This window comes from Pyrus communis, chromosome 11 (assembly GCF_963583255.1).
Source record: "Pyrus communis chromosome 11, drPyrComm1.1, whole genome shotgun sequence".
NCBI classification, from domain to species: Eukaryota; Viridiplantae; Streptophyta; class Magnoliopsida; order Rosales; family Rosaceae; genus Pyrus; species Pyrus communis.
In genome coordinates this window covers 15,877,817-16,016,874 of record NC_084813.1, presented here as the reverse complement: position 1 = coordinate 16,016,874, position 139,058 = coordinate 15,877,817, and the positions used below count along the sequence as shown (strand labels likewise).

The following is a 139,058-nucleotide window of genomic DNA, read 5'->3' as shown; positions in this document are numbered from 1 at the left end:
TTTGTTATTTTTATTCTAGTGGGTACTAGAAAATTGGACTTAGTTAGGTGACTTTACAAATCTTTGTGGGTACGACACTCGTATTTGCTTGCTATACTATCATATCGATTCATGCAGTTGCGAGAAATATAATTTGTTCATCAGGTACCGGTTCAGCGCACTTATATTTGCACAAATATAATTACGAAGATCGAATCTGACACCGACGGTTCATGAACTTTGAAGAAACTAGTAGCCTTGTCTTTAGACTCTAGAACCTAGAGGCTGAGACGAGTTCCTTCCTCGTAGCAATCGCAAGATGCAGAAGTCAGCAATGCATTCGACACCACCACCACCACATTCATTTACTCACCAACCGAGCTCGGTCGTCGAGTTGACACCCCCCACATTCAACCGAAGTAAAGGAGCAATACAACGTTCTCACATAATCAATGGGTACCGTATCCAGCAAACACAAATAGAAGATTCTTTATCTGTATAGCAGCTCTATCCAAAACGAGGTATGGGTGCCTCAGCCATACTTTCCCATTTTAATTCTGGTCCAGGCAAATCAGCAAAGGTTGCTGATGAAACTCTCCCAGGAGCAGTATCGTTTTTGTAATTGATGCTCCCCTATAGGTAACATAAACAATGGTCAATATTCAGAGCTGAACTAGGATCGATTAGAACTTTAATTGTTATTAAATTCACACATCTTCTCCTTGCTTTTCCTACATTTTCATGTGGAATCCGAAAAGCATTCCATTCTGATGAACCGAATAAATCCGCAACAATGGGAGTGAATAAACTCGTCGAAATCCAAATCATAGTTTACAATTACCATCAACGAGCTTCAAATGAACCAACTCTCACATCCAGAAACTAAAGCACCAATTCCTTTGCAGAACACTTACTACCAATCTAAACAATTCCGGGATGAAAACATTCGTACAAACCAAGCAGCACCACTGCCAACGAGCTCCAACGAGCAACTAATTAAACTAAAAAGGCACACTTCCTCACAAATGATACAACACTAAGATCAAATTCACCCGAAAAATCCTAAACCAGCACGAAAAACTTAAACAAAACAACCAAACAAACAAAAAAAAACAAAAAAAAAAAATCCCGCATTTCACCATAATCCAAACAAAATCCTGATGAGAATTCACATAAAAAATGAAGAATTCAACAACTAGAAAGCAAAACCAATACCTTGGTGGGGGGTTTCTTGGCTAGTCTTTTTGGGGGAGGGGATGATTTTATGTTTTGAGATATCGACAGGAGGAGCCCAATTGTATGCAATGTCGTTATAAGAATGGATGAAGCGAGGAGAGGAAGACCAGAGGAAATCGGCAATCAGAGCAATCCCCAGCTGCCCAACGCATATCAACAGCAGCAGCCGAGCTGATGTGTGCTTCGCGGAGGGCCTAGCCATCTCATATCAATGGAACCTGTCAGAGAAAGAGTCACCGCCAACGGAGGAGGGATGGAGCTGCTGCACGTACCGGCACTGATTAGTAATTGTTGCAGTGAGGCTGGAGCTACTTTTGCAATTATTGGTTTTCTCCGGGGTCAGAGAAAATTTACTTATTTTTTTTTGGATTTTGAGGTGAAACAACGTAGATTATCAAGTGGTGTATTTCGCTTGGGGTTAGAGTATTTTTCTTTACCCTGCTGAGTTTCGGGTTCAAACTATAAATGATGCAATTTCTCTTTACCGTCCTTCAGCCTCATATCAATATTTATATTTTTCTTTCTATACAACATATTATAAAAGTATTCGGCTTAGCCACACAATTGGTCAATCTTAGTTAGGCATTGAACTAACCTCAAATTGATGTTTTTTTTTTCCTTTAAGAAAAGCACCAACTTCAAATTATTTCATATTTTTTGGCAAATAATAAGATAATTACATTACATTCATCTAAATTACGGAAGGAGAATTTCGAGCACAGAACCTCGATGCATGGACAAATGCTCTTAACCAACAAAGCTAAAGTTCACTTGCAACCTCAAATCAATGTTCACAAAGTATATTAATGCACGAATATCTTATTGAAGAAGTTTACATCAGGTGGCCTCGACCAGTGTAAATTATGAACGAAAAGAACCATTGCTATCACGAATAATAACACCACTCCCCTGCAGAACCATCCTTCCAAGCACCACCGGCATTCACTTCAGCAAATTTCCGCCACTGCTCTGCTCCTGACAAGCGACAAGACAACCGCAACGAGGTCCAGATTCCTTGTAAGCAGCCAGACACCTGCCTAGCTAGCCTTCCAAGTTTCTAAAACGCAGAAACATATGACACCAAATGCATCAACTCAGACATCTTCCAAAGTGAGTGTTCCCTCAACTACTGCAAAAACAGCACTGTCAGTTGTGATGATTGACGTACATCCATTCCATGTATCCTCTTGGGACGAGCGAGTTGTACACAAGTGATCGTAGATTTCACTCCAATTTGCTCCATTGTCAAAGTGGTTAGTTCTGCGAACCTGCGTACAGACCTGCACACACATACGCATTGTACAGGAATGAGGATGAGCATGAGATAACCGCGCTCATACCTGATAAATCATTTTGAGAAGACTCGATCTCTACAAGTTTATTCATTGTAAGTAAATATGCCATGAGATATATCAAATGCGTTCAATTTCAAATATGTACATACAGATAAAATCACTACTTACCGTGTTGTCCCATTTAACCCTGTCCGCCGGGTTGCTCCAAGACAGCATATAGTCGCAGTTGGTACCATCCGCGTTCTTGCCGCGATACACAACAGCAGAAGTAGAGCCATAACCATAACTGGGGTTTTTGACGGTCAGAAACGCAGCCCACTGGCCATTTCCAATCAGTGGTGGGTACTCTACGTCGAGGCCAATCCAATCTTTCTGACCAACACATCTAACGGTGTCTCCTGTTGCATTGTAAATAAGGACGAGATTGGCGAGTTTTGTACCGGATTCGTCCTTCAAATGCTCGGCGTGTGCTCGTGCCTTCACGTAGTCCTTTCCCCTGGCTTTTTGCATAACCATTGCCGCGCGTGCCCTTTCGATTCTTGTTATTTCCCCAGACTCAGATCTATACTCTGGCATACCCTCCAAAGTTGCGGTTGTGATGGGGTTGCCAAACACGTCTCTCACCATCTCCATCTCTCTCTCTCTCTCTCTCTCTCTCCCCCCCCCCCCCCCACCTCAAATTAGCATCTCAATTCCCCCATCTGAGCTGAATGGGGTTCTGAGGACATAAATCACAACTACAGGAAAAGACTAATCAACTTTAATTAAGGAATTCCAATCAGGGTATATATCCAACAGCAATTCTTTGGAAATTGAAACTGAAAATTAAACTTAATCTTAAATCAAATTATAACACCGACAGACATGAATTGAAATTGGAAATTAAACTAAACCCGTCATACCTATCTAGTTAAGCCTTCAATCTGGACAGTCGGTGCCGCTGTCAGCAGGATCCTGGTTGCAGACGAGGGTTAGATTGTTGGGAGATTTGGGATTGAACTCTCTGTGGGCTGAAAGAAACTCCTAACTAATCAGCAACTAATAAAACCGTTGACCATGTACATTTGCTCTATTGGTGCTTATATTTAAGGCATATTTGTTGATGCCTACCGAATTTGTACGAAGCTGACAGTTTTTCTCTGAACTTTAATTTTGTTCGATTATCCCCTGAACTTTTATAATTAATCAATTTCCCTCTCAAATTTTGATTTTAGCCTATAACCCCTGAACTCTTATAAATAGCCAATTCTCCTCCCGACGCTAGATTTTAAAAAGTTTTGTCCAATTTTCCATCCATTTTGATCATGCAAACAATACATGACAACTATATGAGCGTTAAAAACGTAAATTATCAAGTGGTGTATTTCGCTAGGGGTTAGAGTATTTTTCTTTACCCTGCTAAGTTTCAGGTTCAAACTATAAATGACGCAATTTCTCTTCACCGTCCCTCTGCCTCATATCAATGTTTATATTTTTCTTTCTATACAACATATTTTAAAAGTATTTGGCTTAGCCACACAATTGATCAATCTTAGTTAGGCATTGAACTAACCTCAAATTGATGTTTTTTTTTTTTTTTTTACCTTTAAGAAAAGCACCAACTTCAAATTATTTCATATTTTTCGGCAAACAATAAGATAATTATATTACATTCATCTAAATTACGGAAGGAGAATTTCGAGCACAGAATGCATGGATAAATGCTCTTAACCAACAAAGCTAAAGTTCACTTGCAACCTCAAATCAATGTTCACAAAGTATATTAATGCACGAATATCTTATTAAAGAAGTTATGAACGAAAAGAACCATTGCTATCACAAATAATAACACCACTCCCCTGCAGAACCATCCTTCCAAGCACCATCGGCATTCACTTCAGCAAATTTCCGCCACTGCTCTGCTCCTGACAAGCGACAAGACAACCGCAACGAGGTCCAGATTCCTTGTAAGCAGCCAGACACCTGCCTAGCTAGCCTTCCAAGTTTCCAAAACGCAGAAACATATGACACCAAATGCATCAACTCAGACATCTTCTAAAGTGAGTGTTCCCTCAACTACTGCAAAAACAGCACTGTCAGTTGTGATTATTGACGAACATCCATCCCATGTATCCTCTTGGGACGAGCGAGTTGTATCCAAGTTATTGCAGATTTCACTCAAAGTATCCAAGCGATTGTAGATTTCACTCCAAGTTGCTCTATTGTCAAAGTGGTTAGTTCTGCGAACCTGCGTACAGACCTGCACACACATACGCATTGTACAGGAATGAGGATGAGCATGAGATAACCGCGCTCACACTCGATAAATCATTGTGAGAAGACTCAATCTCTACAAGTTTATTCATTGTAAGTAAATATGCCATGAGATATATCAAATGCGTTCAATTTCAAATATGTACATACAGATAAAATCACTACTTACCGCGTTGTCCCATTTAACCCTGTCCGCCGGGTTGGTCCAAGACAGCATATAGTCGCAGTTGGTACCATCCGCGTTCTTGCCGCGATACACAACAGCGGAAGTAGAGCCATAACCACGACTGGGGTTTTTGACGGTCAGAAACGCAGCCCACTGGCCATTTCCAATCAGTGGTGGATACTCTACGTCGAGGCCAATCCAATCTTTCTGACCAACACATCTAACGGTGTCTCCTGTTGCATTGTAAATAAGGACGAGATTGGCGAGTTTTGTACCGGATTCGTCCTTCAAATGCTCGGCGTGTGCTCGTGCCTTCACGTAGTCCTTTCCCCTGGCTTTTTGCATAACCATTGCCGCGCGTGCCCTTTCGATTCTTGTTATTTCCCCAGACTCAGATCTATACTCTGGCATACCCTCCAAAGTTGCGGTTGTGATGGGGTTGCCAAACACGTCTCTCACCATCTCCATCTCTCTCTCTCTCTCTCTCTCTCTCTCTCTCTCCCCCCCCCCCCCCCCCCCACCTCAAATTAGCATCTCAATTCCCCCATCTGAGCTGAATGGGGTTCTGAGGACATAAATCACAACTACAGGAAAAGACTAATCAATTCAGATACTTTAATTAAGGAATTCCAATCAGGGTATATATCCAACAGCAATTCTTTGGAAATTGAAACTGAAAATTAAACTTAATCTTAAATCAAATTATAACACCAACAGACATGAATTGAAATTGGAAATTAAACTAAACCCGTCATACCTATCTAGTTAAGCCTTCAATCTGGACAGTCGGTGCCGCTGTCAGCAGGATCCTGGTTGCAGACGAGGGTTAGATTGTTGGGAGATTTGGGATTGAACTCTCTGTGGGCTGAAAGAAACTCCTAACTAATCAGCAACTAATAAAACCGTTGACCATGTACATTTGCTCTATTGGTGCTTATATTTAAGGCATATTTGTTGATTTGCCTACCGAATTTGTACGAAGCTGACAGTTTTTCTCCTGAACTTTAATTTTGTTCGATTATCTCCTGAACTTTTATAATTAGTCAATTTCTTTCTCGAATTTTGATTTTAGCCTATAACTCCTGAACTTTTATAAATAGCCAATTCTCCTCCTGACGCTAGATTTTAAAAAGTTTTGTCCAATTTTCCATCCATTTTGATCATGCAAACAATACAGGACAACTATATGAGGGTTAAAAAAATGGAAAATTGGATGGATGGAAATTGGATGAAAATTTTTAAAATCTAACATTAGGGGGAATTGGCTATTTATAAAATTTTAGGGAGGTATCCTGCCAAAGCTCAAGTTCACAGGAGGAAATTGACTAATTATAAAAGTTCATGTGGTAATTGGCTAAAATTAAAGTTCAGAGAGGAAAATTAGCAACTCTATACAAGTTCGAGAGGCAAACCGAAAAATACCTCTATATAATACAATCACATATAATTCATATGTGTATATTTATTGGCGTCAGATTAGATCAATGTTGATTGATGTCTGAATTTATTTATAATCATATTAATGAATTCGGTAACTATTTGAATAATTAGATCGGATCAGATTTTTATCAAATTTAATTTAAGAGATGAAAAAGATTAAAATTGTTACAGTCCTAATTTAGTTAGAAATATGATTGTGTAAATCTTGGGAATTCTTATTGGGATTCTGAAATTGGTAACAGCTAAAATATCCTATATATAAAAATTATAATCCGCTGGACTGACTAGTCAAGGCCGCTAGTCACCTAAGAAAGATTTGCTAGTCAATAAATTTGAGATTCAAATACCAATCTCAATTCCCAAAAAACTATCCTAGTCAGCAAGGCTGTAAATCGTTGCAAGTTATTAATGTGTCAAGTGAGCATGACAATGAGCACATACCATTTAAATGTTCAACAAATATATGTACCATGTATGTGTATGTGGGATGTGTGACACAATAAACATAACTTGAACACAAGATATTTTTTTGCCGGAAAAACCTACCTCTGGGTTAAAAAAAACCCAGGACTCTCCTCTGAGTCCAATCCACTAGTGTAAACAAAGGTTCATACAAAGACCAAACAAGCTCAATTCCTAGATCCCTATCTATGGAGCAGCTTTACTACCTTTGTGCAGCCTTACCTTACACGAGATAAACTCCTACGGTCTTCACGATGTGGCAGCTCCTCTTGAGCTCATCACCTTATGGCACCGAGACCAACACAATCAATTATATGATATGATTTTATGATATGCACATGAAATCTGGATTCAAATAACAAGTCAAATTCTCTAGTCAAACAGTTGAAGGAAGAATCTAACTTGAATCCAAAAGCTTGGTCTAGAAACGAAATTAAAGCTTAAAACCAAACCAAGACATAAATGTAAAACCTTCAAACAATGCAACCTGGCAATGCCTCGAGATCCTCCTGACCGGACAACATTGGTCGTTGGATTTTGATCCAACTGCTACAATTATTATAACTTTAGTGGGACCCTTCTGTTTGTAGTCGTTGGATCAAAATCCAACGGTCCATGTTGTCCGGTCAGGAGGATCCCGAGGCATTGCCTCATAGAGGATCCAATTCCAATTGTGAGAACCCCTATTTTAAAAAAATATATATATATATTCTATTATTTTCTAGTTTTGACTTAGGGTTTCCATGTGATATACTATAACTAGTATTTCAAATGTACTTGTACTTAACCAATAAGTTTACAGTCTATTTACGTATATATTGATCATATCGAAGTTTGATTACATGTTGTTGACTCAGCATATTAGCTTAGCATGAGGTGCTAGTAGGAGGGAGAATGGTGCAGCTGTCTCTAGCTAGGTGGTGGCATTCTCATCTATTTATTTTTTAAGGTTAAGGTGGCATTATTTAGAGCTCCCAGGTGCTCCATGAATACTCTATTGTTGCTGACTAGTTATAGCTAGTAGCAGGAGCTGTATTGCATTAACTAGGATTAGATATCTTCGAACCAATCTTCCTTTACTTGCCGCCACATCCACCAATGAGATGCTTTTAAATTTTCAATTTCTACTACTATAAACAGGAGCCTCGCTCCATTGTTTTTGGAAGGAAAGGCGGTATGCAGCATGTGGGCTCTCGTAGGAGAGAAAGATAGAAATAGCATGCAATGCATGCATTACGTAGAGATTGGTGTGTGTGTGTATCTACACACACATACATATGTTGTGCGTGTATATATTTATATATATGTAAGAGAGAGAGAGAGAGAGAGAGAAGAGAAGACAAATAGAAGGAAGAGATTAAGAAATCAAATAGAACCAGAGAGAAGGGTGTTGAAATATTCGTATTTATCTTCCTGCTTAGGATGTCAGCTTGCACCAAGGAATTGATCACCATGGTGGTGCACTCTTGTAATAGAGAGTTGGTGCAATGCTTTGGAGTCTAGGTACAGGAAATAAGGCAAACCTTTACAGAAATTGATTTTATTAAATTTTGTGTAGTGATAATATTCTTGATCTTTTTGGCTGATTAATGTGGTTGAATATTAATTGGCTAATTGCTTCAGTGAAGTGTTTACTTGTTATTGGTTATGGAATTATTGCTAAAATGTTATTCATTGAGAATATACTATGATACATGTGGAAGATAAATTGATATTATTTGTACATCATTCATGTTGAATTGGTGGGAATTTCAGTATTTAGATTGGAAGTATGGAAATGAGGGTAGTTGGAAAGGATCTTTTGTGCAATTGATCTATTCATTGTGGAACCAGTTCCAGGCGAGCCCGATGTGCATAGTAGAATAAGATATCGACGAGAATTGTCGATGTGGGTGATTTGGGCTGGAAATCAATGAATTAGATAAGATGACTAGCAAAAAGGGGTTCATGAACTTGGGATCTCATGTGGGGGTTAGTTTCTATAATAGAACATTTGAACCACCTCTACAGGGGTAAAATGCATGGTATGCGACGTGCTGGTTCGCGTGTTTTATTTTATAAATTAACGGGGGTCACTAAAGAGGTTGCATGGCATTTATGCATCATTATAATTGCTATTTTGATATTTGGCTATATGATTTCATGACACTTAATTTAATATTGTCAATTTACTGTGGTAAGGTTATGTCCCAACCAAGTAACATATTCATAATCAGAACCGTTCAATTCTTTTGCTTCTAATACAAATTTTGTGAGTTCAACGACTTAAAATAGTCTTAACATATACTTTTAAGATATAGTCTTTGACATAGATTTAAAAATCATATGCATAAAATGGTCTTAAGATATTGTCTTTGAATAATCTAGGAACTAGGAATATTCATGAATATGTTCTACGTTTACCAAATAAATTAAGACCTTCGCATTTTTTTCTTTTTCACATAAAAATAATCTTAAGATACAGTCTTTGAATAATCAAGGTTCCGTTGTCTTGCCTATGTTTTTTACAACCTTAACATATAAGAGTTGCTATGCCTCTCTCTTTCTTATATATTTTTAAACACTTTTGCTTAGAAAACACTTTTATTAGAAGCACACCGAAAATCATTTTATAAAAATGTAAGTACTTCATACAAACAAATTTGACGTGCTTATTAGGAAATTTTTAAATTACTTTTACCTCATTAACACTTTTTTAATTTTCTCTGTCAAATATAGTAAAACTGTATGTTAATTACTTAAAGGCACTGCTAGATAGACCCTACATAGAAAAAGACTTTGGCAATTTTATTTTATTTCTCCTATTGCTAGCCAGTCAGATCCAATAATAAAATATGCTGTCATGCATATGCCCTTGTACTTTTTTTTTACTTTTATTTTTTGAAAGTAAGAAATTAAATTAAACACGGAACCCCTTGACCTAATTATGCACTAATAACTACCGAATAGAAAATGACCTTGGCAATTTTATTTTATTTTTCCTATTGGTACGCAGTCAGATCCAGTAATGAAATATGCTGGCATGCATGTGGCCCTTGTAGGAGATTAAGTTAAATACAAAAATCTCTTAGAGCAACCAGAACAACAATTATCAAAGTGTAAGGCATGTGGACCTTGTCGGCTTAAGAATACCATGGCCAATTGCATTTTTATACAGGGGCAAGCAAGTTCTTGGAATGGGTGGGTTAGCCTTCGTCTCCGTTAGAGATTACTTCCTATAAAGACTAGTCTTTCAATAAGAGAAAACTTACATTGAAAGAGATTATTGCCTCTATAGCATTTCGTTTTAATAATGCAATTTCAATAGAAGCAAAAGAAAAAAAGAAATATATAAAAGGAGATAGAAGTCTCGGTATTTCTTAAGAAAAAAGAATTTTTTACAGTTGGCTTAGTTGATACAAATGATAGTCAACTCACTAGTTATATGTAAATTTATCTCCACATTAGATATGAACTACGACATTATGTGATGGTAAACCTGATACATATAAGTTGTTCTTCTTACATACCAATCTTCTAATTAATATATAAAATTAATTTATAATGCACCATTAGTAGGGTGTAGTGAGAACACGATTTTAAAAGTAATTAAGTTGACCTAATTGGAGTGGGAACATGAGATTATGGAAATACAAAGCTCTCTATTTGACTTTGAGAGTATAATATAAAATATGTACATTAAAATCTCTCCAAAATAATACTCTATAAGGTAATAACCTCCATAAAGTCATAAAAAATTCCAATTCCAACTTAGGACCTTTTATGTATAGGAATAAACTCCACATTATAATAAGTTATAATTTGTCTTGATTCCATCAAGAAAACACACCCTCAAATAGTAATATTTGTCAATGAGTACAACAATATGCAATATCACAAAAAAAAAGTTTAAGATGAACTAAAGTATTTCTCTAAAGTTGTTTGGTACAATGCTTTAGTTTTTAGAGTTGATGCCATGTCTTTGATAGCTCACCATTGTAGGGGCGATGGGTTGTGGAGGAGGACGGGTAACGGGGTATAGCTTTTCCCATCCGATATTGAATTTTCTATCGATAATGGTTTTTCCCGTTATAAATTTTGAATGGTGATAAACCCACCCCATTGTCCTATATTCTCACCCCCACATTTTAGTCAAAATGTTAATGGCATGTTTATCCTTTTATAAAAAGACTTTTAAAACTTTATTTATTTTATTATAATTAATGTTATTATAGCTATAAAAAAAAACAAATAAAAAAACTTAGAAAAAAAAAACCCCGCTACCATTTCCCTTGTCCCTACCCCGTTTCTCTCTCCCCCCACCACCGTCTCTCCATCTCTCTCTCAAACTGGGAAAATTGAAAATCTCCCTCCTCATCACCCACCACCACTCCATAACTCGACCCCCACCACATTGATGTCCACCTATGTTCCATCAAAATTGCATTTCAACCATTGCTGACAAAGAGAGTGGGTCTTCGTCCTCTCTCTCCCTCGTGCTTCTCTCTCTTCCTCCCCTCCTGTTTCTCTCTTCCTCCCTTCCCGTGTCACGCCCCAGTCCTAACTCCGCCGTAGCACGATATTGTCCACTTTGGGCCTCGGCCACGCCCTCACGGTTTTGTTTCTGGGAACTCACACGAGAACTTCCCAATGGATCACCCATCCTGGAAATGCATTCATCCGAACTCACTTAACTTCAGAGTTCCAATGGAATCCGAAGTCAGTGGGTCCCTAAAAGGCCTCATGCTCTATGGAGGTGGGCAACATCCCACATCAACCAACGAAGAAGGGATGATGTGCCTTCTCGCTTCTCTCTCTACTTCCCTCTCCTGTTTTTCTCTCTTCCCAAGGAGATGCCACCAAGCAGGTCTCAAGGGTTTTGGTTGCTGACGGGGGTGGGTGACGTTTTGAGGGGGTGGTGCGGCTAGGGTGATGACATTTTGATAAATTAAAATAGAATGAGTTTAGATATAAATTAGAGGATATTTTAGGAATAACATTGGATGAAGAAATAACATTTCAATTTTTTAACTTTTTATAGTAGGTCAAATTATAAGGTGTATGAGGAAATATGACAATGAGGTGGGTCTAGTAGCACCCTAAATTTTTTATATTTATTTACATTATTAATTAAATTGTGGGCATTAAATAAAAATAAATAAGATTAAATATACTACTGAATACTGATACAATGCATATAATAAATTATATTAAAGTATTAATAAATAATATTAACTATTTATATTATCAATAAAAATATTATACTACTAATAATTGATAAGCATACAACTTATATTATTATTAATATAATGAATACAATTACTAGCGTAGACATCCATATTTAATAATGCATGATTACTGATAATTTGTTTCTTTATATACTAAAAATTTATATATTATTTAAAAATGAAAATGGTCTGATTTTGGGAATAGGTTTGAGGTGGATACGCCAATAACTATAACCGATTCTAGAATGGAAAAATTTACTCGACGGTTACTCATAACTATAAAATACTTAAAATTTAATGTCCAAAACCGAACTGTTCTAATCAGTAACTATATGAATTGAATTTGACAGGTTAAATTACTATCCATATTTGTCATCTTAGAACCTAGGCGACGAACGCTGCTTTAGGAAGCAAGTTGTTTTCATCTCGAGAGTGGGTTTTTTTGTACTGTCGGTCCACTTACTATTTGTTGATTTCTAATTGATTTAATTAGAATAATTATGAAAACTCGGAAATGAAAGGTAACATTTAATAATTTAACAAGATGACTTATCCTTATTCATTACTAGCATTTGCCTACACATTTTGTGTGTATGAACACATTTTTTTAGAAAATGAGAAGAAGAGAGAGAGAGAGAGAGAGAGAGAGAACGTGGGGGGTAGGAGGTTTTTGTTTTTGGTTTTTGGTTTTGGGTCTTTTTTTTTTAATTTTATTTTAAATATTAGATATATTTTAACATCACCTCTAAGTGTGAGGCTTTAATAAAAAACAGTAAAATTTAGACCTGTGAAATTACATTATTGCCCATCATTTTTTTGTGTGATAGAAGATTAAATTGTATTTTCATCATCTTTTGGTTGACAAAGAGAGTTTCATTAATTAATAGAGATAATATTTATAATAATTATATTATTTATTTAATAATGAATAATATATTTGTATATGACATTGTATATATATATATGTGTGTATGCGTGTGTGTGTGTGTATATGCATGTATATAGGATGAAAATGTACAGACGGAGGGAGGTAGAGAATTAATCAGTTGAGTCTTGATTTTGAGAGAGATGGCAGATAACGTGTTTGGCGAACCCATCACAAACGCAACTTTGGAGGGCATGCGAGAGTATGCATGTAGGCGGGGGCAAATTGAAAGAATCGACAGGGCACGCGTGGCCATGAATATGAAAAACGCGGCGGGGAAGGACGCGAAAGCGCGAGCACATGTGGAAAAATTGAAGGCAGAATCCGGTGCCGGAATTGCCACTCTCTGCCTTGTTTACAATGCTACGGGAAGCACTCTAGAATATATTGGTCAAAAAGATTGGATTGGCCTCATGGGAAAGTCCCCATACCCACCACTTATTGCAAATGGCCAGTGGGCTGCGTTTCTGCATGTCAGAGTTCAATGGGGCTCTTCTGCCGCTGTAGTGTATCGCGGAAAGAACGCTGGTGGTACCAACTGCGACTGGATGCTGAGTTGGGCCAACCCGAAGGACAGGGTTAAATGGGACAACAGGGTAAGTAGTGATTTTACATGTATATACATATTCGAAATCGAACGCATATATATCTCAGAGCATATTTACTTATAATGAACAGATTTGTAGAGATTTGAGTCATCTCACAATGATTTATCGGGTATGAGCGCGGTTATCTCATGACCATCCTCATTCCTTTACAATGCGTATGTGCGTGTGCAGGTCTACACGGAGGTTCGCAAAACTAACCACTTTAACAATGAAGCAACTTGGGGCGAAGTCAATAAACTCTTGTGTGCTACTCGGTCTCGGTTGTACCAAAAGGACACATGGAACGGATGTGTTTCAATGATCTCAACTGGCAGCGGCATTTTCCCAATTGTTGAAGGAATACTCACTTTAGAAAATGTCTGAGTTGGTGCATTTGTACCCACGCACTTTAATTTCTCGTATGCATGCATGGAGACTTTTAATAAATTGGTAGTGTGAACCAACAGTATTTCATGTTAATTTTAATTCAATAATGGGCTTGTATTTTGAATCTTCTTGTATGTTATTCTAATCTTAATAAAATTAAGTAGAATTTCAATACTCAGGGTTTTTGGCATAGTCAACAAATGCAGTCTAATATGCAAGAACCCAAGCTTGTAAACTAAGTCACGATCATTTGTGAACTTGAAGTACCATAAAATACAACGATCGAGAGGAGGTAGGGGAGTGCATGAATCTCCATACTTTGTTAACAAATTAATTAAAAAATATTCGACCATACAACTACTGTCGACGAATTTATACATATCCATAATTAGTACGTTGAGCATCAATAATTAAGCACTTCCCCAATAAGATATATGTGAACATCGATTTAAATAATATTCGACCATACAACTACTGTCGACGAATTTATACATATCCATAATTAGTACGTTGAGCATCAATAATTAAGTACTTCCCCAATAAGATATATGTGAACATCGATTTGAGGTGAGTTTAATACTCGGTTATGCTTGGCCATTGGCTTGAGGCACGTACCAATTGTGACTATGATAGACTGCTTCACTATAAAATCAACCCCTTTAATTTAAATGACACTTTCTTTTGGAGCTTGCGTTTTTCATTATGGTTAATCTCTTATGAGAATTCTGGCAACGGGTTAGGTAGTGGGAATTCCAAAGAGTTGGGATGCGCACAAGGAAGACGCAAGGTAAAAAATGTAATAATAAATAATTAATATCACTCTTTTTTTGAGTGAGAAATAAACTTAGAATTTAAATAAAAATCAAAATTTTTAGCTTGACATAGCTCAAACAATATAATACTTGCATTCTTTCTTAATGATGAGTTCATTCTCCCACTTCCAAATAACATATTTTCATTCTAGAATATTCATAATCATAAGCGTTTAATTTTTTCACTTCTAGTACAATTTCGTGAGTTCAACTGCTTAAAATAGTCTTAAGATATAACCTTTGAAGTATGGCCTTTTTGTCCACATGACCTACATGCATATGGCTTGGTGTAAATCCATCTTTTCAACTTCTTCATGACTTGTAACTTTGAAACTTCACGTAATTGCAAGTCTAAAAATTCAAAGTGAAAGTGTTAAAGGAGTCTCCTTTAGCCCACTCCGTATTGTTTGGTTAGCATCTTGGAAACTCGAACCGTAATAAGCGTGATTACGATTGACGGACTACGAGCACGGGGACATGGCCCCCTGACTCGGAAGCCTAGTGCACCATCCGGCTCCCGGAAGATTATGCAACGTGAAGGATGTGGGTTATGACATTCAAACCCAGGCTCTATGTCATTCGAGAGATTGATCAAAAGGGCAATTCAGAAATCATATGAGGGGTGGCTTTGATTCCCGACCTCGAGTACGATCACTTCTATCCCAGACTAGCATACTTAATCAAGTAAGTTCTGCAACCCTATGTGTTAAGCAAGTTTGAAGAAGGCATCCAAACAAGGAAATCCTCAGGAAAAATTTTATTCCAATGGAGCTTTTATACACGGAAGTGATTTAGCCAAGTCAAGTAAGTGTAGTCCGATCAGAGACACTTAGGTCCAATGCATAGGGTCTAACAAAAGCATTTAAAAAGTGTTTCTAACCCACATGCAGGCGATCAAGTCCCTAACGAACTTTCGTTTAAGATTCACTAAGGATGGACCGCTAATCCGGATTGAGAAGAAAGCCCTTTCTTAGTTACACATTGCAATATCTAAATCATCAGAATTGGAATGGAACAAGGTGAACAAACAAACGCGCGAAGACTTGACAATTGGACTAACTCGAAGTAAAAGACCTTAATAACCTGGAGGATGTTACATGTATTATCTAACGAATCCTTACCTTTAGTCTGATCGGTGCAAAAGTGAGTCTAGGGCAAGAATGTTTTTCATGGGCCAAAGGCCAGAGGTTGAAATAAGGTGGTACTCCGACTATTACGATGGAAATATTTATAAACACTACATTTGGGAGGTAGCGTTTTCCTGAATCAAAGCTACATAGGGGAGTATTAAGCTCTGTCCCAGGCACACAAACTTACTCGTGGTTTACCTTAGTGCTCGTTACTTCAGAGTTAGCCTACTCTGAAAAGATCAACAAACTAAAGTGCACCCATTATATGGAAACACAGAGTGAAGAATCCTAGAGAATTTTTCCCAAACAGGCTCAAGCACTTGGGTAGAATCATTTCACCAAAACAAAAGATGCAAGAAAAGCAAGCAAACCTGTTTAATAAAATGCAGAAGCCCAAGTTCCATGATAAGGGGAAAGATGATTAGGAAAGTTATGGAATGACATTGCCTTTTCTTAGCCGGCTTAGTATCTGAATGCAAGAAAAATCATTCAACTGCATTGCCCCTTGGAGTTAGGCTCCACCATTACCAACTTCCATTTATCATCAGCTACAATAGCCTCACCAGTTGGATCATCTGGACCAGAGTCCTCATCGACAGACGTCTCCATGAAGTTTCCTCAAATGCTCAAGGACGTTAAGGTTAGCTCTTTTGATATTCACTAAGATTCGATGAGGATCCCAACCTTCGTGATGGCCTTGCCCATCGTAACCTGTTAAGAAACTAAAGTCATAGCATTCAAAGTACTGCAGGAAAGACACCGCCATGAACGATGTACACAACCCTTCAACGTCTGCCTTATTCTTATCTTTGGCTAATTGAAGAGCCGCCATGTTTGCATCTTCCTTCTGCTCTATCTCAGATGCAGCTAGTCCACCTCTGAGTGTAGCATTGTTCGCTCTGTTTCCCAGGAGATCCGCTTCAAATATAAGACTCGCTACGCCTCAAACCTAATTTGAGCTTCTGCCCTAATTCTCCTTTGACCTTGGCAAATACGACTTCAAGATTGTTCGCCCTTGCCTTCCATGCCACTACTGTGTGCATCTCCGCTGGGGAATGATGTTCCGTCCGTGGTTTCTACAGTTCTATACGTACTTTTTCCAGGTACGCCAACAACGCGTGCAGTTGCCCCGATCCATTCAGCTAGGGAACCTCTAAGCGTCAAATCTACTCCGTTTGGTGCCGGAAAGTCGCCTTTTTCCAAACATGAGCTTGTTCAAATGAAATGTATCAGGAGAATACAACCTGAATTATCCAGTCAGGAGGCTAAGGCAAGGGAATTACTTACTGCATAACGACCTTCATTACACCTCAAGATGAGGTATTCGAATGATGTGCAAACTTCTTTGTTGTCTGTTGGGGCATTCATGGCCTGAAGAAAAGTTTGGGCATGATCGACATTATAGAAACCAGAAGAATTTGCCGGCAACGCGACACGATCCAAAGGTGACCAAGCTATGAGGGGGGTTAAGTCGTTCGCTCAAACTAAGGCAAAGCAATTTTGAAATACCACCAGCTCGGCGACCGCCAGTGTAAGACTTGGTGGATTTTGGGACACTGGTGAGATAAAGGCGGAGTGGGAATAGGTGTGGAGGAAAAAGTTTAAGCCTTGACTCTGATGTGCCTACAGAGTGGCAGAAACAAAACCTCTGAGACATGAAGAATTAGTTGAGTCTCATCCAGAGATGGAGGAGAGGAGGAAAGATGTGGTGACAATTGCAGAGATGATTGATGAGGGGAAGTAGGAGGATTATCAATGAGGACTTGAAGAAACAGAGTTCTTTCCATGATGGATCACGAAGCAGAATGCGGTCTTTTTCTTCAAATTAGATGAACCTTCTCATTTTCTTTTGCCTCTAAGCTTACAAGTGTACTTCGACTTTCCCCCTCCACCAATACTAGTTTCTTCTGGGATGACTTTTCCAAAGGCTTAAAGGGCATGACGTTGGAACGTTTTCATTTTATCTTATCTAGGGATGCTAGGGTGATGGATTTGAGTGTATGGACTCTCATGTGTACTTTCTTTTCATCAATCCAGTATGGATCCGGAATTGGAGACTTGGAGTAGTGCTTAAAGATCATGTCTCTCACACATTCCTTGAAGCGTGTGGGAGAAGTTTGCCACATCTAAGTACAGTTCTCCGCATGAACTTGGAAGGCTCGCAGTATCAGTACTAGATGACAAAGCCTAATACTTTATAGGTCATTTTTTGAGTGAAACACTAGCAGTGGGCATCCCTGACTTGAATGTCAGAGATATCTCCTTCCTAGTCGCCGTCCATAACTAAGGCGTTCATATACCAATCTTTGTATTACCATGGCACATCGAGAATATAGGACAACCACAGGACACCATGTCTTGGATGAAAAAAGTAATGCTCGTCGGAGCTCCTTCGCACACTATATAGCATACAAAATTTTGGCATATTAAGTTCAGCCTCGTACCATTGATTTAGCAATTCGAAGCAAGTAATGAGCTTGAAAGCAACATGGGTAAGTTGCTGATGCCATGTCGTAGCTGACCAAGATGCCCTTTAATAGTCTGGAATAGGAAATCTTAGACCCAAATCAAGATATCATGGGTGGATTGTAGTGCAAGGGCGACGTGGGTCGTTAGGCTTGAGGAGAGAAGTATTATAGTCTTCTTCCCACCATACTTTACATTTGTTTAGGAGGTCTTGACGGTGCTTCATGAAAACTTGACATTCACCCTGGCTGCGCATTCTAGTTAAAGGAAGATTGTAAGATGAATTTGCAGAAGACATAGGAACCCTGTTAGAGGATGCCGCCATTTTCTTTTAGGTAGAAGGAATTAAGAAGATCAAGTGAAGTGATGTGAAAGAGGCGAAAACCTCAAACTTGGTTTGCAAAAGGAAAGTTCGAAACTTTTTTTGCAGAATTTTAGGGTTTTTTTTAGGAGAATAGTCAGAAGGATTCGAAGGTATTTAAAGAGGATATTTCAGAATCACTTAGCTATTGAATGCGGATCGTCATCGGCAAATCTGAAGGCTGGATTTAGCTAAAGAAAACAATAAACAAAGCTTTGTTTCTCGCATACACGTAATTGTGACAATCCTCATCATTGTGATACTGAAGGCACGATTTACGAAGTAGTGCGCTTGGATACGAAACACTTCGATGTGCAAAGGTTCACAAGAAACGAAGTTGAGACGCCATGCATCTGAAAGGAAGAAAATGGTACGTTTCCAATTTGCTTTGAAAGGCATGGTCTCTGGGTACCTACCTATCCTCAAGGGGAACAAGTCTTTTTCGATGCCTAGTTAAGGGTAATTGTGGAACCATGATTTTCTAGGACCGAAGTAAGACGAATCAAAGTACGCACGCATACCTCAGAAGTCCGGTTATAGACTCAATAGCCACCATTGCAGAGCTGACTAAACGGATCAATGATGCCACCATCATCCTGTTCGTGAATTAGTGAACGAAGTCCGTCGACTTCATCACTGACACTAACCCCATGCCAACTCAAACTACACAAACCCCACCACCATATATCAAAGGTCTGAAGAAAAGCTATTGGGACCATCAAAAGTACAGAAAAGTCATTGACAGAAGATAAGTAATACTCACCAAAATTTGGAGGCTTTCCAAATATGCGAAATTTCTTCGACATGCTCACAATTCATCAAAATTTTCTCACAATCCACAAAAGCTCAATGATTCATCACAGATTTCAGAATTTACGAGTCCTAAAACAAGCAGAACTAAATCTCTTTCATCAAAATTCCTAATTGCCATGCTTTAACTTTTTCAAATCTCTTTAACCAAAGAAGGAAGAAGTATCGATGGAAAAGGTGAGGCGATTTTGACGAAAAAAACCTTCCACCGAAGGGTCACGTGGGTCGGCACGTGCCTTTTTAACATAGAATTTGATGGATTATTGGCAAAAGGATGACATTAATGTGTGGCATTAATTGAATATCAGGACCAAAGTTACCAATTTTGAAACTGAGAGACTAATAAAATGATGAGTTAAACCAATGTCGCAACTATGTGTGATAAACAGTAACACCAATTTATTTGTTGAAGTAGGATTCTCTTCCCTTCTATTCTCATCCTCTTCCCTCCCCTCCTCTCGAATATTACTTTTTGTCTTATTATCTCTATAAAAATTTAATATAAAATATTGATGTGATTAGACCGTAACCGTTCAAATAGGTGAAAAGAGAAGAGGAGAGAGATTAGGATCCTCCTTATTTTTTTCCTCCTCTCTTCCTGCAAGGAGTCCTCTCTCTCCCTCATCTCTCTCTCTCTCGTCTCTCTTTTATTTCTATAGAGGCCCTTTGCTCGAACCCTAACCCTCAAATTTCTCGGCAAAACCCCGACTTTATCGGAAAATCAGCGAGGAAATGCAGCACCAGAGGCTGAAGCAGCAACAGCAGCAGCAGCAAGCTCTGATGCAGCAGGCTCTTCTACAGCAGCATCCTCTCTACCACCCTGGCCTCTTAGCTCCTCCTCAGGTCCGCCCTTGTTCTAATTTCTCGTCCTCTGACATCGATTCTGTTTTCGGGTTCGATTTCCATTTCGATTTTGGTTTTGATTTCCAGCTCCAATTGTCATTGTATGTGATTGCAGTACGGAAGGTAGGGTTAGTTGAGTTACTCTTCCTTTGAATTACCCGATTCCGCAAGATGGGATTTTTGGGAAATTTCTGCTGTGGGAAAGTTTTAAATTTAATAGTTTTGTTTTTTGATTGCTTCTCGCTGGAGAAAAAAAGCTTGGGTGTTACATTTTGGGAGGTTTTGTGATTGGTGTTGAATAAGGTTAAATAGTTTTTCGTTTTCGTTTTTCGGATTTCTGAAATGGGGAAGAATTGTTGGCATCTTGGGACGTTTTGTTATCCTTATGTTGTACTGAATGGAAAATAGAAATCGGAGACTCTGTTAGCGTTTTAATACAGTGTGGTTTTTCAAATTATTTTTTTCGTGCATTGGTGTCTTGGTTGGTGGTGATTTTGAAGCCTCCAGTAAGTTGCTGATAATAGTTTTCAATATAGAAGTAAACCAAATAACCATTTGGCCCTATCTTAGAATTTTGATAAAGTTAACAGGAGTTGCGCTTTAGGTTCTTTTTAGTTCCCTGCCAACGATGTTTTTGTTTTGCATAATCATTTATTTCCACTACGGACCACTAGTATTTTAGTTTGTCGTTGTTGGGTTCCGGTGAAAGTACTTAAGTGAATTCTGTTGTTAGGTTCTCATCTTGTTGATAACTAAGGGATTTTAGTTTGGTTTACGTTTTTATTTTATTTTTTGCTTCTGGCTTTTTAGGTTCCTTTATTTTCTTTTCTTTTTCACATTTTTATTTTGCAGATAGAGCCAATCCCAAGTGGAAATCTGCCTCCTGGTTTTGATCCAAGTACTTGCCGCAGTGTGTGAGTGTTTGTCTAGACATTTTTTTTTTTTCTTCTTTCCATTGTAAGTTTTTGTTTGTTTCACCTCTATGCTTATGTAACTATTATGTTTCTCTGCATTTTGTACCCTTAGTCGATGACTCGATATTGATTGTCTTCATTGAATAGCTTTATGATAGGTATATTTTTTTCCATGGTTGCTTTTCACTTAGCCATGCTATATCTTCCTAAAGTAATTTTCAAGTATCTGAAATTACCCATCCTTATTACAAAATTACCCTTTCACTTGCTATGCTTTCTGTCCAAAAAATCCAGACAAAGTTAACCATGTGCAACTAAAATTGTCTTCTTTTTTCTTTTTCCTTTTTTTTTCCTGGTTCAGAGTGATTACGTAGGGTTTAATTTAATTTCTTTTTTGTCTTCTGGTTTTAAAGTTTTGTCTACTTTGAAAATTTTCAGGTATGTTGGGAACATCCATACCCAGGTGACAGAACCACTTCTTCAAGAAGTTTTTGCAAGTACTGGTGCTGTTGAAAATTGCAAACTTATAAGAAAGGAAAAGGTAAGTTTGCAAAGGTGCACATGTTCGTCCTCGCCTTTTTTTTATCTGATCGCTGTTCAACAATCCTCTCGTCCTATGAAAATTTCTGGACTTGATTAGTTTACTATGAGCCTAACTCAATTTAACCATATGGTGATGATATAATTGATAATTTCTGTTTTCTCTGCCTTCTGCAGTCATCCTACGGGTTCATTCACTATTTTGATCGTAGATCAGCTGCTCTTGCGATAGTGTCTCTAAATGGCAGGCATCTGTAAGTACAAATATGACTTATGCTCCTTGTTATTTTGGTTGCTTTTATTTGTACTTTCTCTAAAACCTTTGATATGTGATCTTCAGGTTTGGGCAGCCTATCAAAGTAAATTGGGCTTATGCTAGTGGTCAGAGGGAGGATACATCAGGTTGGTTTTCGTTTTTCTTTCTTTGAACCGATTTTATGATGCTTTGGCATTTATCATCTAGGTTAGTTATATACTGTCTTTCTGATGTGCAGGTCATTTCAACATTTTTGTTGGTGATCTGAGCCCTGAGGTTACTGATGCTACATTATTTGCATGCTTCTCTGTTTATAACAGTTGTTCGTAAGTGTCTTCTCAGGCACAGGTTTTCTTAATTTTATCATTTTTTTTAATAAAACATGTGATGACCAATAGTTAAGACTTGGAAGTTTTAGGTTCATCTGTTAACATTTGTTAAGCTTACATTGGAATCCATTATTCGTTTTTCAGATGCCTAATTTGATTCTTTTGTTGGTTTTAGAGATGCAAGGGTTATGTGGGATCAAAAGACGGGGCGTTCAAGAGGCTTTGGGTTCGTCTCATTCCGAAACCAACAGGTAGTATTTTTTATGTAACTTTTTACTTCTGTTATCTTTCGGAATGCATGGTGAATTCATTTTTATTAATAATCTATTGTGAGTCTGAATGGTAGTTTCTGATGGACTGGTAACTGAATGCAAGGGATTAGGGTGAGAGAACTTAGGTAACGGCTTGATATAGCGATGTCAAATTTCAAATTTTCTTTTAAAGAGTCAATAGTTTAGAGCCCAGCCTCTGCCTTAATAAGTCTGTCAATTTGTTACTAAATTGAATCTCATCATACTCTCATTTACCTTTTCAGGATGCTCAAAATGCTATCAATGACTTAACTGGTAAGGATGATGTTCTTCCTATTTAAAAACTATTTTGACAAGTTTGTTGAAAAAAATGCATGCGGGATAAGTATTGAAGGTTGAAAAAAATTCACCTGTATTCCTTCTCACATTATTCTGAACTATCTTTTTGTCTGTGATATGCAGGTAAGTGGCTTGGCAGCAGACAGATACGTTGCAACTGGGCAATGAAAGGTGCTGGTGCCAATGAAGACAAGCAGAGTTCAGATGCTAAAAGTGTGGTGGAACTAACAAATGGCTCATCAGGTGAGCTCACTGTGATCAAACTTTTTTTCCTTTGCTAACTTACAAAAGAAGTAATGTCCAGTTTGACTGGAAAATGAGGGGAAAATAATTTGGTTTGTAGTAATTTCATGTACATGTTCTTTTCACATAGTCCTCAGCCTAAGACAGACTCATATTCTGTTTTAATTTTGCAGAAGATGGAAAGGACACGACAAACAGTGAGGCTCCGGAGAACAACCCTCAGTATACTACTGTTTATGTGGGCAATCTTGCTCCAGAGGCAAGAAGTTTTCTCATCTCTCTTGTGCACCGCGCAAACATGTGCTGTCACACACATTAATTTCTGCTATGCCATGGATATGAATTGATATACAAGTTTTTTTTGTGTGACAGAACTGAGTTTGAATTTTCTACCATGACTGCTTCTTAAGCTTGAGTTTGTGGTTTTGAAGTTCTCGAAAGAGGAAATTATGTGGAGAACAAATGAATATCTTCAGTACTTGTGGATCATAGAAATTCCAGTATCATTAATTTGGTCTTATTCCTACAGGTCAGTCAGCTCGATCTGCATCGGCATTTTCATGCTCTTGGTGTTGGAGTGATTGAGGAAGTTCGGCTGCAGCGTGACAAGGGCTTTGGTTTTGTGAGATTCAATACACACGCCGAGGCAACTCTGGCAATTCAAATGGGAAATACTCAGTCCATCTTGTGTGGTAGACAAATAAAGGTATGCTTCTATGCTTAGTTTAGAGAGGTTATAAATTCAAGTATTATCGGCACACAAAAGGTAGTGGACTGGATCGGCTGATCTTACTGGGACATCGTGTAGAGATCCCTATACGTACATCTACTGTAAAAGTTTCTATTTTTTCTATGTGTGCATTGACTGTTGATTGTTTATTATGTAGTGCTCATGGGGTAGCAAGCCTACTCCACCAGGAACAGTTTCAAACCCACTCCCACCGCCAGTAGCGGCACCACCTTTGCAGGGCCTCTCTGCAACCGACATTTTGGCCTATGAACGGCAACTGGCAATGAGCAAGATGGCTGGTGTCCATGCCCTCATGCACCCTCAGGGACAGCATCCCCTTAAGCAGGCAGCAATGGGAATGGGCACTGCTGGAGCAAGCCAAGCTATATACGACGGTGGATTCCAGAATGTTGCTGCTGCCCAGCAGCTCATGTACTACCAGTAATAATACATTAAATGATCTGTTTCCTGCATTATGCTGGTGTTATCTGAGTTATAATCCCCATTAGGAATCTTTTTTATTATTCTCCCCCTTAAGCGGCGACGGTGGGGTTGTTACCCTGCCTTACGTGCTTGCTATCTGTGTGGATATGTAACACGTATGATCTCCTGTTTTCAGACTGTTATGATGATTGGTTATTTATCAGAGGAAGTTGGCTTTTCCACACTTGTTTTCAGTCTCTTCCTTTATCGTTTTGGCAACGAGCCTACCGCTGATTATAACAGTAAAACCGACCTCCCTTCTTCGGTTGTTTCTTAGCCAAAGGCTATTACGCAATATCGCTAATGGGTTCATCGATTACCTGGTGCGAAAGTTTATGTTCTTGGACAAATTGCAAATCGAACATATATCCTGTGACATACAAAACTCATGATTTTCTACAAACTACAGTGACAGGTGGAGTTCGACAGTAGGCAGATAAACCAAAGGCATTATGCATCGAACTACTTCTAACACGAAACAAAAACAAAACAATCCGGGATCTGCAGGCTGGTGCTGTTGACAAGTCTTTTGCACCCTTGCGCGATGTTCCATATTAACTCTAACTAATAGAGAGAGGCTTTTGGGTTATGAAGCTAATTCAGTCTGACTCCAACCTCGCAATATAATTGTCATAGAACTTCCCTGCACGCTCAAGATCACCAAGCTCAGTATAACAATCAGCAATTGCACCGTAAGCTTCTGTGTTTCCTGAGTCTTCTCCTTCTCGCTTGGAGATGTCCAGAACCAAAGAGTGGTATTTAATGGCATCTCGGTACTTGCCCAATCTTTGCAGTGAGGCTCCTGACAGATGCAAATGGCAATTAAAGGGCACAAAATCAGAATGGATTTCCAACACAGAAGCCAACATAATTAGACAAACACACTTGCAAACTGTTGAACATCGTCGATACTGAAGCTAATAAATAAGGCTCAAGGAGACGAAACTAGCAGGGAGATAGAAGACAGAAGTAGCAGCTGCATAAGATGTGCTCTTGTTCTTGTCTTAGCAAACTAGTATATCAAGTAAAAAAAGGACAGTAACGAACAAAGGGGATCAGAGACGAACCTAAACCTCTTGCAGCCTTCTTTTCCTCAATTGGGTCCTTCACACTTTGGGCAAGCTCAAGCGCAGTCTTAAACTCGTCGAGTGCTTTCTCTGTTTCTTGGTTTCTCAAAAAATTCTTCCCAGATTTCAGTCGAGAAATCAAATCGTGCTTCCTCGGATCAACTATCACCTCACTCTCTGGTAGTACTTTTGCACCAATTGGCGAATAACTCAAACTCGGAGCATATGACTCAATCTTAGCTTGCCTTCTTAGAGATTGATTGATTTGACGCAACTGTTCATTCACTCGCTGTAATTCTCCTTTCCTTTGCCGAGCAACCAAGCCTATCATAGAAGCACTAAACTATTAACAAACTGCTCAATATGGGTATCATATGAAGATATAGTTAAAACATATATACAATCAACAGAACTGCTTAAAACAGTTTCAAAAGCAAAGCACATAAATCAACGCCAGAATTAATGGTAATTAATAACCCCGTAAAATCTTACCACCAACAGTAGCCCCAACTAGGGCAACAAAGAGCAGTACAGGCATGCTGAAACCAGAGTTGTCAGCCTCACATGTTTCTGCCAAAGCTTTCAATGGCGTTGTCAACATTAAGGCATTGCCGAGGAGAAGTCCCATTGCTGGGAATCTCAACTTTATGTCTCCCTGCAGAAGTAATAATTTCCAAATGAGAGTCACAAAAAAGCATTTTTGAATACAGATCATCAGATCATAATGGATAGAAAGTAACAACGCAAAAATAGTAATTTGGACACATGCATATTCACGAAACTAGCCAAATCCAAAAACACTGTATATCCCAATCCATTGCATCTGACGATGCATTTATCAATCTATGAAAATCAACCTACAGGGGGATTACAAGGATATTACTTGAACGAAGCACAACAATGCATATGCTCACCATGTTTTTGACAAAACCAATCCAACAGAATACAATTAGTGTTGTCATCTCTCACATTATTATATCTATAGAATGCCTTTACACAAGTTACAAAGTAGGTAAGGTGCGAACGAATATGAAAAACCCGAATCAACCAAAATTGAACGCACAACCAAATCAGAAACATCTGGTGCAGGAACTCACCATCATACCTGACATTTTGAGTTTGGCAACATATGGTGGATCTCACACACTCCATCTAATTTATTTCCAAACGATGAAACAAGCTTTTCGACTTTAAACGGAAGAGAAGCTAACTTTCCGGGTTCTAACAATGAAAAACACTTCATGTCAATATCCAGATCAGTTTCAATTAAGTAACACCCAACCAATCATTGCAACAAATAATGTACTAACTACTAACCAAGAAAATTAACAAAAACAACTTTTTGGATTATTTACATATTCCAATATTTCGCTACGGTAATGCAAGAAAAATCCGAAAATCCATAAGCTTTGTCTCCTCACATTCCACTCATACCTTCGATCATGCAAGCTTTAAGTCATTCATTTCAATTTAGGGAAAACCAAAATGAAAAATTTTCAATTTTTTCTGTTTTTTTCGTTCAACTTTCTCAATAGCCAAACAAGAAGTAAAATTTCCCAAGTTGAAAACTCAATGTCACTAAATTGCACTAGAAATTCACATTCACATTAGAATTTGAAGGCATTTCGAGCAAGAAGCTAAGGAGTGAGCAGAAACAAAGGGTGCACGCGGAAGCACTCACCGGAAAGATTGGAGTTGAGGGGGATTTGATCAGACGGCGGAGATCGGCCGAAGTTCTTGGGGTGGGTGAAGAAGCAGCAGGAGAAACGGGCTACCACTGCCATTTGGTTCGGATAAACGTTGGTGTGGTTGTTCCCAGTGGGCTTTTCTCGATATGAGCAGTCAGAATCTGTGCGCGTATAAAAATGGTTTCTTTGCCATCCGACATGAGCACAAAGGATTTTGTTTTGGATAGATTTGATGATGTAATGTCACTTTAATTAATATTTTTTATTTTACTTGACTTGAAATGTCCATTTTACCCCTTAAATCCATTTTTATTACCATATAAAGATATTTGTTGATTTTCTTCTCAACTTATAAGGAATATTAATTTTCTCACTGAACTTTAATTTTAGTCTATCACCAACTTTCCATCCATCCTAGTCATGTGCAAGGCACATGACAATTGTTTAAGGGTAAAAAGGTAATTTTATTCCTAATGTGGACAATATTTTTTTTTCTTCTACTCTTCTGCTAGTTCACTTCATAATATTTTTTTTTTTTTTTTAGTTTTATTCATAAAATTAAAGTTCAAATGAGAAATTGGCTAATTGTAAAGTTCAAAATGATCATTGGCTAAAATTAAAATTCGTGGGAGACATTAGCTGATTATAAAGGTTCATGAGGTAATCTATCATAATATATACTAGCAGATATCCACACGCACTATATGGACATTTCATTTCATTTTTTTTATTTTTTATTATGAGGTGATTCGTTTTTAAAAATTAAAAAAAAAAGTTATGAAAATTGGGATAATGATGAACATTTAAAAAAAAAAATTAAATAGGGCATGCTATACTAACCTAGTTATGAAGTTACTGTAAAAAATAACAAAATTTATGTTTTTGTAATTACTAAATTGCCCATATTATTTTTGTTCAGTTTTAATGGAGGGGTTAAAATAGTAATTTCATGGAATTTTAGTTAACAACCAGGGTTATATACATACATACATATATATATATATATATATGTATATATATGTATGTATGTATGTATGTATATGTAGCAAACCTTTAAGGGAAGGGATTCCTATATTTTTATAAAAATGAGGATTAGTTTTAGAGTCCATACCACATCAAATTTTAATGATCTGAACCGTCTATTTTTCAAGTTGTACCTCATAGATCATCCTTATAAAATATTAGCCAAATCGGAAATGTTTAAGACATCTAATTAAGTTCAAATAAATTAACGAATACTTTGTTATATAAGAAACAATGAAATTATATCTTGATCATTAAATAGGCAAATAGTTTCGGATTGAATTAAATTTTTGCAAGAATGATCTGTGAATCGAGACTTAAAAAATAGACGGTTCAGATCGTTGAAGTTCGATGTGGAGTGAGCTCCACACCTAATCCCCAATTTTTTGAAAAAAATGGAGATCGCTTTGCATAAAGGGCCCACACACACACACACACACACTATTCTATTAAATCGGTCTAATTTTGGCTTATTAATTGAAATGTCCTTGAAACTGCTATTTAGTCTTAATTTATCTCTTGAAATTGATTTTGTCTCATTTTGCCTCATGAAACTGACATTTTCATCGCTTTTGGTCTCACTTCACCTCATTCCATTAAAAACTATTAAATTTAAGGGTATATTAAACATTTCACTTTTTACATATCTATTTACCTCTAGCCTACACCCTAAACTAATCTCATTTACATTTTGCCAACTCTAATTCAAACACCATGAGTTAGGGCCTTTTTAAAAATAAATTACTCAATTAATAGAAAATTTCTGAGCAACAATGGTTGCAAACTATGCACATTTGCTCTAGATGATTTTTATGGTTTGGGAAGTATTTTGGACATGATAGCTCAATGGTTTTTTTTTTAAATTAAATTTTGTGCAACCGATCACAGATAATTTTTCTATGGGTGAAACTTGTGGTTAGGCCAATTTCGATTAGAAAGATATCTTGAAATAAGATGATCATATATCCTTCTAGCTGTAATGAGTTTTTCAAGTGCAAAGTTTCGAGCCAATACATGGATACCTTGTAAGTGAAATGACTCCAAGCAATTGGAACAATGACTTCAAGCAATTGGAACAATGACTTTATAAGCCTTGAAAGCATGCTGCTTCTTATGTGAAAACAAGTAATAAATGGCTACATCAGAATGAAGAACAACTCTAGAAAGAAGATAAACATAGCAACTTGGGAATACATAAAGGCCATGAAAAAGCAGCACAAACATTCTATAATGTCTCTGTTAAACATGGCTTACTATTTATATCTCAAAGATTTCAGGGTTTAGCTTTGCTTAAAGGATCTCAATCACTGCTAAAATAGAATTGCAAAGATGACCATCAAAAAAATTAAAAGGGTTAGTTAAAATGGGCTAGTACCAATCGCCTTGTTTACATTAAAATCGTTTTAACTTTAACCAATAAATCATGGTAAAAAAGGCGATTGGTACTACCAATTATATGATTCAACCAGACCGCCATGGGCACATCATGAACTTGGATTGTTATCGAGTTTCAGAAAGCTAATATTGTGACGACCCGTCCCGAATTAAAAAATATTTTATCTTCGAAAGCATGGAAATGGCGATTTTGCCCTTGAAGCGATGTGTGGTGGATGTATAAGCAGGCTAAGGAAATGGACCAATTACTTCACCTCCTACTTTCTTGGGTTCAATTAAAATTGTAAGGTTGTTTTTGGACCAAATGGTTAGCCTAAACTTGCAGCCCAATAGGATTTGAAGCAATTTAAAATTGCCCAATTTCATGAGCCATACACACACACGCATGTGCCCTTCTTCCCGTTTCTCTCTTCCTTTCTCGAACTCTCCTTATGTCCGTACGACTAAACCCTCTAACCTTCAAAACATCGTCACACACTCACAGATCGAGTGTAAGGATAACACTATCGTGCTTCCCTTGACTTCACAAGTCGAGCCGTACCCTTGGTTAGAGGAGAGGATTTGCAGAACTCAAGATACCCGAGCTCCCGTGAAGAGTGTGAAATTCTCCGACGCGATCATGAAGGTTTTAGTTAGTTTTGAGACCTAAGAAGGTGTTTTAGTTAGTTTTGAGACCTAAGAAGGTTTAGACAGACGGTTGAAAGATTTTCCGACCATATTCCATTGATTTTAGAACCTTTGAAAGAAATCGGCGAGTGCAGCAGCGCCCGGCAAAGGATTACGGCGAATCACTGGAGAAGACGGAGCATATTCCGTCAACTTTAACGAAATATTCTTAATGGCGTCAGGTGAGACGTTTCCGGAGGACGAGCGCAGCCAGGCAAGACTTGGGGGTTACGGCCCGGCTACATACCACTGAATGGGCTTTTGGTTTTCTATATATATATATATGTTTCCCAGAAATTGTTTTAAATGGATTTATGTTTTTAAATGCCATGTCAATTGCATTACATTTTAGTATATGCATTAGTATAGATATGCATATTATTGCATGATGTAGCGGACGCCCAAGTAAACTTCAGGTGAGTATATATTGATGTTAGTGATTGCAGTGTGTATGGTAATGTTTAGATGCATTTAGTGCTCATTATCCTACACCCCGGTGTTAGTGCTCCGGCCGAGGCCAGGACCTAGCCTTCACGTGATCGTTCACCTCCCGCACCACACGCTCACCTTGGATCCAAGGCAGGTGCTAGCCTGTCATACATGCCACATTAGGTGGTTCCGACTCGTAGGTGACTTGCGATACTTCGCACAGTCTTCACGTGATCGCAGCACTTGAGCGTATTCATTTACACCTAGCCTGTCATACAAACCACATTTGATGGTTTCGACTTGTGTGCAAGACTTGACTGATGAGTTATGGACTTAGCCATACAGGTCACGTAGTGACTCCGGCTGATATATTTATTTTACATTGATTCATTCCACCTGGCTTACTTATTTATGGTTGAGATGATTGACATGGCATATATCCGATTCTTGTTACTTTCGAGCAAGGTTATTATATACGTATATGGTACTATTTCTGGGAAATATTACGGGTTTTACGGTGAGGGGTTATTATATTTTTGGAAAGAGAAATGGTTTTAAAAAGTTTTGTTTTTGCCCACTCATACTTTCTGTTTTGAGCCTTTCCAGGTTCTAGATAGAAGTTCATGTTGGTGGCTCACGAGGACTTCATGGCGGTTCTGACAGACATCCACCAGTGTAGGGTTTCTTTTATGATCTGTATAATTAGTAATTAGACTTCTTGACTGCATTCTGATATCTACGCTCTAGTTATGTGTGTGTATTTACACACTAAGCAGTTTCACTGGCACTAATATGCTAGTCTAGTGTAAATTAGCTAGTTGGCTTTTATTTATCCATATTTTTCTAACACTATCACTTCCGCACTGCGCACATGGCTACGTCACCTTCACGTGACCGGCAGCGTGCCTTGATTTAGGTTGGGGTGTGTCAAATATTTCCCTAAAAGTTATTAAAATTATCCTAAATCAGCATTCACTTACTCCTAAAATTGAACAAATGCAACAAAATTAAGATGTTGTATAATCTTAAAGGCTGGAATTAAAGTAAGCCCATTTGGTAATAAAGCTCAATCTTTGTCAAGAAAAAAACATTTTATTTTCATTTCACCCAAAACTAGATTTTTCACTGCAGCCAAATACTATTTCAAACTAAAACCAAAACCCCATCATGTTTTCAATTTCAAAAATTTCTAGGCATTCAAAATGAAGCTTGTGGAATGATGAATAAGATTATTACCTTTGTTAGACCCAAAGTGGCCGTAAAGGCCTGAAAATCTACATGGCATTCTACCAAAATCAAATCAACAAACAAAGGGAAACCCAATTAAACCCACATTCCAATTTAACCAAAGTTCAACAATTTAACCCCAAATTAAATCAACAGAACAGAGAAAAAGAGGAAAACTCAAATGCAATAGGAGCGAAAGAGAGGAGAGAGAGATTACAAACAACGCCTGGCCTAAATTTGAAAGCGGCAGTGAACTCCCAGCTCCCTTTCACCTTTCTATTTCAATAGGATTAAGATTCAATGCCCATATAGTCGGGATCAAATGTGGTGTCATCAATCTGACTCCTTGTATTACAAACATTTTTGTGTTATTGGGATTACTTAACCTTACTAGCTATTTAAATCTTCTCTAATTTCCTCTAATGCCCCTACAACACAAAACAAAATTAGTGATAAAAATTGTGTAACGTGCACTTAGTTTTTCCTTATTTTATTATCAAAGGGAGAAAAAAAAAACAGTAGCGACTCATTTTGATTATAACTCGCCAGTTTGTGTTGGTCATCCGGTTCCAATTATCAAGAGATTGCATTACAAAAACTGCTTTGTGATCAATTCATAGAACTTTGTGCTATAATCAAAATCAATCATATTATAAACTTTTATTATTTAAAAGAAAATGATTAAAAATAATTTTTCTTAATCAATCAATTATAACACATAAATAGACGGTTTGTAATATTTTTACCTTATCCGCTAAACGATTAAGCCCAAACGACATGCCGTCTTATGCGAGGCTCAAACAGCGTTGTTCGCTCTTCGACTCCAAGTTCAGTCTTCCTTCCATGTCTCAGGTCTGGTTTGGTACTAAAGTGATTCTGAAAAAAGTTGGTATCAAAAAAAGCTAGGAGCTGTTTTTGTGTTTGGTAAACATTAAGCTTCAGCCTTTTTTTACAATTTTGGATGAAAAAAGCCAAAAACAAGAAGCTGCAAAACCCAGCTTAGAAAAATCGATTTTTTTTCACATTGGTTTTATATAAAAGTTTACCAAACACTATAATACTGTTTTTTATTTATTTCAAAAGCATTTTTACAAAAAAGTTTACCAAACACTCTGTTGCTTTATTTCACGTCACAGCAGCAGTTTTTTTTCAAAACACAGCATTACCAAACCAGAGTCGCTCTCTCTGTCTGAAGCAGAAAGGGTTTCAACTGAAGTTAAACCCTCACCCTCCTTCTGATTCCCGCGCTCTGAGAGCTTCTAGGGTTTAAGCGTCGGTCAGCCAGAAGCCACTGCAAACCCTAGAGTTTTGAAGGCGACGTGGTTTTGGTGCTGATGGACGTAGAAATGGACGCTTCTCCAAGCTTCTTCGACCCCGAGGACCTCACAATCAGAGAGAAGTTTCGTCGATACGGGTTCGGATCTAAATTTCTCAGTTATCTGAAATTACTGTATTTTTTTTTTTGGTTTATTTGGGGTTTTCTGGGATGAAGCTTGATTACAAAAATCGAATTTGTAGTCCTATTGTGTTATTTAATGGAAATTAAGCTACTTTTGATTGGTAAATATCGGTTCAAGGATTAGGGTTTTGATTTCAGAGTGTGAAGGCTTAGAATTAATTTTCAAATTTTGGAACATGTAATGCCACTTCTCATCTATGGTAAAAATAGTCCCCTTAGAGAGCCCTTTGAATTTCCGGGTATTGTTCCGATTGGTTTTACTTTTCGTATGTTTGAAGTGAACCTTTCTGGATGTTTTTAGAAGTGTCATTGGTATGCATATTGTGGTTTTTACTTATTGGTTTAATGTAATGCCAGGAAAAGGCACTTGACTTCAAGCATGTCGCCCCACCAAGATAATTCAGCTTCTAAATACAGTGAATCTAGGCTACTATACGACGGGCAGAATTTACATAGCCCGACCAATGCTGCACTTCTTCTTGAAAATATTAAACAAGAGGTTGAAGGCATTGATGCTAATCATGTGGAAAGAACTTCTTTCTTAAGAAGGAGGTCGCCCATTGATGGCACAGGTATGGATGATGGTGCTGGGTCAGTCCACCATTCAATCAAAGTTTTGAAGAATGAGGAGGATTCACTGGCTGATGATGGAGATCCAACCTTTAGCCTATTTGCATCTCTACTTGATTCTGCTCTTCAAGGTGCTTGAGCTAGACATACCTATTAATATAGTACTCAAAATTTAGATTTCTGTTAGTTATATTTATATCCATCTTCAACATTTCCTTTTGATAGTGCTTCTGGTCTCAAGCTTCTTCTCAGTTTTATAAATTATATCAACCTTTCCTGATGAGCAGTTTGACGTCGCTTCTAATTGACTAACCTGTTTATCTTTTTGGTGGCTTGCAGGGTTGTTGCCTTTTCCTGACTTGATATTAAGATTTGAAGAATCCTGCCGAAATGTTTCAGAGTCGATTAGGTATGTTCTGGTATTGAAAATACTTTTTAAACTGGCATAGAAGCTGTTAGTATTGCTATACACACAAATGCTTATCGGGTTCTTCTACAGGTATGGTTCCAATATAAGGCATCGTGTTGTAGAGGACAAGTTGATGAGGCAGAAGGCTCAACTCCTGCTTGATGAGGCTGCTTCTTGGTCCCTTTTGTGGTGCCTTTATGGGAAAGGAAATCTATCTCTAACCTCTGAAGTTTTATGCTATAGCTGATTTCCTTCACACATGTACAGATGCATATTTACACTTCACACAAATGCACGTGGTGTAATTGGCAATATGGATGTGGTCATCCATTTAACTTCGATAAATAAATGTGCATGGAATCCAAAATTTTCATGGGAACGGACTGATATTTACATTTCATCTAGAATATGTGAGTTTCTGACTGACTTCTGTCTATGGAGCTGTTGGCGTGGGTTGGCAAGTTTTTGCCATGATGGGTGAGCTTGCTAGCACAAAGTTTTTAATTTTCAAAATCTTGGCCCATAGGCCCATGCCAAGCCTAACCCAGCCCTGGTCCGCCCCTTCCAATCATGTTGTTTTTTTATGCTGTATAGATTCAGCATATGAATGGAAATATCAACACAGGTCTGTAAATGTGAAAAGTCATCTGCGTTAAAGATAAAACTTCTTTCTGTACCAACTTACCATTCTTTATGTTACATTTGTTCTAATAATCTGAAATTGCAGGCAATCCAACAAAAAAAATTATTTGATCGTTGCTTGTTCTAATGCTAATCTATTTTAAAAGATCAGCATTTTCTAGGAATAAACTGTTTGTAGTCAAAACTGAGTTAATTAATGTGTATTTTATAGGTTTATTCAGCTATATACCCTGAGTTGTGTCTATTTTGTGGTTGGTGGAAAAAAAAATTAATGTCTTTTGTTCCCTTTAGGTTAATAATATTTTTTTTTGGTTGCTAGTCTTACACTTATTAGCTCTGAGTTTAGTGTGACAGTTATTCTTCTTCTTGCAGGGACTGAAGAGATCCCTAAAGAGTTCATCTTGGTAATGCATTTTCCTTGTCATTAGTTGTTTGATTGGAAAAACATGTGAATTTATTTATTTATTTTTAGTAGAAATTTAATATATTAAGAAGTACAGGGAGGTTAGCCAAAAAACCAAAAAAAAAAAACTCATTTAAATATATTGACTCATGCCAGTTGCCCTCAACATCACATTTGGAGGCTTGCCAATTTGTCGTAGAGGACCATACGGCACAATTATGTCTACGCATTGTTCAATGGCTAGAAGGCTTAGCCTCCAAAGCACTTGACTTGGAAAGAAAGGTTACCACTTAAAGCTATAGTTTTCCCCAGAACATGTTTAATTGTGCAAAATCATTATTCTCTGGTTAATATACCAATCTGTTCTTATGCAATTTTTGTTGTCGTATCACACCATGGCACGTATTGGCCTCTTTACTCAATAAAAGACAGTGAGCTTTCACTGCTTATTGTAGACTTTTGTGTACCAGGAAATTTTGAAGTTGGAAAATTTAATACTTGCAGGTGCGGGGGTCTCATGTCAGTGCCTGTCTCCCAAGCTCTGGAATTTGGTATCATACTCAATGCTATCTTAAGAAGGGAGCCTCCAGTACAAATACCGTTCATCACCTGGATTTTGATGCTCCAACACGTGAACATGCTCAACTACTACCTGATGACAAAGTATTTTTTGTTCTCTTACAAATTTTAAGTTTTCTTAGATTTTGAAGTGCCATTGTAGTGCTTCAGATGTCCATGCTCTTTTATTTGCATATAAAATTTACACATTTCAAATTAATTATCTGTTATAAAATTGAATTTCAAATTAACTAGGTTGTCTAGAGGAATTTTTCTATGACTGTACCCGCGGGCCTTGCTCTCCTTAAGTTACTAGTGGATTAATGCCCCTAGTGGACTTCACTGTCATGATATTTTGGCACAAAGCTTACATTTGGTCGAGCCTTTAAGGAAGACACTATAGTACGTAATGGAATATATATCAAGTTGTATGTAAAAAGTTACTGGCATTATGTATTTTATTCTAAGAAGAACAAAGAATATCAAGATATAAGCTGTCGTGTGGAAAGATGATAGTCTTTATAACATTATGAACCCTTTGTATATTGTCTGGAAATTGCTTTAAAATTATTGAAAGTACTTTAAATCCTATGGAGTTGTAACTGATATAGTACATGTGTGTTTGTGCTGCAAGACAACACGGATTGTTCTTTACAATGTAGTGTTTAAGCTCTACATTATATTTGTTTTGGAGGGGCCAGGTTTTGTTAAGTCAGAAGCAATCAACTCAAATCCTTGCTCCAACCCCTCACCCCTTCTTTTTGGCCAGGGATGCATAAATCTACTTTTAACTTAAGTTATCAACTTGTAATTTCTTTTTAATGTCAAAGTATGTTACCTATTGGGGTTTGAGGCATATTAATTCCTTTTAATTTTTGTAGGTTCAGAATATCTGCCATATGTAACTTCTATGTTATCGTGCATGTATGTTTCTATCAGATAAAATTTAACAGTTATACGCCTGCAGAAACAAGATGAATCTCTGTTGGAAGATGTCTGGACTCTTTTAAGAGCTGGAAGACGGGAAGAGGCATGTCACCTTTGCCGGTCTGTGGGACAGGTTAGTGAAGTTGTGAAAAATATGAGATAATACTTTATTTTATGTTTGTTGCTCTCTTGACACCTGCTAACATTTCGGTAGCCATGGAGAGCTGCAACTTTGTGTGTATTTGGAGGAATTAATGAGTTTCCGTCAGTTGAAGCCGTGGTGAAAAATGGAAAGAAGAGAACTTTGCAAGCCATTGAGTTAGAAAGTGGCATTGGCCACCAATGGCATCTGTGGAAATGGGCATCATATTGTGCATCAGAGGTAGGGTTGAAAGGATTTAGGAACATAAAATTCTGTCCTTTTGTATGGATTTCATACATTGTTAGTACTTAATTATATAAATATTTTCTGTTTTGCTCCCTGGTTTTCTCATTGTTCCTAATGTTATAGAGTTATCTGTTGCTTTTTATTCCTTTCTTCCCCCCTGAAGTATTTTAACATGCTAAATTTCCTTTCTATTTATTTTGAAGAAAATAGCTGAGCAAGATGCTGGGAAATATGAAGCAGCAGTGTATGCAGCACAATGTAGTAATTTAAGGCGCTTGCTTCCAATCTGCACTGACTGGGAGGTGTTTGTCCCCTTGCCCAAAAATTAAAATTATAAGAATCCTCAAAATTTTTTTTTAATTACATCTACTTTTTAATGATTCATATTTTGTGATTTTTTAATTGTTAAGTAACTTATATCAAAAAATTAAAGTGCCACTTTTGCATAGTGCGAATGTTGCTATTCTTGCTGCACTCTAAAACTAGTTTACACGTGTTGGATTGTTGTCCTTGGAGATTCTTGATAGCATTATATTTTTTTTCCATTCCCTTATAACAACACCATTAGTTTTTCATATTTCTTAAATCTAACCAAAATATTTGCAGTCAGCATGCTGGGCTATGGCAAAATCATGGTTAGATGTTCAGGTGGATTTGGAATTGGCTCATTTGGAACCAGGAAGAATGGATCAATTTAAAAGCATTGGAGATGCAATTGATGGAAGTCCTGGACATATTGACGGAGCTGTTCAGCCTTCAAATGGACCAGGAATTTGGCCGCTCCAAGTTTTGAACCAACAACCACGACAACTTTCAGATCTACTCCAGAAACTTCAATCAGGGTATATACACAATGCATATGCATTTTTCATTCTGATTTTGAGCTGTTATTTTCTGCAGTATTGCTTAATGTTAATGAAAGAGTAGTTTCTTTGAGATGAAAATTTCTATTTGTTTGAATTAGGGAATTAGTTCATGAAAGTGTTACTCGAGGATGCAAGGAGCAGCAACGTCAAATTGAGGTATCTTCAAAAACAATTAGTTGATTCTCTCTGTTTCTATGGAAAATAGTTCCACCGTTTAGCTTCATGGATTGGAAATTATTTTCTATTGTTTGATTCAATGAGAATTTCTTCTCCTGTGGAAATTTCTTTAGGACATGCATTTCCTTTTTGATAGAGATGTATTTAATAATTTTTATTAACCAAAAAAAAAAAAAAAAAAAAAGAAGAATCCCCCTAATATCAACCAAACAGACAAACACAGTAAAAAAAAATGTTATAGAAAATAGTTTCTCAAACATTTGTGCTAGGTTAAAAGCCTTGATCAAAATGTAGCTCTCAAACACTTGTGTGAGGTTGAACCCTTGACAAAATATAATAAGAAGATATTCATAATTTTTTTTTCCTAAAACATCAGAGAATTTTATGAAGAGTTTTGAAAAAAATTCTTTGGGTGGAAAACCTTTGCTCAAAGAAATTTGATTTCTTCCAAAACAAATTTCTATGAGATTGTGTAAATGTTTTTGCTTGAATCACGTGCGTGTTTCTTTTTCTTGACAAAAGAATTGCAAGGTGTATGAATTGTATATTTATATATGCACCTACTGTCTATTTATCACTTTTCTATAAGTATGTGTGTACTATTCCTTTTATATATAGAGAGATAATATTCACACACCCCAAATTACTTCCACCACACCCTTTTATTTGTTTTATATTTTTTTGATATTCTACACACCACTAGCACTTGATAGAAAAATATTAAAAAATTAAAAGGGTGTCGGGGAAGTAATTTGGGTGTGAATATAATCTCTCTATATATAAGTCCTCACTCCTTGTATACCATACTTGGGGGCCTGCTTTTCATTTCTTTTCTCTTTTTCTGCACTTATAACAACAAATTGGTTGACAGATGAAACTAATGTTAGGAGATATCTCACAATTGCTGGACCTTATATGGTCATGGATAGCCCCTTCAGAAGATGATCAGAGTTTCTTCAGGTAATGTTGGAGTTGCATGCACCTCAGTTCTCTGACCTCATGTGTTAGAGATGACTATGTTTCATAGGACCAATGAATTCTTTGTTCCTGGGCCTTTCAGCATTTGATAATTTTGTGTGACCAAATACCAAACTCACACAAACCAGTGTACAGTTTATGTTCTGCCCCCTGGAAAGTCTCAGTGATTGGGATGGCTGAAAAATGTATCAGTTCAATGCAATGTGCAAGTTCTTGAATGGATGATCACTATATAATGATTCTCCATGTTACTTTGTTTGGTGATTACTTTCGTACATGAATACCTCGGTTTCAAGATATTTTTGTAAAATCAGTTTCGATATTTTTTGTAAACAAATTTATTGCAGTCTTCCATGTTCCGCTGAAACAAACAAATTAAGTAGTTGTCTAATGTTTTAGGATTGGTTTAATGACTAATGGACGTCGTTTTTTTCTTGATTAGGCCCCATGGAGATCCTCAGATGATTCGATTTGGTGCTCATCTAGTGCTTGTGCTTAGATATTTACTTGATGATGAAAATCAGGATACTTTGAGAGAGAAGATTATGAATGTTGGTGATCTCATTGTACACATGTGAGTAGCTTCATATCATGTCTAGAGCAATTGTTATGTGATACGGTATGAACTATTGTTGAATAACAAAAATGAGAACTTGGGGTAACAATATGAGACAAAGTTGGACCCCTTGAATGAACCCAGTGTGGATAAAAGGGTGTTTCTCATGTCTTTGGAGACGGCTTGAATTTTGTGTCACGGAGATTTCTATTCTATTAGAAGAGGATTATGTGTGTATATATATACATCTGTATGTATTTGGGTGGATGCGGCTAATTGGTTTATTGTTCTTTAATGGTTGGTGAATCTAATTCTAGGTATGCCATGTTTCTGTTTTCCAAGCAACACGAGGAGTTGGTGGGTATATATGCTTCTCAACTTGCACGCCACCGTTGCATTGACCTCTTTGTGCACATGATGGAACTGAGGCTAAACAGCAGGTTAATGTTTCTGTACAATGTTCTCCTGTTACTGTTTTTAACAAAATATATGTAGGGTATTCAAATTTGAAAACGTATCGTAATTTATGTTAGCAGGATATCAAAAAATTGCAGGGTATTCTATGCAGGTTGTATAATTTTTTTTTTCTTGGATGGAGATGGAGGAGACATGCAGCTTTATTTATTACCCAGTATATATTATTTATATTTATATGTTGTCTCTAAACAGTGTGCATGTCAAATATAAGATCTTCCTTTCTGCTATGGGGTATTTACAATTTTCTCCCATGGACAACTCAAAAGGAAGTTTTGAAGAAATTGTTGAGAGGTATTTCTTGTTTCTTTATCCTACTTTACTTTTGGGATAGGAAGAAAGCAATTTGATCGTTCTATATGTTATTCTACTTCTAACAAACTGTTTAAACAGGGTTCTGTCAAGATCTCGGGAAATGAAAGTTGGCAAGTATGATAAGTTATCAGATGTTGCAGAGCAGCACCGGCTGCAGAGCCTTCCGAAAGCTATGGTTGTCCAGTGGCTATGCTTTACACCCCCCTCAACCATTACTAATGTTGAGGATGTCAGTACAAAACTTCTTCTACGAGCTTTGATACACAGGTAATGGTTGTACCATGTTATATAGCTCCATAAAGGTTTCTGGAACATCAAGCTGGTTTCTGGTCAGTATATAATTCGGAAATCAAACAAAAATGATTAAACAGCATGAAAGAATAGTTCAGTTCTTTTCTTTTTGTGATGTGTTAAGATGATGTATACTTTCTTGTTAGAGAAAAAAAGGTAATTTATATCTTAAGGTTGTAGTTCTCGTCTTGGTGAGAATTGTTTACTCTAATTGTTATAGTAGCTCCATGAGATTCTTTAGGTGGTATTTGTTGTTGATGCATTCTCATTGCATCTTCCTTGCCTGCTCTATTTGGTTTCGGTCCTTCAATTCGTCAATTTTAACCTCTTATTTTCTCCCTTTAGCAACATATTGTTCCGGGAGTTTGCCCTGATTTCAATGTGGAGAGTTCCTGCAATGCCCATTGGTGCTCACACATTACTTAGTTTCCTTGCTGAACCTTTAAAGCAACTTTCAGAATCTTCTAATACCTTGGAGAATTACAACGTGTCTCAGAACCTCAAAGAGTTCCACGATTGGGTATGCTTTGTTTTTATGTCCCCCCCTCTTTGCTCTCAATTTATCTCTCTCTAACCTTGTCAACTTACTAGTAATTTAGTATGTTATCAAATCCTTGTGAAATTTTATTTCATTTATATATGTATATAATAATTTGTTATTTATTTTGAACAGAGTGAGTATTATTCTTGTGATGCAAAATATCGCAGCTGGCTCAAAATTGAATTAGAGAATGCAGAGGTTTCTCCTCTTGAACTCTCAATGGAGGAAAAACAAAGGGCCGTTTCAGCAGCCAATGAGACTCTGAATTCATCTCTGTCATTGTTACTGAGTAAGCTGATTATTTCTCTTATTAAATGTGAAAACAAGCTTAGAAAGATATCTTTGTTTGGCTTGTATTTTTTCAAACAACAAAGATATTCCTGAGGACAATGAGTTTAGATCCATTATGTGTCCCTTTTTTTTCTTTCTAATTTTCACCTTTTTCAGATTTAATTTTAGTTGCTTGGCATATAAATAAGTTGTCCTTGTATTGTAGGAACTGAAAATCCTTGGTTAGCTTCAGCTCAAGATCATTTGTACGAATCTGGGGAACCTATATTTCTTGAATTGCACGCCACCGCAATGCTTTGCTTGCCATCTGGTGAATGTCTGCCTCCAGATGCAACCGTGTGCACTACATTGATGAGTGCTCTGTACTCTTCAGTGAGCGAGGAAGATGTGTTGCATAGGCAACTAATGGTATGTTTGTTTGTGGAAGCTGATAGGAAGAAAGGATAAAATAAATGTGTATTGATAGATTCTCCAAACTTAAAATCTAAGTTTCTCTTGGTGTGGGTTCTCATTGGTGAGAACAATAAGAGGCTGACACTGTCCAGAATATTGTCCCTTTACCTACCTAATCTTTTATGCATTAACCTTTCTGTTTCTTTCTTCACTTTTCTTCTGCTCACTAACAGGAATCTTTTTGTTCCTCCGCAGATAAATGTCACCATATCCTCAAAGGACAATTACTGTGTAGAGGTTGTGCTTCGCTGCTTGGCAGTGGCAGGTGATGGTCTTGGGCTTCGGGGACACACTGATGGGGGTCTTCTTGGTACTGTTATGGCTGCTGGTTTCAAAGGTAAGTAATATTATTGATACTGCAGTTCTATTGTGCTTTGCTTGATGCCCTCTCTGGTTTTCTTTGATCTTCAAGTAAACTTTTAGGGCTCGGGCTTTTCAGCTTTGCTTGATGTGAGATGAATTTTATATTGGAAAAAGCAAAGGGTAATAAATGGATTATTCGGCAGCTCTCTATGTTCAACCTACCATAATCTTCAGAAACTGATCAAAGTGTGGTCGCGCTGCTATAGAATCAAAATTGAATGAAATGTACTCTTCGAATGCTGAATGAAAGAAATAGTAGGAGAAAAGGTGATTAAACTGATTAATTTTCGTTGCAGGTGAGTTGCTTCGTTTTCAAGCTGGAGTTACCATCGAGATTTCCCGAATAGATGCTTGGTATTCGAGCAAAGAAGGTTCCCTAGAGAGCCCAGCAACGTACATTGTGCGGGGCCTTTGTCGTAGGTGCTGTATTCCAGAAGTCATTCTTCGATGCATGCAGGTAAACTTCTTCCCACGTAGCCTTCTACTAGAAATTTATCTATGAATGATTACATAGAGTAACAAGAACCGTGCACACCTTTTAATGGTGTAATGTATGTCACAATACGCAGGTCTCTCTTTCGCTTATAGAGTTGGGTGTTCCACCTGAAAGCCATGATCAGTTGATTGAATTAGTTGCTAGCTCCGAAGCTGGGGTCCTTCATTTGTTTAGTCACCAACAATTGCAAGTAAGCTAATAGATACTTCTCATTTATTCACCACTGGCGGGTAGAAAATTTATAACTCGAGGCTTTAAGCATATTGACCCTTTATCTACGAGCAGTCTCCCACTTTTTGACAATCAGATGAAAATGGCTATTCCTCCTTTTAGGGGCACTTTTGTATTGTAAATTAAAACCCTTGCCATCAAAATTTCAACTGCCCGTACCATTGCCTTCACTTCGGAAACTGCTGTGGAGCTCCCTCTTTTACTTTCTCTTTTTGCATCCGTTGATTAACATGACCCGACTTTATTGAACTGCCGTCTCATCTGCAGGAGTTTTTGTTGTTTGAGAGGGAATACTCCATAAACCAAATGGAGCTTGAAGAGGAGCTTTCTTCTTGACTTGTTGGTCAAGAAAAGGTCTCTAGGTGCTTACTGCAAGGCTGATAGGGTTGTAAAATGGTATGCTTCGTAGTTTTACGGTCGGAGGTATTCCGAATCGCTATCCAACGACAGCGGTGCCGTCCGCAATTTTTTTGAATGCATTTACTCCGCTGTGAAGATTTTATTGTTTGTATAGGTTTTTGTAAGACTTCTCTTTGTAGGTGGTTCAATGATTAAGGAATATCGATGTTATATTAATTTATTTTTGTCGAGAAAGATGGTTGTTTTTTATATTTTATTTTTTCTAAACATATTATTATTGCTACTGTTCTTAGTTTTTCGAAATTGTTGTACATGCTAGCGGATGTCAAACTATGAGCATGCAGACGACCGTCTCTCCATAAGTGATTTTCACATATTTTTATTTATTTTTTATTTTTTGATAAAAAAGAAATTCATTAAAGAGAAAAGCCGACAACTCGTTTCAGTACAATCAAAGAGAGAAGCCTAACGAGCGGCCAAGGGTAAAGCTCTATCCCAAACATAAAAATCATCAACATAATATTAATAACTAACACTAGTTATAGCATCTGCTAGAAAACATGTCTCCAACAGATGTTTTCAAAATTCCCAACAAGCCAACAAACATCCTCCAGTATGGACTTTAGCCTCTAGGGGTTATAAGAGCTATGAATAGACTCAATCACCAGCTTCGAGTCACTTTCAACAACAATATGACTAAAACCTTTAGATTTTGACATTAAATTGAAAAAATTAAATGGGTATTCGAAGATAGAAATAATTAGTGGCGCGCAAAAGAAATAAAATACTGTAGAAATTATTTCTCGCGGGTCGGAAAAAAGTGATGACTGTGTTAAAATAATAATAAAGTGGAAACTGTTTTTATTAAATAAATATTTTTTTGGTTAAGGAAAAAAGACTCAAGGTTGAGGAGTTATCAATTAGCATGAGATAAAAACGTCACTCTAACGGCAATGTTTTGCTTAATCCAAAATGCAAACAACACAAAATAGACAGTACTACCACCACTTCCCACCGGTGTTTGAAGTTTCTTCAATATGGTCGATGTTTTCGTGGAAATATTGAAAAAATGACATAAAGATATGAAAACTTAATCTAATATCAAAAAAATTCTTATATTTTGTTTAAATCAGTGTTTGACATTCCCTAAAGTTTATGTTGACCCTAAAAATACAATGTCTATGTGGCGTGCAAGGCTGAGTAATTATGAACTAACTACAGGCTAATTTGGTATTACTGTGCTTTTTGAAAAAACCTACTTTATGCCCTAAAAATAATCAGTTGTAAAATAAAACAGTTGAGTGTTTGGTAAACTTTTATTGTAAAAGTACTTTTGCCAAAAAAACAATGTTCAAGTGTTTGGTAAACTTTTATGTAAAACTGTTATGACTATGAAAATGACTAAAAAGGTACAATGTTAAATGTGATATAATAATTTGTTTTATTTATTATTTATAATTTCATCTTCAATCTTCATCATTTATCTTTATTTTATTTTTTTATTTATAATTTTAGCTTCGATCTCCCTTGTTTATCTTTAATTTATAATTTTATCTTCCATCTCCCTCATTTATCTTCTGATTCTTCTACATCTCCCGATTCTTCTGCACCACTGGCAACCCCAAAATTCCAACCTAACCCAGCCGCACAGAAGACTTCGCCAGAGTCTATTTCCAGCAATCTCCGCCATCGATTTTTACCACAGTCGCGGCGCCTACTACCGGGATCTAAAGCCGAAGAACGACGAGAACTTGAAAGACACCTGTATCGGACTCAGTGTACTTGAAGCAGATTCTCACCCATGTCGCCAACCTCATCGAGCCTTCTGGAAAAGTTCCAAAACCTTTAGCACCTCTGGATTGCAAGCATTTCATCCTTGGAACAGTTCCCGTAAAGGCGAAATCTCCAGAAGATCATCCTCCCCAATAACAGAATCGCCGACGGCCTTGAATTCCTCGTCAAAGCCGAACTTGACTCGCTGAGGGACCTCATCATCTCAAACAATCTGATTCGACGAGGGAAACAAGAAGGAGAAACGTAGAGGGTATAATTGGGTCTAAGAAAGTTTCATTAAACTTTACTATTCATCCACCTACTTTGAAAAAAAAGCAGGTTTTGAGAAGCAGCAAATGCTGCTTCTATTTTTCAGCTTATTTTGGCTGGAAGTTTGAAAAGAAACATTTATTTTTACATTTAAAAACACATTTACACCTCAACCATTTTTCATAGCTGTTTTTTTTTTTTTGTTGCTTTTTTTTCTCCAGCTATGCCAAACTGGTACTACGTCCTTCTTTTGAATGTGGAAAAAGTATGGTGGTGGTGACAAATGAGTTGCTAATTTATCACCTAGCAAGCTGCTGACTTATGCACCTGGCGATTACAGTCGAGGAAGGAATACAACTTGACCTTAGGTTCTAGAACTTGAAAACAAGTTTACTAGATCACTGTGAAATTCAATAACTGGCTTGGCTTTCACTGTGCTAAATATGAGTAACTTAATAACACTTCACTTCACCCAGAAGTTAATGAGATGACCTCTTTAGGCGAAAGAATGAGAAATTCTTCGCCCGTCGAGTCTTAGATAGGTAACCAAACAACCAAAAGTAATGGTGTTCAGGGTTAGGATAGTTAGTGTTTGTCTCAGTAGTGTAAGAAGGATTTCGTGTAGAATGAGGGTTTTCACGTAGAGCGTTTAAGTTGTTTGTTGAATTGAATGGGCTTTCTACGTTGCATATGAAAGAGAAAATATCTTTATGTATTTCTTAATGAATAAGATTACATTGTGATTCTGATATATATATATATATATATATATACACACATACAAGAGAATATCCTTTGAGTAAATGACAACTCATCTAACTAATTACAGCTAGGAAAACAAACAGAAAATGTTAATTAGGATTTACAATGCTACCCTTAATATCCCCCCTCAAACAAAACTGAGGGACTTGAAGGGAAAGTTTGTCCCTAAGTAGTTGAAATCTAGCCTTAGAAAGAGACTTGGTGCAAATGTCAGCAATCTGGTCTTGAGTGCAGATAAAATGAACTAAAATGGCTTTGGACAAGACTTTTTCCCGAGTGTAGTGATAGTCTATCTCGACTTGCTTTGTTCTTGCATGAAAAATGGGATTCTTAGCTAATGAAATAGCTGAGATGTTGTCACACCAAAGCATGGGAAGATAGGGCAGTTGTAAACCAACATCAACCAATAATTTGCAAATCCATGTAATTTCAGTTGCAGTGTTTGCCAAGGACCTGTATTGAGCTTCAGTAGAAGATCTGACCACTGTTGGTTGCTTCTTAGCACTCCAACTAATAAGAGAGTTACCCAAAAATATGCAAAATCCACTAGTTGATGGTTTATCTATATGACAACCTGCCCAATTAGCATTTGAAAAGGCATTAATACTGAGGGAATTTGAATGTTTAGGAAACCAGAGACCAAGATCCAGAGTTCCTTTAAGGTATCTCAAAATCCTTTTAACAGCTTGAAGATGAGATTCCTTTGGTTGATGCATAAACTGACATACTGGATTGATTGCAAATGAAGGGTCAGGTGATGCGTTACGAATGTGACACACAAATTAAACCCTATTTGTGACAATTGTAGTAATGATGTAAGTAGGGATCGTTCTAACCGGGGATTAACCAGGGGTGCTAATCTAATATAAATTGACTTAAAAACACAAAAACTAAACTTAAAGACTCTAACTAGACTACTATGACTCAAAACAGATTTGAAACACTCAAAACTGCCTAAAACAATCAAATTGACTCAAACAAAAACTAAAACTTGATTTGGACGAATTTGAAAGTGCTTGTGACTCAAAATACTTAAAAACACAAAATAAGACAGATTATAATGACTAAGACTTAACAAAATATGGGGGGGATTGTGTTTGGACGAAATTAAATTTAACGGACAGATTGTAAAGAAAAACAGATTGTAAGACAATTTGTGATGAACCAATGGATGATGGAATAGCTAAGGGGTTCTTCTCCACACATGATATATATGCAACGTAAGTCAATTTCCAGTTATCAATTCAATAAGTTATGAACCTCGACACTCCAAGTTAATTAGGTCCGCTTAAATTAACCTTCAGATTTCCCTAGAATCATTGAATTGGATGAATATGCATCGCAACCAAATTATTCCTAACAAGTTCTCTATATGAACAGCATGATAAAGACACAAGTTAGAATCATTACATTCTTTGGAAATCATAAGCATCGACAAGGCATTTGTAACTATGAAAAGCATGATACTCCTGCCAGGAATCTATTTAACACGATCGTGACTAGCGACCTTCACTACTTGCGAATATAAATTCATAACAATTAGGTGAAACAAACTTATACCTTAGCACCAGATTCAAGCATGCAAATTAAGCGTGCACTCTCAATCAACATACAAGAATAAGTTCTAAATCAGACGGTTAAGCAAATTGTATTCACGACTTATGCAATGATAACTGGAAGTAATCAACTTATTTCACATATATAATCATGGTTTCGAATACACCCTTAGCCAAAACGAATTTAGCCAATCATACTTAAACCAAAACAAAGATTACATGAATTAGACATTGAAATATAAGATATAATACACCTAAAATTGTTCAACAACTCAGAATGAAGAGCCAAACAATTGAGTGAATCTGTCTCCTTTCCCTTGCTTGCGGCAGATTGGGTGATGATGGTTTCTGGGTTGTTTTGATGATAGAATGGATTTTGGGGTGTTTAGAGGCACGACAAGGGATGTAGGTTGAGTATGGATGAGTGTTTGATGGTTGGAAGGTGGTGGAGGACTCGACAATGATGGTGGAAGAAGGTGGAATGGCTGGTTATGTTTCTGGGTTGCAGAATGGTGTTTTGGGATGGATGGATGTGTGTGGGAGTGAATGGACGAGTTTTGGTGGTGGATCCCCTCTAGGGTTCGGCCAAGGGCTGATTATAAGTGTTTTGGGAAGTTAATAACATACCTAATTGAGTTATGATTCAGATTTCCTAGTCTAAATATAAAAGGTAAGTGAATAAAGTCCAAAAAAATCAGAAAAGGGGAATGCACAAATTTAAAACAAGTAAGGAATGTCCTTGCCTTGCAAGGAATCAGAAATTAAACCTCTTGCACAGCAAGGAAAGGGAATTTAAGGTAAGGTACGAAATTGGTGCAAAAGAAGGAAGGAAAAATCCATTCCTTGCAAGAAATCAGAAATTAGGACTTTAGGGAAAGTTTTAGAACTAGGAAAGTGAATTAAACTAGGAAATAGGAAATTGAAATCAGGAAACACAAGGGAAGGGTGCGGCACATAGTTTAGGGAAAGGTAAGACACAAAGCAAGAGGTATTAGAATAAGGGAAAGGTCCTAACACATATGGAAAATAGGGAAGTTTACACAAAGAAAGGGAAACAACCTTCCTTGCACGGCAAGGAAGGGAAAGTTGCAAAGAACCTTTGTTTGTTGTCCAAGGGTGCTCGGGAGCTATCTTAGTTGCCAAAACTTAGAGCGTTCTTGATTTAGGAAAGGTCAACCAAAATAGGAAACTTTGGCTTAACTTTCCTACTTCAAGTAGGAATCCTTGTGTGATTAGGAATCCTCGTCCAAATAGGAATCCTCATGTGAGTGGGAAACCTCCTTCAATTTGGAAACCTTCTCGTAATTGGAATCCTCGTCGTAGTAGGAATCCTTGTTGTAGTAGGAATCCTTGCGACATCAACTCTTCAAGTTCGTCCATTCCTTTTGCTCCAAGCATAAGCTATCCAATTTGTGCCCAAAAGTGCTCCAAAAGGCTCCAAAATGCATCTTTTCGCCAACTACGTCTTATGAACCTGAAAACACACAAAAGAAGCTTAAAGAACTAAAATAACTAAGAATTAATAACATAAATGTACGAAAACAAGCAAACTAAGTCGCATAAATATGCTTCTATCATTAGGCCTGGACCAAGTGAGGTATTGTAATCCTCCAACCAATGATCTATACTTTGATGGATTTGATAATCGTGAAGACTGATGATCCAATGAAGAAGTGCTAAAAGGAGTGGCACATGGTTTTGCACCAAGCATATTTGATTTCTCAAGCAAATTAAGAATGTACTTGGTTTGAGATATAAAGAACCCTGATGTTGACTTTTTGACTTCAATGCCAAGAAAATAGTGAAGAGGTCCTGAGTCTTTGATAGAAAAGAAGTTACTGAGTTGAGAAATAGTATCTTTGCAAACTTAAGGATTTGGACATATGACTAGTATATCATCAACATACACTAAGATTTGGACATTTGACAAATAGTGAATGGTCATTTTGTGAACCAGTGAATCCCATAGAAAAGAGAGCAGTGTGAAGTTTTTCATACCAAGCCCTAGGGCCTTGTTTGAGTCCATATAGAGAATTATACAGCTATCAAACATAGTTAGGCTTGGTTGAATCTTCAAATCTTAGAGGTTGAACCATAAAGACAGATTCAGATAATGTTCCATGCAGAAAAGCATTGCTCACATCCAATTGATTGAGAAACTAGTTGAAGTGATCAGCTAATGTAAAAAGTAATCTAATGGTAACTGGTTTAGCTACTGGACTAAATGTCTCAGTGTAGTCTAAACCTTGTTGCTGGTGAAACCCTTTGGCAACAAGCTGGGCTTTAAACTTGTCGATTGTGCCATCTGGTTTTCTCTTGATCCGAAAAACCCATTTACATCCCACCAAATTTTGAGAGGAATGTAGTGGAACAAGTAACCAGGTATCAGTGCTAAGTAATGCATTGAATTCTTCCTGCATTGCTGGTCTTCAGTGAAGGTGTTTAGAAGCTTGAAGGTAGGTGGTTGGGATATAGTCTGGAGCAAGGTGAGAAGGAATAAGATGTTTGGTGGCATCAAGAGCTTTAGGTTTGACAATGCCAGATTTAGACCTGGTTTGCATAAGGTGAGTGTTGATTGGCAATTGGGTCTGTTGACTGTTAAAGGAGGAAGGAATTGGATGTGGTGAAGATATAGGTGAAGTTGTGGGAGGATGAGAGATATGTGATGTAGATAAAGAAGTGGTTGAGAGGGATGGTGGTGCAGGGAAGGTTAATGATGTAGGAATAAGATTAAAATTGGAACTAGAGGACTGGTGCAGAACTGGAGAAGTAACAGTATAATGAAAGGGAAACTGAGTTTCATAAAAAAGCACATGCTTGGAAATGTAGACTTTCCTAGTTACAAGGGACATATACTTGTAACCTTTGTGTTGTAAGCTGTATCCCAGAAAAACTGATAGGAGCATATTCATGCGACTTAAATGGCTTGTTCTCGTGCATTTACGTTATGGTTCTTTAGTTATTTTAGTACTTTAAGCTATTTTCGTGTGTTTGTAGGTCCAAAGGGCTAAAGGAGCAAAAAGATGCATTTTGGAGACTTTTGGAGCACTTTTGGGCTAAGGATGGATAGCTTATGCTTGGAGCCAAAGTGTTGGACGAAATTGAAGACCAAAGTGTTGGAACCTTGTTCCCTTTAGTTTTAGGACATTTAAACCTTTCCTTTATCCTTAGCCGTGCATAACATTCCAACATTCCACTCCTTCATTTCAGCCACACTCCCACATATCATTACTTATCACCACATATCACTTATCACTTATCATTCACCACATATCATTCACCACTTATCATTCACCACATATCATTCACCACTTATCATATCATTCACTTATCATATCATACACTTAATTAATTAACCCACATGCACCCTTTATTCTTTCATCATTCCAGCCACTCCACATCCCTCACCAAGAAATCATTCAACACATGCATCCATAATCATTCCTACACATGTGCCGTGCATCTCCACAATCCCATTCATCAACACATGCATTCACATGCATTTCCAACCCACATGTCCCTTTAATTAATTTAACCTAGCTGTTATTGCACATGCATTCCTTTAATTCATCATTGCACCACAAATCATCAACACATGCACCCTTTAATTCATTTCATACACATTCATTTTCAGCCACTTTCACACACCAACAACACCACTCATTGCACATGCCTTCCCCCTCTAATCCACATGCAAACACATTCATAAACAACACCCAATCTACCCAAAAGCCGTGCATCACACATGCATTTCCAGCTCCCCCTTTTTTGCATTCCCATCCCATTCCACATGCATTCACTTCATCATTGCAGCCACATTTCCACCCACATCCATTTAATTCACATGCTTTCACATGCATTTTCAGCCATGCACATTCACCTTGCATTTGCAGAAAATCCACTTCCTTTGCACATGCATTCATCATCATCACTCTAGTTTTAATTCACATGTATTTCAGATTGCATTCCCATTCTTTAATTCAACCAACACAACCATGCACTCCACATGCATTTCCACCCTTACAAGACCATAATCATTCATCCACACAATCTGCCATCATTCACACAAACACCATCATTGCACCACAATGCAGCCACATGCACTTGTTCCTCCAACATTTCAGCCACATGCACTCCCATTCTCTCCCAAAACCGTGCACATGCATTCTCCTTGCATTTCCAGCCATTCCACATGCTATTTCAGCCACATGCACTCATAATCATTCAACCAACTTTGCACATGCATTCATCATCATAACCTAGCTGTCATGTTCCCCCCATTTCACCTATAAATAAGCATCCATTGCATTCATTCTCATAAACACTTCCATTTCAGAATGTAGACCATCAAACTTCCTTGTGCTGTGCTCTCCCTTACAATCCAAACACCATCCTTCCATTTTCACCACTCCCCAAACCATTCACACCATCAAACTATCCTTAGACCTTGTGCCATAACGAAGAGGAAGAGAAGAGTGCCTAAACGTTCATACAATTCAAGTTTGAGTTGTTGGAATGTTTAGGTGTTTCTTTGATTTCAATGTTTAATTTCAATACTCTTTGTTTTGTACGAATGAGGAATGGAAAAGAAGAGGGCCTAAACGTTCATACAATTCAAGTTTGAGTTGTTGGAATGTTTAGGTGTTTCTTTGATTCTCTTTGTTTTGTACGTATGAGGAACTAAACTCCCCTTTAGCTAGGGGGTGATTCAAATATATGTTTATGCTTGCATTTTGATTTGATTACTTCTAATTGCGTTTCATAAGTTGTGGATTCAATTTGTTTAACCGTTTGATTGATAACTTATTTATGTATGTTTATTGAGAATGCGCGCTTAATTTTCATGCATGAATATGACGCTAGAATATAAGTGAGTTTCACCTAATCGTTATGAACTTATATTCACAAGTAGTGGAGGTTGCTTATAAACAATCGCGTTAAACGAATTCTTGGCATAAGTTTCATGCGTATTCCATAGTAACGAATGCCTCGTCAATACTTATAATTTTCATGATGCTTAATGATCTTTGATTGTATCTTTATTGTGCTGTTCACGTAAAAGACTTTTGGAGAATGTTGTGGATTGCGTTGCGCTAACCCATCCAATTCATTAACTTAAGGAGAACTTGACGGTTAATTTAAGCGGACCTAATTAACCCGGGGTGTTGAGTTTCATGGTTTATTGAAATGCAATTGGAAATCATTTTATTATGCAAGTGTAACATATGTGAAGATGAACCCCTTAGCTAGCATTCATTCATTTCAATTCCATTCATTCTATTTCAATTTCATATTTACATTCTGTCTAGTTTATTAACTTGTTTATGTTTTCATGTTTAATTTAACTTGTTGTTCAATTATATTAAACATGTGGAACTAATTTCTTTTTAGTTAGAGGCGAATTTGAAGCCATTTACATATGTTGGTTATGATTTGATTTACTCCAATTATGAATTCATGAACTTTAGATGTGGTTTACTTTTCTGTTTTGATTAAGAACTTGTTTATTTATGTGGGTTGAGGGTTGACACTTAATTTGCATGCCTAAACTTGATGGTAGGATATAAGGGAATTTCACCTAATCGTTATGAACTTATATTCATGAGTAGTAAAAATCGCTAGTCACGATTGTGTTTAGTAAACCCTAGGCTGGATTAACATGCGTATTCCATAGTTATGAATGCCTAGTCGATGTTTATGATTTCCATTGAACTTAATGATCCTTGTTGAATGTCTCTATCATGCGTATTCCATGGTTAGGGACTTTGATTAGGAATAATTTGGTTGTAATGCGTATTCCATTCAATCCAATGAATCTAGGGAAATCTGAAAGTTAGTTTAAGCGGACCTAATTAACTTGGAGCATTGTCATTCATCGTTTGTTGAAGTCATAACTGGGAGTCAAATTATATGCTTATGTTCATGTGTGGATAAGGAACCCTCTAACTAGTTTTTCATCATTCTTCGTTTTACAATTTGTTTTGTTTTCAAATTCATCCAAAACCAATCCCCCATTTATTTTAAAGTGTTAGATTAGTTAGAAATACATTTAGTTTGTGCTTATAAGTGTTTTGATTCATTTTGTTTCCCAAATTCGTCCAAAGTACTCAAGGTGCTCAAAACTGCCCATAAAGTGTTTTTAAGGCAGTTTCGAGTGCTTTGGGTACTGTTTGAGTCTTTTGGTTTGTTTTAGTGTTTTAAAGTTTAGTTTTGCAATATTTGAGTCTAGTATAGTGTTTCATATTGTTATTTTACGTTTTTGAGTCAAATCCAAGTGATTAACAATCCCTCCTAATCCCCGGTTCAGAACGATCCCTACTTATACATATACTACAATTTGACGAAAAGAGGGTTTAATTTGTGTGCGTATAAATCCCGCATCAAAAACACATGGTTGACACTTGGGATCAAGCTTGGAGTTTGTATACGGCTTGAGCCATGGAAAACACTTGCAACCAAAGACCCTGAGATAGTTGTAATATGGAGTCTTGTGAAAAATAGATTCCCAAGGAGAGCATTTGGTTGCAGTAGGAAGCATGTTGATAAGATATAAGGATGTGGCAAAAGCATTAACCCAAAACTCATATGGAACCTTGGAAGCTGCAAGTAAAGTTCTCGCAGTTTCAACCAAGTGTGTGTGCTTTCTTTTAGCACACCCGTTTTGCTTTGGAGTATGAGGGCAATTGAGTTGATGAATAGTGCCATGATCCCTTAAAAATGTGGAAAATTGAGTGCTAATGAACTCTCCACTAGAAGCAGATCTTAATGTAACAATCTTAGTGCACAATAGGTTCTCAACCATAGACTTTGAAGTGAATGAAAGTAGAGAAAGCCTCAGATTTGTATTTAAGTGGAAAGAACCAACAATACTTGGTAAAATCATCAACAAAGATGATATAATATTTGAAACCTTGTATAGAAACAGTTGGTGAAGGTCCCGTATATCTGTATGTAGAAGCTCTAATAGCTTAATTGTAGAACAAGAAGCTACAGAAAATGGCAATTTCGAACATTTGCCCATAGCACAACTAGAACACAGATACTTATGAATATCACCAGAAACTGAAATATAAGAATGAGATGCAACTTTATTAAGTATTTTGAAGGGGGATGGCCAAGTCTTTGATGTCATATATCCTAAGATGCTTTTGAAGTTGCTGCAAAGGCATGTTGTTGTCCAACAATGGAAGTTGTGGTGTGAAATGAATAAGAGCCATCTTGTATAGGGCCTTTAAAAAGCACTTTCTCCAAGGAAAGATCCTTCACAACAAAGTGAGAAGGATATAGATGTACCATGAAAGAGAAAATATTTTTCTGTATTTCTTAATGAATAAGATTACATTGTGATTCTGATATATATACAAGAGAATATCCTTTGAGTAAATGACATCTCATCTAACTAATTACAGCTAGGAAAACAAACAGAAAACATTAACTAGGATTTACAATGCTACCCTTAATAGCATAGTGTCTTATATTTATAGAGATGAATTGTGTGATGGCCTAGTCTACCGAATGATACAATTATGATAATATTCTAATTCTTCAGCATATTCTCTAAATATACTTGAAATTATTCTCAGTTGAAACTCTATCGCCCCAACTTTTGCCATCTTCGACTATACTCTAAACCTAAATTGATTATGCAATTGATTAAACCTGTCTGAAAACCAATTATGATCCTTAATATTCCTTCATATTTCTCTCATCCAACAATTTAGAGTATATTGTCACATCCCGCCCCGGGCTGGACCACTTCCCGGGCCCGCTCCACCACCGTAGCACGATATTGTCCGCTTTGGACTTACCATTCCCTCACGGTTTTGTTTTTGGGAATTCACGAGCAACTTCCCAGTGGGTCACCCATCATGGGATTGCTCTAGCCCCCTTCTCGCTTAACTTCGGAGTTCCGATGGAACCCGAAGCCAGTGAGCTCCCAAAAGGCCTCGTGCTAGGTAGTGATGGGAATATACATTTAAGGATCACTACCCTGGGCGATGTGGGATGTCACAATCCACCCCCCTTAGGGGCCCGACGTCCTCGTCGGCACACTTCCGGCCAGGGATTGGCTCTGATACCAATTTGTCACATCCCGGCCCGGGCCGGACCACTTCCCGGGCCCGCTCCACCACCGTAGCACGATATTGTCCGCTTTGGGCTTACCATTCCCTCACGGTTTTGTTTTTGGGAACTCACAAGCAACTTCTCAGTGGGTCACCCATCATGGGATTGCTCTAGCCCCCTTCTCGCTTAACTTCGGAGTTCCGATGGAACCCGAAGCCAGTGAGCTCCCAAAAGGCCTCGTGCTAGGTAGTGATGGGAATATACATTTAAGGATCACTACCCTGGGCGATGTGGGATGTCACATATACGGGCTACGTGCGTGCAAAATCGGATCCACATAGTTTCATTTTAAATTTCTACATTTTTTAACAAATTTTTATCGAAAGCAATTGATATCGATATATCCTTTAGTATTTATATTGATATATTGTTATTTCCATCGATATTGATATTTTAAATCTGCTTGGCACTTGCCACTCGGCTTGGCTGCGCAGCCTAAGAGAGATTTTTCATCTTCCTCCCAATCCTAATAAAAATCAAATCAGACAACAATAACAGCAGTAAAAACACAAACTTTGTACAACGACTTCCACAACTCCTCTCGTGTCTCTCTTAGTTTCTGTCAAATTCAACACTAACTAAATTACAGACACACAAATTTCAATTAGGGTTTTTGTTTCTCTGCCCAATTTTTTTGTTTGTTTGTTTGTAAAATTTATCGTTCTCCAATTAATTTCCCATGATCCGAGCTCTCCTGCATCCCAATAACGACCCCGGGTTGAAATTCTGAGAACTTCAAGGCTATAGAATCCCGACCATTGATGGGTGTTTCGTTTAAGGTTTCCAAGACCGGTACTAGGTTCCGTCCGAAGCCGCCTCTCCAGTCCGAGGCCGACGTTGGCGGCGATGACGTGTCCGAGGCTCCCAACAACGGCAGCTCCCGAGCTGTCCCCAGAAAGCTCGAGGTAAAGTTTTGAGATTGGTGAATTTCTCTCTGTTTGGTTGCTGAGAAAATGTGGGAAAATGAGTGGCAATGTGAGAAAAAGTATTTGAATTTCTGATAGTAAGCAAATTAAGTTTGAAGACTGATAATTGAAGTGAATTAATTATTATAATTAAGCGGAGGGTTAATTTGTTGCTTTGCTCGTATGATTACTTGGGCTGTGTTTGGTTGCTTAAAATATACAAGGAAATAATTGACATAAAGGTTTACAGCTATTTTCGATCTTTTGGCATTTGGGTTTTGCTCAGAAAGTGTGTTCAGGCATTTTACTGAGCCTGAATTTGAATATTGGGGTCAATTCTGCTGAATGTTAATAATATTTGGATGGAAAATGGATGTTGAAATTAAAATGTTTAGATGCAGCACTTTGTTTTCAAAATGGGTACATTAAGTAATTGTTGAAATTAAAAGTTTCTGATGCAGCTTCTCGAATTGAATATCTGGGTCATATTATGATATCTCAATTTTGCAGCTAAATCCTTATCCTGTTAATTTTTAATTCCCCAAGGGCTATGGAATTGTTCTTTTGCTGCTCTTGAACGGACTTAGAAGGTGCAGGAAAGAAGATACAGAACAGAATCTTTATTATTTTCCTGTTTCTTCCAACTGAAACAGAATTGAGCATTATTTCTTACTTATTCTGAAATGGAATATGCAAGTGGAAGGCTTTAATTGTAGTTTGATTGAGAACCCCTGGATAAGGAGAATGAGTAGAGGGTTTGATGTACTGTTTGCAGTCTATTTTTGTTTTTTGGACTAATTAGATTCACTTATGGTATGCACAGGGTGAGAGTGGGGCCGGGGTTTCTGGTCCATCAATGTCTTCTGAAGAGTTTCTTGTATCTGCAGGTTCGTCACAATTTTTTAGGGGGTTGGGGATTAGCCTTAGTTTTATCTTGATTTTTCTTCCCTTTGTTTTGACAGAAAACGAAGTTTCCTTCACTTTGAATCTCTTCCCAGATGGATATTCTTTTGGAAAACCATCAGAGGTTTGTTAAAGAGAAATATAATTTTGGATGAGAAGGAAACATGGCTCTTTTAAATCTTGTTTCTTATTCTTAAGGTCTTCTGTATTTATAAATTTTCAGAATGACACTGCGCATCAAGCTACACATCAAGATGTTCCAAAGTTGTTACACCCATATGATAGGACGTCAGAAACTCTTTTTTCGGTAAATGTCTAGTCATTTGAATTTCCCCCCTTATTTCTTTCGAATCTCCAGTTATGGTTAGAATGTTGCAATTTTTGTTTGGAAGATCAATGGTTGCATGCAATATAGTGTGGCATAAAACTCTTCCATTTAAAATTTCAATATAAAGTTTTCGCTGATTCAGTTAACTCCAGAAAACTGACTTAAAATAGTGGACTTGACCCATTGATGAGCATGCATTACATGCAATGAGTGTGTAAAATCAGAAACAAAAAAGAAGAAATCATGGTTTTTCTCAAAAGGCGCTTCATCATTTTGTTGATTTAAATAGTCAACAAATAGTTTAGAAGTCACTTTATGTCACCTACAACACCTTGTCATCTGCATCAAAATTAATATCTGGGATTTTTTTCTCTGCAGCTTTTTTTGTACTAAGATTTTGTTCCTTTTTTATTTGCAAACATATTTAAAGGCAATTGAATCTGGCCGGTTGCCTGGAGATATTCTAGATGATATACCTTGCAAGTATGTCGATGGAACACTTGTTTGTGAGGTGAGTTATCTTGTTTGTTAAGATAGTACAGTCAAATATTCCAATGAAAAAGTATTTTGAAATGTGAATAGGACAACAGTTACAAATTTTACATTATTTGGTTGTACTTCGTGTTTTAAAATTGGTACATGCGATTTCTTGCAGATTCGTGATTATCGCAAATGTGCTTTTGAACAAGGGTCCGGTAGTCCCCCTAACCATGGATCCGTTATTGTAAATAAAGTACGCCTTAAAATGTCATTGGAAAATGTAGTGAAGGATATCCCGCTGATCTCAGATAATTCTTGGGCTTATGGTGACCTGATGGTTAGTAAATTGATGTCTCCCATCCTTTCCAAATAGTTTTCTGTTATATGTTCAAATTGTGATGTCAATATTCACTTCAAATTGCAGGAAATGGAGTCCCGAATATTGAAAGCTTTGCAGCCACAACTTTATTTAGATCCAACTCCCAAGTTGGACAGGCTCTGTAAGAATCCAGTTCCCACAAAGGTAATTACGTTTTAGGTTTGTTCGATGTACTTCACCTGGATGAACTGATGCATTTTAATCATGTCAAAATTTTGTGTTTGCAGCTCGATTTGGCATTGACTGGTATCCGGAGAAAGAGGTTGAGACAAATGTCAGAAGTTACTGTCGCATCTAATAGCAAGGCACATGGGAAGAAAGTTTGCATTGATGGAGTTCCAGAAAGCTCTAACTGTAGGTTGGGAGATTCTGGAACCCTTCCAGGCAATATGATGCCACAGCATGCCCATGAAAATTTGACCGTTCAAAATATGAGTACAAATAACTTGTTGGCCCTAAGGTCCAAGAGTTTTATGACTGATGCTTCTGTTCCAGCACCACATTTAGTACCCAACCAATCGAGGTATCAAATGGGGGTTGGAACCCCAAGAAGCATGCAGGACCCTGGATCAGGAAGTGTTGTCAATGCATCACCTTCCCCTGTTGGGCAAGACATGATGATCTCGTATACTGACAATGTGAACGGTAATGCCCCTCTTCATGGAAAGAGAGAGCATCTGGATGGACAAATGTCACCCTTATCTACTTTTAATAAGAGACAAAGGCCCACACCAGTTGGCCTCGATGGAATGCAACATCAGCAAATAGGGCCACATATGGATAGCTTCCATGGATCAGATATGAACTGGAAGAATAACTATTTGCAGCAGCAAGCAATGGCCAAAGGAATTCAGTTTTCAAATACAGGCATTCAGAAGTTTTCCCAGCAGATGTTTGACGGGGCAATGAGTCAGGACCCTGGGAAAATGCCATTTGCTGTAGGACAGCCAAACATGAGATTTGGTGCCAAGGAAGAGCCGTTTGAGACAGGTAAGATAGACGGGTTAGAGCTCGGTGGGATTAAGAACGATATGCAGATAATGGAAGGAGACACAAGCCATCTCGATCCGTCGAGGCTTCCCCAAAGATTACCACAGCATGCATTCATGAGATCTAATTTTTCTCAGCCATCCTGGAGTAATCTTGGTCAGAATATGGAGAAAGATGCAAGAAAGGATGACCAATTCCCAAAAAGAAAATCATCTCAAAGTCCTCGGTTATCTTCTGGGGCTTTGGTTCAATCCCCATTATCATCAAAGTCGGGGGAGTTTTCTACTGGTTCCCTAGGACCCCACTTTGGAGCAGCTGCAGTAACTTCTGCTGTAGGGGCATCACAGAAAGAGAAGGCATTAATGACCTCAGTTCCTACGATTGGAGCCTCATGTTTGACTTCCAGTGCTAATGAGTCTATGCAACGGCAACACCAGTCTCAAGCTGCTGCTAAACGGAAAACAAATTCGCTCCCTAAGACCTCAGCAATGACTGGTGTTGGATCTCCTGCCAGCGTTAGTAATATAAGTGTTCCACTAAATGCAGGCAGTCCTTCTGTTGGAACTCCATCTTCCGCTGATCAAACCATGCTTGAAAAATTCTCAAAAATTGAAGCGGTGACCATGAGGTATAACCCTACTTTTTACCTTTTGATTATATGTTAATAATGGTACTAGTTTTGAATTTATGTGATTTCTTTGCACTATATCACCAGCACTTTATTTTCCCTCTCTCTGACCTACAGAAGAACATGAAAGGCGGATAGAAAATTGAAATTTTTTAAATGTGTGTTCCTTAATTGTGTAAGCATTTATCAGGAAATATTTTGACTCAAGGAGATAATGGTAGATTCTACAGTCTGGCTACATGATTTTCTCTCCCAGTTTTTGTTTACTTTCCCTTCACATAGTTTTTTTAACTTGCAAAAATTCCAGACAAATTTCTTAGACCTTATCTTCTTTGGTGGTGAAAGGCGGTTAGTTAATTATGTAGCAATAACAGTTTAATTATTTTCAACTGGGTGTTAGTTAATTATGTAGCAATAACAGTTTAATTATTTTCAACTGGGTGTTGTTTTAGGTATCATCTCAACAAAAGAAAGAATAAGGTTGATGACCACCCCGTCAAGAAGCCAAATGCATTCCCAGATCAACATCTGCGAGCCTGCCTCTCAAATGGTTCCAATAATGAGGATTTCAAAGATGATTCATGTGAGAGACCTTTGTCGAAGTCGCTTGTTGGTGGAAGCATGAATATCTGCAAAATTAGAATTTTGAATTTTGTGAAGGAAGAGCATATTGTTCAAGGTGCAGTATATCCTATCAATCAGTTATGCCTTTTGTTTTAATATATTTATTCAAAATCTGGGCCAGATGTTTCGGTTTGGTTACAAACTTATGTATTTAGTAGAATTTCTGTCTTGCTTATGATTCAAAAATCTACTTTTGACTCAGCAGGAAATGTTGTTTATCTTCCCAAGCAGCGAACTAGGTTGATCATGTCAGAGAGACCAAATGATGGTACTGTAGCAATGTGCTATGGCGAAGTAGATGATGGTGATTTTCTGTCTGCTGAGGAACATCTTCCTACATTGCCCAATACTGTAAGTGTTATTCTACAAGCTACACTTTGCAGTCTGAGGTGATTGTTTGAACACAGCATTACCAGAATTAGTTGAGGCTATCAACAAATTATTTTGTCATCCCATCTTACTGAAGATTTATTTTCTCAAAATATAAATTTACAGAAATACTTGTCTTTTGTGGTTTGATATTTTTAGCATTTTTGCTCTTTATTTGTTATCATTTTCACATCCCCGTTCCAGACTTCCTTTTGCCCCTTCAAATCATGCTGTTGGCTCGTGGAATTTTCCTGCATGTGTATTCTCTGATTAATCTTTCGTACCATATTCTGCCATTGATTGCACAATGTTTGTATGATATTTGTCCTAAAATATTCTGCATTATGGAGCTTGGTGTGGCATTCACAATAATTTGTTATCATATAGTTGATCGTAACGTATTACACAATTTTTAGAAGAGTCAATCGTAACTTTGTTTCTGTAAAAGAGCTTGACTAGATCTATGTCAGGATAACCTTCACTGTTTACCATTCATTGTGTTTTCTGTTGTACTGATGTGTATATCTAAACTTATTCCTACAACAGCACACAGCGGATTTGCTTGCAGCACAGTTCTGTTCACTGGTATGTTTTAAATAGTCTTGAAGTTAACTAAGAGTTTAAATTACACACTTCGTTGGTGATTTATGTTATATTCTTTTTCAGATGGTAAAGGATGGTTATGATTCGGAGGATCACATCCAACCAAAGCCAGCCCGCATGACTATTTCCCCAAGCATTCAACCAAATGCTTCTGGGCTCCCCCATAGCAACTCAGCAGCTGAGATGCAACAATATGCAGATTCAGTTTCAGGCCAGCCATCCAATGAGGTTGCAAAGTCAATTAGTGGCAGTAATTCATCCTTAACCTCATCCCAGAATCTTCTACCAAGCACAAGGATGCTGCCCCCTGGAAACCCTCAGGCCTTACAGATGTCTCAAGGTCTCATGGCAGTGAATTCGATGCCTCAACGCCAACAACAGATCGAGTCACAACCATCCCTCCAGCAGCAGCAGCACCACCACCAGCAGCACCAACAACTACAGCAGCAGCAGCAACAGCAAAACCAACCACAACCACAGCAGCAGCAAAGCCAACACTCGTTGATTCAACAACAGAATCCCCAGCTCCAGAGACCAATGATGCTAGCGGCAAATTCGCTTTCCAACATGCAGTTACCCATGACGAATAATAAGCTTACCAACCTACAATATCGCCTATTACAGCAACAGCAGCAGCAGCAGCAGCAGCAACAGGGTCCGCAGATGCAGAGAAACATGATCATGGGACTTGGAACAGCTATGCGAAGCTTAGGCAATAACATGGTTGGGCTTTCTGGTGTTGGAAACACAGTGGGCATGGGAGCTGCAAGGGGAATGGGATCTGCGCCCATGACGCCTATTTCTGGAATGGGCAATGTGGGTCAGAATCCAATGAATTTAACCCAGGGTTCAAATATTAGCAATTTAACCCAGCAATTTCAAACTGGAAGATTAACACAAGCTCTCATGGCATCAAAATTTAGGATGCAACCGAACCGAGGCGGCATGTCAGGCAGTCCTCAGTCGGGCACAGCTGGGCTGCCAGGAGGCAGACAGATGCATCCTGGATCTGCTGGTTTCGCAATGTTGGGTCAGACTCTGAATCAAGGTAATATGAGTGCAATGCAACACAGGCCAGGAATGGGGCCTATGGGTCCACCGAAGCTGACGGCGGGGATGGCAGGGACGAATATGTACATGAACCCACAGCAGCAGCAACAATTTCAGCAACAACAAATGCAGCAGCAGTTGCAGCAACAGCAATTGCAGCAGCAGCAGCAGCAATTGCAAAAGCAGCAGCAAGAAACGACTTCACCACTACAGGCTGTTGTTTCACCACAGCAGGTGGGCTCTCCCTCGGGAATTTCACAACTGACCCACCAAAGCCAGCAGCAACAGCAGCAGCAGGAGGCTAGCCCACAGCAAATGAGCCAAAGAACTCCGATGAGTCCACAGCTAAGCTCAGGGGCAATGCATGCCATGAGTGCTGGTAATCCAGAGGCTTGTCCTGCAAGCCCACAGCTAAGCTCTCAAACGCACGGCTCAGTCGGTAGTATGGCAAATTCTCCCATGGACCTTCAAGGTATGAACAAGAGTAACTCCGTTGGTAACCCGTAGCAAAAATATCAGATCTTTGGGGATGTTCTGGGGAGGAAATAGTTCAGCCTCCCCTGTCGGAAGCCTTTCCTTCAAATCCCACAGTTAAGTCTGGCATGTAGAATTATTAGTCATTTTAACACAGTAACATTTACATAAATTTTAGCAGAAGTATTAGCTTAGACTTAGTACATGATATCACCTTTTTTCCCGGGTAAAAAGGTGAATATATATCTACTGGAGTGCAATGATTTATGCTAGAAGGGGCTGAGAAATGTGATCCATCCTATGTGCTGTAAAGTGTAAATTCTTGGGGAATGGTTAATGTTTATAAGTGAAGATTGATTGTGAAAGTATTTGCAATTTTCTGTTTCTTTTTTTTTTTTGTGGCCAAATTATTTCCTTGTTTATTTCAATATTCAATCGAGAAGGCAGGTCGTGTGCGTATACTTGTGTCCTTTCCATGAGAGAACCTACGAGTTCTTCCACTTAACATTAACGTCTTTTTACTGTATAAGCATCATAATCTTAACCATTTAAAATTTTTATTATCATCTAAGATCATCTCTGCAAAAAATCATTTTAATTTCTTGCACCAAGCTCGAATCACCCTTCTCGTAAGAAAACAACTTGAATTACAATGGCTAGTTTAAAATTTGCAATTTCCCCCAAAAGTTGAGAACTGAAGCATGGAGTGGAGTTTATGATCACTGTGTGTTCTCACATGGCTCCTGGTAATATCCTTGACACTAGACAGCCAGAAAGGGCCATTATCAGCTCAAACTCATCCTTGAGCATTTCGATCACCCCGCCGCCTCACTCCCCGCTTTCCGTTACGCTGCTGAAAGGCCGTAGATAACCGGCCTTCCAACCTGCACCGACGTTGAGAACAAGTCCAGGCACAACCAAAGTAGAACAAGTTTTAAGGGTTAAAAGTGGTGGATGGATACCTTGAACGTCTGTCCCTCGGCGTACTCCTCCATCGAAAAGAAGAGGAACTTTTCCTACAACTTTCCAATTGAATTCGTAACAGGATAAAAAGAAATGATGAAGTAGCAGTAGATAGATTGCACCTCTTCCAAGACAGAAATAGTGGAAGGAGTGTAATCGAGTTGGCGGCCTCCACGGTTCGAGACAACCACCCCAGCAACTCCTACTTCCACGGCCGTTCTTGCTGAAATATGGTAAAACGACAGCCATTGATCAGAAGGGCTAATCTGGACGGACGTCGACTTAAGGAGTCAGTTGATCTTACCACTTCACGAGTAAGAACCCCTTCAGCCATCCTATGTCCTGCATACTCGATCAATCAATGCAATAACTAAGCATTCAAGACGAAAGAAACCAGCTTTCGGGTTTCCAGCAATCTAGTTGTCTTAAACACCAGAAAAATTAAATCAATTGGGCCACTCTTGATATTTTAAGGATAAAATTTCTCGTGTAAAGAGTCATTCCTCCTTATATGATGCGTAATATCCTCGTATTGTATAAACATTATATTCGGAATCAATGATTTTCTTTATCACACTAAAGATCATCTATAGAAGAATAAACAATTTGGATTATGACGTTTGTATGTGAAATGATATCATGCCATTATGTAAGGTAGATTGTTGCTACATCCAAAGATAATGACGGCTGAGATGCACTGAATGGTGAAATCAAGTTGGATAGTAAATTGACTAAAAAGCTCTACGCATGACATCATATGGCTTAAATTGAAAAAATTTACCTCGATTATATTCAATTTTTCTTCTACTTAGCTTGATCTCATTTATTGACATGATTGATTATTTAGGAAATTGATTATTTAGGAATATAGTGCTCCTTGGAGCTTTCGTTGCCCACGATATGATACTTGAAATCTAAAATCGAAGCGATTAACCAATATGAGACCAGAAACCAAAAACTAAGCTCCAATCAATCACATAAACAAATGAGACCAAAGCTGAAGAAAATCGAGTAGAAGTATAACTATGTCAACGAGTCTCGTCTTTAACAAAGTTGGATTACAACAGTAGTTTTAGAATCTACAGTTCCATTCACGTCTCTGTAGAATATTATTTTAATTGATGTTCTTACAATAGAAAAATGATTCCCGCACAATCTATTTCTCCTTTTGCGCACCTCTGTTTGTTTATGTCCATGGTTCTCCTCTGATTTATTCAATCCAGCTGCCGAAAAATATACGGGGTGTTGTGGGGAGAAAAAGACGTGCGGAAATCACATCACTTAAAATAAATTAGAGCATCGAATGGAGTTTATCACTTTCTGTTCTGACATGGCTCCTGGTAATATCCCCAATACTAGGACAGCCAGAAAGGGCCATTGTGAGCTCAAACTCATCCTTCAACATTTCGATCACCCGCTTAACTCCCCGTTTTCCGTTTGCTGCTAGGCCATAGACAACAGGCCTTCCAACCTGCAGCAATATTGTATCAATAAGAAGGGCCACACAAATAGTGGAAGCAGTTTAGGAGTTCATATATGCGGTGTGGTGGATATAATTCTTACAAGGACAGCTTGTGCACCGAGGGCCAGCGCCTTGAACACATCTGTTCCTCGCCGTATTCCTCCATCAAAAAGAACAGGAATTTTTCCTCCAACAGCATGAACCACCTGAATACATTGTGGATATAAATGTTATGCCGCTTTTGTGTCTCACAAGTTACACCAGTAAAAGTGATGAAGTAGAGAGAGAGTTGCACCTCTTCCAGGACAGAAATAGTAGCAGGAGTATAATCGAGTTGACGCGCTCCATGGTTGGAGACAACAATCCCAGCAACACCTACCTCCATAGCCTTTCTTGCTGAAATGTAAAACAACCACCATTCAGAATCAGACAGTCCAATGTATCTCAACGCTGAATATATTGACTTAGCTGTAACACAGAACTTGAGAATTTTGCTACAGATTTTACTAAATGTTCAAGAATTTTGCTTTAAATTCCTGGAGAACTTAGCATTTTCTAGACCTGTTGCCAAATTGATTTCCGTTTATGAGTATGATATTTACATACAGTAAGATTAGAAGATCTCAAGATATGAAGCCTTTATCAGTTGATAGCTTACCATCTTCATGAGTGAGAACCCCCTTGATTAGAATTGGCAAGTTTGTAATAGATTTCAGCCACTCTATGTCCTGCACATGTAATCAATGCGATAACTAAGCATTCAAGAATAAAGAAACCATCTAGCACACCGGGAAATAAAAAGTTCTCTAACAGTTTGTCTACAAGCATATGACAACGCAATCAGACGAGTCTACTGAGTTATACCTCCCAGCACAGAGAAGCATCAAAGGTCCCCTTGGCAAAAGCTTCCAAGTTTGACCCTTCATCCTGCAGAGAAAGTGTCATGTGTATGGATAAAACGAACCTTTCACTTGGATTAAACAGCTGACAAACATTGCACATCTGAACAAAAAGTTTTCAGAAATAAACTATTCCACTCACACTGTCTACTTCAGTTGATATAAGGCCTTCGAAATTCCTCAACTGAGGCGCTACCATTCTGCGGCAGTTATCACAGTCATGCTTCAATCAAGGGGAGTACTATACAGTTAAGAAAACAACATTCGACATGATGTTACACAGAAGAGTTTCTTTCCTATTACACTTCAAAGAACAAAGTGCAAAACATGGAGAAACAACCACAGAAAAATAGGGGATGAGATTAACTTATTCTTTATGTCTGCCTCTCTTCGACCAAGTCTGGGAGTATCAGCGGTTAGGACAATAGCCTTGTATCCATTTTTTTCAGCTCTGCGAACTATCTGAGCTGAGATATCTCGTCTTTTGTAAACCTGTTCAAACAAGGGTACATTTGATAGGTTGAGCCCCGTTAGGCAGGATAAGAGTTGAAAGCTGGAAGTACAAGGGAATATTGCTGTCAAGAAAAATTTGACTTGGAAAATTAAAATGAACTCAAGAGAGGGTAAATACATATATTTGAAAGAACCGAACAGCGTTGCAGCTTGAAGCAACCTCCTCCACAGTGCAGGTGGACATGTAGGACAAAATCTACAAAGAAAAATACCACAACTCAAATACCAAACAACGCATGCTGCTTTAGCAGTTGCAATGCATGTCATAACTTATACGGATACCATTATGGTGTTACACGCAGCTGCTGCTCTAGCAGTTGCAACCTCTCCTACATTGAATATAAAGAGCAGGTAAAAATTAGTGTCTTATAGACTTAAACCAATCTCAGCGGAGAAGTCTTGGAAGACTATTCAGATTTTAGACCTTCGGGGTGGGCCAATTGATGCATGGCAGTAGGAGCAAGCATTATAGGTGCCGAGATTTTGTAACCCAATATGGTAGTTGACATATCTACTCTGCTAACATCGACAAGAATTCTAGGCCGCAACCTGGAACAAAGACACAGGACTCACTCATGTAATTACACCATATGTTCGAGCATTTAGCGGTAGAATTAAACATTTACGTGATTCTGCGAAATGCTTCAACGTTCTCTTTTAGCGTGTGCTGGTCCTCAGCTCCCCCAGTGTAGTAATCATAGTACATTTTCGGAAGGGCTTGCCTAGCCAATTCTTGGTACTCATTCACATTGACGGGTTCGGATGCCATTTATCCTGAAAACATAAACATTAACCACTCCTAGCTTTCGAGTTTTCGAGCAATCTATCCTAGATCATACCATATAATCACTGACAATCTATCCTAGATGATACTATATAATCACTTGGAATCTCAAAGTTTGATGAAAACATATGAATATGATGGCAATACAATCTGAAATTCATAAACTCATGAATTTTATATTTTCCTGCCTGAAATTTGAAAAACATTTGCAGAACAACATGACATTTCACAAGCAATTAAGGGAGTTTCTTCAAATCCATTAGAAAAAGAAAGCATGATGATCCGTCCACTCAAAAAGAACAAAAAAAAAAAAAAAAAAGCTACCGACTTACCTGTGAGTTGAAACTTGCAAAACCCTAATTTGTCGCTGACCAAGTTCTTTGTCGAACTTTGGATTGAGTAGTTCTGCTTTTGGGACTGAGTGAAAAATTGATCTATATTTTTATTTGATGTTTTTGTCCGTTTCTGGGAATATTTTTACTCATGATACATGCAGGGCTCGGAATTGTTGGCCTGGAGCTTTGGCAGTACCTTGGTTTTTTTTTTTTTTTGTTAATAATTAAAAGCGCTTACGACAATGTTTAATAGAAGAAATAAAAAAAAAAAAAAAAAAAATTACTTCTAGCAGAAATCCTTACGAGTAGAAGAGATTCCTACTTGACAAACCGTTAACTGACTTGAGCAATAGAGATGTTTGAGTTGTTATGAGGAAACACCTTGGTACTGAACCACTTCTCTTCCCTCACTTTCATTTCATCTCTCACATCTTCTTTATTATGTATGATCCCCTTTCTATTTGAAGTCCTAACTTGAAATGTAAATGGCTATATGAAAAGAATCTCGACGGATTTGTCATTGGAGAAGGATCTGGTGTCAATTTCTGCACTTTCTCGATTGATCATCAAAGTTTGTACTATTTATGGCTCAAACCCTCTTCTTCCCTTCTCATAAAAGTTACAGAGAAGAGGACCGAATCTACATCGAGTTCCTTGGTGGAAGCGTCACTGGTTATGCATATCACATGACTGCGGTTCATCCCGATAGCATATATTTCAACCACCTGAGTTTATCCATGCAGGACGTGAGAAAGGACGTGCATCAGTATTGTATTGATACGTTGTCGAAAATGTATTGATCGTGTGCTCATCAGCCTTCGCTTCATGTGTCAAAAATCAGGGACAGGAGTTGCTCTTGGCTCAATCTGGTGTCAGCAGAGAAGATGTAAACTACATAAACGCATATGCTACATCAACACCGACGGGTGATCTGAAAGAATATCGCGCTCTAATCCGCTGTCTTAGGAAGAATCCAGAGGTAAATAAAAACGTCTTCCTAGTCACTTAAATTATGAGATGACTCTGTGCTGAAAAACTATGATCTGATTATTGCAGCTAAGAGTGAACCCCACAAAATCCATGATTGATCACCTTATGGGAGCCTCAGGTGCTGTGGAAGCTGTTGGAACAATCAAGGTCGGTCAGCCTCAATTTTTAATTTTGTGACAGTCTCCACTTTGTTGGACGAGGTCACGAGTTCAATTATCATGGACGACAATTGATGAATACAAAAAAAAGGTACAACTTGTTTTTTTTTGGCTTGCAAAAAAGATTTAAAGAGGAGATTCATTATAATCAAATCTTGACAATGTAGGTTATGCAGACGGGATGTATCCATCAGAACATCAATCTCGAAAATCCAAACAAAAGCGTGGTATGCATCTCTAGTCGTTTGCAAACGAATTTTACGTTTTCACAAAATATTTTCAATGCATTTTCTTTTTCTAATACATGCATATACTGAATATGATGAGCAAGACATAAATGTGTTTGTTAGACCAAACAAGGAAAAGCTGGACATGGAAGTTGTACTCTCTAACTCGTTTGGTCAAAATCCATCATCCCATATAATTTTGCAAGATATTGGCCAAAATCCACTAATGTGAAGACAGATCTGTGCTTCCGACTGTTATACCATTTTTATTAAAAATAAAATCCTTGTAATTTATTTACTTTTAGTAAAAGTTTGTTGATTGTGAACGACATTTTCTAACTTTTCTTTGTTAATTCAAGTGATACTGGAGGAACGAGAAATTATGCTCAAGGCCTTGTGTGCACGGGTGAATGCTTTTAACCGAGCTTCAAATCCCCACCCCTTTGTGAAGCAATAGAGCCGTCTGAGCTGATTTGGTCTTATAAATTGGTTTTATGCACAAGTTTGATTGGTTTGTTGCAATTTATTATTTGACACGATTCGAGTCATCACCAAAGCACTTACCAGTTTTGTGGAAGCTCATTTATCCATGGCTCACCAGTGAAAAGTGGCAACTACACAACGGAATGTATTGATCTCGTCGATCTTGTAGTACAAGAATCATAAACAGTAAGACTGATTGACAGAGTTCGCCGGACAAAGGCGCTCCTGTCGATAGGAACTGACCGACCCTACTCTTAAAACGCCACAAATAATGTTAACAATGTATATATAAAACAGCAAAATCTATTCCCTTTTAATTGGTAGTATGACAACTGATAAGATCCCACGACTCAATTTGTTCTTTTGAGGGGTCTCTCTTTCATAAGGGTGGATATGTCCCCATAAGCAGAGGTTCTTACAGAATTAATTTTCTCAATCAAACTCCGCGTGACCAACAAAAGTAACCCCAAAACATCATTTAAACCTTTCATGAGGATAAGGCAGCCAATCTGAAGTTCCCAAGTCTGAAATAGAATGGAAGCAGTCCACCGCAACAAACAGAAGCCCGTCAAAATCGTCAAATTCAGAACATAGATGAGGCAGTTTGATCACCAGAGCTTTGTTTTGACCCAGAAAAGGAGGAAAACCACTCCAAGCACAATGGCAATAGGTGCATACTTTCGGATCAGAGCCTACAATTAAGACGTGTGAAATGATAAAGTAGTAAGTTTCAGCTACATACTACTCGGAAAAATAAAAGTTCACATATGATCTAATTCTTTGACAGAAACATCTTCAATCAAGAGTACTCATGGCAGATTGGGGAAGGCAACATAATTGTATTATTCCTAATTCAAACAAAAATGGCTATTCAGACCTATTTCGTACAAAGAAAACAGAAAAACCCAATTATTATGGCTTAGTACTAGCACCAGCATACAGCACCATCAGCAACAGCTAACAGAAGTTTACAAGCCCAGCAGCATGAATAAATAACAGCTTTTGAACGAGCATTCAAGTAAACAAAAGAAAGGTATCATGTAAATGCCGCCACCACAGCTGCATTCATACTCAACACAGGACACTACAACTTGATTGAATTGAGACATACGGAAGATGTCCCATCCAAAGGTATGATAATGGAAATGATTAGATGCTACATTATTCAAACAAGTACCAAGGACAGGGTGTGCAGGGAAATCATATGATATGTAATGTTTGGGAAGTCCACATAGTATTAGTTTAGATGATTGCCCATCACAGCTAGTCAGATAAGACTAACCTGTCGATTCAAATCTCTTGCTTTATCAGCATACACACGAGATTCTGATGTTAAACGGCTGGACATTTGACTAACCTCTGTAAAATGAAATTCAGGAGGAAAATTATCATCCATCCACACAAAATAAAACTTCCATCTAGAAGCAAAAAGAGACTTACGGTCCAACTTTTCACCAACACCAAGCACTTCCTGAACATTGCGAGTCATTATTTGGTGGACTTCATAGAGCTCATCATTCAACTTTGCAATATTCCTCTGAGTGTGAGTGTCCTGGTACAATTTCTTTGTTTTCTGTATGAATGTATCTTTTAAACACAAAAAGTGGAAGGAAATCAAACACAGCTAAAGAAGAACCAAAATGTAGACAATAAGTACAAAATTCTACTTAACATACGAGGGACAACAATTTCTGGAAAAAGACCTACCAAATTTAATGAATGCATAAGGCCTTGCAGCAGTTTCAATTTGGGTCCCGTTAACACGCTCAAATTCATTCTTGAGATCTTCAAGGTATTGGAAGGCAAGTTTCTTTGGATAGGCACGGTCGCACATTGTTAAGTAACACACACGTCCTTCGATGATATAGCTAAGAACAAAGGTCAAGGCAATAACAGTTGTATGCTCGTCCTATAACGAGAACAATGAATACATAGCATTCACTTTAAGTCATTGATAAGACAATTACTGAATGAGAAACTTAAATTTAATGACAACAGCAGGTACGTGAAACTAACATATTATCTGCCAATATTAGATTAAGCCAACAGATGTGCAAAAAACCGCACACAGTTTATAAACACCATAAATCATAAAGACAAAAGTGACAAGGATACTGGAAAACAAAGGGTCCAGTTTCAACTGACATCCTTGAAGGCTCATTTTGGCCTCTTGACAAGTTCTTGAATAAAGCCTTGACTTGTTGTTTGTAGAATTCTGAGTCTTTTACATCACGGCCATCATCCAGTCCCTCTGCTAGTGGAAGACCATCAGTAACACGAGCAATCATTGTCAGCTTCACCATCTTCACTTCACAACTTCCCAGCAATGCGAAATTAACTGCCCCATGTCAAAATCATCAAATCCCAGATCCAGAATAACTTGAAAAATCCAAAAACTACCAAGAAATACAACAATAATATACTCACAATGCCAGACAGCCTTACACGATATGCATTATCTTCCTACGAAAAGATCTACACCGTTAAATAACTAGTCCACCCGATTTTCTGATAAGGTTAAACATGCAGACTTAGAAATTGGGTTTAGGCCAATACAGTTAAAACCCAAATCCCATGTTCAATATCTAACAAAATTAAATCTTAAAAGAGAGCCAAATTTTGTTTTATAATTAATTGTGTTTTTAGCTAACAAAAATGATTCACGGGCTACCCAATTCTGTAATTCCAACTGATCGATCACAAGGCATCAAAGATCAAACCCAAACCGTTTAACCATCTAAACCCATTTGCCCCAAAATATCCCTAAACTACAAATTTTACACAATTTGCTACAAGATCATAAAAGAAAATGCTGTGAAATCCAAAAATTTACGACAAATCTGAGAAATTGAAAAGAAAAAAAGAAACTTGATAGAGAATTTGGAAAATACAGAGCAAATACCCGTTTATAGCATTGATCTGAGGAACGGTGAGGACGATGGTGCAATCTGAGCGAGAAGAATTGAGAGCAGATGTGGAAGGGGAGTTTCGGGGACCGAACGGAGTAAATGAGGGTTGCGTTTTCGAGTTTAATCTACGATCCCTCTCTCTCTGCGTGCTATGGGTTGTACCTTGAAAGAACCAAGCCAAAGCCTGAAATTTCACACGTACAACATCTTACTGCAGGCGGTCGAACGGGCAAACCGGTAAATGGGCAAACGGGCAAATGGAAAACGGACAAAAAGGGTGCTGTCTCCTACGTATTTATTTTTACTACTCACACACATTCTTAATTTTTTTCGAATTTTTAACCTAAATATGTTGGCTAATTTTGGACCATTGGATTCTAACAGAACAAAATCTGAACCATTGGATTTCAACAGTAAAAATTTTTAAATTTAAACTCAACTGCTAGGACACATGACGCTATATGGGCCGTTAGATTTGTAAAGGCTATATCATCCAACGGTCCAAATTAGCCAACATATTTAGGTTAAAAATTCGAAAAAAGTGAATCTATTAGTTGTGCCCACGTGGCACAATCTGAGCTTTTGGATTGCAAAAAAAATATAATCCAACGACCCTTATAATTCAGTTAGACAAAAAAATTTAAAAATTATAAATAAATAAAAAATTCTATAAGTACCCAACCATCCACTTCCATCCTATAAACATCTTAATATTTCCAAGTTTTTCCTACATAATCTATTAAAATCCATTGAAATTTGTCACTAAGTGTTTTTTTATTAAAATCCTCTAAAATCTAAATTTACTACACCCCATTCATTTCTTCCAAAATTAATTGTAATCTTCTCGTCGTCACTTAGTACTACGGTCTAGTGGTATTCCTCTTCACTTGTAAGTGAGAAGTCTTAGATGGTTCTGATAGTCAATGATTTAAAAGTGGATACTTGAGCAACATAGGTGCTTAAACAAATCAAAATTGGTTTGTGTTTTGATTTTGTAAAGCACGAAGGTCTACGAATTCAAGGTTGAGATGGAAAGCGGTTATTAATCCAAGGCTAGGTTTGTAGTTTGGATGCCTTAATTTCAGCTCCATTCCTTTGTTCATTTGGTGACATTTCATTTGTTTGGTTGTCTCTTTTCGAATGGTGTTTGATCTCATTGCAGCATGCCTCAAAAAGTGATTGACAAACCCATGATCAGTGGATTTGAGTTGATTGACTGATTTTTGTACACGCTCATATAAACAACAGGCTAGAGGTGGAACTCGTGGGACATTTTCTAGTGACTCCTCTGGAAATGATGAGTTTTGGTCCAATAGTGAAATGGAAAGTTCCCATCAAGTGCCACCAAGTACCTTATGATATCATTATGAGCATAAGTTTGACACCAGTTCTGCACATCGGGAGGAATGGCATCCATCTGGAAGAAAAGATACGCGTTCTTATGCTTAGAGTTTGAAGAAGGGGGGACGTAGGTCAGTTGAGTCCAGGGGTGTTAACTGAAAAATTCAAAGTGCTCAGTTGCCTTGGATTCAAGCTATGGTAGACATTCTCCTTCAATTTGTAATCTGGAGTTATTCTGGGAAATTGCATATGGGGGTAGAGAGAATGTAAATAGAGTAACCCCGAATGAGATGATAGGAAAAAGTGTGACTCTGTCCTACAAGTTTGAGGCCACAGTGTGCCTTTCCCTACTAACTGTCTTGTAAATGAAACCAATGATAGGAAGGTAGAGCTTTAGCTTTCTGAACGCTCGACTTTTGATTTATGCCCTACTAAAGAAAGGGGTTTTGTTACTCTAAAGGCTCCTCTGCTAACATAGAATAGAGAAATGCGGGATGAAATGAAGCGCTCCATGGAACAGAAAAGTAGAAGTGTATTGCAAGCTGGAATGGTTCCGTTAAAAATTTTCCTTTCCCTCAGTGACCAGGTGCTTCTTCGTGTTCTTGAATAACTAGATTTCGTGATTAATTTTCATTTTAAAATGATTTTCTATGATAGTTGTGTCAACCTTGAGCTTTCATTGTTGAAGCAATGAAGCTTTAGGAGGAGCTTTCTTTTCCATGTGGATTACCAATACAACAAAACTATTGCTATCTCCATATTTTACCGATCTAAATATGTGAATGGTATATGAAATCGTAGAGTAAGTTGATTAATTATGAGATTTTTAGTTTTTTATTTTTACTAGATCAATATAGTCAAGCTATGTCGAGACTTAGGTTTGGGTCTTGGAGGTTTCTACCAACCTGGTTACCGCAATGGAGCAAAGCTGAATTTGGACATGATATGCCTTGGTAAGAATGGGGACCTTGAGATGAGTCAATATGAAGATTATCGACCTGTTGATGGTGCTAAACCGCCAAAGATTCCTATTAAATTCTTTCAATTGGTTGAAAGTGCAATCAACGAGTCCCATTTCTTTACTAGGAAAGACTCTAAAGCTAGCAATGCTTAAGGCTTACTTCCATGGATGACCCCAGACATATGTCTTGTGAACTTTCATAAAACTTTGTTAAGCATTACATCTATGACCACCAGCCATTGAACTATCCATTAACCATTTTGGATGAACAATCGCCACTTTTATGTGTGCGATAAAAACAGTGGTCTTCACACTTTGTTTTATGCACTAACCCGCATGACATTCATCTGCAGTAGCTGCACCATCTTATCTTTCAAATCATCTATAACCCAAATGCAATTATTCTCCAATTAGTCATTTCTGGATCGTTTAGAAGACTAAAGCAAACTTTCCTGTATTATTTTGTGAATCTTAAAATAAGTAAACCTTATGTTGAGTTCCACATTGGCTATACAAAAAGAGAAATAATAGTTTAAATATTCTAACTCCACTCCAACTAACACCAAGGGTTTTTGTGATAAAAGCTCACACTTGACGGATTGTGTAGGTGGTAATTACCAAGTTGGAGACAATATCGGTGTTGTTAGAAGTAGGTATAGAAAACTTAGCTTGTAAGAAAACAAAAATGTAAGAAAATCTTGATTTCATTTTAATGAATAATTTCAGTGTACAAGTTGGTATATATATACAGATACAGATCTGATGACCTTTCTACCCTTAGCTAACTTAGTTAATTACAATCAAGTCCTTAACTAACAAAGAGAGTTTGTTACAACTGTAACAAACTATTTTATAGAAGTACAAGTAATATTTGGGTTATTACACCGGTTCATGCTGAGCTTGGATGCATGAAATATGCTAAGACGAACCTTGGATTGAAGAAAACTAAATCTATGTTTAGAGATGGATTTTGTATAAATGTCAGCTACTTGATCTTGACTGCAAACAAAGAGAACTTTGACAAGATTAGCTAAGACAAGTTCCCAGATGTAATGGTAATCAATCTCAACATGCTTGGTCCTGGCATGAAAAACAGGGTTGGAAGCAAGTTAAATTGTTGAGATGTTATCACACCATAGAGTTGGGACTTGAGATAAGGGAAAACCAATATCATAAAATACTTTGCAGATCCATGTGATTTTAGCAACTGTGTGAGCCAAAGATCTATACTCAGCCTATGTGGATGATTGAGCAACAATGGATTGCTTTTTGGCATTCCAACTAATGAGATTTGGACCCAGAAAAACACAATAGCCACTGGTGGATCACCTATCAAACGTGCTGCTTATCCAATCTGCATTTGAGTATGCAGAGAGATGTCCATTTTTAAACCATAAACCATGAGTAAGAGTCTCTTTAAGAAATCTAAGAATTCTCTTTACTGCTTGTATATGTTGTGCTCTTAGAGAATGCATGAATTGGCACACTTGGATGACAACAAAAGAGAAATCATGTCTTGTCCAAGTAAGATATTGAAGATCCCCAACAATTGATCGATATTCAGTAGGTTTACAAAGAAAATGACCATTGTGATCAAGCTTAGTGATACCAAGAGGAGTAGAACAAGGTTTAACACCCTTTATGTTTGTTTTGCCAAGAAGATCGAGTAAGTACTTGCTTTGATGTAAGAAGAGGCCAGCAGATGATCTTTGAACTTCTAAACCCAAAAAGTAGTGAAGTGGACTCAAATCCTTAACTGGAAACACTTGACTGAATTGAGTGATAAATTTTTGATAGAGATTTGTATCTAGTCCTGTGACTAGAATATCATCCATATAAACCAATACTATTACAAGAACTTGTGCTTAAAAAAAAAAAAAAAAAATCCGTCTGAGGTTGATTGCTGAAATCCAAAACTATGCAAGGCTTAAAACAGTTAGTCAAACCAAGCCCTTGGGGCTTGTTTTAAGCCATACAATGACTTTCTCAACTTGCAGACATGATTGGGTAAGGTTGAATCAATAAAGCTAAAGGGCTAGTGCATAAAGATTCCTTTAAGTCTCCATGAAGAAAAGCATTACTAACATCTAATTGATTGAGAAACCAATCAAATTGAACAGCTAAGGACAATAGAATTCAAATTGTGACTGGCTTTGCAACAAGGCTGAAAGTCTCTTGATAATCAATACCTTTTTGTTGGTGAAACCCTTTAGCTACTAAACAAGTTTATATCTATCCACTGTGCCATCATGCTTTCTTGAGAGGAATAATAAGGTACTAAAGACCAAGTGCATGTAAGTTGAAGAGCATTGAACTCTTCTTGCATGACTAATCTCCAATGTTCATATTTTGCAGCTTGTAAATAAGTAGTAGGAACATAATCAATAGAATCAGGTAATGGATGCTTTGTTGGAAAATAAGCTTTAGGCTTGAAAATACCTGCCTTGGACCTTGTAACCATAAGATGAGTAGAATATTGCACTTGAGATTGTACTGGAGAATGTACTTGAGATTGCATTGGAGATTGCATTTGAGATTGCACTTGAGATTGTACTAGAGAGTGCTCTTAAGATTGCACTGAAGATGGTACTATGGTTGATGGGGAAGATGACAGTTTTGTAGTTAACATTCTTGGATTTGTCATAGAGAAATGCATATCAAAAGGAGTTGCATTGTAAGGAGTGAATGAAGAGGCTACTTCTATTGGAGCTATAGAAGTGTGAAACAGATAAGTAAACTCATCAAACTTCACGTCTTGAAATATAAACTCTATGAGTAACATGATCAAGGCATCGATATCCTTTGTATTGTAGAATGTATCCCAAGAAAACACAACATTTACTTTTACCATCTAGCTTGGATGAAACATATGGTTTTAGCCATGGAAAGCAGTTGCAACCAAAAGTCTTGAGCTTTGAATAATCTAGAAAGGTTTTGAAGAGAAGTTCCCATGGAGAAGTAGTCAATCTAGAAATAGGTAGTCTGTTGATGAGATAAGTGGCAGTAGAGAATGCTTTAACCCCATATACATGTGGAACATGATAAGAAACCAATAAAGTTCTTGTAGTTTCAACCAAATGTTTGTGCTTTCTTTCAGGACAACCATTTTGCTTAGGGGTATGTGGGCAACTAAGTTGATGAGAGATGCCATTTGACTTAAGAAAGAAAGTAAACAAAGTACTTGAAAATTCACCCCTATAGTCGGATCTCAAACACTTTATTTTATTTCCAATAGAAGTTTCTACATAGGTTATGAATACAATAAATGTAAAGTACACATCATATTTGACTTTTAGAGGAAAGAGCCAAGTGTACTTACTAAAATCATCCACAATTATCAAATAGTATTTGTAACCAGACACATAAACAATTGGAGCTGGGCCTCATACTTCATAATGTAACATACTCAAACTACTAGTTGAAGAAAAGCTAGAAACAGAAAATGGCAACTTGTGATTCTTGGCAATAACACAGTCTAAGCAGAAGAAGTCAATCGAATGTTTGCCTTGTAATGCAAGTTTATTACTAGATATAAGTCTACAAAAAATAGAAGATGAAAGATGTCATAGCCAATTATGCCATACTTTGACAAGAGTGGTTATACTAACAAGAGCATGATTGAGCATCTGAGGAGGATGTTGAGTACCAGAAATACCTTGGATTTGATAGAAGCCATCTTTAACTAGGCCCAGCAAAAACATCTTCCCCATAGAATGATCTTTTATACACATGATCCATTGGAAGTTAAAGTCAATGAACAATAATTCTTCTTGAGGAATTGATAGACATGTAATAAATTGTGTTTCATTTAAGGAACATCTAAAACATTGTTCAACTTAAATGAAGAAGAAGCAGTGTTTAAGGAAGAAGAACCAGTGTGATGAATTGACAAACCTTTACCATCGCCAATGTAGACCTTATCTTAACCAGTGTATGGAGTAGGAAAGGATATATGAGAAATATCATTAGTGATATGCGATGTTGCTCCAGAGTCAAGAATCCATGATGAAGGTGGCTTCGAGGCATAGTGAGTGTACATAGCAGCAAGTTTGGTTGGTGGAACTTTACCAAAGATGTTAGGATTCATGCGATCATATCAGTCAATGGTTTCATGACTAGTAGAGCCACATATTTGACAAGTAATTCAAGAGCCAGAGGAGCCTTGAGAATGAAAGCCCAGAGAATTAGACTTGTTGAAACCAAAGTTATATTGGTTGCCTCGATTATTGCCATTAAAATTCTGATTGCCACAATTGTTGGAAAATCAATTGTTACCACTCCCACGATTAGAGTTGTAGCGAAGGGATTGCTACAATGGTTGATTTTGAGCTGCATAGGCCTGAGATGGATGTAGGGAAGGAAGCAAAGGCAGCTAAGATTGAACATTGAAGGCTTGAAAAGTTCATCTAAAGTCGTAGATAAGAGACAAAGATTGATCGAATCAATGAATGACTCAAATTCCTCAGGCAATCCATGAAGCGTTGCTGCAATTAGGTCATGATTAGACACAGAAGCTTCATCTGCAGTCAAAGAATCAGAAATCTGTTTGATTTGATGTAGATAGTTAGAAATTGAGAGAGATCATTTCTGAAGAGATTGAAGGCGAGAACAAAGTTGATGAATATGTGCATCAGAGACTCCTTTAAAACGTTGTTTTAGCTTAAGCCACAGTTCGCAAGACGATGAAACCCTAACCGTAAAAGGAATAATTTCTTCAGAGAGTGTTGGATTTAACTAGATCAACAGGTTTTGATCCTTCTCATACCACAATTCAAACTCAGGATTAAGAGAACAATCAGGAAGCAGAGGTTGCGGACATGGGTCAGATCCGTCAATAATTCCAATGAGTTTGTAACACTTGAAGATTGGAGCGAACAATGCTCGCCATGGAAGGTAATTAGATCCCTTCAACTTGATCGGAACCATGCTTCCAATATTCTGAATTGTAAGAGAGGAGTAATTGTTCATCGAGTTAGGGTTTGAAGCAGAAGAATTTGGGGGAGGAAGAGACAAATCTGATTGAGATTCCATGAAATTGAGTAATCAAAATGAAGAAATACATACAATCAATGAGAAAATATGAATTCAAAGATGAATTCCAGCAAGAATTTGATGAACAACGAAGCGGAAAGAGGATCGAGATGTCAACGAGTCGTGAAGCGGTTGGTGAGTGATACCATATAGAAAACTTAGCTTGTAAGAAAACACAAATGTAAGAAAATATCTTGATTTCATTTTAATAAATAATTTCAGTGTACATGTTAGTATATATACAGATACAAATCTGATGACCTTTCTACCCTTAGCTAACTTAGCTAATTACAATCAAGTTCTTAACTAACACAGATAGTTTGTTACAATTGTAACAAACTATTTTATAGCAGTACAAGTAATATTTGGCTTATTAGTGGACCATTCAACCCGTCTCTCTGATAATTCTACATGGTATCAGAGCCAGGGAGCGTACATGATGGGTGTGTCCTTAGGGATGACAATGGTTCGGTTTGTGGACGGAAATGCTATATCCATCCCCATAACCACGAAAATTAACCATATCCATAAACGTAAATTAATCATCAGGTATTATCCATAATCATACCCACCGGGTAACAGATTTTTCATCGGTTAACGAGTATATCCATCTTCGTCAATACAAAAAATATATTCGTTCAGTTGAGACATTATAAGTTAGTAGATATTAATTTTTGTCATTAAACATTTGATGTATAAAATGATTCAATGAATGAATCTTGTTGAGTATAAAAATTAAAACACTAATGATGTTGCCTTGTCTTTGATATCTCTCATAAGCACCATTGAGTTCGCATTTGATTTTGATTCAAAACTTTACTTTCCTACAAAATGCAATTTTTGTATTCTCAAGGTAATGGTTCGGTAAATAATAGATATACAAACATACATATATATATATATATATATTATAAAAATTATATTATTTACTAATCTCGGTTACCCAAATCTATTTCATTCGGGCGGTTATCTGCGGTTATCTACGGTTATCTGGTTTAACGATTAGAATTGTCATCCCTATGTGTCCCCTTGGCCCCGTGCGATGATAGTGGGTCCCTTAGACCCGCGTGTAGTGTGAGTCCCTTTGGCTTCATATGGTTGCCGATGTGTGGACCTCCCACATGTAACCCACTAATTGGGTTCCACGTAAGGGGGCGTGTTGAGTCCCACATTGGCTATACAAAAAGAGAAATAATAGTTTAAATATCCTAACCCCATTCCAACTAACACCGAGACCTTTTGTAATAAAACTCCACACCTGACGGAGTGTGCAGGTGGTAAACCTGACGGATTGTGCACTTGATAATTACTAAGTTAAGAACAATATCAATGTCGTTGAAAGTGGGCCCTTCGGCCCGTCTCTCTATAATTCTACACCTTAGTGTTCTGAACCTAAACAAGTGTGTGTGAACTACTTGATAACATCTTTTGACCATGCCCTCCTGCAGGATCGTGATGAAAGTGAACAGAGTCTCCACAAACGTTTGACTGTTGTCTCCTTCTCCATCGGAGATTCTGCAGAATTCTTGTATGGTGGGCAAAGGGATGTTGACAGAGCAAATAAGGTTATACTGGAATCTGGAGATGTTCTGATATATGGTGGAAATCTTACTTTCAAAGAGTTGAAAATCTTGTACTTCTGTACATCGTAGTCTTTTCTAGTCTGTGTTGGTTCGAACGAAACATGCTAGCTTCGTGATGTAATGACACTTTATGTTGATATCATGGAAAGTACTTTCATTTCGAATTAGGTCATTTGTTCATTTCATTACGGGTATGTGTTGTCCGATCTTTGGTCGAAAATGTCTAACCGAAACTTAATAAGAAATTGGGTCAAATGAATAAAAAAGGGTGCCAACAGAAACATCCATACCTATATTGTAACTTGTTGGTTGGAGAGTAGTTCTAATTGGTTTTTAAACCACTTTTAAAGTAAAACTCATAAAGTAAAACTCATAAGGTCAACTCTTTTTTTCTGCACTAAAATGCAACCCTATTTTCTCTTTTGGCAGCCAAACTTCAACGGTTGCTCGAGCAAAGTTTTGTTTGGTTCAACATTCCTCTTGCTTCACTTCAAGAACAATAAAAAAAAAGCTTATTTTATAAGCAAAAGCAGAAGAGCAAACAACAACCCTACCACCACCACAAGTGCTTGTCAACCTAGTAGGTGGGATCCATTGTAAGCTCATCAGCTTTGAGCAGCATTAGGTATATCCATACAGCTACGTTTTTCTGGACATAAAATCCTTTTTAATCACCAATTATTTCCACGCTTCTTATTAGATATTTATTAATTAACCCTAAAAAAATTCTATAGGGAGGTGCTCAGACGGACGTTCGTGATCGTTCAGCCCGAAGTTAAGGGTGGATATAGGGAGAATGAGCCATGCTGGAGAAGCAGGGCACATGCCAGATATATCAGCATTGTCTGAGAATTTTGCATGTGCTCTAGCTCTTCAGCTTGGACTCTCTCCCTTTCAGGCACAAGGTTGGCTGCAATGAAATAGGTCAGTTTTTTCAGAGCTCAAGTTTTAACTCATTTCACGGATGATTGTATCGAGTGTTTGTTATCGAACAGATTCTAGTTCTGCAATGCTGCAACGCCCTTAACATCCCCGATTGTAAGTGCTACACATCCTTGACTCTTTTTTTCTTGAACTCCTATGCATTTCTTCAAAGGTTAGTACCAAATATCATCATTTATTGGTATTAATTTAAATTTATACATAAGTAGCATCCATAAATTATTTCATCACCCACAAGTTCAGTAACAATGCCTGGCTCAAATCGCCTTGTTTGGCACAAAAACCGTCTCATATGTAATAATTTATTCATATATTTCGCTGAATGAGTTGCGATCGGATCTGTTTTCTAGAGCTGTAGCAGCAGATTCAACATGAGCAAGTAAACAAATATACACTTTCTGTTTCAACCTGTCAACAGTCTCAACCAGTATATTGTTCTCTGAGCTCAGACTGTTTTTCAGTTTATCCAACCACTCATTTGCTTTCTTAAGCTGTGATAGCGTCGCAGCGATTTGATTCTCTGGTTCGTTGCGCCGCCCACCACTGTCCTTACCTTTCTTTTCTTGGGTTTTCAGACGAAAGCCAGACTCCAATGCTTCCTCCAAGAAATTCAAGAACCAAGATCTTATTTCATTTACGAGAGCTTCTCTGAGTTCTGCTCTCTCTTTCACACTATCTCCTTTCGCCCATTCTAGTTTCTCTGCTCCACTTAACTCAGCGGGGACTTTCAAAGACTTCAATGTACCTTTACCATGAATTAGGCCTGTCTTTTTGCTCAACCTTTCGTCATCTGGAGGTAACTGCTTTGTAGGTAAAGGAATTAAACTATCCTTTAATGGAGCTGCAATATTCGGTTGGTCAATGAGCTGGTGGAGTATGAAAAATTTGTTGAAGGAGATGTGGGGATTGTCCGGCGAGGCAGATGAGCATAGATCGGAGAACATACTTGAAAAAAAACACAAAGATTTTACTGTGAGACAATTTTTAAGGTGATTCACACATGTAAGATTATAGTCTACCTAAGGCATTTGACAAGAGATGCTGCTGTAGATGCTTCTTTCTGAGCTTCTGCTGCAACCAAAGAAGCTAGATTTCTCCTTCTAAGCATTCCCTTGTAAAATTTTAACAAAACATACGAAGTAAGTGTCAAATTGCAACTTCAATGGATTCGATATATTGTTGACTAGCTCACATCAATGAAATTCAATGAATACGTCATTGTTGCCTTGGTTACCTTTCCGAGCTTCATAAAATTAGCAGGAAGAGAAGGCCACAAAACTGACTCTGCTGCATTACTTTTATCTTTTCGGTTTGACAAGCAGTTAGAGTTCATGATTTCCTGTTTGCTTGAAGTGCGTTTTGCAGAAGTGCTTCTTGAAGGCACAGCAGTCTTCTTGGTGTTAGATACATCTACCTCTGCCTTTAATGCAAGCGCACCAGGTCGATTGTGGGGAGGAACTATTGAGCATCCCTGTAACATTACTAAAAATGATCATACTACATAACTGGTCTAAAGATTCAACAGAAATGTGTTTCCTACACAAGAACTTTGTTACATTTGAGAAAAGCAGTTATCCTTAAAAACGGAAATTATGTTTGCAGTTTGCACGCAAATTGTACCTGACCATTAAGCTTCTGCACCATTGCAACCTTCTTAGCACCACTCTCATTGTCATTGTTCTTCCCACCACCATTAGAATCCACCGTGCTAGCCTTTGAATTTGATGTCGAAACACCATGCATATACCTAGATGCAACAGCCACCTTGTCCTCTTTGATAACAAACGTCTGTCTCGGGTTTTCATCGAAGGAATCCCTCAATTTCAAACTACTGGTTCCTTCGGGATCAGCTTGGACCAGACTCTCTGATAGCTCCAACATTTGCATCAAATCTTTTGGATTCCCCATGAAAGGGTGTCGTCCTGGAACTGGTCTGACCCCAACAAGAATAGGAACCGGCGTTCCTGCCTCCATTCTATCGACATAGAAAAACTGGCCAAGCTGCAACTTGTTATTCAATATAATCTCATTGTCTTCCCTCGACAGCAAGACATAAGTGGAATGAGAAGAATCGGAGACTTTTATGAAGAACCCTTGGTTAGGCCAGAGTTCTGAGCCACTTAAGACGGGCACGATGCTGATCACTTGAAGCAGGACTGATCGATATTCTCCTCGAACCTTCACGTTGGAGTTTATGCTCTGAAGAAGCTTTATCAAAACTCCTGGTGTGAGGGAAGCCATTGCTTTTCTCCTCTTGTTCTGCTAAATCCAAACTAATTAATGAACACCACGCATTGGGAAAAAACTCGAACAACACGAATCAAGAAAACGAAATTTCTAATATCAGTTAGTTCATCCGGAAAGTAAATTAGCATCAGTTATAAATTCACTAGAAATACCGAGGAAAACAAAAATCTGAACGACAAAAACCAAGATAACGAAAACTTGAGTTACGATCAAGATTTGTTCATAATTTCTGAATACCTGAGGAGGAGATGCAGTGAAATCAAGGGAAGATTCCTGCATAGAGATGATGAGGCAGAGAACTATGGCAGCATATTGGCTTGTCCAAAAGCACTTCTGTCGGCTTTACCTTTGCATGCCAGGCACGTAAACATCAGCTTCTCTTGGCTTCAAAGCCAAGTTACATTTAATACACAGAAAATTTTATGGACTTTTTTCTTTTTTACTTGTGTGATGATAAATGATGATTCATGGGCCAACATTAATCAAGATTAATGTGATTGATCACCCTTTTTTTATATATTTGGTTTGTGGATTAGGTCGTGGGTCTCTTTGTGGTTGCATTTCTCCTTTTGGGAAGAGTTTGAGATGGAAGGACTTGATCTTGGTCACAAATTATGCTTCTATACTAAGTAGCCTCATAAAGCATTTCACCAGAATTGGTACATGTGGTCATATACACATTAGGCATCACCTACTTTGGGTATAGCATGAGGCATCTCTTAATCAAGGATAATAACAAGGTAGAATTCCGTTTAATGACATTGATATAGACTTCGTTAGAGTATATTTTGGTACCTAATTGATGGTTTAGTTGTGGAAATCATAGGTTTAGGATTAAGAAAATAGGGTTATCTTGAAATGTTTACTTACACGGAATGAGTATTGGAATTATTTTTATTTTTGACTTCGGCGCGTTTACTAGAATATGGGTATTGGAGCTATTTCGATTTATGACTTCCCTTATGTTTACAATTACCCATGAAACAAGTAAGGGTGATTCTCACTTCGCTACCCTCAAATATCGTGAAATTTTCACTTCGCTACCTAAGTTTTTTTCGTCTCATTCATACCTAAAGTTATGATTTGCTCCCAAAATCATACTTCCGCTTGTCTAGCCGTTGAGCCCTCCGTTAAACGATGACGTGGCATGCCTTTGCCCCCACCAAAAAAATTAATCAAAAATCTTTTTTTTATTACTAAAAAACGTGTGTGTGTCTATATATATATATATATATATATATATATATATAACAAACAATATTATCTACACCAAGGGTAAGGGGTGGACCAAGCTTCACAATGGACTAGCAATAATGTGGTTCAAATTTACATTTGGCGAGAATCGAACCTAAGACCTCTCACTTACAATTGAAGAGAAATACCACTATACCGCAGTACTAAGTGGCAAAAAACATAAATATTAAAAAGTTAAAAATTACACTACAAAAGAAAAAAAGACATTCTCTATAGCCCTCCATCCCCACCCTTGCAACCTCCTGCACAGCATCCCCTCAGTCGCGGTATCAAAAATGTTGTCGTTTTGCTTGCTCATCGTGTAGCCGAGTCTTGTGTACGAGTCTAATGCGGGTATGAATTGATTAAAAATGGGGATTTGGTTTGGTAATGGGTGTCCGTTGGTACATCAATTGGGTCATTAATTGGGTGTCCGTTGGCACATCAATTACAAACCCTAACATCACAAAAAGTAAGTGTGGACCAAATAATATTAAAATGGACTCAACTTCTCTATAACTGCAAGCAACTGCTAATCAATATTCCCCGTAAGAAAAATTCCAATGGCAACTTTACAAGTTACATATTATGATCCAAATGCATTGGCTTCAGTTTCTGCACGCACCAAACTAGCATACACACCATTAAGGTGAGAGGCCATAAGTGTCTCATGGCTCCCATATTCAGTGATGGCACCGTTGCTCATAACCGCTATCATATCAGCCTCTCGAATCGTCGAAAGCCGGTGAGCCACTATGATGGTTGTAGCCTGTTTGCTGATCTTCCTAAGTGCATCTTGTATGTGTCTCTCCGATTCCAAATCCAGTGCACTACTTGCTTCGTCTAGAAGCAGTACCTTTGATTTCTTCAGTATTGCCCTTGCTATGGCAATCCTTTGCTTCTGCCCCCCGGATAGCTGGGCTCCACTCTCACCAACCTATAGATGAAAGGAAAGAGAAAGCAATTATGGTGATATATATGCATCGTATGATCTAGAAATTCTATGTGCATAACGTCTATTCTTTAATACGTTTTGTTCAAAATATATGGATAATATGCCTGTAAACATTTTGTTGGCGATAATGATATCAACACGTTATCAATGACATATTGACAGTTTGTTCTTTGATGATAAAGAACGAACGTTTGTTCTATATCCAGACTATAGAGTACAGAGTATATACCTGAGTTTCGTAGCCTTGAGGGAGGCTACTAATGAACTCGTGAATATAAGCTTCCCTTGCAGCTTCTTCAATTTCAACCCGTGAGGCACTAGGGTTTCCAAAAGCAATATTTTCTCTTATAGTGCCTGCAAACAATGTAGGCTCTTGACCCACTAGAGCTATTTGCCTTCTCAGCCACTTCGGATTTATCTCCCTCAAATCCACCCCTCCCATCATCACCTTCCCTTGAATTGGATCATAAAACCTCTGTATTAACCATATCACCGTAGATTTCCCGGACCCGCTTCCACCCACCAGTGCCACTGTGCTACGGCATTTGACCTTCAAGCCAAAGTTACTCAACACGTTCACATCTGGCCTAGAAGGGTATGCAAATGTCACCATTTTGAACTGAATGTCCCATGGTTTCGACCGGTCAAGCTTCCTTTCTTTTTCTCTGCTGCAGCTGATTAATGGCTTGCGAGTAATGATATCGAAAACTGCTGGAATTGCTGTTGCAGCCATGGATGTGTCTGGTGCAAGACCGGCTAATTGGCCAACAGAAAACGAACTCAAAACGAGGATGAGAAAAATTTTGTACACATCGCCGAAGCTTGCTTTGCCTTCTTTCACAAGGTAACCACCAAACCAAAGAGTTAAGGTGTATGCTCCATACATAGCACCTTCAGAAAAGCCTAGTGTTAGGCCCATGATTTGTGACCTTTTAACCGATTTCCTCTTCGGCCCCGATAAAGCTCTTTCAAAGGACTTAACCAACTGTTGCTGAGCAGAAAATGTTGTGACTGTCCTTATGTTTGAAACTGCACCGGCTGCAATGTTGCTCGCTTTCGCATAAGCATCGTTGTCGAGTTTTGGCCCTAAATTTATGATCAAGCTCAAGTAACTTGCACCAAGGGTCAAAGGAGCGAGAGCAGCAGCCAAAAGAGTTAGCCACTTATCAAGCCAAAAGCACAAACCAAGTCCCACGATACCTGAACTCAAGCCCATCAACAATACTGATAATCGATCGACATGGACCGAACGAAAACTGACAGAATCAATCGAGAGCCTCGAGACCAGAACTGCTTTCGAATTTTTTTCGCAGTCAAACCAACCAGGCTCTTGTTTTAATATCGAACGAAACAGGAGGTTTCGCACTCGCATTGTAAGTTTTGTTCCCGCCCAGCCACACAAGCCTTGTTGTCCTGTCATAAAGAGTATGTTCCCAATGCCAAGCCCAACAAGTGCTAAACAAAGAGGCTCAACTTTTTTCTTGATTTTCGATGGGTCTTTATCGAAATATATTTCGAGGGCTAGGCCTAGAACAAAGGGAAAGAGCGACAAAATTGCACCTACATTCATACCCAAAAGAAACCCTACTAAGAGCATTGGCACCTCTGGTCTTTGCAACAACCATATATCCGAAAGTTGAACCTTTTTCGGTTTTAGTTTCTGGACATCTTTCTCCTCTACTTGATTTTTCTCTTGAGCAAATTGCGATCTTGAAAAATCATGCATATCCACGGCTGAAAACTGATTGACTTTCTGAGTTTCATTTTGTTTCAACAAAGGTTTTGTTACTCCATCAGCAGCAAGCTCAACGAGGCTATAGTAGGCACCGGCTTTTTCCATGACCTGGCGGTGATTACCAATCTCAACAACAAAGCCAGAGTCAAGAACAACGATGGTGTGAGAATTTCTTACTGTTGATAGCCTGTGAGCAATTACAATCGCTGTTCGTCCAGAGGAGATCTTGTCAATAGCCTTTTGGACTGCAGCCTCTGATTCAGGGTCTAAGGCACTGGTAGGTTCATCCAAGAGAAGGATTCTAGGGTCCTTGATCATCGCTCGAGCCAATGCGATTCTTTGCTTCTGACCCCCTGATAGCAGTGTTCCTTTGTCTCCAACCTGCCAAATGTGACAATGAAATAAGCACTGGACCATGAATACCTATGCATCTATGTATTTACATATGTGTATGTGCACATGTGCGTTGTGTAAATGTTTTCTTGCCAGAGAAGCAAGGATATGTGCTTCCAACTGTCAATCTGGCTCACAGATTAGGTGAATTCTTGTTTAATTGCGTGGCCCAGATTCACAGTTGAAAACATACATGCTAGATACCTCGCAAAAGAACATTTCCGTTCATATGCTAACACTAGCAAGAGAACATTAAGAATATTTTTGTTGTTGAACCTGAGTTTCATAGCCTTGTGGAAGGTCAGAAATGAAGCTGTTGGCATTAGCAGCAATGCAGGCAGAAATTGCTTCCTTCTTGGTGGCATTCTCCTTCCCCATTAACACATTTTCTAGTATGCTGGTGGCAAAGAGCACCGGCTCCTGGCCGACCATACCTATCTGATCTCTCAGCCACTTCACCTGCAGCGTCCTTAAATCATAACCGTCCAATGTGATTGTACCTATCGAAACAAACATTCAAAAACCAAATCAGAGAAGGAACTAGAGTTAGTCCATTTTCTAGTAAGTTGTTTTTTTTTTTTAATATTGTTAAACGGTAAGATTATGATACCTTGGTTAGGGTCATAGAACCTCTCTATAAGAGCGAAAATGGTGGACTTTCCACCTCCGCTAGCGCCAACGAGTGCTAGTGTCTTTGAAGATGGGATAACCAGATTAAGGGAATGAAGAATCGGAGCATTCAAACGGGACGGGTATGAAAAAGAAACGTCTTTAAATTCAATACTTCCTCGAGCACTCGGCAGGGTCCTGCCTACTGAGCTGTAGGGGTCTATCTCTGGAACTCTATCTATAATTTCAAACACCCGACCTGCTGCTACTGTGCCTTGTGCAAACTGAGCAAAGTATGAAAGGGACAAGGCCAAGCCCCTGCGATAGTTTAGCCACATGTAAATACGTCATTTAAATTGAAAAGAAAAAGACGTCCTGCACAGAAAATCTCTCCCCCAAAATTTTAGAAATTCTTTATACCTTCCCCCAACATTGACACCAAAGAAACAAGCAATGGCGGCACCTCCAGTGATCTCTCCCTTAGCAACCAAAACACTACCATACCAGAAAGCCAATGCCCATGTTGAATACGAAACCAGATAGATAACTCCCACTCCAGCACCCTTAGCGAAGCCGATCCTTGCTCCAAAAGGCACCAACTTGTTCAATAAATCCGTGTATTTTTCAGCCAGGTGATCCTCCGCAACAAACGAAAGCACAGTTCTGATTGAACTGATCGCTTGCTCGGCTACACTACCAGCTTTCCGGTAAGAAGCCTGTGACAAATGCACCAGAAAAGATTCAGAAAAATCCTCATTATGTGCTGAGGAAATTTAAGATTGAGCCAACATAAACAGCGCTGTAAGGGATACCTCTTCTTTCGTAGTGAGGCCAACATAAACCGCCTTGTAAGCGATACCACAGAACATCATCAACGGTATGACTGAAAAGACTACTAGAGAGATCTTCCATGACCTCAGAAATCCAACTGCGTATCCGCATATGAAAGTACATATGTGGTGAATGAAATGCGCCATCTGCAATTATATACAAAGTTCAAAAATCCCAAAATTTATGAAATCCTAATCATCGCGTAATCATAAAAATTAGTTAAAGGGAAACTTATACAAAGCAAAGAGCAAGCAAACCTTCTCCCCCATAACTTCTTGGATTTGAGCAACGTCACTAGAAATTCCATGCATAATGTCCCCTGCCGCGATTTCTGTATCAAAAAAGCTAATGTCCTGCCGTAGAACTGCTTTTAGATATTCTCTTCTTATTCTTTGAGCAGACCTCTCCCCCACCATTCTCCAGCAAGTAATCTCTGCATTAGTGACGCAAAATACTTTTGGTGTCAAATATTTGTACCACAAAAAAGAAGAAAATATATAATTCAAAAGGACACAGAGGAACGTCCTGATGTATGTACATCTTACCCATGTATGCTCCAACTACAACTATTGACGCTAGTCCAGCCATATACACGCATATCTGAAATCAAATTGAAAAGAAAATGAGCTTCCATTGTTAATCTAACCAAAAAAAGCTTCATCGGAAGTTTTGTGTTCAAATTCCAATATCGCTTGTATCAGGCATAAAAGTACAAAAATACCCAGTTGCTCAAAATGTTTCTTTTTCTTTTCAAAAGACCAGCTAAAAAGAATTTTTTTACTAAACATAGAAATTAAAAGGGATCTTTTGATACAATCGTCTCAGTTTTGAATTTTCTAATTCAAACATCCATGCTTTTTTAGTTTTAGTGATTTGATTAAACTTTTTTTTTTGTCATAATTTTGGTGCTATATGCACATTATATTGTATCAATTTTTCTATAATCTAGCATTTTGATTATACTCTTCTCCGTTAAAGATAATTGTAAATAAAAAAGTTAGTTAGATTCAATTTATTTTCACAATAATGCTACAATTTAGCAATAATTATCTACGATTTAAGATATTTTCTTTCCAAAATAGTTTAAAATATTTTTAAATCCCCCAAAATCAAACGTACTGAAATAAGTTTTTCTTTTAGTGCGTTAAAAAAAATAGGATTGAGAATAATATAAACGTACCAATACACAATGTGTACAAAATAAAACGTACCAAAATAAAAATAATGTATCAATATTAACAATATGTATCAAATCAAACGTACCAAAATTGCAAATAAACGTACCAATTAATGATTTTTGTAGATTCAAACGTATTCGCAAATAATATATACATAATGTATTGTACCTAATAATAAATCATCAACAACTATACTTAAAAAAACAGCAAAAGATATATAATTTCACAAAAAAATTGAAAAAATTACACGGAGTTTTTATGTTGATCACCAACTATTTGAAAAAGAAAAAACCATTTGGAAAAAGAAAAAATATTAAATGTTTGCATAACATACACAAAAAAAAAAAAAAAAAAAAAAACTGTGATCGAAAAAACATATTTGGAAGAAGATAAATATAGTTTTTACTAATATTTCCACTAAATAAGGAAAAGTGCATCATGTAGATAAAATGATAAATTTAAAAATTATTTTAATTTTAAAAAATAGAGGTGACTATTGGTCCAAGCACTTTAATCAAATTTTAAAAAGACACAGATGTTTAATCTAAATGATATAGAAAAACGGTAAGGATTCTAATTATCCCAAATTAAAACATGTAGGAGTTTTTTCGGCATACCGTTTCGATATCATTCATCATCTGATTCTTGTCAGCGTACGTTGATTCAATAGCAATCTTGTTCACAAACTGTCCAAAAAGATAAGAGTACCAAGGAAGAGACCCTCCATTAATAAGAGCACCAATGCATCCCAAAAACACAAGAACCATATCCCACTTTGTTGAATACTTGAACAAGCTAAGCAACCCTACTTGCTTTGGTGGCACCTCATCTTCTTCATCCTCCTCTTCCTCATCGTAACCCCAACCTTGATCACTATCGGCATACCCATCAACGTTGCCGTAATGGCGGCTAGAGACTGTTGATTGCCTGGCATGATCATCATAACTGTGACGATGATGATCATGTCCCACATGTGACAACTCGTGACCATAGTCATCATGTCCTATAATTTTCGCTGTACCACGATGGCCATGATTGTAAAAATGACCATCGGGGTCATGACCGAAATTATGTGACATTCCATGACCCGAAACTTCGGATGCGTCATCTTCATTCTGGTATGGTGTTTGATCATAGTCGATCAGACTAAGTACATCTGTTCTAGCCAATGGACCACTTCCACTGTAATTTCCACTTCCCAACTCCTTTATTTTTTCCAACCTTGGGGACTTTTTATTTTGTGTAGCATAGCTACTCTTTGCAAAAACTAAAGAACTCTCACTATTATTACTCAAATTAATGTTGCTATTCCCATTATTATCCCTTGGAGAAGCAACATAGCTTTGAAGCTCAAGTCTGCCATCGAGGACAGAATTGTAATTTGGGTTATCAATGACGGCGCTTCTACTGGTTCTTGAGAGGTAGTACTGATTGGCGGAGCGGCGAACTATGTGGGCTTCGGAGGTTGTGCGAGTCGTGGCCCACGGGCTCAAAGCTGAGCCCAAATTGCGAGTGTCGCTCCATCCTCTGGGCTCAAACTGCCACGAAATCTCCCCCTGCCACGACACGTCATTGTCCGCTGCAAATGGGGTTGTGGGGGGCGTGGTGTGGCGGGACCTCCGGCTGCCGGGGGTTCGGTTTTGGGTGGACCGGGAGTTGGTGCTGATCGGGGTGAGGGAGCGGGAGCCATAGCGAGAGCTGACAGGCGTGGGGTGGCGTGGCAGGGGGCTAGAGGAGGATTGTTCAAATTGGAAGGAGATGTCTATGCCGTCCATGATTAGTGGAGTGTTTGGCGGGAGGGGAAAATTATGCGAGAAAGTGAGGGAAAATGGGAGGAAAAAGAGTTGCCAATTGGAGGAGTTGGAGAGGAGGAGAGGAGGTGTCTCCCTTCTCAATTGCACTTGTAAACAAAAGTGCACATTGTCTTGTGCATTGAAGGTCACATGTTTGAGACCCCTCTTCTTTAATATTGCTCTTCTCAAAAACTTTGGACCATCAAGTTGGCTAATTAAATTATATGATGAGAGCTGAATTCAAATCCTCCTCCCTTCTCTCTCTAATCGTTTCTGATTTCTGTAGTTTTAATTTATTTAAGTAATAATTTAGGGAGTTGAACAATTTGTGTGTTACATATGCAGCAATGTTGTCGTACTTAGATAGTATCTGCTATGTAACATGCATCATCTACTGTGTCATCAAGCATGCAGGCCAGAAGAAAATACAGGCCGGCTGATATGTTGAGGACGATGAATGTATTGACTAAAATATTCAAACAAATAAAAAAAATCACAAACAAGTTTATTATAACTTCTTTTTAATAAAAATATAGTTTTGAAGGAATGAGATTTGTAATTTAGTTGTTTAAGAGCATTCATTTTTGGCTGACGAGAGACTTTACGAAATGAGTTCATCATGACCCCAACCTCCCAAGCCACTAGTACAAGGCTATTTCCAAGGCCTTGTATACGTGTTTCAAAATATCATGATTGCTATGAATACGTTCCAAATAAGTTATTTTACAATTGATGTATTGAGTTTAATTCACCATCCTCCATATGTCTTGAAGTACTGTTTTGAAGAACAAAACACATATAAAACAATTGTTAAGGCACGCGATTGGTGTTTCGCTATCGTATCTAATTTGTTTCCTTATAAGTGTTTTTTACAGACATTCAATTGTTTGAGAAGTAGTAAACTAATAAAGTATAAAATGGAAGAATGGATTTTGTATCATTCTTTGTATTCATCTAAGAAAGAGAAAGAGAAATGGTAAACCCTAATAAATGGTATTTCTTCTTTCCCACGTAATCACACCCTATTTGTAACAAGATTTCTCCAAATGTCATTAGTTCATGATTTACAATTTTTTATTTCCATTAATCGTCCTTTTCTGATTAAAGCTCACAACTATATTGTTATTTTTTTATAATAAATTTATACTAATAATTACTAGTCAACGTATCTAGCTTTCCAAATTAAGTTTATTCCATACTGAAAACTTCGAAGTAAGTCTACATCAGAATAATCAAGTCATGTATACCTTATTTTAAAATAGAAACAAAAAGAAACTTCAAAAAGTAGAGAAATGATAACCCCACCCAACTTTTTTTTTTCTTTTTTTTCTTTTTTTTTTTTTCTTTTTTCCTTTAATTTATTCAACGTAATGACTAGAAATTATGAAGGGCCTGCAGAATAAGAAAAATGAAGACCCGTTATAATTTTCTTAAAAGTCATTTAAATATCTAAAACTTGTTGTAGTAGCCAATAGTCTCCCTGCATAGAAAGTGGCTCTTTACCACAATGGTGGCAAAGATTTAAGACTTTGCATGACGGTGTGAATTCAAACTCCGTCTATGGCTACAAAACAAAACAAAAATTGTGTCCCTGCTTGGTCAAAAATTGACGGGAGAGATGAGAACACCACAAAAATTGTGGTACTTGGAAGCTATTATTCCGCCTGATCACAACACACCTTAAAACTGTCAACAATGTAATGTTGATTCTAACACAAGTTGAAACATACATCATCACACAAAGGCTATCCACATGAACAAGAAAAAGAATGCCTCTTGACTACCAAAATCACGATTACATTACGCCAATCATCGATCGACTCATTGTTCAACAGAATATAGTCATATACAACCATATTTCCAATACAACTACGTATATAGCTAACTAAATGACCAAGCCTCCGTGAATTGAATCCAACATATACATAACCCGACCGTAGACTTTATATAGACGGCTGAGTCGCACCTACTCACTCGTTCGTATCATATAATGCGATCATCCCTTTACTCTACCTTGAAAATGAGACAAGCACTTGCTATGTGGTTTTGTCCAAGTGGTAATTACCTCAGCTTTGAGTCGCTTCCCTTGCTTCGGAATGATGAGAGTGAGAAGAATGACCGTGGAGCTGTAACATAGAACCGTGACTATACCACTATCAGAAAGATTCAAGGGAAATGCCATAAACAATCGTAAGCGTGCAATCCTAAATGACACACAAAATTTGATAACCCATTCCAAATAGTGAACTGAAGCTGTCAATGATTAAACGATTTCTGAGTTCTTAAGAGCTTCAGGTTCATCTGCCAAAGCAGGGGCTACTACACCAGAAATTTGTTTCCTCAGTTGAGACAACAAAGTTCAGTGTACAACCGGAGATATACAGGGATGAACCTCGAACTGAGTAAACTAATTGTTGCCTTACTACCAAGAAAAGTAAAAGAAATGAGAAAATAAGTTCATAGAGAATCACCTTTCAACGAGCTTCCTGATAAATGATCCTCCCTCAGTTTAAAGTTCATTGGAGGTGCCGGGATAGAGGTTCGTAATGCTTGAACTGCATAGAGTAGTCAATTTGAAAATCAGCTCTACTTCTTTTCTAAAAGGATATAAATGAAATAAGAAAACTTATTTTAAAAGAAAACAATTCACCAAGTTTTGAAAAAAAAAAAAAAAACAGAAATCAAACAGGACAATTTGTTTGAATTGATGCCCCAAGATTTGCAAACTAGCTGTTTCATATGATTCTAAGGTTAATTTTTCAATCCAAACATTTTTAAACTGAAATGGTTATTGAAATTTTCAGTGGGCTTTCTGTTTAACCAGTACAATCCAGAGAAGGTCCATCCAATAACTACGCATACACGTGAAACACATATTATGTGTGCGTGTTTGCTGATCTGAAATAACACCCAAAATACCAGCTGGTCAAGAATACAAGAAACAGCCATATAGAAAGTTAGCTGGGCATGGAAGGGCAGTTGTTGGGTTGATTAAGGGTTCCTAGAGCTGTTGAAGGATCATTAGGAAACCATGGCAGCTTTCAGCCACTCTGGCTTTCTAAACCTAAGAAGAAAATGGTTGGGACCCAAATACTCCAGCATATAACAAGCTCTAAGTCGCAGGAGTTACATGAAGAGAACCTCAATTGGGAACATATAGGTTATATAAATGAAAATCATTGCAAGATATCCGTTAGTTACCCTGTTCATTGAACTCGCTTTCATTGAAGCTGTCATCAGGACCCTGCGTGAATCCCATTCTTGACTTCCTAAAATCTTCTGATAATCGGTTCGCAGAATCTCGTCCATCTTCTGGATCATCATCTCCTTCAGAAGTCGTAGCAGAGATCCAATCACTCGTATTATCTGTCCCACGACTTTTTCTTCCAAACTTCAATAACCGTTTAAATCCTTTTGTCGTATCCTTCCGTGACTGGTTTTGAGATGAATTGGTAGCAAGGATGGGTTTCTGAGCACTTCCCCATTTCTTTCTCATCCGAGCTGCATCAACATCTATTTGGGTAAGACCATGAGGATTCCACGAAGCAGGGCTCCCGATTGGGGAGTCTACAGAGGCATCAATATCTGAGGCCTCGTGAGGGTAAGAAAAGGGATGATGCATGTGCAAGTTCCATGACATGGGGCTTTCCCCAGGTGAGTCTGGTAGAGACCCCAAAGTGTGAAATGTTGAGGGCACAGCCACAGGCAACTCAGCCACTGAAGCAGGGTCCACTTGAGAAAGAGATCTTACGGAATCAACATTATCAGACCTTTCAGAATCCTGGCTCGATCTTGGTTTCCCATTATCCATATCCATATCAACACCATCTTCAACTGCCATATCCACATCAACACCATTTTCAAGCTCTTCCTCTTCTTCTTCTTCCTTGGCCGTGTCAACTGAATCTTCTCCCTCAACTTCTTCTTCATTTGTTAAAGTCTCAGAAGAAATGAACCCTTTCAGCTTGGAGAAACTAACTCCAGAACCCCCGCCTATGCCATTACCCTTCCTAAGAAATGGCTTCGACTCCACATATTTTGCAAACTTGTCAAGGGGATCCTGCTCAGTTTGCTCTTCATCAAATGGCAACAAGACAATCCCATCAGAGTTTAGAGAAGATAAGTTGTTCTGTTCTACAGGATTTGCGGAGCTTTTCCTCAAGCAATGAGAATGTCGTGGCTTCTCTTCCTTGGCCATTATCTCTTCATTAATGCTCCTGCTGCGGGAATAGCTTTTGACCTGTGAACGAGCAGGTATTTTGCTAACAGCTGGTTTGCTAACTCCAGAAGAGGGCTTTGTGTTTTCTTTCCTGAGATCAGTAAAGTTGGGAACTGACTGTGCTAGAGGATTTTCTAACTCTGGTCTTCGCCTCCCTGAACTAAGGTTGGAAACTTTGCCTGATGACCGTGGAGCTGGTGCAATTGGTGTCCAGGGGGTGGAAGAAGGCAAATTTCTATTGGCAAAAAGCTTTTTACTTTGAATGCTTCTAGAAGCACCGTCTCCTAAAGATGCCTCGTTAGAGAACCTATCTTCTCCGTACAATTTTTGGCCTGGAAATTCAGAGAGATCCTCATCCTTCTCCCAACGAATTGAATCTATTGGCTGTAGTCAAAACAGAAAACTATCATCCTAAGATACAAATACCAATCAGCAACAAAAATATCTTTAAAGATTTGGGCAGAAAAATGAAAATGGGGAAAATCCAACCTTCCAGTCATCAATTTTACAGCTAAATTCATGATCACTTAAACTGAAACAGTACCTGCTCCCACTTCATAGTAGATCGAAAATTGAATGATCTCAGTTTGTCAGCGCGCCTACGAGCACTAGATACTGAATCTTGTCTGTCTGCTGACCCTGAAAACTTGGCTTTTAACTCCGCCTTACTTTTCTCAAGGCTATCTTCCATGGCCTTCAACTTGGCTTCCTTCTCTTCTCTTTTAGAACCCCATTCTTCTCTCAGTTTAGCATCTCTTTTTTGCATGTACCTCTCATAGAATTTTCCTTTAGAATCAAGAGAGAAACCAGGCTCTGAAAAATTCTGCCTCAGAGTATCACCGTAATCTTGGATACCGGCTATCTTCATTGGTGGAGTGGTGTTGAAATTTGCCACTTCACCAGAACTACCCATTGGTTCCAACACTGTGTTAGCCGCAGAAAATTCTGCAGGAGCAATCTCCTCTGCTGCTGGTTTTCTGGTTTGTGAACGTACTGCCTGTTCCTTCTTTGCATCCATGGGTTTGCTTCTTCGAGCAGAACTAGACTGATCCCCAGGAATCCGAAGCTTGTGCTCTGCAAAAAGCTTTTCAAGCTCATTCGCCTTCATTTTGAGCTCATCATTGAGCTCTTGATTTCCCTTGGTCTGTCTTACTCTCTGAACCTGCTCAACTGGCGTTGTTGGTATTGCATCAAAGCTCTTTTGATTCATTGAAACTTTGTCACCTGTAAAATCCAACTTTCTTTCTTGACCACTATTGCTTTCATCTCTCCTTCCCTGTGGCTTCTTAATTTGTTCGCGACTGGCAGAAACCGGTTTCTGGAATCTCATTTTCTGAGCTCCAGAATCTTCCACTCTAATGTGTTGCTTATCAGATGATATGCGGTCAACTTTACCCACCTCCTCAATTTCTCCAGAAAAAGATCTAAACAGAGGCTGTGGAAGAAGTTGATCACCCTCAACAACTTTGAGCTGTGCTGAAGAAGCTTCTTCAAATTTTTGTCCAACACCACCCTCAAACTGCCCTGAGAAAGATCGGGAATGACCCTGGTAACCCCTAGGACGTAACTGAGTCATTGGCTGAACACTCGGTCTAGAATCCTCTACCCTATTCCCAAATCCACCACCAGAGATTGCACCCCCAACCAGGTTCTTCCCTCCAACAACCTCTGTCTGACCTGAAAAACCTTTGGACTGTGTCTCAGAACCTGATTGATCCTTAAACCCACCGCTTCTTTCTTCGCTACCTGAAGAAATCCCTTGATCACTTAACCCAACCTGCTCCGTTCTTCCACTAGAAGTCCTGGATTGACTCTGAGAACCCACCTGCTCCTTCTTCGCCTTTGAACCCACCTCCTCCTTTCCTACAACCACCCCAACGCGTGTCTGCCCCTCAGCTTCATCTTTCAGCTCAACATCAACTCTACCAGAAGCACTCCTTCCCTCAACCTTACAAAAATCTGTCGAGCCAGTTGACCCCTTCTGGTCCTTATCCTCGGTCACACCAGATATTGTACTTGTCACCGCCTTTGTCTGAGAAAATGAACGAGAAGCAGAGGAAGCGGACGATGGAGTGCACAAGGGGTTCTCTGTTTCTTTCTTCTCCCCGCTCAAATCAATGCTCATATCACTGGCACCACTCCATCTTCGTAACACGGCCTTCTCTGCAACAGCAGGCACCGACGACACGTCAGAGGAGAGCCTTTTGAGATCCCCAGGTTTGGGAGATGGCACGTCAGAGGATAGCCTTCTGAGCTCCCCAGGTTTGGCAACAACCGGCTTTCCACCACTGCCACCGCCGGAACTCTCCTTCTGTTTATTCTCAAAGAGGCTGATACGATCCTGGACGCTCAGCCGCCTCCCGGGTTGAATCACGCCCAAAGGAGTCGTTGACTCGGTCTGGGATTCATCCTTCTTCTCCACCTTGGCCTTGCCTTCCTCGTTGTCGTTCTCAGTTACGTTGTTACGTTGTTGTGTAGGGAAGTTGGCGTTGAGGGACTTGGGTTGTTGACACGTGGAGGGCTTTGATGGCTCGTCTAGTTGCTCCTGCCTATTTTGGGGTTGGTTGTTGGGCCCAGATATGTCTTCAGTGGGATCATCAATGGACATGTCAGACTCGCATGAGGATCTGACAGCCATGTCGTCCACACTTGGCTTCCATGGGGAGATCAGGTCGTATCTTCTTTGGCACAGTGAGATAAATTTGCTGCAAGCTTCGCTGCACAGATTTCATAAAATAAATAACTTATAATTATATAGAACAATGTATTTTTATATACAGATATAAAATTACAGAATTTAAATTATAATATTTTTATTTAGGTCAGAAGTACAAGGCAGTTGAGATTTAACAAAAATGGAAAAGACCATTGCACCTGCCATATTGTGACAGGCTGCTTTACTAGTTTCCTAAGTTCTATCAACCTTTTTTTTCCTTAATATGCGGGCCATTTCCCATTTGGCAACTACTATAACACATATGGGTTTAATAAGCATTTCAAAGTGGGCCCAAACGGCCCGCTTAATGTAGCTGGGCCCCACTCAATGTGCTTCACATGACCAACATACACAGAAAGAAACATAAGTCTTCGAAAGATTATTAAATGCAAATCAAGTTGGCACTAAAGAATTAAAAGTTGAACAAATAATAATAAATAAATAAAACAATTGTTCAACGAAAATCCTTGTCATACAATGAAAGATATGAAGGAATTTCCTATTCCACCAGCAATTTCCTGTCTTAATCATTTAAAAAGCCAGGTGGCATGCTTCAATCAGGCCACTCAGTTAAACCTTTTCCATTGAGGGTTGCTATTTTCAAGTTTCTTGAAACTCCCAAGGGTTGTGATAGCACATTGCTTTCAGAATAATGCTTCCGCTTATGATTGCGGAACCTGGATTTAACTATCGACATTGACAGAAGTTAGTCCTATGGTACTAGTGGAAAAAGTAGACTAAAAATCCCCACATTAGAAAATAAGAGAACGGTCATATACCATAAGGAACTTCACAGTCAAACCGTCTTATTCATTTTTAAGTTTCAAGACAACTTCCTACAGATTTATACTCCGGTTTTGCGTTTGTCACCAATTAAATCAGATGAACTCATCACTAGTACCAAGATGCAGCAACAGTTCACACCACAAAGGCGAGGTTTGATGACGCACACGTGCAGACATGGAGGTAAGAGCATATGCAGTGAGAGCATGCGCGCGCGCACACACAGAGGAAGAGATATGGAAGGGGAATGGGCAATTAAATAGGACCCTTTTTTTCACCTTCGGAGAGGGTGTGTTTGAGATAATAATTAGAACAAACTTGAGGAAGCAGCAAACAGAGAGGATTTCGAGAATCTTACTTTAAGCGATGGGCACCAAATTGATCTGCAAAGTGTTGTAGTTCATAGACTGTATCTGGGTTGAAACCAGCAGCAGATGCACGAGCACAAGCTGTGGTTAAATCCTGCCTAACTGCAACAAGTCGTACATCAATAGCCCTCAAAAGCTCCTTCCTGTTCAAATTGCATTGAGAGAATTAAAAATGAGACATCAGTTTTGGGAGGGGGAAGGGGGTGGGATGCTTTAAAATGAAAATGATATTAGATTATTTACTGCCATCGGTAATGATCATGGCAGAGCTATGGCGAACTGTTCAAATTAACATGTGCAATCAACTCCGGCCTTTATCTTTAACTGCTAATTTCACCCAGTAATTTGGGCTTTAATACAGATATTATGACTCTTTCCCTTTTAATTTTTGCCAAACAACAATTCAATATTTCGCATCGAATATACATTCCTAAACATCCCAAGCCACAATAACTTCATATAAAAGAGGTTCCATAAACACATCTCATGGTAATGACCAAATTGTTATCGCCACCAACAGATCAACGTCTTAAATAAACTACAACAAAAAATTATTCCCACTTCTGGTTTCGGAGTTCCAATACAAAGAAAAGTGCAAAATGAGGACAGCCTAATGAGTTCAAATATTCTCCTATTGCTGCAACTTCATTATAGTTCTTCCATAACTTAAACTCTGACCAAATTAATGAATACAAAATTTATTGCAATTTAAGGTAACATTAAGTAAATTATTAAAGAATTTAAAATTTAACAGAGCTTACTTTGTTGCATCTGCTGCTGCTGTGGTACCTGTTCCATCCCCACCTTAGCAAGTAATCCAAAAGTTAGGTCAGCATTGTGATAAAATTCAAGTTTTGATCAATATCCAGATTTGAATGAAACATAACTACTAAAAATAAAAGATTCAGATGTACAACGGCACAGGAAAAAAGATTTTAACATTCGGGGAAAATGAAACTAATCTTTTCGGCACTTCATTCATTACCAAGTTAATGAATTTAAATTGCAAAGTCAGATTAGCTGTACGTGACCATTGCGAAAAGTTATACAATAAAAATTATGATAACAGACTGAGTTCTTTAAACTGTTTCAGAAGATTATATTATCCCGTGTCTAATTGCTTAGTCATCTAAGTTCTGTCACATGGTAGAGGTACAATTACAGTTGTCGCAATGACACAGGGTTTTGAAAGAAATGTCTTCCTCTATACACATTCTAATTACATCTCAAATAAATTGTTCAGACAACCTATAAACATGCACCTCGCATTGCATTGATCACCCACTGTACCCGTGCTATCCATAAGCCAGGCATAATCTCATCTCACTTCCTGCTATGCCAGGCAAGCTAGGAAAGATCCTGCTGGGCCAAGTTTACAGCACTCACATCCTAAAATTCCTGGTACACCAGCAGACACCCAACCATTTTTCTTAATGAAAACAAACACCTAAGCATTTACGAGAAGAGCAAATACCATTTCCATCAGCAGATCTGTCTCTGCACTACCCAACTTCATGTTGGAAAATCTCTTCAACACAACAAAAATGATACTTCCTCACTGCATACCCCAATTTTTTAAGGATTACATGCCAACTTGCAGGAATGGGACATTGAAATTTCCTGGAGAGAAAGGAACATCAAATCCATCTTACCCATAACACTCCCCTATTTCGAGTTTGGAACTTGAGCCAGACCATGAGTGACACAGAATGAATGCAAGAACAAGATAGGGTGGTGGCAATCCTCAAAGCCAAAAGAGATAGAACACTGGAATTCACCATCGGGCTCTCTGAATTCATAACAAATAAATGGAAGAGATAACTATATGAATTTTATATAGAAGAATCTGATTACATAGGTTCCGATAGGCCCTATTTATAGTAAACTAGTAATCCTGATTAGGAAAAAAAATCAATAACGAACCCAGAATGGCATGGATGATTTGCTTATCTTGGTTCTGCTGACTTCGGACCTATTACCTAGTTCGTTAATCACAAATTCAAGGGCCACCATATTTGGTTTATCATTTTCCAATAAAAGTTGGATTTCATCACGCATGGCAAGGACATGCTAAAAGTCCATATCCCCACTGTCAAAGGGTGGGAACGCTAAGTCCATATCCCACGCTAAGAAAAAAGAATATTGTAATAGCATATAAACCCAAGGACATTAATTTCTTAGGAACCATGTAACAGAAATTAAGGAACACATAACTTACACAGCATCTTAATCCTTTAATGGCCCTGCTTCTCATAACAAGGCCATGCTGTACGAAAACAATAAAGAGTTCTGGCGAGGATAATATTACTAAAGATGTCAATTAATTCACTAATAAAATATAAAAGCAAGTTACTGCAACTACATTCAAGCTACTAACAAAGGTTCGAGGCAGACAGCAATGAGACATCAAAGCCTAAAAAAAGTGAGAGAACAAAAATAAAGGGTTTCTTTGGTTGGTTTCTGTTCAGTAAAGTTGTATTGAAGCATAAATCAGTGTCAGCTGCATTCCTTGGAATGAGGAGCAGAAAATTCCATGGTGTGATTATACGATGGAAAAAAAAAAGTTCAATGGTATGTGTATGTGTGTGTGCATTTCGGTTCCTTTTCCTATCTGGCTTGTAGAGGTTGTGGAAGACAGTGTATACGGATATGGATATAGAGCCTGATCTCGAAAATTATGAAGGCGTGATATATAAGAACTTGTCGCTCTCCCTTTATACATTTACTAATCTAAAGTACTTCTTTAATCTGACATATTCATAGCAAACAACACATCTGACCAAAATCATTTTCCATGAAAAAGAACCACAAACGAGATGGAAATCACATTCGGTGTAGTAGAAAATTTTTCATATATTTATGGCTTTAGACATTAGGCAGGAACTTCAAATAAAGTATGAAATAACATAGCATTTTTCTTAATGAACTTTCCTAGATGAAGAAACTAAGAAAAGCAAATGGTGAGACACTTCTGCATCATCAATCCTAAATTCTCTCCCGCTTCAACCACTTATAGAGATATATACACACACACATTGCTCAAAAAAATATAGAGACGCACACACATATATATATATATACACAGAGACAGTTATAACAAAGAAAGTTCAATAGAGTCAAAGTCCTCCAGTACTGAAGCAGATAAAATTAATTCCAACTTAGACAAGATGCCAGAAATTAAGTTTTGTTGCATTTAAACCAATTCAAGTTGAAGTACAATCAACAATGGAAAGTGATGTTAGTAGCAATGAACATACCTAATGCACCAGCATGTTGACCTCCCATCCCCTGATTTGGAAAAGTTTACAAGTTCAGTGAAAACAGAAAATGTTGTTTTGTTTAACATTACAGTTATGTAACAGATAAATGGCTATACCTGAGAGTATATTCTCCGTGCCGCCTCCAACTGGGACATCTCAGCATCAAATGTATTGACCAGTTCCAGCACCTCAGGCGTGCTAACGAACCGCACAAACCTGTTAACAATATCGGCTAATCAAGTTAAAGAAGCCTAAAGTATTACATATAAAAGGCCAACATGCTTTAAATAACTTTAAAAAAATCCCGTTAGGAACCCAAATAACCTTTCAAGCGTTCCTTTTGTGAACCATGCCTCATCATATTTATGTTTGTCAACCTCAAGTTTAATCGACGGAACTGCAAGTGCAACCTGCTCTTCTACAACTTTTAAATGAGTCACAAATGGCTTGACTGAACCAGACGCAAGCTTCTCAGTGTTCCCATCACTATAAACAAACAATTCACATCTGCCAAAAAAAAAAAGGAAAAAAAAAGAAATTGAACAATAATAATCTAAGTGGAATTATTAAAAGGCCATGAAAACATAAAGAGTCTATAAACGTGTGACACTCACCGTGAGTGCTTTGGTGACAATTGGAATACTGCATAATCAAGAGGAGTATCAGATTTCATTTTCCCCTTCACTCTAGTTCCTTTATCTCAAATGACCCTTCATATAACAGATGTAATTTTCAAGCCCCAATGGCCCAAGATCCTCACAGTTCTGATTAATTCATTCACAATGCATAATCTGAACCAAAAGATGAACATGAAAGTTTTAGAAACTAACTACATCAGTTCTTGCAAGTCAGCATTATTGACTTGACAATGAAACTTCTAATAATAGAATCAACTATGAGAACTCCACAGTTCACTGATCCGCATTCATAATCAACACGGGCTATTCCATACAAGGATATGCTCAAAGAAAGAAAGCACAACCCCAGTAGCTAAAACCTGCTACTTTTAGACCAAAACACTTACCAATTATACACTACCAGATCTCAGTCCAGAAACTCTTGCCAAAAGCAAAATGCACCTAAAGTCTACCTCTTCGCACCAAATAGGGAAACCCCAAAACTTCAAATACAGAATCCAAACACTTCCCAGATCTGATTTCGGCAAATACCAAATTCAAATGCAAAACCATGATACAAAAATGCCCAATTGACCCACAAAAACAAATTCAAATGCGAAACCAAAACCGACGCAGCCCCATACAGATAAACCGACTTACCCACATTTAAATGCAGCTCAAAAGTGCATGCAATAAATGCACAATCCGAACCAATCGCACCCAAAATTTACACCCAAATGGGAAACGATCGTCCGAACAAGAAGCTTACCCGAGCAAGCTCAATCTCTAGGGAGATCTCAATTGCCGCAATCGGATCCTCTGATTTGCTCAAGCCGGTGCCCACATTTCACTGCCTCTCTCTCTCTCTCTCTCTCTACAAGTTTATATGCGTCCTACTCCTTCTGGGTCACTGGGATTAGCTTTTCTTTTTTCAAATCTTCCAATTGGGTTTTTCGATTTCAAACTAATATGTGGGCTTTTGAGAAAACCCTAATAAGCAGCAATGAAAATATGGTTTTTGCTTTTACTCATTCCTCTCAAATGTGCCTTTTCTTTGCCCCCCTTTTCTTTTTTCTTTTCCAATAGCTTTGCTTTGCGTTTGCTCTCTCTCTACACTCTCACCTGTTTGAAAATACACAGTAGAAAGAGAGGGAGGAGAGAGAGTGTGCGTGTCTTTGTTTGGAGCCTCAGACAAAGTATTGGTTTTGTAAATTTGTCAAAAAAATAGAAAAATAATGTTGACTAGGATTAAAAGACAGAGACTCGTTGGTGGTGCTGATGCAAAATTTACCGAAATGGACTTGACTGTGGTTTGACTCCAAATTACCGCGTTTGCCATTCTTTTATATATTTTAAAGAAAATTGTGGCAATAATTCTTCAATTTTAATTCAATTAGAATAGTATTCTTTCAATTTTAATTCAATTAGAGTAATGGTCATTCAGCTTTATTTTATTGATCATTGGTCTCTTAATTCGTCAAAATGTACAGTTATGGTCATTCAATAGTTCCGTTAAATTCAGTCACATGCGTTACACATGAGACTGATTGTAGGGGCAATTAAGAAAACATAATATTTCTTGTGGGTTGAATTCTATCGAACACAGAACCCATCCCCAATTGAAACTTCCTCCCATCCCCAATTAAAACTTCCTCCATGCCCAGCCTCACATTCCTCAAATTCCCACCATGTAGTGCAATAATCAGCCTTTAATGAAGGAAGACTAACCAGTTTTGTGCAAGATATCAGTGAATTTGAAGCAGGTATGACGATGTGGTACAGAAGAGCTTTCCTGCATTGGTATGGACTAGTATAAATGAGAAGGCATGGAGGAGCAGGCAGTTCACTTAAACTTCGAGGAAAATGGACGATTTGGAAGTCATTACTGATGAGGAGAAGATATATGGTAACATTAACTAATCGAGGCCTTCTTGGTCCATGAACATCAAAAAAACAAGCACCAATATCATCTATTTCAAAGTCTCTGTGATCTTCTCATCTTTGCAGAAGCTTGTGTCCCAGAACTCTGACCCACAAATCCATGTAAATCTAGTCTTGCTTGGTTCCCCATCCCCTTGTATCAACTTCAACCCACGGGGAACGATGTTTCCTTAATTACCACTACAATCAGTTTCATGTGTCATGCACGTGACTGTATTTAAAGGAATTATTGACTGAGTTAACGAAAATGATCATATATGCACATTTTGACAAGTTAAGAGACCAATGGTCATGGAAATAAAGTTGAGGGAACATTGCTCCAATTGGATTAAAGTTGAGGGATCATTGCTACAATTTCCTCTATATTTTATTTCAAATTTAAACTTGAACTCGATTTTTAGCTACGTTTTCTCAACTTGATTTTGATCTCGCTTTACTTTATTAAACTCAAAAGTCACCAGTTTGCTCCTGGAATTCGATTTTGATCCCACTTTACTCCTTGAAACTCAATATCCACTTCACATTTGGCGTTTCTATGTATTCTGTTAAATCACTGTTAAGTTTACTTATGTGGCATAATTAAGGCCTACTTAGACCAACTTCAATGGTTGGGGCTAAAACTTAAATTTTAGCCCATAAAATTTAGATTCTAACCTAGAAACAATTTTTTTTTTTCCTTTAATAGTTTTGGCTTAAAATTTTAGCCCTAAATTATTAAAGAATGGTTTTAGACTAAGGGATTCAAACAATTATTTAACAAGGTTTTGAATGGACTTAAACTGGAAGCAACTAGTTTTGAGCTCATTCGAGGAATAAGAAAACCATGCTAAAACAAAATATCAAGGTGCAAAGCTAAACCGCTTGCTAACATGGTTGTTAGTTCAAGAATCAGCTCCTGATCATTGGCACTTAGTACGAACAACTACCTTAGCACTGCGTTCTGACTTTCTGATTAGAGTTTTAACTAAGTAGATCGCTACCCATGCAAATTGCTTATCAGAACTTAGCTTACTCTAATCTACAAACACCTTTCTCTCCCTAAAGGCCTATTAAAGCTTAAGACCAGGACTAATGTTTTCAAAAATAAAATTTATGTAGATTATCCTAATTTATTTATATTAACATTTTAACCTAAAAATATTTAAATTCGGACAAATAATGAAAAATCATTAAACCTACCTCATTCTTACACATATGCACTACATGAAAAAAACATAGAAAACCACACAACCTACCATGTTCTTAAACACAAATACATAGGTGGGTAGAAAGAAAAAACAAAGGAAGAATTGTTTGACGAAAGTGAATTTTGGGTGGATGTTTGAACAAATGCATAAGTATTTAGAGTTTTTGGGTGAATTTGATTTAAATAATTTTTTAATTGTTTTAGTCATTGAATTTAATTTTGGGTTGTTAGATCTTTTTTTTTAACCGTTAAATTTGCTCATATTCAACCTCAACCGTTAGATTTAATGAACTTAAATTTAACAAAAAAAAAATTGAATCCAGACCATTAGTTCAACCAATGGTCCAACTACATGGGTCGTCCGATAAAAAAAAAAGTCGTTGGTCTTTTTGCAAGTGGTCGACAAAGTCAACAACTGGTTCTTGCGTTGGGTCTCGGCCACTAACCTTGGGCTAATTTCTGGGCTAAATTTGGCCAAAATTAAGTTTTAACCCAATTTTTTTTTTAGCCCAATGACTGGAAAAGCTTTGAGCAAGTTTAAAACTCAAAATTTGAGTTTTAATCCAACCATTGGAGTTGGTCTTATGGCTGTGGCACAAGTATAAAGCACACATATCCAATCAAATGGTGCCACATAGATTGAAACAAAAACAAATTTAATCTCAAACATTGTATAACATATTTATAAAAAAAAACAAGTAAGATAAATAGCAAAAGCAATTCATGCTTTTCATTTTTATGACCCCTCTCTCTCTAACCGTTGTTCTTACATTCATCCCTTCTCCCTCCATCTCCAGCCACCTTATCATTAGTTTCACTGATTTCGTCATTTCTTATGTTCTTAATAGAGGTGGCTGGTGAAGAGAGAAGATGGTTATTTTTGTTCTTTTTTACTCTTCCCTTATTTCAGGGAAATTTTGGCATATTACCAATTATGAATTTTGATGGATGAACTTTTTTTTTTTTTTTTTTAATAGAAACATGGCAATGTAAAGCAAATTTTGATTTTCAATGAGTAAAGTGGCGAGTTTTATTTTTCAAGAAGCAAAGTAATGTGGCGACTTTGAGTTTTAGGGGGCAAAGTGGGATCAAAATCGAGTTCCAAAGAGTGAATTTAGGACTTTTGAGTTTCAAGGGGCATAACAATTGAGTAAATTTGAGGGACCATTATTCCAGTTGGGTTAAAGTTGAGGGACCATTATTCCAGTTGGGTTAAAGTTGAGGGACTATTTCTCCAGTTGGGTTAAAGTTGAAGCACATTTGCTACAATTTTTCTCATTCGGCTTTCCATATTTTCCCTCGATTCAGCTACATGTGTGTGGGACGCGACTCACTTTGATCAAAATTCTAACAGAGTTGAAGAAAATGATCACAGCTGCATGTATTGAAATCGAATTCTAAAAAGCGTAGCTAAAAATAAACCGATAACTAATCAAGAGTGCTTGACAAAAATCTTAATGTACCAACAATTTTGAAATTTTGAGCACATTAGATAAATTTTATATCAATAGGTGGGTTGCTTATAAAGAGGGATCCTTTATTTATTTATTTTTTTTACTAGAAATAAGAACTAGTTGTGAGACCCATTCTACATCCTTCTAAAATGGTTTAAACTGTCTACATCAAGTTTATATCTGTACATTATTCTTGCAAAAAATAATTCATTCTGAAATCACATTATTTACTCCTTTAATTCTCATTATGAAATTTTAAGATTTCTTAGAACACTGTGTAGTCTGCCTTCGTCACTACGTAGTTTGCCTTCGTCAATTTCTTCCATCACAATTAGAAGGCTCAATCTATTTTCAATTTGCTAATGCTTGACAAGGATGAACTATAAATGAAGACTTTACAATTAAACGGTTATGATCATTGTAGAAAAACGTTTGTTGGGCCTCGCAACTAGTTTTGTCTCATTTCTTGTGAAAAATGGGAATCTATTCCCTAAATTTTTAATTTTTCTTCTTAGTATTTTTGTTAATCAGTGCCTCTTTGGTGAGGTTGTTTGTGAGTCTCTCCTAATGAGTATTTAATTTTGTGTTGGCGGTTTATGGATTCCTCCTAGATCTATTTTGTAGCAATATGTATCTTCACAGATGGTGTAAAGCAAAAAATCCACGTTTTTTTTTTTGAAGGAAACAATAAAATTTCATTGCCATAATCAACCACTTACACGGATGCCAGTTGGGCACATATGCACCAGTGATCAATTTCTTGATCTGGAGGTAATAAGCACAAATTACAAATAATTGAAACCCCTAAACGGCTATCACAAAAGTCACACCTCTACATCGAGGAGTCTCGAAAATTGATATGTCCCATAAACAAGACGTGACATAACAAGAATCGCAACCCTCACCAAAACCATCGCTAGACATCAAGGCTTCAAAATCGTAGAAGCAACACAAACCAGTTGTTGAAGCAACACTTACCAATCATAATAAGCTAGATTAAAAAACTAAAGGACAAGGTGATGTGTCCACAAGGAGATGCAGCTGCAAGTTGGCAATAGACGTGAGGAGCATAGGCAGAGGCACGTGCAGAAATGTCGAGAAGAGTGCGACGCTAGTTGTGGCCAGGACGAACTTAGAGAAGTGGGGAGGAAAGGGTCCAGCCAGAGCCACCGTAGTCATCAGAACCGGAGTTGGTCGCAGTTGTGGCAAGCAATAATAGTAACGACATAGGTGGTATAGGGGTTGCCAAGCCAAGACCACCCACGCCACTGAACCGCCATCCCCACCACCAATACGGACCCAAAGATGACAAAACGATAATTCCAAGGGCAGAGCCCTAAGATGTCCAAACAATCAAGAGATAATAGTTGGCAAATATGCACACCAACACAGATCTGCAACCACATTCTTACCTAAGACCCGTGGGAAGGCGAGACCCACAAAATTACTGCCCGCAGGCGAGACCACAAAACCCCCCCCCCCCAAACGCGTCACAAAAGTTTACACTAATCCGAGAATAGAATCCACCAGTCCCTTAATCTCAGTGAAAGACAAGGACACACAAAGGAAGACCACCTGCAACTTCACCACACAAGTGAGATTCGTAGCTTCCACGAGGCAAGAAGTAGAGCCGCCACAAAACTAGGCGCTAAAGGTAGAACAGCCGCCCTAGAGTGTCACCACCACGAAATCAAGCAGATGAAGGTGGATCCGACCCACTAACAACCACAAATCCAACCCACAATCACGAATCAAGCCTCCATTCAAGGAAAAGACCTCAGGAGGAGGCAAAGGACAGAATCTGAGCGGGGGCCTCCATTCAAGGAAAATATCTTGGGAGGAGGCAAGGGACGAATCCCAGAAATCCACGTTAGTATGGACACTAGTTGGTTCGTTGTCAGATTCACTTTAAGTTCACATTGCTTGTTATAAAAGAGTATCTTCTTGTTTGTTATATTTCAAGTTTTGTAAGTAGAACTTTGAGATATCAATTTGCGAAGTGTTTGACCTTCATCAGGAATGTAGTTTCTTTGGCCTTGGAGTGTCATCTCAACCCTCTAGGTTTGGGTGTTGATGATTTTAAAACTTGGATGTTTTTCTTTGGTTATTCTCGGGCATGTCTCAACCTTAATATGGTGGCAATTAGTTTGGCCAAGTTGACCTTTTATGTTTGGTTAAATTTCTATCAATTTAGGACTTCTTGGATGTTATCTCGAATATCATCTTTAATATTTGTATTAGTCATTAATATTATTTCTATTTTTAATTATTTAGACATTATTTCTTCACGATCGTAATTCATTCACTGTTAATTTATCTAGGTTATTAATTTAGCTTATCAATCAAAAGCTTGTGCAGATTCTTTCATTCTTTCAACATACTTTGCTAATAAGACACTGAAATAACTTAATTTACATTACAAAATAACGTTAATTCTTGAAATTTTAAGGTCAGAGCCTTAAACTTTAAAAGGACAAGGCTAATACTTTGTTAACTAAAAACAAAGACATAGTTTTTGAAAGACATAGTTTTTGAAAGACATAGTTTTTGTTGAAAGTTGAAAGACATAGTTTTTGTTGAAAGACATAATTCTTGAAAGACATAGTTTTTGTTGTGGCTTATTTTAATCTAAAAAGGAGAGAGGGAGGCGCAACAGAGAGATATGTTTGTAGGATTGTGTGGAGGATGTGTTATTCCCCTACGCAATGTCTTTATTTATAATAATAAGGGAGAGACGAATCTTTCTCCTCTAAGGAATACAACTCCTAACAGGGAAGAATAACTAGTATCAAATCTAATCTAGAAATTACATAAACATACTTAAATACAATGTTTATAACATTCCCCCTAGAGTGTGTAAATACTCAAGTAGATTCGACATCATGTAAAGTTAAGGAAGTCAACTCGTTGACGCTGATTCTAGGTACACGCTAGTCTCAAAGTAAAGTAGGAACTTGCATATGGAACTAAGTCTCACAAAAAACCCAATGGCTATGGTAAAACCCAAGTAGGGACAAAACCCATAGTCTAAGGAAAAATGTGTGAGGGATGCAAAGTCAAATGAAACGTCTATAGGATGTCATCAGGGATATGATCAACCCAAGGTGGGTGCCTCGTCAAAACCTCGTTAGGTAGCAAAAATGCAAAGGGAAAAATGCTCCTAATCATAGAGAAAAAAAGTACATTAAGATCAAACAAATATACTTCAAGATACTCCCCATGAGTTTGACATAATTCCAAAGAGAACTAACAAGGCTACAACTCAAAAAGTTTTCCCATACCTATTCTTTGAACAAGCTTCTGAAACATCGCCTTTAGTAGTGATTTGGTGAAGAGAAGTCCGCCAGATTGTCTTGTGAACAAATTTGCGTGACTTCAATTTTTTGATGCTCTTGCTATTGATGTGAGAAGAAGAACTTCAGTGCAATGTGCTTAGTTGCCTTATTTGATGTAACCTTTCTTGGGTTGTTCGATGCATGTTGTGTTATCTTCATAGATCATTGTCGAGACGTCAATAAAGGGGTAAAGATCGCATGAGCTTCAAATATGGCCCACAACTGCTCTCAACCAAAAGCATTCCCGAGTAGTTTCTTGTAAGGCGAGAATTTCAACATGGTTAGACAAAGTGGGAACTAAGGTCTATTTAGTTAGCCTCCAAGATATTGCGGTGCCTCCAATAGTAAAGACATAACCCATTAGAGGTCAGATAAGTAACTTGCGTTGGCATAACCAACAAGGCGAGAATTGACTCCAGATAGGAGGTGTGGCATCATTCGAGGATTCGTAGGGATAATACAAGCCCAGATCCATAGTACCCTTAAGGTAATGGAAGATGTCTTTAACACCGTTCCAGTGTCTGCGTGTTGGTGCATTACGGTATATTTCCAAAAGATTAACAGCAAAAGAGATGTCGGGTCTAATGCATTGAGTTAAGTACAATAAAGTGCCTATCGAATTAGATAAGGAACTTCAGGCTCCAAAATCTCTTCATCATCCTTCTTCGGATGGAAGGGATCTCATTTTGCATCTAGCAATCGTACGACCATAGGAGTACTCGAATGCTTCACTTTATCTTCATTAAAGTTGCGCAACACCTTCTAGGTATAGTTCGATTCATGTGCTAAGATTTCATCCGAACGGTGGTCTATCTAGAGATCGAGATAGTATTGAGTCTTTCCTAGATCTTTCATCTCAAATTCCGATTTTAGGTGCACAGCTGTTTTCTCAAGCTCTTTAGGAGTTCCGATAAGGTTCATGTCGTCAACATAAACTTGCAACAATCGTAAAACCGGAATATGACTTCTTAATGAACACGCAAAGGCATAATTTGTTGTTCACATATCCTTGACTAGTCAAATACACACTTAGACGGTTATACCACATTCTTCCATATTGCTTCAAACCGTAGAGTGAACGCCTTAGCCGAATTGAGAGCGTGTCCCAGGGTTTGGAAATATTTGATCTAGTCAATGTAAGTCATTCGGGAATTTTCATATAAATTTCCGTATCAAGATCCCCATAGAGATACATAGTTATTACGTCCATTAGCTGCACACTAAGTTTTTTGGAAACTACCAAACTGATAAGGTAGTGAAAAGTAGTCACATTCATAACGAGTGAATAAGTTTCATCATTATCAATCCTGGGGCGTTGTGAGAAACCTTGCGCAACAAGATAAGCTTTATAATGCACAATTTTGTTCTTTTCATTACGCTTCTGAACAAAAACCCACTTGTAGCCAATGGGCTTCACATGTGGAAGAGTAGGAGCTATGGGTCTAAACACCTTATGTTTTGCAAGTGAATCGAGCTCAACTTGGATTGCTTGTTTCCAGTTTGACCAATCAGCTCTACGTTGGCATTCATTAATGGAACGGGGTTCAATGTCATCGCTCAACATGATCTTAGTAGCTACTGCATATGCTAATGCATCATCAATAATCATCTCACTTCTACACCAAACATCATCCAAGCTAGCATAATGGACCGAAATCTCTTGATACTCGAAAGGTGGATTTGTCTCTTCAATGACGCTTCTGTAATCTAGATTTTCTTCATGAGTTGGATAGAATGAGTAGGCGACAATCAGATTCATTGTAGGCTCAACAGCCTATGTTGTGGTTTCATTTTCTAGAGGCATGAATCTTTTGAACCAAGAGGTATGCCACACTTTTGTGTAGGGGTAGAGGATGAACTAGCAGTTAATGTATGTGGATCGGCCAAAATGGCGTCCCGGGCCTCTAGGAGGGAAGTCCGTCATACATTTGGTACATCCATCTTTGCAGACACATTTGTAGCTGGAATATGTAAAAGCATCTGGCATAGTTAGATTGTACTGATAAACACCCCATTGAAATGCAAAGACAATTCGTACCATGAGTCAACTTACCATTCATGTTTCAAGCACATAAGTTGATCATATATAATCCATAAATAGTTAGATTGCGAAAACAGCATCTCCATAAGAGCAACCACCCCTAAAAAATAAGATGGCCCAAAGTCCATTTAATCCACCAAAATGAATAGTAATTGACTCCAATGAACTATAATTGGTCAAGTGCATCTCCACCCTTAAAAAATGAGCTGGGCAAGAGTCTAGTCAATTCGTATTAAAATATTATTAATTTTTTTATAAAATAATAAAAAAATAAATTTATTTTTAATTTCTGATAGAATTTTTAACCAATCTTGTCACGCCACGTTTCATTTTCTAAAAGTACAATTTTTGTGAAAGATGGTTAGGTATTTATATATATAAATTTTTTTTTCTACATTTAAAAATAATTTTAAATAATTTTTTATTAAGTTAATTAATCTGGACCATTGGATTTAAAAATAAAAAAAAAAAGAAATCCAATAGCCCAAAAGTGTATGTGGCCCACGGTAAGATTTTGAACCTTTTTTTTTCAATGCTGGAACGCGCATGTAGACCATGTGCTAAGGGCAAAAGAACTTGAAGATACATCTTTTTAAACCCAGTAAATTATCGAGTGCTTTCTAATCTTGCGCATAAATTATACAAGAAATCTCCCTCTTCAAACTTATTGGAGAGTCCACTTGTGCAAAGTGGCCAGTATTAATTCCTCCAGGGGAGCTCCCTCAACATCTGTTGGAATAACCAGCTTTTATCAACTTGTCCTAAATGTAACGACGGATATAATCTATATGACGAAAAGCATGGCAACATTAACCAATTAGTATATACCCACAAATAATAAACACCTGTAAGGAAGGAGAGATTTTAGCGTATCCGGTACACAGAATAATACATCACGTATCACTATATAAATAGTGGAATATGAGTATTAATAACTTAATAACTTAAAAAATAAAATTTCTCACCACTTATATAAAAACACGTGATGTACTACTCGTGTTCCGGTCACAATGAAAAATTTCTCGTAGGGAAGAAACAGAAAGCAAAAGCACAATTTTCATTGCCCAATCAGTGTATACTAAAAACTAATAAACATCCGTAAAGGGTCAGTATATATTCACACTTCATTTCCTAAAGTAGTCGACTTCATTCTAGTAAACTGACAAATCATCAACTTTCTGACGTTGGTCCAGTGAGGCCAAGACTAATCACGCATAGCGTTCCAACTTATCCAATGAAGGAGCACCTGTGAGGTCTCCTAAGACAAAATGAGATAGTCAAGAACTTCCCTTGAGTTCTACTAAGCTTCGGGTGGTAGTTTTTTTATTAGGAAAATTAATGAAAAGGGTTTCAAAACTTTAAATTTTAATTAAAAAAACCACCTAATAACTTTATTTAATGATAAGGACAAGAGATTAAAAAGAAGAAAAACATAAACTAATCAAACCAAAGCACGTGCAACGCACGCCAAGCAATTCATCAGAGTGAGAACCGAAGAGAACCACGTGTAGTCTGCAGTGCAAAAGCTCATCACCTTCTTCAACCTTTTCTCTCTCTCTTTACACGTCCATATTCAGCCTTTTCCAAGGGACTTGCTTCATTAAATTTAGATAAAAGTTAGAAAATGGTGGGTTACAGTACCAAATGAGGCGACTTGCTTCATTAATTTTGGTAGACATAGATGTTTGTGCCATCTTCTTCTCGAGTAGTCTAACGCCAATGTCAGCATCTAAAACTCTAACAAATTATGCTAAAGTTGTTCTTGTGACTCTCAAACTCGCATCTCGGTGGGTTTACAAGGGGTGGGCTAGGTTCAATTTGGTCTGGCTTGTGGGCGACCAAAACTGATGTGGGTATTTTTGTATGCGTAAATGGAGAGAGAAGGTTGAAGAAGGTGAACAGAAAAAATGAGGGGAAGAGATGACTCAGTTTGTGTGGAAAAAAAAATTAAAAGAAAGTCAAATAAATTGATTGAGAGGAATGTCAAATAACAAACATGAATGTGATAGTACTAGTTACGAAATAGTAACTAGAATTTGGGTGGCTTCAATTCTCCTTCCTTGGTGTTCCACCACCCCTATAATTGGTTGGGCTTTGTTCTGGGGCTCAAGGGGAGTCTAATGGTGGTGGAGATCGAGGAAATTCATTTCAGAAATAATGGATTTCGCCACCATGAACCACGCACCCCTCCGGTGCTATCTCACGAAAACGTGATCAATTCGTGCTGATTTATGGTTGAATATGGAAGAGGAGATGATCCTGAGTTGATTCCAAGTGGTGGGTAGCTGAAATTCACCAAAGGAATGGTGCAAAAACATCAGAAAATCACACGGGGTGGCCGGGTTTTGAAACAGGTCACGCAGGTCGAAGGGGAACCTGGCCAGTTCCTCTCCTTCTCTCCTTTCTCCTTTCCTTCCCATCTCTCCCTTTGATTCATCCCCTCTTTCTTTCTCCTTCTTTCCTGATTGGGCAGCGTCCCTCTTCTCCCCCTTTTCCTTCGCTGCCATCAGGCAGCCCTCCTTTTTTTTTTCCTAACCATAACCCTTATAATAATAACAATAATAATTCATACGCGTCATGAACTAGTGACCAACGGAAATCAATACCCTCGCCTCTAGGGTATTCTCGTAAATTCACATTTTAAAATTTATAAAATAATAAAATTTGGGACAGGTTGTCACAATATTACATGAAAAAAAATTAAAAAATTAAAAAAAAAATTAAAAACAACAACAACAAAATCGCATTCAAAATTGCAAAATTAGTGCCGATTACCTCCAAACGAAAATCTAATCAAAATATAAAAGACGATCACTGCAGTGAAATATTCAACCATGATGAACAACACCGATGATAACAATTCGAAAGTAGAATATCAAAACATGCAACCACTGCGAAACTGTTCTGAAACAAAGGATTGTTTCAGAAAAATCACCCTAACAAGAAGGAAGAACAACGACGATCATGATTTGAAAATACACTCTCAAAACATTCGTCGGCAAGCAACACTCATAGCATTCAACCATATTCGGAAAAAAATGAAGAACACTGCAAAAAGGGTTTGATTATAATTGATATTTAACTAAAAACACTCTCACTACCACGTAGCGTCATTACTCCATTTATGTTATAGCATGTGATGTCTATTGCACTCGTAATCTCACCCAGCTGGGGGCCTTCTGTAGGAGAGATCCGGTGAAGATAGCAATAAAATTTGTTGCATTGAGTTCAAATTGATGAGAAAGGCATGCCAACCAAAGTTTCATACTTTATACTACATATAATACAATGTCCCATAACAAAGTTGAAATAATATAGAGAAGTCTGCAAGGTAGGGTTAGGGTTACGATGTTGCGACGCCATAGCAGGTAAGAGTCATCCACTTTCACTAATCTTCTTTACTTAAAGGGAATTGTTATTGACACTCAAAAAATCTCATTCTACACTCCAAACTTTTTATATTTGGAAATAAATATACACTTGTGAGGAGTGTAGAATGAGATTTTTGGAGTACCAGTAACACTTCCCTAATTAAAAACCAATTTCTAATTGATGCTTCTTTCAGCAGCCACAGTGAACCACCTTCAGTCCCAAAAGTTATCTGTTTCAAGAAACCCATAAATTGATCAATGTACGCCTACATTCTTCTGCGCTAAGAAATAAATCCATAACAAAATTAATGGAAATAGCTTGCCACACTTACCTAGGGGATCAAATAGTTTTACAGGATACCTCTTCTCCACGACACGATCGAGGAATTGCAAAGACATGTCGCCAGTGAAATCTGGCGAAACATGTGCCTGGTAGACTTTCAGCTCACCACCATCATTGCCTCGAGCAATATAAAATACATGTAATGAGGACCATTGTTAAGCCTCCGCCTGTTAGCACACAACATTCTAATAAACTGCAGTTGGTTATTCTGAAAGACGAGGCAAAGTATTAGACGCGTGCATCTAAATATTCACAACAGTTTTTGATAAAAAGAAACTATTTCTTCGTGAATAAAACATCATGGCAGTATGAAGAGATAAAACATGTGAAATCAAAGAGAAGAAAAAACATTTTGTCTTCACAAGTTACTACTAAAGAAAAATAGATAGAGGCTGAAGAACTACACACCCAGAAGAGCAACTTTTGCCAATTCAGAAAATTAAAATCAATACAAACCTTTTGCTTGTTGAACTCTTGCATGGCAAAACAGGCAGCCTCTAATCCCTGTCCTTTTAAATTGATATAATAATCAAATTCCTGTTCAAAACAAGGGGAGAAAAGTGCAAATTGGTAAGAAATATTATTTGAAAACTACAGCAGCAGGGATGCCTAGGTTCCAGGCCCTCGTTTGGTGCTAGAGTTTTGTATGTATACCTATGCGAGTTTTAGCATGCAAAGTGATGGCCAATTACCAAAGGTGGAGGTAACAAAACAGTGAATTGTAATACGATTACCCTCAAGAATTTTGTGAATCATAGTGGAGAAAGGACACAATTAACATAAAATGTAAAATAAGTATCCAGACCCTGACACTGAGTGAAATTCTCTTGAAAAAAGATTAGTTTGGATGGGGGATTTCCAAGTATCAGGGGATTTAAGCTAAATTAGTTAGAAATGCACTCAGAACCATTACGCAGAGTGATTAAGAATGCATTGCACAAGCATTACAAAACCACTAAATAAAGGATTTTCAAATGACTCATTTCCAGTAGTCATTTACAAAATCCTCTAAGTGCACTCCATCTTTTGCTACGGACACATAAGCAGGAAAATCCAGTTACCTACTGTTTTGTAGTGTGTTTCTTACAAACGTATCCCAAATTCAACATAAAGGGTTACATGAAACAAATGGTGATCTTAATCGTGTATGCAAGCGATGCTAAAGTAATGACTAAGCAGCCTAGTTGAGAATTGAGAGTTTCATATACCTGCCCAGAACAGGGAAAGCGAGGTGCCGTCGTCCTCGATTGCATTGCAACTTTGCAAGGTATCCATCATCAGAAACATGGTGACAACAATAACCAGCACTAGACTCTACTGAAGACATGGGCTTGGCCTCCGGATTTCTGGAATTGTTGTTGACAGCCACGCTCTAAGAAGCTCCAAGCACGACACTTCTAAAGTTACTGTAAGTGGATCGATTAGTCCCCAGCTTTTGGAGCATAGAACGAAGAGACATAATCACCATCCTTGCTTCCCAGTCTGTCAGCATTATACATTGTTATCACATGAACAAATACACAGAGTGTGCGCATAACTACAAGAATCTCAGTCAAATTTACTACAAAGTATGCTTTCACTACAGCCCAAAACAACTTCACACACAATTGAAACTACGAAAATCAATCCCCCAATTGCCTAACCCTAACTATAAATCCCAAATTTCCTAACCCTAAAATAAACCCCAAATCAATTACAAGCAAAATCAAGCTTTAGAGAGGGAGGGATGTTGACCTGATTCGTAAGGTAGCGAGACGAAGGGCACCAGGGAGGAGTGAGAGCAGTGAAGAGGTGAGGAATAGGAATGTCTGATACCTGTCCTTGTTCACGAAACCCCGAAAGGGATCCATAAATTTGCTCTGCCACCCCTAACAATACAGTAAATTCATAAATCGCCCTCCGAAAATCGCGACTACCCACTCCTTACCCACTTTTTTCTATGTACTTTCTAATGTGATTAATGTTGTTCTTAAATTTTATGATTGCACGTCAATTTGGTCATCTCGTTTATATTTCATTAATTATTCTATTAGTATGTTGACGGAGCATCATGTGGATCTCATTGATCTAATCATATATGTTATGTGGATTAACTATTAAAAACTTTTTTTTTTTTTTTTTAAGATATAGCATGGAAAGCCACGTGAAGGTGCACCAATGCCATGTAAAAAGTTATGACTATTAGGATTGTCAAAACTAATCAATGATGATTTTCATTGGTGATGGCATGGGGACCGGTTGGGTATGGTTAGAATAAAAAAGAGAAATGGAATTACCCAGTTGGAGAAAGTGAATGCAAAATGGGATTGCGTGGAGATCTCGGGTAGGAGAAAATAGAATAGACTTCTTTATTTTTTTCACTATTCTAAATTCTCTGCCTATAGCTGCCTAGGCCCCACCTAGGTGCTAGGTGGCTAGTTACAGCCCCAATTAGTCCCTCGACGTTTGAAAATTTTATTTTGCACTTTAATTTTTCAATAAAATGTAAAAGACTTGTTGAATACTTGGATGAACGCTTATTATATACTTGTTCCCCATGTTTTCAATATGTTCTAATACTTTATAACCTATATGTCATTTTATTTTGCAATTTATGTATCTCAATACAATTATGTATGTTTTTTTAAGTATAAATAGACAGTTATTTACCCAATAATATAAAATTTTACTTCAATCCGCCTAGGCCCCCGCTTAAGCCCTACCTAGCCACTTAGGCGCTAGGCCTCAGTCTGTCGCCCAACTAGCGCCTAGTGTCTTTTAGAACCTTAATCTTTTTACTTAAAAAGGGGTATCCCTTAAGTGACTTACTTTAATTATTTTGTTTTGAATGGCTTGACTGCCACTTAGTACTACGGTCTAGTGGTATTCCTCTACACTTGTTAAGTGAGAGGTCTTAGGTTTGATTCTCGCCAAAGGCGAATTTGAACCACATTATTGCTAGCCCATTGTGAGGCTTAGCCCACCTCATCCCCCTTAGTATAGATAATATCGTTTGTTAAAAAAAAAAAAACAAAAAAGACTTGGCTCAAAAGTTTTGAGCCAAGTCTTTTAGTAAACTAAATACTATTCTTCTCCTTCGTTAATCATTTGCAAAACATGCATCCGGTCTTTTAGTAAACTAAAAAGTATTCTTCTCCTTCGTTAATCATTTGCAAAACATGCACCCGCAAACCCGTTGCTGCACTCTTCTCCTATACCACGTGCCCAAACTTGTGTGGTCCTCGAAGGTCTCACAACCATTGATCGGGGTTGTCAAGTTGTCTAGGGACCACCCGAGTCCCTTAATGCATCCGCCACTGGTAAGAGTTGTGAGTTCAATAATCACATATTATATCAGAAAATGAGTAATGATACTACATGACAGTATAACAATCAAACCAAAAAATTACAACTTCAATTATTACCTCTTTCTTTTCCTTGTATTTTCTTGGTAATTTAACGGGATCACACGATTATGAGTTGAACTAAAAAGTTAATGGAATTGACGGTTATGGTTAACGTGAGACACGAGTGAATACTAAATTTAGTGAAATTCGGGCTATTTATAAATCATAAGCTAATGCGATAATTAACTATTTCCCTAAATAATATTCCGGACACACCTTCAATTTTTTTTTTATTTTTATTGAACATATTATACCTTCAATTTTATTAGAGATGAACGGGTTACCTCTCTCATAGAGATTTTTTACGAGTGTTGCTCAAACTGATGTCACAAACTAAATTGGAGTCACTTTATATTAGAATATAAGGGTCTAGTAGTATTGTACTCCACTTATAAATATGAGATCTTAAAGCCGAATCTTGTAAATAACGAGTTCGATATTAAACAATGATAGACCTATCATGTCCAAAAAAACAAGGCTAAATTGGCGAGATAAAAACACATGAACTAATATTGGACCCTGAGCAGAGCCCAGTTACAAAAAAGATCAGAAAGACAACACAACATACCCAATATTATACATAATTTGTGGCCCAGCCAATAACTTTGAATTTCTATTGCTTTTTAGCTACGAAACTCATCAATCCGAAATTATTAATGCAAACTCATCGACCATACCAAGCACCACATCTGCCAAAAGAATTTTTTCCGGATCAGAAGCAATTCTGACTATGCTCAAGGAAAAAAACTTGCTGGCGTTTTTGATTCACAAAAACAAAACACTCTTTTTAAAGAAGCCTAGCTGCTTCTTGCGGAAGCACTTCCAACTCTTTTCCAAGAAGCACTTGGAGTTGTAACAAAGTTTCAATGGTTTGTTATTAAAAGCGCTTCTAAAAAAAGTGTTTATGAGCATAAGCATTTTATAATACAACCAGCACTGACAATTCTAGATTTTCATGGTTACGACATTTCATTATAAGTGAGCATAAAAATACATGAAGATCATACACTTGATAAGCAGCAAGCAACAATATTCAATCTTTCATTACTCCATTTGCTAAGATTGATGCTCACTTCATAATCCGACAATATTTCCGGCAATAATCCGACTCTAAATGCTAATCATCAACCATTTACCGATAATCGCTACTCTCTCCTAGCATCATGATTTCACAAACTGACTCGACTACTATGTCACAAACCCCACAAGAAACAGATCATTCACTCCAATCTACCATTTTTAATACAAATTTGCCAACATGGGTTGTTTTGTTTAGTACCTTAGCTGCTACAATCACTGTTATTGTTGTTGTTGCTACTACGATGGTTACTAGCATTCCCAACCCCGTTAACCCCGCTTTTTCTCCCACTTCCACTCTTCAGCTGAGAAATCTCCACCTGTGTCTTCATGAAAAACTGCAGCCTCTGCAACTCCAACTCCTTGGCAAACTTCATCCTCTGCTTCTCCATCTCCACCACCTGCTGCAGCTTCGCTGACTCCGCATGCTCATAAGCCTCCCCAAACTTCAATATCGCTCGAGTCAGTTCCCTCACCGAGCTCCCACACCCTCCTCCTCCTCCTCCTCCTCCTTTCTCTCTACCCACCGCACAAGGTCTTAATCCACCCCCTACTCCTTTCCTCACGCTCGCATTGGCATTGACATTGACATTGACATTGGCATTGGCATTGGCAGTCCTCCTCTTCCGCTCGAAAATCTCATTATCAGTCGAAATAGGCGAAGGCTCCCGAGACTCGTCTGAGTCCGATTCTACCAAATCCCTTTGTCTAATCTTTCCCTCCCGTTTCGCCCTACCCCCGAGAAATTGGCTATGTCGAAGCCCGACCGGCATTTTTTTGCTATGCCCCGAAAACCCACCACTACCACCGCCGCCAGCAGACCCAGGACCCACCTTAGCACCAGAGGGACCAATCAAATGATCAAGCCTCTCATAAAAAGGCCACTTGCTGGGTCCTCCTCCGGCCCCAATCTTCGATTTTTCGAGTTTATACTTCTTCTTCACAGTATCAATCCTATTCTTACACTGTATGTCAGTCTTTGGAATCTTACCGTAGTTCTCCCTGCTGCTCACGACGTCCGCCACCTCCTTCCAGTGTTTCTGCTTCAAATTCCCCCTGCTCAGCTCCAAGTACCTCTCCCCCCACGCCTCGATCAGCACCGCCGTCGCCCCTTCGCTCCAGCAATCTTCCCTTCCTCCGCCGCTGCTCCGTCCTTGCTGCTGAGCCGACGACGGCAGAGCTAGGGTTAGGATATTGTTCTGAGTCGGCGTCGGCGCTTGAATCTGCGCCGGCGGCACCGCCACCGTCACCGTAATCCGACCGTTCTGCCTCGTCGACGCCGGCGATCGGCTTCCTCCCGACGCCGGTGACTGGATCTCGTCGTCCTCTTCCATCGATACGACTGCAATCGTGCGCGGATCTGGATCGGTCCGGTCTAGATCCAAAATCCGGTAGTAAACTGCGCCGGTGCGTAGACTATCACCGATCTGAGAGCTGGCACTGGTTCAGAGGGATTGAGGAGAGTAAGGGTTTTGTGGTGGATGCTATCGTGCGCCGGAGGTCGTAGGATATGAGATATCGGCGATGTGAACTTTAGGTTTTGTGGGGTTGGAATGCTTTTAGTGCGAAGAGAGAGAGAAGGTGTTTTGGGTTGACCGGCTTCTCGCGTTTACGGAAAACGTTAATTTGGTGTTTTTTGTTGGGTTGCGTATTCTCGGTTGACGGAAAAAACTGAGGGAGTCAAGGGACGCAGAGAGAGAGGCGTTGGGGTTTGACGGCGTCCGTCGAGGGGTACATAAGGTGAGGACACGTGGTAGGGTAGGGGACCCGGCAGTCGAGATGGCGGGATTTAATTGGGGAAGAGGTAGAGTCCCCGTCACCGGCGTCACGGAACAGCCGGCTCGGGAGTAATTGACGTAAAACTCCATGGTGTTTCGCTGCAATTACCGGTGCGGTCATTACCTTACCTGACATGTATTCGGCAGGGGCTTCCCTGATCTGAATTCTGGTGTTTCCGAAATTATTAACTCCTAATGGGGAAAATAATCTTTTTGTTAAAAGTTATTTATTAGTACAAACACAAAGATCAAGGACAATCTTTTTGTTATGTGAGAGGTAACATCATATATTTGAGTAATGTCATCAATTTTGGTCAGTTCAATTTTGGTTTTTGAGGTTTGGAAACTGATCCAAACCAATATATATATATATATATATATATATATATAATTATAATTATTTTTTTTCAATGTTTATAAATAGTTTAGTCATACAATCATAACAAAACAGAACCTGTTGCAAAGTTGGTTTCAGTGAGTTCGAATTGTCCTCATGCCTTCTGGATTTGGAGATTTTTTTTTTAATTTTTATGACCAAATCAACAAAACCCTAGAGCAACCACACCCTTTCTATTTTTCATTCCCCTCTTCTCTCTCTTTCCTTGCCTCCAGACTCCATCCATATCCATTTCTCCATTCTTCTCCATAATCCGCATCCTCCTTTCTATTCTAAGCTTCATATTTTTGAGACCCTCCATGTCCATTCCTCCAATTTCTCCATTCTTCTCCATAACCCGCATCCTCATTTCTATTCTAAGCTTCATATTTGTGAGACCCTCCATGTCCATGCTACCAATTTCTCCATTCTTCTCCATTCTATTTCCATGACAGTAATTATTTGTTCGATTGCATATTTGATTTGCAACTTTATATTGCAGATTTGTATTGCATATTTGTTCGATTTTTTGTTGTGGGTTTGTTAGTTATTTGAATTTCAGATGAATAAATGTAATTACTGCTGTGAGTTGTTGTCACATCCCGACCCAACCCCCCACCACATCCCGGGCTCAACTCCACCATAGCATGATATTGTCCGCTTTGGGTCCTAACCATGCCCTCATAGTTTTGTTTTTGGGAACTTACACGAGAATTTCTCAGTGGGTCACCCATCATGGGAGTGCTCTCGCGCGCGCTACTCGCTTAACTTCGAAGTTCCCATGGAACCCGAAGTCAGTGAGCTCCCAAAAGGCCTCGTGCTAGGTAGAGATGGGAATATACATATAAGGCTTACAGGATCCACTCCCCTGGGCGATGCGTGATGTTACAATCGATCCCCCTTAGGGGCCCGACATCCTCGTCGGCACACACGCGGCCAAGGTTAGGCTATGATACCAAATTGTCATATCCCCGCCCGGGCCCCCACCACATCCCGGGCTCGACTCCACCGTAACACGATATTGTCCACTTTGGACCCTGACCACGCCCTCACGGTTTGTTTCTGGGAACTCACACGAGAACTTCCTAGTGGGTCACCCATCATGGGAGTGCTCTTGCACGCTACTTGCTTAACTTCGAAGTTCCCATGGAACCTGAAGCCAATGAGCTCCCAAAAGGCCTCGTGCTAAGTAGAGATGAGAATACACATATAAGGCTTACAGGATCCATTCCCCTGGGTGATGTGGGATGTTACAGTTGTGGATTAAGATAGTATTTTGATGGATTATGTGCTTGTGTTGCTCTTGGTGTTGCAGACTTGCAGATTTGTTTCTTTTTAGATACATTTCTTGACCAATTTCTAGATTTACTTGTTTATCAAGTTTCAGATGTCTGCTTCTTTTTTTGTTGTTAGGGCTTGGTTGGTCTTCGCTTCTGGTGTTTGTTGGGTTGCTAGTTCATGGTCGCCGGAGCTTGCTTTGATGGCGGCTGGGGTTTTTAGTTTTTTTCTTTCTTTCTTTTTCGGGCTCAACCCTTGGGTTGGGTTATTGTGTTGGCCAATTTTTATGTTTGTGTTTAGTTGTGGGCTTTTCTTATTTATGTAAGTTTAATGAAAGTTTACCTTTTATTAAAAAAAAAAAAAAAAACAAAAAAACAGAACTGGAAAAAACCAAACCGAAAAAAAATCAAACCAAATTTTCAGTTCGGTTTTGGTTTTGGCAAAAAACTGAACCGTTTCAAACCGAACCTAGGCCTAGAGGGGATGGGAAGAAGAGGGAAGAGAATCCTAGTCTGTCTGACATGGATGTTATTTGATTGGCTACGTCTAACGTGGACGTTAAAGTGCCGGTAATACTGACTGAGGATCTTCTTCGGATCTTGATTTTAGGAATCCTCCAATTACATTCGTTTATTGTATATCGTGCGGCTAAAAATCATTATAAATCTTTTTATTTAAAATTAAATATAAACAGTACTTGATGAAAACTGGCCGCACAATATATGATAAACATATGTGATTGAAGGATCCTCAGATCCTCACAAAGAAAATTTGGAGAGGATCCTCATTCATAATACTTGACGACTTTTGTGGCGTCAAAGTATGGAGAAGGGGGGATTGCACTCTAATCAGCATGCTACCCTTTGAACCGGAAAGGGATCATTTCCGAATTCCTTCCACAAAATCCACCAAATTAAGGGACCTGGGCCCTTGAAATTTGTTCCAATGACTACAAACAGGGGCCTCCTTTAAAATTTATAATAACTTTAGCCGTTGGATCAAATTTCAAGGGTCCAGATCCCTTGATTTGGTGGATTTGGTGGAAGGGATCCGGAGAGGATCCCTTTCCCTTTGAACCCATTTGAGAGCTTACTTTGATAAAGCACATGGCCTTTAAGAGAAAAGAATTTCATTTTTTTTAAAATTAAAATTAGTTGTGGAACTCATTTTACGTCAAACTTCTCTATTTATGATTATTGCAAAAATTAAATTCAATCTGAAATCATTTGCTTGTTAAATTATCACGACGAAATTTCAATGTTTTCTTAGAACAAAGTGTTCTTCAATTTTTTTGAACTCAATTAGATATTTCAAATATTTCTGATTTGGCTAATACTTTGCAAGGATAATCTATAAGGTGCAACTTGAAAAATAAATGGTTCAAATAATTAAAGTTTGACGTAATATGGATCCCACTAAAAATGAGAATCTCTTTTCTTAAAGGCCTCATAATAAAGTAATAGTGGGGGAAGGAAAAATCAAACCTAAAAAACTTAGTGTGTAGGAATATAAGGGTTATAAAATCTCTTTTACTTTTTAAGTAATTTTAATGTAACCATATTATGGTAGCATAGATTATGTTTATTTGAGCAGATTGACCATTGAGGTTGGCTTTAAGACCTAATAGTCGAGAGTGTAATAAAGTGGCTCACAATTAGTAAGATTTGCTATCGAGATAGAAACTTCTAGATTTAGGTTTCGGAAGTACAATGACTTATTTGAGAGTCGAGAACGCAATAAGGTAGCTCATAATCTAGCAACATTTGATATCGAGTTACAAACCCCTAGATTTAGATTCCGGAAGCAAAAAGACTTGCATATATTAGGAAAACTAACGAAAAGTTAAAAAAAAATTCCCTTTTAATGAAAAGCCCATTTTTAAAGGTATAGTGAATAGTATTAGGGAAATGTATAAATATGATTTTTCGTTAAAAATGAACAGTACCAGAAGTGTTTCGTTAAACTAGCCTAATTTCTTTAGTCCCGTTGGGACGGCTAACTGCACTCTTAACACTTTTTTGCAATGAGTATATTTTCATATTTTTTCACACGTGCCAAGATATAAGATGTGACATCACATAATGTGTAAGCAAAATAGATAATGTGTATATTCTGATTGAAGGTAAGTTTTAAATTTCAACTTCGAAGAATAAATCCTCTTTTGCATGAGGACTTCGATGTTTCCCAATCATATTGATTAATAAAATTTCGGTTCTATATTAAAAACGAATAAACACTAGAGAAAACAATAACTAGATCAACCATCTGTGAATGAGGAGGACGAAGCCCTCATTCCATTCTAATGTATGAAAATCACATCGGAAAGAGTGGTGGGGTGCACTTCCCTTTACAAAAAAAAAATTAGGGTTTCGATTTTCGTACTCTCCTTTTTCTTTTGACGCTCTTCATTTAGGATTGAATAAATCAGATAAAATTTAGGAACAAAAACAAGGTAAGGTTTGCAGAAAAAGAAAACCGAAATGTCAATCACTACGCATAAATTATTCAACGAAATTCCTGGCACAAACAAATTTCATGAAGTCACTTCTTTAATTAGTGTTTGAAGCGTAAAACTAGCAATATAGGACCTGCTACAGGAATGGCATAGCTTTCGTTCGCTTCCTAACCAAAAAATGTCCTACTATCTCCTTCCTATCAAAAGAATTCTATTCTATGTGGCTTTGGCATACCTATCAACAGCAAAGTTGCGTGTTGCACTCGGCAGTTCAAGGCATATTCCGTCAAGTTCGGGTTTTGCAACCATTTGACAACCCAGACGGGACCTGCAAACAAATACCGTCTTTTAGAATTCATATCTATTTCAACTATAGCTCTGACAAAATTTTCCCTGCAGATAATTCCAAGATATAGGGGGCTTACGTCTCTGTGAGCCCGAAAGCAAGATCCAGCATGTCGTTTTCCTCATCAGTTGGATCTTCGAGTTTATTGTAGTATTCCATATCCTAACCAAGAATTCTACAAGTTAGTTCAGATGGAAATTTTGGTGGGAGAAATGGAAGTCTAGAAGGCAACTTTCACTCGATACCAACGAACGGAAATCAGTTCATTTTTCATGTCTCCTTGTATCCAGTGAATATTGCCTTCCTAGTATGATTCTTCATCTCCAAACATCAGGTTTCAATGTACAATAGTACATACTCTCACAATCACATGACATGTTGAGCAAGCGCACGATCCTTCACATGCTCCTAAGATCACATTAAAACCAACTAGTTAGGAGGTAGTGCCATGCTGTTGCTTAGTTGACCAACTCGATTCAATTCAGCCAAGCCTTGGTTCTAATCACATAAGTTCAATTTCCAAGTCATCTTATCCGTTCAATCCTAACAAGCATTTTAATAGTCTCATTATAAAACAATCTTTAAGGGCAAGCTCACGCATCAACACCACTAAAACAAAACTTATTGGCGTCTATAATCTATATAGAGCCCAGAAAAGTACTTAGTAAAAGTTAGAATCATATTAAAACAAGAGGAATCAAAGTGGAATGCCCTGTGGTACAACATCAAATGACATGCCAGAGTACCTTCAAGTTCTATGTCATTTTCATGAGCAGCTTCTAGTATGGACATTCCAACGGGAATCTTAATATGCTTTTCCATCTCATCCTTGTCAACAAATGTGACAGAAATTCTGCACATTCGAAAAGAAGGTTACAGAAATCAACGAATAAGATATAAGGGTTCCGGTACCACATATTTAGTTGAAGGATAGCACTAAGGATGAGAGCTCATCTTTAATGAAATAAGCCAAATAAGGGAATTCTCTCCAAATTGTTCACTGGTGATTGAAACAATATGTAAGGTTTTGTGGCTACAAGTCCAATACGGTTCTTTTATATGAAACAAGAACTTACTCTTCTACTTTTTTATCCCCCTCTTCATGAGCAGTTGTCGAAGAGTAAGTTTGATGCTTCTGGAAAAAAGACGAGCGAGATTTGAGGGGTCAGTGCGAGAAATTGAAAATGAGACAAAGTTCCATATAAGAAAATTCGTTAGGAAGCTAACCGGATTGTGGAAAATATAACTGTAACGTCCACTGAAGTTTCCTGTCTTTGGTGCAGATGTCAATGGAGCTGGAAAAGCACATAAATTAGTTCTGAATTATTTTTAAGGATACCAACTTAAACTACAATTTAAAATCACAAGACAACCTCCACTGCCTTACTGGAATCATGAGATAACCTCCACTTAAGCAGTAGACTAATTGTACAGTTGTACCTTAATCGATTTAAAAAGACACAAATAGACTAAAACTCTATGATTTTGTATAAAACTTGGAACGTTAAACAACCCATCATTCCTGCCAACGATCCAACATAGCAGACATCACTCTCCTATCACATGTATCTAGCCACATGTCGACAGGAACAAGCACGGAAGAAGTGAATGTTAAATTTAATAAGGGGCCGATCATTTGGGATGGTTGATCATCTGAGACTACTGGAAAAAGCAGACTAAAGACAGTAAAAAAAAAAGGTACAGAACAAAAACCTTTTACGAGATGCTTGATCATCTGAGTTCTAACCGCGGATAGTCTAGAAACAAGCATGTCTACAGGAACCACTCAGAAGCACCTGGGAAACATGAACAAACGAAGCATCACAAATGAACCAAAAAGAATAAAAACTGAAACGGTTTCGTATGTCTTTCATGCAAAGTAACTCTGTAAAGCAAAGAACTTGGTTTATGTGATTGAACGAGAAAATGAAGTTAGTACGAATTTGAAGGAAATTCGGTACTAAGATTGAGAATGAGACTTCAGCGGCAATAACGCAAACAGATGGTCGGCACCCAAAAGAAGGGGGCAATGCGAAAACGCTTACAATATCATTAGATCTCAAAAAGTCTGGATACAATATCAACCATAGACTGCATGAATCATTCTAACACAAAGCTTATTTATTTTTTTATGAAGAAAGAAACGGAAGCATGCCGAATGGACGACGGACCTCTATGATCTTTTTTCAGGCAGAAGTCGAGCGTCTGTGCCTACACAAGAATGTCGCCAAAGCAGATGTAGAAAATCACCTTTTTAATTAGGTGTACTTTTTCAATTTTAGCCTTTAGTTTATCTTCTTCTTTTTTTTTTTTTTTTTTTTTTTTTTTAAATTTTTTTTTAATTAGGAAAGATATTCCACTCTAATCTAAACGAGGCACAAGGATTTGAACCTGGGTCATTCTGTTTATTATCTGTAGTGTCAGACAAAAGAATGAACCCGGGTCTTTCTATTTATTATTTGTAGTGTCAGATAAGAGAAGGAACGTAGATATGAGAGTTTTAAGAAAGTAAGAGAATTACCTTTTTGCTTTTCATCTTTTTGTATTAAACATATGATACATCCATACATATAGATAGTGATTTTAACCTAAAATCGTTTTTAATTTATATATAAAACTTAGGCATTAAAATAATAAAAACCAAACTTCTACTAAGCCGTATAGTTTTTACTTCTATTCTTCCACCTTTCATCCTCAGTTATATGTGGTTGGTTGCTTTACGGGGATTCTCACCAATTTCGTAACAAAATGTTAATTCTCTACAATTGGATGTAATTGTTTGGCACTCAAATAACAAAATAGTCATAAATGATTTTCTTTTTCTTCATTTTCTTTACGGCTAAATCGCCAAAATGGTCCCTAAGATTTGCATAACTCATCACTTTGGTCTCTGAGATTGAAAATCAATAGAATGGTCCCTGAGATTGTCCACCATCCATCATTTTGGTCATTCTGTTAAAAACTCTTTGGACAATTTTCAAAGCTTTGTAACTTAATCACTTCTTAACCAAATTCGACCCATAATATATCAAAATGAAGATAGGAAAGTGTAGAACAAGATTATACCTATTTGGAAGCCCAACGGTTTCCAGAGATGGCCGGAAAATAGTCTCAAAGGTGACTGGTCCGCGAGAAAACTTGAAAACTCGCCGGAAACTGGGTAAACTTTAAACGTTCATAACTTCTTCAATACTCAACGAAATCGAGTGATTCAAAAACAAAAATCATACTTGTCGACAAGATGAAGAGAATGGTACATTTATAGACTACTAATTCACTGTGGTTTGGCCAGAAAACGGCTCGAAAGTGGCTAACCATTTTCTAGTTAGCCACTTGCGAGCCGTTTTCCGGCCAAACCACAGCGAGTTAGTAATCGAGAAAGATACTATCTCTTTGTCTCATTGAGGCGTATGATTTTTGTTTTTAAATCACTCAATTTCGTTGATTATTGAAGAAGTTATGAACGTTTAAAGTTTACCCAGTTTCTGGCGAGTTTTTCAGTTTTCCCGCGGACCAGTCACCTTTAAGGCTATTTTCCGGCCATCTCCGGAAATAATTGGGCTTCCAAATAGGTATAATCTTGTTCTAAACTTTCCTATCTTCATTTTGATAAATTATGGGTCGAATTTGGTTAAGAAACAATTGAGTTACGAAGCTTTGAAAATTGCCCAAAGAGTTTTTAATGGAATGACCAAAATGATGGATGGTGGACAATCTCAGAGACCAAAGTGATGAGTTATACAAATCTCAGGGACTATTTTGGCTATTTAGCCTTTTCTCTACCTATTTGCAAGACATTGGAAGATAACAAGTCTCAATTTGATGATTGTGCTAGTTAAATTAGGAGTGGATGCAGTTTGGTTTGGTACAGTTTAGACCTCAAGCTGCAATTGAACTAGGACATCACTATTTGATATGATATGGTTAGGTTTAAATGCAATTAGTAGTGTAATTAAATCAAACTAAATCACAGTGACCGGCTCACGCTCATCTTACTTACATTTAACACTTTTGCTTTTCTTATGCCAAGCCTCGATAAGGCCTCGTTTGATATATAAGATTGAATTTTTTGTGTAATTCTAATTGAAAGGTATCTTGAGAGGAGAAATGAAAATTTTATGTTCAAGTAGAGGGTAGAACAGGGGTGGATCCATGTAAGGACAGGGGCAGTCAGTTGAGCCTCCCAATTTTGGCAAACCTCCATGGAAGACCTAGTTCTGGCCCTTTGAAAGTTGTAGCTACTCTTTCAAATTGCCCGCCAAATGCTTGATAAATTGCCTCAATGAAAATGAGCAGGACATGCTATGTTTGTGTGCGTGCTGGTTTCGGCGCGCTAGTGTTTTGCTGCTACTTAGCTATACCCCCAAGTTAGTTTTTCCCTTCTACTAAGACCATCTCCAACCAAATGAGGGCCAGAGGGCTCGTTTTAGCCCTCTGGCCCTCCAAGAAATTAATATTTTAATGAATAGTGCATGGCCATATTTCTTACCATCTCCAATCGAGGCCCAAAGGGCCATAGGGCTCGTTTTATCCCTATCATAAAAAACCGTCTTCAATCGAGGGCCAAAGGGCTATAGTATGGAATTTGAAGAATTGAAATAAAATGAGGTAAAATAGTATAGCATGGTGAAAAATATGTGAGAAATGGTGTAGGAAAAAATATAGAAATTATTTAAAAAAAAAAAAAAAGTTTGTGTTGGGACAAACCCTAAAGTGGGTTGGGCAAATGGAAAAGAACAAAAAAAAAAAAAAGAAGTAAGTAGGCTAGCAAGCGGGCTGGTTGGCTGGCTGAAGATGGCCATTTAGTTGGCCCTTTGGCCCTTTTTTGTCTCGTGGGGCCCACGAGCTCTTTGGTCTAACCCTTGGTTGGAGACGGTTTTCGGGCTATTTTTGGCCCTCTTGCCTTCTAGACCTTTCGGTTGGAGATAGTCTAAGGCCTGACTTTGGACCTTTGGTGCTTGTCACCTAAAAAGAAAACTGATTTACATAAGAGAAGCAGACTGATATACAATGATAGAGACCCCAAAGCTAATAAAATTCCAATTGCACTAACCCCAATGAAATTATAAATAATAGAACTATATATTTTAATTTTAAGGCCATTATTTGTCTAAAAAAATGTTTGTGAACTTTTACACGTGACCCTCTAAATGATTTTTTTATTATTATTTTTTTAATTCGCTACTAGGTAGAAAATGGATTACTTATGAAGAAAACTTATTTTTTCCATTCTACTTAAAATGTAAAATTAGAGTAAATGAGTTTTCTTCATGCCTAACCCTCTTCTAATCCCCCAAAATGAAGAATCATTCACTCCTACACTTCAATATTCTTTCATAGTATGGAGTTACACATCCATTCCAATTCAACCCAACATTAGCAAACAAGCCTGGAACCTCTCCTTTTGGATTAAAGAAAAGAAAGACCACTATTGAAGCTCAAAACTACCCACTTTTCTTGGTTTGAGCCCAAAATCTGAACCCAATTTGTCTAGCATCAAAGTTGATGCAAAGGCAGATTGAATGTGAATTATAAAAAAAAGTTTAGCTTAAGCTTATATGTTTGTCTTTGAGGAAGGGCTCTGCTGAGTCCACTTAAAGCCAGCTTTACAAGCACAAGAGACACAGTTTATGGTATAATCCGCCAATTACATGGTCATTACCATATGATTTATTGTAACCATCGACCAAAGCCTAGGCCTTTTTCATGCACCTCTGTACTATAAATGAAACAAATGACAAACCTATATGCATCTACGCATTACAAGAATAAGTTGTTATTGTTATTATTATTCTTGTCTTACAGAATTATTCATTCTTCCAATCTCGATCATGGCTTCTCTTGCTTCCATTTCCCCAATCTCTGTGGCTACTCTACCTTACACCGCCAATGGCAGAAGCACAACTTGCCAACTCAATGGATTATCTAGGATTGTAAGTGCCATGATTTTTTTCGGGAATCACAGATTCTTGGGTACGTATGTCACAGTGTTTGTGGAATTGACATGCATGAACCTGTCTATTGTGAGAGATTGAGACAAGTCTCGTATATTTCTGAGTTTCTGAGTGAGAATAGATAATAGAGAGAACATATTTTTCACTAATTGTATTATTTGATTATTCTCAATGCAGGGAGGGCCAGTGGTTAAGGGGCTAAGACTTGTACCAAAGATCAAGATCACTAAGGCAGCTGGAAGATCATTTGCACTCCCTACTTGCACGAAGACTACAATCTCATGCGCCATTGTAAGTATATTTACATATATTTTTGCAAATATCTTTTTTTTACTTGGTTATCTATAACTATTATTAAGCAAAGTTTATGAATCAAAGAGGGTAAAATGATCATTATATACCCCCTTTTTATATAAATAATTAACGGGGACATGGAAATTTACACTTACTTTCTCTTGCATCCTGTTTTTTCTCCTCCTTTTTTTTGTAATTTCTCAAGCAATAACTTCCATTAGCACATGCATCAGACTTACTAGTTATAAACTCTATCGAATGCCAGCAGAATTGTATGCAGTTACTTGAAACATTTTTCGGTACTCTTAATCCGTGCTTATTCTATGTACATTCTTTTAATCATATCTCTAATCTGTGCTTAACTAGAATAAGCACTTATCTTGTTTGATTACCTTGTGCAGGCTCAACCAGAGACCCTGCTAACCGTGCAAAGCACGATTGCCAAGCAACTCTCCATTGATGAAAGCACTGTGCTTCCCGAAACCAAGTTTGTAGATTTGGGGGCGGATTCTCTCGACACAGTATGATGCTCTATCTTCATGCTTCCTCTAGCTAATTACTATATAGTTTTTTTTTTCTTTAGCTTTAATTGATGATGAGTGATGTTTTGACAGTTTTGCACAACATATCAAAACATGTTAAATCGATTAGCTAGCTGTGATTTATAAAACTGTTATGGTGTTCATATAATTTCCACATGAAATAAAATTATTTTCTTTCTGTCTGCTATTGTAACCTTCAAAAAATTGTACCACTTAATTATCAATTTGACTTCTATCATGCAACTTATCGTTAATCCAATTATATAAAATGAGTAAAAATGATGCCCTGTGGGGTTAGGGTTAGCCACGTAGTGAGACAGTTAGAGGAGGTGAGAAAATGAGTTATGCATATTATAGTTTAGTTATTCAAACCCTTTCAAGGTACTCAATAAGTCATATAACAAACCACATCAAGTAATATAATTTTTCTGATATCAATATTTAGGAGGCGTATTCAATTGAGAATTTGAAAGATTTTAATGGATCGATAAATCAATGGATTTTTATGAAGTTTAATTGATTTGTAGATATTTTATGTAAAATTTTGATTCAATTCCCTGGAAATTTCATGGAAAGATGTGAGATTTGTGGATGTTTAAAATACACTACGAAATCTATCTAATTCCATCTAATTCCTTAACTTTTTTAAATTCTTTAAAATCAAATTCTAATTGAATACACATGAAATGTTATAAATGTATTTAGAATCTTAATTGAATATACCCGGATTTCAAAAAATTTGAATAAACTATCTTAAAATCTCTCTTTTTTTTTTTTTGGTCAAACGATAGACTTTGTAAGATTAGATGTTAGATTAGCATCCGACGGAATTCGATCCCACGCTGTCATGCAAAGGCTCAAAACATTTTCACCACTGTGGTAAAGGGCCACTTGCATCTTAAAATCCTGATTGAATACACACTGAATTTCAGAGAATTACTTAAAATTCTAATTAAATACCGCTAGATTTATTAAAAGAATTAAAATTCATTAAAATCCCAATTGAATACATCCCTTAATTGGGACATCATCAATTAATTCAGAGATAAGGTAGGTATTGACTTCAGTTGGAACCCCCTCTAAATGATGGTAGTGAATAGATTAATCACCCATTAATATTGTGACGTGCAAGACCATTTGATCATATGCTTGACTAATCTCACCTTCGTTCAATAATTTACTTTTTATTTAATTATTAATTTCACTCTCTGCACATATATATCTGATCAATAAAAAAAAAAAAAAAAACTGGAACAGGTTGAAATCCTAATGGCTTTGGAGGAGAAGTTCGGCGTGTCCGTCGGAGAAGGAGGAGCTGAGAACATTGCAACCGTTCAAGACGCTGCTGATCTGATTGAGAAAGTGAAATCTGCTTCAACTTAGGGGCCTCCAGAGTTGATGTCTAGAAAATTAATTCCTTGTATCAGTCAAATTTTGTTTCTTTTCTTTTCCCTACAGATTTTCCCTTTAGATTATGT

At 37.8% G+C, this 139,058-nt stretch overlaps 17 protein-coding genes and 1 long non-coding RNA gene across 25 annotated transcripts; 7 read left to right on the top strand and 11 right to left on the bottom strand.

The window, feature by feature from the left end:
* Positions 1–1,962: 1,962 nt before the first annotated feature.
* Positions 1,963–3,552, bottom strand: LOC137707920 (23 kDa jasmonate-induced protein-like). The gene is made up of 3 exons (XM_068446863.1): positions 3,413–3,552; positions 2,679–3,247; positions 1,963–2,495 (listed from the first exon to the last, which is right to left on the bottom strand). The coding sequence occupies exons 2-3, from the start codon at positions 3,141–3,143 to the stop codon at positions 2,310–2,312; spliced, it is 651 nt and encodes a 216-aa protein (XP_068302964.1). The 5' UTR covers positions 3,144–3,247; positions 3,413–3,552; the 3' UTR covers positions 1,963–2,309.
* Positions 3,553–4,149: 597 nt separating this feature from the next.
* Positions 4,150–5,427, bottom strand: LOC137707918 (23 kDa jasmonate-induced protein-like). Its single transcript, XM_068446862.1, has 2 exons — positions 4,933–5,427; positions 4,150–4,749 (listed from the first exon to the last, which is right to left on the bottom strand). The coding sequence occupies exons 1-2, from the start codon at positions 5,395–5,397 to the stop codon at positions 4,534–4,536; spliced, it is 681 nt and encodes a 226-aa protein (XP_068302963.1). The 5' UTR covers positions 5,398–5,427; the 3' UTR covers positions 4,150–4,533.
* Positions 5,428–13,106: 7,679 nt separating this feature from the next.
* On the top strand, positions 13,107–13,934 carry LOC137749456 (23 kDa jasmonate-induced protein-like). Its single transcript, XM_068489547.1, has 2 exons — positions 13,107–13,559; positions 13,743–13,934. Exons 1-2 carry the CDS (start codon positions 13,107–13,109, stop codon positions 13,932–13,934), a joined length of 645 nt encoding a protein of 214 aa, XP_068345648.1.
* Positions 13,935–20,092: 6,158 nt separating this feature from the next.
* Positions 20,093–24,628, top strand: LOC137707623 (oligouridylate-binding protein 1B-like). Its single transcript, XM_068446533.1, has 12 exons — positions 20,093–20,359; positions 21,212–21,273; positions 21,712–21,814; positions 21,991–22,067; positions 22,154–22,215; positions 22,308–22,395; positions 22,574–22,649; positions 22,934–22,964; positions 23,112–23,231; positions 23,405–23,490; positions 23,761–23,937; positions 24,119–24,628. Exons 1-12 carry the CDS (start codon positions 20,249–20,251, stop codon positions 24,404–24,406), a joined length of 1,281 nt encoding a protein of 426 aa, XP_068302634.1. The 5' UTR covers positions 20,093–20,248; the 3' UTR covers positions 24,407–24,628.
* Positions 24,629–24,771: 143 nt separating this feature from the next.
* LOC137707624 (protein FLUORESCENT IN BLUE LIGHT, chloroplastic-like) lies at positions 24,772–27,396 on the bottom strand. 2 transcript variants are annotated; one of them, XM_068446534.1, is made up of 5 exons: positions 27,193–27,396; positions 26,617–26,732; positions 26,004–26,166; positions 25,512–25,835; positions 24,772–25,246 (listed from the first exon to the last, which is right to left on the bottom strand). In XM_068446534.1, the coding sequence occupies exons 1-5, from the start codon at positions 27,293–27,295 to the stop codon at positions 25,044–25,046; spliced, it is 909 nt and encodes a 302-aa protein (XP_068302635.1). In that variant the 5' UTR covers positions 27,296–27,396; the 3' UTR covers positions 24,772–25,043. The 2 variants fall into 2 exon arrangements, with proteins under 2 accessions (XP_068302635.1, XP_068302636.1); XM_068446535.1 differs by lacking the exon at positions 27,193–27,396 and having other exon boundaries at positions 26,609–26,733.
* Positions 27,397–33,124: 5,728 nt separating this feature from the next.
* On the top strand, positions 33,125–43,970 carry LOC137707911 (nuclear pore complex protein NUP107-like). The gene is made up of 24 exons (XM_068446853.1): positions 33,125–33,353; positions 33,756–34,099; positions 34,308–34,377; positions 34,468–34,584; positions 35,393–35,423; positions 35,579–35,704; positions 35,927–36,085; positions 36,948–37,040; positions 37,122–37,289; positions 37,499–37,597; positions 37,902–38,137; positions 38,260–38,317; positions 39,210–39,298; positions 39,759–39,890; positions 40,190–40,312; positions 40,542–40,640; positions 40,740–40,928; positions 41,298–41,472; positions 41,626–41,782; positions 41,990–42,192; positions 42,433–42,574; positions 42,897–43,057; positions 43,170–43,286; positions 43,595–43,970. Exons 1-24 carry the CDS (start codon positions 33,274–33,276, stop codon positions 43,661–43,663), a joined length of 3,237 nt encoding a protein of 1,078 aa, XP_068302954.1. The 5' UTR covers positions 33,125–33,273; the 3' UTR covers positions 43,664–43,970.
* Positions 43,971–56,682: 12,712 nt separating this feature from the next.
* On the top strand, positions 56,683–64,294 carry LOC137707975 (protein PHYTOCHROME-DEPENDENT LATE-FLOWERING-like). Of its 2 annotated transcripts, none has more exons than XM_068446933.1 (12): positions 56,683–57,077; positions 57,901–57,964; positions 58,040–58,104; positions 58,204–58,287; positions 58,739–58,819; positions 58,964–59,125; positions 59,213–59,311; positions 59,395–60,785; positions 61,238–61,464; positions 61,615–61,760; positions 62,325–62,363; positions 62,445–64,294. In XM_068446933.1, the coding sequence occupies exons 1-12, from the start codon at positions 56,934–56,936 to the stop codon at positions 63,936–63,938; spliced, it is 3,996 nt and encodes a 1,331-aa protein (XP_068303034.1). In that variant the 5' UTR covers positions 56,683–56,933; the 3' UTR covers positions 63,939–64,294. The 2 variants fall into 2 exon arrangements, with proteins under 2 accessions (XP_068303034.1, XP_068303033.1); XM_068446932.1 differs by having other exon boundaries at positions 61,612–61,760.
* A 1,594-nt stretch (positions 64,295–65,888) lies between these two features.
* Positions 65,889–68,995, bottom strand: LOC137708659 (peroxisomal (S)-2-hydroxyacid oxidase GLO4-like). Its single transcript, XM_068447781.1, has 12 exons — positions 68,859–68,995; positions 68,369–68,516; positions 68,167–68,291; positions 68,025–68,071; positions 67,861–67,938; positions 67,597–67,721; positions 67,372–67,429; positions 67,195–67,257; positions 66,989–67,058; positions 66,626–66,726; positions 66,432–66,536; positions 65,889–66,339 (listed from the first exon to the last, which is right to left on the bottom strand). The coding sequence occupies exons 2-12, from the start codon at positions 68,509–68,511 to the stop codon at positions 66,160–66,162; spliced, it is 1,095 nt and encodes a 364-aa protein (XP_068303882.1). The 5' UTR covers positions 68,512–68,516; positions 68,859–68,995; the 3' UTR covers positions 65,889–66,159.
* Positions 68,996–69,445: 450 nt separating this feature from the next.
* On the top strand, positions 69,446–70,468 carry LOC137709077 (3-oxoacyl-[acyl-carrier-protein] synthase II, chloroplastic-like). Its single transcript, XM_068448217.1, has 5 exons — positions 69,446–69,590; positions 69,677–69,840; positions 69,918–69,998; positions 70,177–70,236; positions 70,337–70,468. The coding sequence occupies exons 1-5, from the start codon at positions 69,446–69,448 to the stop codon at positions 70,466–70,468; spliced, it is 582 nt and encodes a 193-aa protein (XP_068304318.1).
* Positions 70,469–71,006: 538 nt separating this feature from the next.
* LOC137708081 (25.3 kDa vesicle transport protein SEC22-1-like) lies at positions 71,007–73,806 on the bottom strand. 3 transcript variants are annotated; one of them, XM_068447070.1, is made up of 7 exons: positions 73,622–73,806; positions 73,147–73,227; positions 72,835–73,057; positions 72,427–72,587; positions 72,160–72,306; positions 72,002–72,078; positions 71,007–71,411 (listed from the first exon to the last, which is right to left on the bottom strand). In XM_068447070.1, the coding sequence occupies exons 3-7, from the start codon at positions 73,020–73,022 to the stop codon at positions 71,328–71,330; spliced, it is 657 nt and encodes a 218-aa protein (XP_068303171.1). In that variant the 5' UTR covers positions 73,023–73,057; positions 73,147–73,227; positions 73,622–73,806; the 3' UTR covers positions 71,007–71,327. The 3 variants fall into 3 exon arrangements, with proteins under 3 accessions (XP_068303171.1, XP_068303172.1, XP_068303170.1); XM_068447071.1 differs by having other exon boundaries at positions 73,147–73,182; XM_068447069.1 differs by lacking the exon at positions 73,147–73,227 and having other exon boundaries at positions 73,622–73,804.
* A 1,650-nt stretch (positions 73,807–75,456) lies between these two features.
* LOC137709076 (probable DNA N(6)-methyladenine demethylase ALKBH1B) lies at positions 75,457–82,613 on the top strand. The gene is made up of 3 exons (XM_068448216.1): positions 75,457–75,555; positions 75,817–76,017; positions 82,410–82,613. Exons 1-3 carry the CDS (start codon positions 75,457–75,459, stop codon positions 82,611–82,613), a joined length of 504 nt encoding a protein of 167 aa, XP_068304317.1.
* Positions 82,614–83,788: 1,175 nt separating this feature from the next.
* On the bottom strand, positions 83,789–85,727 carry LOC137709075 (uncharacterized). The gene is made up of 4 exons (XM_068448215.1): positions 85,107–85,727; positions 84,721–84,957; positions 84,506–84,597; positions 83,789–84,431 (listed from the first exon to the last, which is right to left on the bottom strand). The coding sequence occupies exons 1-4, from the start codon at positions 85,725–85,727 to the stop codon at positions 83,789–83,791; spliced, it is 1,593 nt and encodes a 530-aa protein (XP_068304316.1).
* A 1,728-nt stretch (positions 85,728–87,455) lies between these two features.
* Positions 87,456–94,442, bottom strand: LOC137749484 (ABC transporter B family member 19-like). The gene is made up of 9 exons (XM_068489580.1): positions 93,285–94,442; positions 92,035–92,089; positions 91,747–91,922; positions 91,471–91,635; positions 91,079–91,374; positions 90,660–90,976; positions 90,326–90,549; positions 88,151–90,037; positions 87,456–87,903 (listed from the first exon to the last, which is right to left on the bottom strand). Exons 1-9 carry the CDS (start codon positions 94,440–94,442, stop codon positions 87,553–87,555), a joined length of 4,629 nt encoding a protein of 1,542 aa, XP_068345681.1. The 3' UTR covers positions 87,456–87,552.
* A 1,639-nt stretch (positions 94,443–96,081) lies between these two features.
* Positions 96,082–107,581, bottom strand: LOC137707994 (uncharacterized). Of its 2 annotated transcripts, none has more exons than XM_068446954.1 (11): positions 107,084–107,581; positions 106,421–106,597; positions 106,131–106,313; positions 105,923–106,022; positions 105,804–105,834; positions 103,308–103,350; positions 102,537–102,689; positions 99,224–101,396; positions 97,662–99,063; positions 96,932–97,015; positions 96,082–96,586 (listed from the first exon to the last, which is right to left on the bottom strand). In XM_068446954.1, the coding sequence occupies exons 2-11, from the start codon at positions 106,477–106,479 to the stop codon at positions 96,522–96,524; spliced, it is 4,293 nt and encodes a 1,430-aa protein (XP_068303055.1). In that variant the 5' UTR covers positions 106,480–106,597; positions 107,084–107,581; the 3' UTR covers positions 96,082–96,521. The 2 variants fall into 2 exon arrangements, with proteins under 2 accessions (XP_068303055.1, XP_068303054.1); XM_068446953.1 differs by having other exon boundaries at positions 107,193–107,581.
* An 11,899-nt stretch (positions 107,582–119,480) lies between these two features.
* Positions 119,481–122,056, bottom strand: LOC137708797 (uncharacterized). Its single transcript, XR_011064833.1, has 5 exons — positions 121,829–122,056; positions 121,303–121,576; positions 120,551–120,631; positions 120,084–120,279; positions 119,481–119,981 (listed from the first exon to the last, which is right to left on the bottom strand). It is a non-coding gene; the product is annotated as an uncharacterized lncRNA (long non-coding RNA).
* A 1,171-nt stretch (positions 122,057–123,227) lies between these two features.
* LOC137708129 (trihelix transcription factor ASIL2-like) lies at positions 123,228–126,535 on the bottom strand. Of its 2 annotated transcripts, none has more exons than XM_068447127.1 (2): positions 124,760–126,535; positions 123,228–123,390 (listed from the first exon to the last, which is right to left on the bottom strand). In XM_068447127.1, exon 1 carries the CDS (start codon positions 125,889–125,891, stop codon positions 124,761–124,763), a length of 1,131 nt encoding a protein of 376 aa, XP_068303228.1. In that variant the 5' UTR covers positions 125,892–126,535; the 3' UTR covers positions 123,228–123,390; position 124,760. The 2 variants fall into 2 exon arrangements, with proteins under 2 accessions (XP_068303228.1, XP_068303227.1); XM_068447126.1 differs by lacking the exon at positions 123,228–123,390 and adding an exon at positions 123,913–124,169.
* Positions 126,536–130,474: 3,939 nt separating this feature from the next.
* LOC137708840 (uncharacterized) lies at positions 130,475–133,017 on the bottom strand. Of its 2 annotated transcripts, none has more exons than XM_068447994.1 (8): positions 132,962–133,017; positions 132,504–132,586; positions 132,018–132,085; positions 131,867–131,925; positions 131,537–131,643; positions 131,149–131,198; positions 130,870–130,952; positions 130,475–130,772 (listed from the first exon to the last, which is right to left on the bottom strand). In XM_068447994.1, exons 2-8 carry the CDS (start codon positions 132,559–132,561, stop codon positions 130,661–130,663), a joined length of 537 nt encoding a protein of 178 aa, XP_068304095.1. In that variant the 5' UTR covers positions 132,562–132,586; positions 132,962–133,017; the 3' UTR covers positions 130,475–130,660. The 2 variants fall into 2 exon arrangements, with proteins under 2 accessions (XP_068304095.1, XP_068304097.1); XM_068447996.1 differs by having other exon boundaries at positions 132,836–132,972.
* Positions 133,018–136,621: 3,604 nt separating this feature from the next.
* LOC137749417 (acyl carrier protein 1, chloroplastic-like) lies at positions 136,622–139,027 on the top strand. The gene is made up of 4 exons (XM_068489512.1): positions 136,622–136,723; positions 136,922–137,035; positions 137,440–137,559; positions 138,838–139,027. The coding sequence occupies exons 1-4, from the start codon at positions 136,622–136,624 to the stop codon at positions 138,961–138,963; spliced, it is 462 nt and encodes a 153-aa protein (XP_068345613.1). The 3' UTR covers positions 138,964–139,027.
* Positions 139,028–139,058: the final 31 nt, after the last annotated feature.

Coding starts and splice junctions, on each gene's coding strand:
- LOC137707920 (XM_068446863.1), bottom strand. CDS start 3,143: ATGGAGATGGTGAGAGACGTGTTTGGCAACCCCATCACAACCGCAACT. Junction 2,496..2,678: donor GGGTTAAATGGGACAACACG/GTAAGTAGTGAT, acceptor ATGTGTGTGCAG/GTCTGTACGCAGGTTCGCAG.
- LOC137707918 (XM_068446862.1), bottom strand. CDS start 5,397: ATGGAGATGGTGAGAGACGTGTTTGGCAACCCCATCACAACCGCAACT. Junction 4,750..4,932: donor GGGTTAAATGGGACAACGCG/GTAAGTAGTGAT, acceptor ATGTGTGTGCAG/GTCTGTACGCAGGTTCGCAG.
- LOC137749456 (XM_068489547.1), top strand. CDS start 13,107: ATGGCAGATAACGTGTTTGGCGAACCCATCACAAACGCAACTTTGGAG. Junction 13,560..13,742: donor GGGTTAAATGGGACAACAGG/GTAAGTAGTGAT, acceptor GTGCGTGTGCAG/GTCTACACGGAGGTTCGCAA.
- LOC137707623 (XM_068446533.1), top strand. CDS start 20,249: ATGCAGCACCAGAGGCTGAAGCAGCAACAGCAGCAGCAGCAAGCTCTG. Junction 20,360..21,211: donor GCCTCTTAGCTCCTCCTCAG/GTCCGCCCTTGT, acceptor TTTATTTTGCAG/ATAGAGCCAATCCCAAGTGG. Junction 23,232..23,404: donor ACTAACAAATGGCTCATCAG/GTGAGCTCACTG, acceptor TTAATTTTGCAG/AAGATGGAAAGGACACGACA.
- LOC137707624 (XM_068446534.1), bottom strand. CDS start 27,295: ATGGCAGTGGTAGCCCGTTTCTCCTGCTGCTTCTTCACCCACCCCAAG. Junction 26,733..27,192: donor CCTCAACTCCAATCTTTCCG/GTGAGTGCTTCC, acceptor TTTCATTGTTAG/AACCCGGAAAGTTAGCTTCT. Junction 25,836..26,003: donor AGTTGGGGCTACTGTTGGTG/GTAAGATTTTAC, acceptor CTTCTATGATAG/GCTTGGTTGCTCGGCAAAGG.
- LOC137707911 (XM_068446853.1), top strand. CDS start 33,274: ATGGACGTAGAAATGGACGCTTCTCCAAGCTTCTTCGACCCCGAGGAC. Junction 42,193..42,432: donor TGTTGCATAGGCAACTAATG/GTATGTTTGTTT, acceptor GTTCCTCCGCAG/ATAAATGTCACCATATCCTC. Junction 43,287..43,594: donor TTAGTCACCAACAATTGCAA/GTAAGCTAATAG, acceptor TCTCATCTGCAG/GAGTTTTTGTTGTTTGAGAG.
- LOC137707975 (XM_068446932.1), top strand. CDS start 56,934: ATGGGTGTTTCGTTTAAGGTTTCCAAGACCGGTACTAGGTTCCGTCCG. Junction 58,288..58,738: donor CGTCAGAAACTCTTTTTTCG/GTAAATGTCTAG, acceptor ACATATTTAAAG/GCAATTGAATCTGGCCGGTT. Junction 59,312..59,394: donor AGAATCCAGTTCCCACAAAG/GTAATTACGTTT, acceptor TTGTGTTTGCAG/CTCGATTTGGCATTGACTGG.
- LOC137708659 (XM_068447781.1), bottom strand. CDS start 68,511: ATGGCATCCGAACCCGTCAATGTGAATGAGTACCAAGAATTGGCTAGG. Junction 67,722..67,860: donor TTCGGTTCTTTCAAATATAT/GTATTTACCCTC, acceptor TTGTTTGAACAG/GTTTACAAAAGACGAGATAT. Junction 67,430..67,596: donor GAGGCAGACATAAAGAATAA/GTTAATCTCATC, acceptor TAACTGCCGCAG/AATGGTAGCGCCTCAGTTGA.
- LOC137709077 (XM_068448217.1), top strand. CDS start 69,446: ATGGCTCAAACCCTCTTCTTCCCTTCTCATAAAAGTTACAGAGAAGAG. Junction 69,591..69,676: donor CATATATTTCAACCACCTGA/GTTTATCCATGC, acceptor TGTGCTCATCAG/CCTTCGCTTCATGTGTCAAA. Junction 69,999..70,176: donor AAGCTGTTGGAACAATCAAG/GTCGGTCAGCCT, acceptor TTGACAATGTAG/GTTATGCAGACGGGATGTAT.
- LOC137708081 (XM_068447070.1), bottom strand. CDS start 73,022: ATGGTGAAGCTGACAATGATTGCTCGTGTTACTGATGGTCTTCCACTA. Junction 72,588..72,834: donor ACTGGACCCTTTGTTTTCCA/GTATCCTTGTCA, acceptor CTTTGTTCTTAG/CTATATCATCGAAGGACGTG. Junction 72,307..72,426: donor TTATGCATTCATTAAATTTG/GTAGGTCTTTTT, acceptor TGTGTTTAAAAG/ATACATTCATACAGAAAACA.
- LOC137709076 (XM_068448216.1), top strand. CDS start 75,457: ATGCGGGATGAAATGAAGCGCTCCATGGAACAGAAAAGTAGAAGTGTA. Junction 75,556..75,816: donor TCCTTTCCCTCAGTGACCAG/GTGCTTCTTCGT, acceptor TATTTTTACTAG/ATCAATATAGTCAAGCTATG. Junction 76,018..82,409: donor CTATTAAATTCTTTCAATTG/GTTGAAAGTGCA, acceptor GCCCTCCTGCAG/GATCGTGATGAAAGTGAACA.
- LOC137709075 (XM_068448215.1), bottom strand. CDS start 85,727: ATGGCTTCCCTCACACCAGGAGTTTTGATAAAGCTTCTTCAGAGCATA. Junction 84,598..84,720: donor ATTTTATGAAGCTCGGAAAG/GTAACCAAGGCA, acceptor AAATTTTACAAG/GGAATGCTTAGAAGGAGAAA. Junction 84,432..84,505: donor TCTCTTGTCAAATGCCTTAG/GTAGACTATAAT, acceptor TTTTTTTTCAAG/TATGTTCTCCGATCTATGCT.
- LOC137749484 (XM_068489580.1), bottom strand. CDS start 94,442: ATGGACGGCATAGACATCTCCTTCCAATTTGAACAATCCTCCTCTAGC. Junction 90,977..91,078: donor GGTGTCAATGTTGGGGGAAG/GTATAAAGAATT, acceptor AAACTATCGCAG/GGGCTTGGCCTTGTCCCTTT. Junction 90,038..90,325: donor CACAAGGCTATGAAACTCAG/GTTCAACAACAA, acceptor CACATTTGGCAG/GTTGGAGACAAAGGAACACT.
- LOC137707994 (XM_068446954.1), bottom strand. CDS start 106,479: ATGAAATCTGATACTCCTCTTGATTATGCAGTATTCCAATTGTCACCA. Junction 106,314..106,420: donor TTGTCACCAAAGCACTCACG/GTGAGTGTCACA, acceptor TTTTTTTGGCAG/ATGTGAATTGTTTGTTTATA. Junction 99,064..99,223: donor CTACTATGAAGTGGGAGCAG/GTACTGTTTCAG, acceptor TTTTGACTACAG/CCAATAGATTCAATTCGTTG.
- LOC137708129 (XM_068447127.1), bottom strand. CDS start 125,891: ATGGAAGAGGACGACGAGATCCAGTCACCGGCGTCGGGAGGAAGCCGA.
- LOC137708840 (XM_068447994.1), bottom strand. CDS start 132,561: ATGCTTGTTTCTAGACTATCCGCGGTTAGAACTCAGATGATCAAGCAT. Junction 131,199..131,536: donor AAATGACATAGAACTTGAAG/GTACTCTGGCAT, acceptor ATGTGATCTTAG/GAGCATGTGAAGGATCGTGC. Junction 130,953..131,148: donor CATGTCATGTGATTGTGAGA/GTATGTACTATT, acceptor ATTCTTGGTTAG/GATATGGAATACTACAATAA.
- LOC137749417 (XM_068489512.1), top strand. CDS start 136,622: ATGGCTTCTCTTGCTTCCATTTCCCCAATCTCTGTGGCTACTCTACCT. Junction 137,036..137,439: donor CTACAATCTCATGCGCCATT/GTAAGTATATTT, acceptor TACCTTGTGCAG/GCTCAACCAGAGACCCTGCT. Junction 137,560..138,837: donor GGGCGGATTCTCTCGACACA/GTATGATGCTCT, acceptor AAACTGGAACAG/GTTGAAATCCTAATGGCTTT.